This window comes from Cladophialophora psammophila (assembly GCF_000585535.1).
Source record: "Cladophialophora psammophila CBS 110553 chromosome Unknown aczJe-supercont1.18, whole genome shotgun sequence".
In the NCBI taxonomy this organism is placed as follows: domain Eukaryota; kingdom Fungi; phylum Ascomycota; class Eurotiomycetes; order Chaetothyriales; family Herpotrichiellaceae; genus Cladophialophora; species Cladophialophora psammophila.
Window position 1 is genome coordinate 596928 of NW_006912939.1, and position 104824 is coordinate 701751.

At 52.0% G+C, this 104824-nt stretch overlaps 35 protein-coding genes across 35 annotated transcripts; 18 read left to right on the forward strand and 17 right to left on the reverse strand.

Moving 5' to 3' along the window:
* Positions 1-2658: 2658 nt before the first annotated feature.
* Positions 2659-5082, forward strand: A1O5_10117 (6-phosphofructokinase; the record flags this gene model as incomplete). Its single annotated transcript, XM_007750695.1, has 1 exon — positions 2659-5082. The coding sequence occupies one exon, from the start codon at positions 2659-2661 to the stop codon at positions 5080-5082; it is 2424 nt and encodes an 807-aa protein (XP_007748885.1).
* A 634-nt stretch (positions 5083-5716) lies between these two features.
* On the reverse strand, positions 5717-8845 carry A1O5_10118 (uncharacterized protein; the record flags this gene model as incomplete). Its single annotated transcript, XM_007750696.1, has 1 exon — positions 5717-8845. The coding sequence occupies one exon, from the start codon at positions 8843-8845 to the stop codon at positions 5717-5719; it is 3129 nt and encodes a 1042-aa protein (XP_007748886.1).
* A 1551-nt stretch (positions 8846-10396) lies between these two features.
* On the reverse strand, positions 10397-10579 carry A1O5_10119 (dolichyl-phosphate mannosyltransferase polypeptide 2, regulatory subunit; the record flags this gene model as incomplete). The annotated part of the gene is made up of 1 exon (XM_007750697.1): positions 10397-10579. A coding segment is annotated over one exon (183 nt), but the record flags the coding sequence as incomplete, so codon positions are not given.
* A 533-nt stretch (positions 10580-11112) lies between these two features.
* Positions 11113-13685, forward strand: A1O5_10120 (uncharacterized protein; the record flags this gene model as incomplete). Its single annotated transcript, XM_007750698.1, has 3 exons — positions 11113-13054; positions 13092-13390; positions 13497-13685. The coding sequence occupies 3 exons, from the start codon at positions 11113-11115 to the stop codon at positions 13683-13685; spliced, it is 2430 nt and encodes an 809-aa protein (XP_007748888.1).
* A 1306-nt stretch (positions 13686-14991) lies between these two features.
* A1O5_10121 (ubiquitin-conjugating enzyme E2 W) lies at positions 14992-15835 on the reverse strand (the record flags this gene model as incomplete). The annotated part of the gene is made up of 3 exons (XM_007750699.1): positions 14992-15368; positions 15469-15619; positions 15809-15835. 3 exons carry the CDS (start codon positions 15833-15835, stop codon positions 14992-14994), a joined length of 555 nt encoding a protein of 184 aa, XP_007748889.1.
* A 633-nt stretch (positions 15836-16468) lies between these two features.
* On the reverse strand, positions 16469-18042 carry A1O5_10122 (uncharacterized protein; the record flags this gene model as incomplete). Its single annotated transcript, XM_007750700.1, has 3 exons — positions 16469-16928; positions 16985-17682; positions 17749-18042. 3 exons carry the CDS (start codon positions 18040-18042, stop codon positions 16469-16471), a joined length of 1452 nt encoding a protein of 483 aa, XP_007748890.1.
* Positions 18043-22490: 4448 nt separating this feature from the next.
* On the reverse strand, positions 22491-24484 carry A1O5_10123 (cyclohexanone monooxygenase; the record flags this gene model as incomplete). Its single annotated transcript, XM_007750701.1, has 2 exons — positions 22491-24009; positions 24078-24484. The coding sequence occupies 2 exons, from the start codon at positions 24482-24484 to the stop codon at positions 22491-22493; spliced, it is 1926 nt and encodes a 641-aa protein (XP_007748891.1).
* A 743-nt stretch (positions 24485-25227) lies between these two features.
* A1O5_10124 (uncharacterized protein) lies at positions 25228-26201 on the forward strand (the record flags this gene model as incomplete). Its single annotated transcript, XM_007750702.1, has 2 exons — positions 25228-25712; positions 25811-26201. The coding sequence occupies 2 exons, from the start codon at positions 25228-25230 to the stop codon at positions 26199-26201; spliced, it is 876 nt and encodes a 291-aa protein (XP_007748892.1).
* A 688-nt stretch (positions 26202-26889) lies between these two features.
* A1O5_10125 (uncharacterized protein) lies at positions 26890-28716 on the forward strand (the record flags this gene model as incomplete). Its single annotated transcript, XM_007750703.1, has 1 exon — positions 26890-28716. One exon carries the CDS (start codon positions 26890-26892, stop codon positions 28714-28716), a length of 1827 nt encoding a protein of 608 aa, XP_007748893.1.
* Positions 28717-29864: 1148 nt separating this feature from the next.
* Positions 29865-31912, forward strand: A1O5_10126 (uncharacterized protein; the record flags this gene model as incomplete). The annotated part of the gene is made up of 7 exons (XM_007750704.1): positions 29865-30158; positions 30215-30540; positions 30616-30754; positions 30840-30989; positions 31068-31234; positions 31319-31568; positions 31721-31912. The coding sequence occupies 7 exons, from the start codon at positions 29865-29867 to the stop codon at positions 31910-31912; spliced, it is 1518 nt and encodes a 505-aa protein (XP_007748894.1).
* A 2991-nt stretch (positions 31913-34903) lies between these two features.
* Positions 34904-37612, forward strand: A1O5_10127 (uncharacterized protein; the record flags this gene model as incomplete). The annotated part of the gene is made up of 1 exon (XM_007750705.1): positions 34904-37612. The coding sequence occupies one exon, from the start codon at positions 34904-34906 to the stop codon at positions 37610-37612; it is 2709 nt and encodes a 902-aa protein (XP_007748895.1).
* Positions 37613-38941: 1329 nt separating this feature from the next.
* Positions 38942-39417, forward strand: A1O5_10128 (uncharacterized protein; the record flags this gene model as incomplete). The annotated part of the gene is made up of 2 exons (XM_007750706.1): positions 38942-39102; positions 39231-39417. 2 exons carry the CDS (start codon positions 38942-38944, stop codon positions 39415-39417), a joined length of 348 nt encoding a protein of 115 aa, XP_007748896.1.
* A 1325-nt stretch (positions 39418-40742) lies between these two features.
* A1O5_10129 (uncharacterized protein) lies at positions 40743-42277 on the forward strand (the record flags this gene model as incomplete). The annotated part of the gene is made up of 2 exons (XM_007750707.1): positions 40743-41024; positions 41087-42277. 2 exons carry the CDS (start codon positions 40743-40745, stop codon positions 42275-42277), a joined length of 1473 nt encoding a protein of 490 aa, XP_007748897.1.
* A 676-nt stretch (positions 42278-42953) lies between these two features.
* On the reverse strand, positions 42954-44111 carry A1O5_10130 (uncharacterized protein; the record flags this gene model as incomplete). Its single annotated transcript, XM_007750708.1, has 1 exon — positions 42954-44111. One exon carries the CDS (start codon positions 44109-44111, stop codon positions 42954-42956), a length of 1158 nt encoding a protein of 385 aa, XP_007748898.1.
* A 1127-nt stretch (positions 44112-45238) lies between these two features.
* On the reverse strand, positions 45239-46933 carry A1O5_10131 (uncharacterized protein; the record flags this gene model as incomplete). The annotated part of the gene is made up of 2 exons (XM_007750709.1): positions 45239-46642; positions 46694-46933. 2 exons carry the CDS (start codon positions 46931-46933, stop codon positions 45239-45241), a joined length of 1644 nt encoding a protein of 547 aa, XP_007748899.1.
* Positions 46934-47772: 839 nt separating this feature from the next.
* A1O5_10132 (uncharacterized protein) lies at positions 47773-48237 on the reverse strand (the record flags this gene model as incomplete). The annotated part of the gene is made up of 1 exon (XM_007750710.1): positions 47773-48237. One exon carries the CDS (start codon positions 48235-48237, stop codon positions 47773-47775), a length of 465 nt encoding a protein of 154 aa, XP_007748900.1.
* An 826-nt stretch (positions 48238-49063) lies between these two features.
* Positions 49064-50749, reverse strand: A1O5_10133 (uncharacterized protein; the record flags this gene model as incomplete). Its single annotated transcript, XM_007750711.1, has 3 exons — positions 49064-49847; positions 49900-50424; positions 50481-50749. 3 exons carry the CDS (start codon positions 50747-50749, stop codon positions 49064-49066), a joined length of 1578 nt encoding a protein of 525 aa, XP_007748901.1.
* Positions 50750-52553: 1804 nt separating this feature from the next.
* A1O5_10134 (myosin-crossreactive antigen) lies at positions 52554-54308 on the forward strand (the record flags this gene model as incomplete). Its single annotated transcript, XM_007750712.1, has 1 exon — positions 52554-54308. The coding sequence occupies one exon, from the start codon at positions 52554-52556 to the stop codon at positions 54306-54308; it is 1755 nt and encodes a 584-aa protein (XP_007748902.1).
* Positions 54309-55658: 1350 nt separating this feature from the next.
* Positions 55659-57525, reverse strand: A1O5_10135 (uncharacterized protein; the record flags this gene model as incomplete). Its single annotated transcript, XM_007750713.1, has 5 exons — positions 55659-55860; positions 55910-56289; positions 56337-56483; positions 56534-57348; positions 57405-57525. 5 exons carry the CDS (start codon positions 57523-57525, stop codon positions 55659-55661), a joined length of 1665 nt encoding a protein of 554 aa, XP_007748903.1.
* A 4145-nt stretch (positions 57526-61670) lies between these two features.
* Positions 61671-62516, forward strand: A1O5_10136 (C-4 methylsterol oxidase; the record flags this gene model as incomplete). Its single annotated transcript, XM_007750714.1, has 2 exons — positions 61671-61799; positions 61869-62516. The coding sequence occupies 2 exons, from the start codon at positions 61671-61673 to the stop codon at positions 62514-62516; spliced, it is 777 nt and encodes a 258-aa protein (XP_007748904.1).
* Positions 62517-62910: 394 nt separating this feature from the next.
* On the reverse strand, positions 62911-63720 carry A1O5_10137 (uncharacterized protein; the record flags this gene model as incomplete). Its single annotated transcript, XM_007750715.1, has 1 exon — positions 62911-63720. One exon carries the CDS (start codon positions 63718-63720, stop codon positions 62911-62913), a length of 810 nt encoding a protein of 269 aa, XP_007748905.1.
* An 850-nt stretch (positions 63721-64570) lies between these two features.
* A1O5_10138 (uncharacterized protein) lies at positions 64571-65659 on the forward strand (the record flags this gene model as incomplete). The annotated part of the gene is made up of 1 exon (XM_007750716.1): positions 64571-65659. One exon carries the CDS (start codon positions 64571-64573, stop codon positions 65657-65659), a length of 1089 nt encoding a protein of 362 aa, XP_007748906.1.
* Positions 65660-66293: 634 nt separating this feature from the next.
* On the forward strand, positions 66294-67247 carry A1O5_10139 (uncharacterized protein; the record flags this gene model as incomplete). Its single annotated transcript, XM_007750717.1, has 1 exon — positions 66294-67247. The coding sequence occupies one exon, from the start codon at positions 66294-66296 to the stop codon at positions 67245-67247; it is 954 nt and encodes a 317-aa protein (XP_007748907.1).
* A 292-nt stretch (positions 67248-67539) lies between these two features.
* A1O5_10140 (26S protease regulatory subunit 8 like A) lies at positions 67540-68767 on the reverse strand (the record flags this gene model as incomplete). The annotated part of the gene is made up of 2 exons (XM_007750718.1): positions 67540-68474; positions 68533-68767. 2 exons carry the CDS (start codon positions 68765-68767, stop codon positions 67540-67542), a joined length of 1170 nt encoding a protein of 389 aa, XP_007748908.1.
* Positions 68768-69864: 1097 nt separating this feature from the next.
* A1O5_10141 (Ca2+:H+ antiporter) lies at positions 69865-73348 on the forward strand (the record flags this gene model as incomplete). The annotated part of the gene is made up of 2 exons (XM_007750719.1): positions 69865-70024; positions 70077-73348. 2 exons carry the CDS (start codon positions 69865-69867, stop codon positions 73346-73348), a joined length of 3432 nt encoding a protein of 1143 aa, XP_007748909.1.
* Positions 73349-75052: 1704 nt separating this feature from the next.
* On the reverse strand, positions 75053-76462 carry A1O5_10142 (uncharacterized protein; the record flags this gene model as incomplete). The annotated part of the gene is made up of 1 exon (XM_007750720.1): positions 75053-76462. The coding sequence occupies one exon, from the start codon at positions 76460-76462 to the stop codon at positions 75053-75055; it is 1410 nt and encodes a 469-aa protein (XP_007748910.1).
* Positions 76463-77097: 635 nt separating this feature from the next.
* On the reverse strand, positions 77098-79439 carry A1O5_10143 (uncharacterized protein; the record flags this gene model as incomplete). The annotated part of the gene is made up of 3 exons (XM_007750721.1): positions 77098-78804; positions 78860-79317; positions 79370-79439. 3 exons carry the CDS (start codon positions 79437-79439, stop codon positions 77098-77100), a joined length of 2235 nt encoding a protein of 744 aa, XP_007748911.1.
* Positions 79440-80010: 571 nt separating this feature from the next.
* Positions 80011-81345, forward strand: A1O5_10144 (uncharacterized protein; the record flags this gene model as incomplete). Its single annotated transcript, XM_007750722.1, has 1 exon — positions 80011-81345. One exon carries the CDS (start codon positions 80011-80013, stop codon positions 81343-81345), a length of 1335 nt encoding a protein of 444 aa, XP_007748912.1.
* A 1731-nt stretch (positions 81346-83076) lies between these two features.
* Positions 83077-84452, forward strand: A1O5_10145 (uncharacterized protein; the record flags this gene model as incomplete). Its single annotated transcript, XM_007750723.1, has 2 exons — positions 83077-83407; positions 83479-84452. The coding sequence occupies 2 exons, from the start codon at positions 83077-83079 to the stop codon at positions 84450-84452; spliced, it is 1305 nt and encodes a 434-aa protein (XP_007748913.1).
* Positions 84453-86782: 2330 nt separating this feature from the next.
* A1O5_10146 (uncharacterized protein) lies at positions 86783-91776 on the reverse strand (the record flags this gene model as incomplete). Its single annotated transcript, XM_007750724.1, has 4 exons — positions 86783-90543; positions 90595-90715; positions 90767-91246; positions 91525-91776. The coding sequence occupies 4 exons, from the start codon at positions 91774-91776 to the stop codon at positions 86783-86785; spliced, it is 4614 nt and encodes a 1537-aa protein (XP_007748914.1).
* A 2756-nt stretch (positions 91777-94532) lies between these two features.
* A1O5_10147 (uncharacterized protein) lies at positions 94533-96363 on the forward strand (the record flags this gene model as incomplete). Its single annotated transcript, XM_007750725.1, has 6 exons — positions 94533-94841; positions 94918-95204; positions 95259-95518; positions 95575-95797; positions 95926-96226; positions 96340-96363. The coding sequence occupies 6 exons, from the start codon at positions 94533-94535 to the stop codon at positions 96361-96363; spliced, it is 1404 nt and encodes a 467-aa protein (XP_007748915.1).
* A 1252-nt stretch (positions 96364-97615) lies between these two features.
* Positions 97616-98467, forward strand: A1O5_10148 (uncharacterized protein; the record flags this gene model as incomplete). Its single annotated transcript, XM_007750726.1, has 2 exons — positions 97616-97838; positions 97860-98467. 2 exons carry the CDS (start codon positions 97616-97618, stop codon positions 98465-98467), a joined length of 831 nt encoding a protein of 276 aa, XP_007748916.1.
* Positions 98468-98783: 316 nt separating this feature from the next.
* Positions 98784-99938, forward strand: A1O5_10149 (thymidylate synthase; the record flags this gene model as incomplete). Its single annotated transcript, XM_007750727.1, has 1 exon — positions 98784-99938. The coding sequence occupies one exon, from the start codon at positions 98784-98786 to the stop codon at positions 99936-99938; it is 1155 nt and encodes a 384-aa protein (XP_007748917.1).
* Positions 99939-100249: 311 nt separating this feature from the next.
* A1O5_10150 (uncharacterized protein) lies at positions 100250-101164 on the reverse strand (the record flags this gene model as incomplete). Its single annotated transcript, XM_007750728.1, has 1 exon — positions 100250-101164. One exon carries the CDS (start codon positions 101162-101164, stop codon positions 100250-100252), a length of 915 nt encoding a protein of 304 aa, XP_007748918.1.
* Positions 101165-102068: 904 nt separating this feature from the next.
* A1O5_10151 (uncharacterized protein) lies at positions 102069-103298 on the reverse strand (the record flags this gene model as incomplete). Its single annotated transcript, XM_007750729.1, has 3 exons — positions 102069-102308; positions 102365-102711; positions 102761-103298. The coding sequence occupies 3 exons, from the start codon at positions 103296-103298 to the stop codon at positions 102069-102071; spliced, it is 1125 nt and encodes a 374-aa protein (XP_007748919.1).
* Between the last annotated feature and the right edge of the window lie 1526 nt (positions 103299-104824).

Consider the following 104824-nt stretch of genomic DNA (forward strand, 5'->3'; position numbering starts at 1 on the left):
CTGGGTCTGGCACCAAATGGGAGATGGCAGATCATGCTGCTCTTCATCCCGCCTAAGTGTCCCATTTGCCACCACCACCAGCGGGTTATGGTACTCGAGATTACGGCGGAGGTAAGTCAGCGGCGGTACGACTACCACACGAGCAACAGCAACAATCTCCAACAATTCAAGTTCCACGTAAAGTGATAGGCAGACACCTATCCAGCACCAATATGGCACCTGGCGTCAGATCGACTGCCTGCCTCAACGTTTCCTTGATGCCCAATAGTTGTCGAGTTGCTCGCTCCTTAAGCTCAGGGTTGATCCATCAACCACATCAATGGATGCTTAGAGGACATAGCCGCCAGAGTCATCCAGCTCGGGTAGCTCATCGATGCTCGATAAAAATGATTCTTCCGAGATTGCTTCGTCTGCACCTACCGGGAAGGGGGGGGACCTTAACGATACGAGCCAATCTCCCCTTCAGCTGCGCTTGGGCGCTTTTGCTGCCGGCTTGTTACTTGTAGGCCGGATCGCCGCAGGGGAGTGAGAGTTCGGGTTCTAGCATTAGAGCTGCAGGACAATTGCAGTTGCATTTGCATTCTGGTCTGCGATTGGGTCGACCGACCCTGTTCCTTTTCTTCGCTTGTGTGGTGTCGAAGATGTCCCGATCTCGGTTTCGACTTCGCTTCCGGCGTTTTGGTGATGGTCGCGCTCGAAGTCGCACAGGCCCTGGCACTCCTCCTTGCGCTTCTGCTTTCTCTCCCGGCGGAGCTAGCGTTCGTCCCAGTAGATATAAATGGCGAACATGGAGCAGACGATCGTGTCGGCCTCGGTCTGGTTTGCTTTTGCAGCTAGATAGAATGCACGTTTGTGTCTTTGGCTAAACATCTACCCCTCTTCAACCCTTGCTCATTAGGTGAAAATGCCCCGCCTCAACGGAATCACGGGCTGGGTGATGCAAGGTGATATTGGTCTTTTCCACCGCTTGCACCGTGATTGAACGGGTCGGGATTGACCCGCGCAATCTACTATGTCTCTCCTACTCTAAGGGAATCCTGACAAGGTCCACGTCATCGGCGTTGAAAGAATTTATTTGCTCGACCGTCCGAGATCACCTTGCTTGCTCGAAGTCGCAAAGGTAGACAGACGTCCAGTAGTTTAGCCTTGCGGACGTGAAAGGTCTTGTCGAAGCCTGGCTTCATCATCCCACTGGGAGCAAAGCGCCAGAGGGAGCCGGAGAGCAGAGCGAGTGCCAGTCATCGTGGTGGATGATAGACTAGAGCTAGTGGGGAAGCATCATGTGGAAGACTTTGAAGGGTCTGGGTAGTGCATGGTGTCCGCTGTTCCGGTGTGCTTCTACCGCCCCCTGAGTATTGATGATGCTCGAGTAGGTACCTATGTACTCGGGTATATCAATGACATTGCGCGTATTCATATATGCATACCATTGCGATAACCAATTGGCTGTTCTCCTGGACCCTGCCACTTGTTCAACGACAAGAAGATGGTTTTTCTTAGTAAGTGGATAAGGTTGAAGTATACAAGGAAACACTCCAACAAACCGTACCATGACAAACATATTCCTCTTATTGACTTGATTGCAAGCGAATATGTTTGCTCTCCGGCTTGGTGAGAAGACAAAGCCGCACGGGCAGGCGAAAACCTTGTCAATCTTGCAGGCAGGAGACTCGGTGTGTTGGGACTGTGATGCATCTCTTGAGGGACGGGGGTATAGAGTATAGTGCGGCTGCTGCCCTAACCAGAGGTTGATTCTTCGCGCCTGTAGGACATGACGTCCAACATTGATTGTCTACAGTACAAGTAAGATTATGTACCTGGCAAGGATAGAAAAGAACTACTGTAGCGCCATCGGCCAACCTTCTTCCCGGGTGTATCGACTTGTACTTGCTAGGCAGGGCAACAACCTTAGCGAGGCACCTCCCACCCACCTCCTTCAGGCTGTATTACGAAAGTACAGTCACACCACAAGCCAGCCACGTATTATGATGGCGCCCCAACAACTAAAGATCAGACGACGCCGCATGTTTCCTCGAACTAATCATGCTGTTGAATGGATACAAACATGATCAGATCCAGCAGACTCGGCAAGATGAGGACGGCGCCCTCATCTTTTCGCGGTTTGTCCCCTGGCGGGGAGACCAGCAAGCCGAGCTATACCTAGTTCCTTCGTACTAGTGTTCAAAGTTGATGTCACAGATACGTAGGCAGAGGAGAGCACAAAGGCATTCTGAGCTCCTCTCTACCAAGTAACTCCCCATCATGACAAATGTGCTCGATATCAAACATCACCATTACTCCAACAAACGGAACAAGCAAAGGACCGGAAAAGGACTCGACAAAAGGACAGGCAGTGGTGTGATGATATGGTTACCAAAGGCCAAGAACCAACTCAGACACAATTTTATGTCGTGGCTCTGGCCAGATTGTGCTCTTCTCCCTCTCTTTTCTTATTCTTTCCTCTCTTCTCTGCCGAGTATATATAACTCAATATTTACTGTATCCTTTCTAACCCACATTTTAGCAACGCAAGCCTATCTTACCCACCAGCATTTCCGTAAATGAGCTTCCCTCTGACACGCCGACTTCTGGGTGATATCTAACACACACCTGCTACAAGCTTAAAACGTGTTGCGTACACGTTAAGCCACATCCATCATGACGCCCAGCGTTTACACCCCGTCCGCCAATGCGAGGCGAGTCGCCATCATGACCAGTGGAGGAGATTCGCAGGGCATGAACGGCGTAGTCAGGGCCGTCGTACGTATGTCGATCCACATGGGCTGTGAAGCGTATGCTATTCTCGAAGGGTACGAAGGACTAGTTCGAGGAGGAGACGCAATCAAGCGCATGTACTGGGAGGATGTCCGGGGCTACCTGTCCATAGGGGGTACATTGATCGGGACGAAACGGTGCCAGGAGTTCAAGGCACGGTCTGGCAGGATGGAGGCCGCGAAGAACTTGGTCATGAAGGGCATTTCCGGTTTGATAGTCTGTGGGGGCGACGGTAGTCTAACCGGTGCCGACATATTCAGATCCGAGTGGCCCAGCTTGCTGGACGAGTTGGTGCAGACGAAACAGCTCACGCCCGAACAGATTGAACCGCACCGACACCTTAATATCTGTGGTCTCGTCGGATCTATCGACAATGACTTCTCGGGCACCGACGCCACGATCGGCTGCTACTCGTCGCTCCAGCGGATTTGCGAGATGGTGGACGCCGTGGATGACACGGCGGCGTCGCACATGCGCGGTTTCGTCATCGAGGTCATGGGCAGGAACTGCGGCTGGCTGGCGCTGATGGCCTCAATCGCGACGGGCGCCGACTACGTTTTCATCCCAGAGAAGCCGCCCGGCCAGGACTGGGAGGAGGAGATGTGCGAGATCGTGATCAGCCACCGGAAGCTGGGCAAGCGCCGAACCATTATCATCATCTCCGAGGGCGCCCAGAACACCGAGCTCCAGAAGATCACCGCGGACCAAGTCGTCAAGGTCCTGACCGAGAAACTCAAACTCGACACCCGCAAAACCGTTCTAGGACACATCCAGAGGGGCGGCCTCCCGTCCTACTATGACCGCTGGCTGGCGACCCTGCAGGGCGTCGAGGCCGTCAAGGCGCTCCTAGAGGCGACGCCGGAGACCCCATCGCCCGTGATCACGGTGCGCGAGAACAAGATCCTACGGTCCGATCTGCAGGAATGCGTGCGGCTGACAAAGTCCGCGGGCGCGGCCCTCAAGGGAAAGGACTTCAAAAAGGCCATGAACCTCCGCGACATCGAATTCAAGGACTACTTCGACAGCTACAAGCTCACCACGTCCACCACGGAAGAAAATCCGCGTCTGCGCCTCCCAAAGGAAAAGCACATGCGTATTGCCATCATCCATGTCGGTGCCCCCTGCGCAGGTATGAATCCGGCAGTGCGAGCCGCCGTTGCGTATTGTCTTTCTCGCGGCCATACGCCCTTGGCCATATACAACGGCTTTCCAGGGTTACAGAGACACCACGCTGATAAACCTGTCGGCTCAGTCCGAGAGCTCAAGTGGATTGATGTGGACGACTGGGTGAACCAAGGTGGCTCAGAGCTGGGCACAAATAGAAGTTTACCGAGTGAGGATGTGCCCACGACCGCCGATTGCTTCAGGCTATACAAATTCGACGCCCTCTTCCTGATCGGTGGCTTCGAGGCCTTTACCTCCGCCAGCCAAATCAGGAACAACCGGGACAAATATCCCTCTTTTCGCATTCCACTCCTCGTCCTCCCAGCGACCATCTCGAACAACGTCCCGGGAACCGAATATTCGCTGGGCAGTGACACTTGCCTCAACACCCTAGTAGGCTTCTGTGATGTGATTCGGCAATCGGCGTCGGCGTCGAGGAGAAGGGTTTTTGTGGTCGAAACACAGGGCGGTAAGTCTGGTTATCTCGCTACCATGACAGGACTAGCCGTTGGCGCTCTGGCTGTTTATACCCCAGAAGATGGCATCAACATGCGCATGTTGTTACGAGATATCGACTTTATTCGCGAAGATTTTCAGGACGACAAAGGCGCTGCAAGGGCAGGGAAGATCATCCTCCGAAACGAGCGTGCAAGTGAAATTTACACGACACAAATGATCGCCGACGTGATCAATGTGGAGGCACAAGGCAGATTCGATGCACGCGTCGCAGTTCCTGGCCATTATCAACAGGGAATGAAGCCTTCGCCGATCGACCGCATCCGATCCTTTAAATTGGCGATTAAATGCATGCAATTCCTTGAAGATAACTTTGCTGGAAAGAGTCGAGATGAGATCAACGCTAATCCTCTCAACGCCGCCATCATCGGTATTCAGGGATCCGATGCCGTCTTCAGTCCCATGGGCAGTGATCTAGGCTTGGAGGCGACGCAGGCGGACTGGGCAATGCGTCGACAAATAACCGAATACTGGCGACCGGTCAAAGGTATAATCGACATCCTTAGTGGTCGGCCAAACGACACAAATTGGCTTGCTGAGTACGGCAAGCCGCCTGGACCCCTTGGAGAAGCATTCACATCTGTCGCCCCTAGCCGCTCGGGCAGTCCTTTGGCACAAAGACCTTAGGGGTTTGCAACGAGAGAAATCCAAGGCTTGGAAGTCGTCAGAATGTAAATGTCTGGCAGGAGGCTGGGGTTGACAGCTCGTGGTCTTGACTAATATTGCATGATTTGTTGAGGCGCAAGGAAAATGAGACATTTATGACAAGCTTCGGCGTTGGTTGAGGTCATCGAGGAACGAAGGATTGCAGGTTCGGGTTACTGCCCATTTGAATCAAGAATCGTGCATTTAGTCCAACACTGGATGATAATGGCTAGCATCAGGAAGACTAATGGAAAACTATTCCCTTTGGCATCTCCTTGCATAGCAAGAAAACTGGAGAAAGTAGTCGTCTTCAATGTGGCGAGACTGGAAAGTGCTTGTACATTCAACAGAGCCAAGTATTCAAATTCTGATGCTATTCAGTGTTGAAGTAGATTCGGGATGCTCGTATGGCCTGGTAATGAGCAGATGAAACTGACACTCCACGTCACTGTCTTAGCGTGGAGAGACCGCGAGGCTGAGCCCAAGGCCATGAAAAGAACCGTCTGTGACAGCATCTATTCCGACTAGCTAGAGTTAGCTCTTCAAACAGATTGTCAACGAGCAACTCAACGGCAGAAACGGTTGAAACAACATCCGCGCCCTTAACCTGGTATGTTCAAGGGGGGCTCTCGCCTCCCAGTAAGTCTTCGTCCGGCTCAAAAGGGACATCCCTTGCCGCAAAGTCCATCATACTTTCGCTTGCATTATCATTTTCAAGTAATCGGACCTGCATTCTTTTCTTGGCCTTCTTCTTCTTTGTGTTACTGACGGCTTGGGGAGTTTCGTCTTCAACAAACATTCCGGTAGGGCCTGTGGCCACTGATGCGCTTCCAGAGAAAACTGTCGTTTCTCGATAGATGACGGAGCCCTCGTCTACAACTTGTTGGCTGGCGATATTCTGTGCATAAGAGAGAACTTCATCACCGAAAACCCATTTTTGCTGGGATAGTGAACTACGAGTCTCCGAGACAGTAGCCCGGCCAGACTTCGCAACCGGGGTGCCTCCAAGCTGGGTTTCCACTAGCGTTACCTCGTCTGGAAATAGAGAGATGGTGACTCTGCGGTCAGAGTGGAATGGCTGATACGGCGCGTTGGTTTCGATTTCGGCTGAAGCGAGCGGATGTGGCGTTCTTAAGCCTCCTTCTCTGGTAAGTCGGACTTTCCAGAAGCTGAGTAGTGCAAAGCTCTCACTACTGTCTTCCTGTGCTTCATCTGGTAAGTTCTTGGAGGGAAGATCAGCAACTAGTTCTGCAGCCTTAGGGAGCTTGACTGCGACAGCTCTTCGTGCATCAAATACCGATACCGTGTCCATCTGACGATTCTCCCTGGGCTTCGTCATTCGAACGTAGTAGTTCTTGATGTTGCTTTCGTCCAGAATAGATAATACTGATTTCCCATCACGCCTCAGCCAACAGAATATCCCGACTCGGGCAGGAATCTTCAAATGAAGCCTGCTCTGATTGGCATGTCGTATGCTGGTAACAGTCTCAGTGGCAGCACCTAGGGACTTGCTAAGCCCAGCCGCTACTGCCCTGCTACCACTTTTGATGCTGGTCGTAGAGGCAAACCCGATCCCTGACGGGGCCATCCCAGTCATCCCGCTGCTGATACTTGGCGCCCTGCCCCGCAAGCTTGCAAGCATCGGCTGTGTTCTCCCGGCAATGCTCATAGCAGAGGCCAAGAATCCTCCGGGAGGGGCAGGATCGTGGTCTGCATTTACTTGAGAAGGATCAACCGGGGCAGAAGTCGGTCGAATTTTCTTGGTAGGAGGTGGCGGCCATTGAAAGGCAGCTTTTGGCAGGTCAAAAATGTGAATTGTTCGATTCTTCGTCAGGATGGCGAACCTGCAGCCAGTTGGACCATCCCAGGCAACATCCACGATTGAGGAAGGACTTAGACGTTCGTAGCGAGCAATTTGCCGCACACGAACGCTTTCAGCCGAGTTTGAAGTTGTCGAAACTTTGACGTGTTTCATCTGCATCAGATCCCAGATGTACTGCACATCGCCTTTCCGATTGGCTGTTAGAATGCCGAGACCGGTTGGCATGAACGACAGAAAGCTACACCCTCCCGGTGGTTGGAAGGTGATCATTGGGCTAGGCTCGGAGGTGACTTTCCGGTTTTGATTGTCTTGAAGCAGCCTCAAGTCAATTACCGTTACAAGATCTGGATCCTTAGATATGCCTTGCTGGTCAATGGCGTGAGTAGGCGGAAATTGTGCCAGAGCGAGCTGAGGAGAGTACACTGGAGGACTGGAGGACGGAGCAGCTGGCACGTTAGTGCTGGCTGTATCTCGTTTCCAATAGCTTTGCCAGGTCTGCATGCCTTTTTCGCTGATCCATTTCGCACCCCTTACCGCCTCCTGGGCGAATCCTTTCGCCACTTTGCTGAAGAATGTGTCGACATCGGGAGACTCAACGTCGCAGTTGGGCAAAGGCCGTGAAGGAGCCGTTCCAGCTGTGATGTTGGAGTTTTTAGTATGAACCACAAAATCGCCCAAGACAGCCCCAATAGATCTCCGAGACGGTGTGCTTGCAGGGCAAAAGGCGAGCCATCGTCCGTTGAGGCTAAAAATCGGAAGGTTCTGGCTATCCGGGCTACGACCAAGATCGGCGGGTGAAACATCCGCATCTGATCCTGGTCCATGAGAGGAGGAGTCCCTCCTGTGAAGCTGAGGTTGTATCGTAGTCCAGTACTTGCCTAGGCATTCAAATACCGCGGAATCCTTGCCTTGTCGGATGGAAAAGACAAAGATTTCTCCGCTGTCACCGGATGCCACAACAAGAAAGTTGCCGCTCGAATGGACTTTGAGGTTTGCCGCATGATTGACGCTTGAAGGGGCCCCTACCCCTGGGAAGCTCTCCATGAGTGTTTGCACTCTCAGCAGCTCGGCGACCTGGCAACCCTTGCTCAGAGAGAATATCACCACCTTCGTCTCGAAAACTTTATGATGACTCCCTGGAAAGGTTCGGCCATCTTGTGCAGGAGAAGGCTCTCCCGGCCCAAAGATCGTGAGCGCCAACAGAGGTCTGTAGTCCGCAAAGGGGGTTTCACCGGTATTCCATGTGAGTAGTACGGCATCAAGTATGGTACCTTGCACACCACTGAGCGCTCCTACATGTTCCACCTTCTCACCATTGTAGCTGACGATGTGCAATTCACCGTCTATAGCCAGAAAGGCAGCCTCCCGAGCCTCTTGTCCTGATCCTGGGAGGCGAGTGAACTTTAAAGGGACAGGTTCCGGTAGAGGTGTATGGGGAGGATGCAGACCCAAGTCAACATCGTGAGGGCCGTAAAAGTGGTGTTGAGGCAGATGAGGCGGTGCAGGGGGGGATCCATAGGCGGTCATGCCGTAGCCATAGGGTGAGGTCGAAATTCTTGAGTGAGTCGGAAGCGGAGGAATGGCACTGCTGTAGCTAACTGGACGAGCCTTCCGCAACGGAGGAGAAATGGGAGGGCTTCTGCTATTGAAGACGCCTCGGCTACTGAAGCCTGGCTCATAAGGGGGGGAACCACCCGTATTTAGGCCTGGAATGGGTTCGACCGGGGGAGTTTTACCATGGATAGCACTTCGGGCCCAGTTGTCAACTGGGGGAGTGTGCTCATCGGACACCTTCTGAGAGGCATTCACATCGTTCAAGACGTCGAATGGACTGCTCTTTCTGTTCGAAGGAAATGCCTGGGGAAGTTGGCCCAGGATGGAAGGAGGAGGGTTCGAGGGAATAGGGTGTTGAGATTGACCCATTGACTCGACAGTCTTTTCGGCATGATCGAGGCTGGACAGCTGTTTGACAGCAGCATTCTTTGTCTTTCGCTTTCCTACTCTTGAGGAGGAAGTATCTGGGTCCGCCACGGTTTGGAAGCCTTCTCTTTCTAGATTCCTGGACTCGGCGAAGGCTGCTTTGTTGGACGCTGGCATTCAAGACTTGGGGTGAGATACCGTGTAAGGCTGTAGCTAACTACTCGATGCGAGCAGTAGAGTCGACCCTGTACGAGGAGCCAGGTCTGTAAGATACGTAGGGACGCCGTGCAGTACTCGAGAGGGACCGGCGCGGGGTTATTCGACGCGTCGGTTGGAGAGAGAAGGGTGAGGAGTGGTCTCGAGCGGCAGATCAGCTTGCACCGGTGTGTAACTAGCCGAATGAAGGAGGGACAGGTGGGTGGTGTGCAACGAAGGACTGGCGGATTATACTTGTTCTTTGTCTTGCACAGATGAAGGAGTAGTGGTAGTCAGAGTCAGTCAGGTGGCATCACTTATATGTACTTTGCTGAGAGCAGCTACGTATGGAGGACACAAGAGGCACTCGGCAATCTAATAGTGGTTGAGTCAGGAGGACTCCCAGGTGATTTTAGTGACCTGCTTATCGGCAACGGGGCGCTGCACGGGCGTGTGAATGGTCGCCGGGCCTCAGCAAGTCTCAGGCACTCGGGGCGGTCACTTGCAGCACCGTGCGGGGGAGCCATTCCCACGGCCACGGCATGGGCTGCATGGGATATTACGATGTGGCTGGCCGGGTCACGAGTCACTAAAATAGTAAGGCGGTTCGCAGCGTCCGCTGTGCCCAGTACAGGGCCCGGCCACAGGAACATCGTCTCACAAGAGCAGTCCCTTCACTCTGTGGCAGCTGCCAGAAGATCAATTGTCCGCCACGTTCCTTCTCTCGCTTCACAGGCGTTACGAAGTCCTCTTGAGGTACCAGGTTCGTGGCGGGGACTCGACGAGGTGTAGAGGGAGGAAATCTCGTTTGGTTGGTCCTCTGCGCCTGACTCACATTCCAAATTCCTCCAATGCCTTGATTTCTCCCCACTCATAGTGACCACAAACGGCCGCTCCCAGCGGAAGTTGGGACTGCAACAGGGCGCAATGACGTCTCTGGGGCGGCAGGGCCAGACTGATTTGTTCATGCAAAAAGAGGCATTCTCCGAATCGGGTTCCAGAGCTTGGGTGAAAAGCTTTCATTCATCCAAGGTATTTGCTGCATCGATGGCATATAGGTACAAGATCCCTTCTCGCTTTTCAGAAACATGAGTGAACGAAACCATAATCGAGTCCTAGAGGATCGCAGACGATGTTGCAATAATATACCTGACTTCTCACTGAGCAGAGGGGAAGCTGCATCCACGCAAGACTGGGTCGCCCTGTGGTAGGAAGTGAGAGGTCTCTCGGGGTGTCAGTGTCCCCTTGTTGATGTCACCGAAGCACATGGTTGCTGCAAATTGCTCACAGCGTGAATGCTGCTGAGACCCGGTATGAACTGTTGTTCTTCTTTCCAATCTTTCATTTTGACTTCTTGGCCGCAGCGGCTCTAGCCTTTGCCGCCTTCTTTCTATTGCTTCTGATCATCACCATGGCGAGGAACGTCCCTACAACCGCCGACCCAAGAAGAGTGAGGATGACCGGGATTCGGATTGCCCAGACGCGAGGCGGGAAAAGGCTCTGAAGCGGGTGGTCGTCGTCCACGAACGGCTGCAACAAACTTAGTTGAAACCCACAATGACGGTGGGATGTACCATACCATGAACAAGGTCCATAATGTGTAATATAAGAAGACTGTGGTTGCCACCACGAGCGTCGCCATGCCCACAATTTTGTCCAGCTGTGGCAGGGGAACGATTAGTATTGTGATTGAACGCGTGGTCTGGGGAGTGAGCAAATACCATCACGCCACGATTTGCTTCCTGATTGCGGGTTCCGCCCTTTGGAACTCAAGTCTTGTGAAAGAAGGCTCGAAGAACCACTGCTGAAATGTTGGACACGCGGGCAGAATTGGACACGCAGTCGCGTTCTCAGAAAATGTCACTTTCGCTGGACAGTCCAAAAGGGGAATGGTCTCGGAAGAGTTTTTCCGGATTCCGATTTTTGAAAATCAACTTTCGATGTGTTTGCCTGCCACTACCTTCGAGTCAACCCTCAACACGAGATATCTTCGCCTTCACGAACAAGGCGAAACCTGAAGATATGAATCTAGCATCACTCTGTCCATCGATTTCCAGCGTTTGAGCAAAACCAGCATGGCGGACACGATGTTGCTGTCGTCCGCCGTCCGTCTCCCCACCCCACCCCCAGGTGGTTCCTATTCACCAGGCCCTTCAGCACCCAGAAAGAGATCCCCTCCTTCACGCTCACCTTCTCCTAAACGTCGCCGACCTGCGCCCGTTGAAGACAATGACGAGCGGAAAACGAGGGGGGCAGAACCGGAGCGCGAGATGGACGAGCGGGAGAGACAATTGCTCGCCAGGTTCAAACCTAGAGAATCAGATGAAGCAAGACGGAAACCCTTGACTGCGGAAGAAAAACAAGCGGCCGCGAAAGCCGAGTACGAGAAGTTACTCACCATGCGCTCAGGTGGCACCTATATACCTCCAGCGAAACTGCGTGCCTTGCAGTCACAAATCACCGACAAGTCAAGCAAGGAGTATCAGCGGATGGCTTGGGAGGCCCTAAAGAAATCAATCAACGGCCTCATTAACAAGGTCAATGTCTCCAATATCAAGCACATCGTCCCTGAATTGTTTGGTGAAAACTTGGTCCGCGGTCGAGGATTGTTCTGCCGCAGCATCATGAAGGCCCAGGCCGCTTCCTTGCCCTTCACCCCTATCTATGCAGCGATGGCCGCTATTGTCAACACAAAACTGCCTCAAGTCGGGGAGCTGCTCCTCAACCGGCTGGTCGTTCAATTTCGCAAGGCCTTCAAGCGCAACGACAAAGCTGTCTGCCTCTCTTCCACCACCTTCATCGCTCATCTGTGTAACCAGCAAGTCGCTCACGAGACTCTGGCTGCACAACTGCTTCTATTGCTTCTACACAAGCCGACCGACGACTCTGTGGAGATTGCGGTTGGCTTGACGAGAGAAGTGGGCCAACATTTGGAGGAGATGAGCCCACCGATCGCACTGGCTGTTTTTGATCAATTTCGAAGCATTCTGCATGAGGCTGATATCGACAAACGAGTCCAATACATGATAGAAGTTCTGTTCCAGGTCAGAAAGGATCGGTACAAAGACAATCCGGCGATTCGGGAAGACCTCGATCTCGTAGAGGAAGAAGATCAAATTACGCACCAAGTCGACCTTGATGATGATATTGATGTCCAAGATTCGTTGAACATTTTCAAGTACGACCCACAGTGGGAAGAACATGAAGAGGCGTATAGGAAGTTGAAAGCCGAAATCCTCGGGGAAGAGAGTGATGATGAGGAAGAGGGTGATGAGAGTGGCTCTGATGAGAGTTCCGAGGATGAAGAGGCCCAGCAAGAGCGTGCATTGGAAATCAAAGATCAAACAAACACAGACCTGGTCAATTTGCGAAGGACAATTTACTTGACAATCATGTCCAGTCTCGATTTCGAAGAAGCTTGTCACAAGCTGATGAAAATTCAACTCCCGGCGGGGCAGGAATCCGAGTTGCCTTCCATGATCATAGAATGCTGCTCTCAGGAGAAGACATACTCGAAGTTCTTTGGCCTTGTCGGTGAAAGATTTGCGAAACTAAATCGACTCTGGACAGACTTGTTTGAACAAGCCTTTGCCAAGTACTACGACACAATTCACCGATATGAGACAAACCGGCTGCGGAACATCGCTCGATTTTTTGGACATCTGTTGGCCACCGATGCTATTGGCTGGCACGTGTTTTCTGTGGTGCATCTCAATGAGGAAGAGACCACTTCCAGCAGCCGTATCTTCATTAAGATACTGTTCCAGGATCTGGCTGAAGCCATGGGACTGCCTGAGCTTCAGAAGAGGATGAAGGATGAAATTCTTCGACCCAGCTATTCCGGAATTTTCCCGACAGACACACCCCGCAACACACGATTCGCCATCAATTATTTTACGTCCATCGGCATGGGCGCCCTCACAGAGGAAATGCGTGAACATCTCAAGAGTTTGCCTAAACCGGAGCCCCCCGCTCTCCCGGCACCAAAAGACGAAATCTTGGATTCAGAGAGCGTCAGTTCATATTCGAGCTATTCTAGCTACACGACGAGCAGGTCATCCACAAGAAATCCTCCTCGCCGGGCCGATAGAAGGCCTCGGTCGTCAACTCCAGATGATCGGGCGAAAGGCAAAGCACGTGGCCGGCGTGCCTCCGATTCACGATCGAGATCCCCACCTCCAGCCCGAGGTGCAAAAAGACGAGGAGAAAGCTACAGCTCATCACTGTCGCGATCCCGCTCTCGCTCGGCTCGGCGACGTGCGCTACCGAGAAGAGGATCACGCTCCTTTTCAGCCTCTCGAAGTCCTCCGCCAAAACGAAGACGAGACACTAGCCCTCCGCGCGGACGAGCACGTACACGATCAGAGTCTGATAGTAGCTCCTTGGACGATTCGCGCTCCCCCTCTCCGCGACGGCTTCCAGCCTGGCGCCAGGGCGATCACTCAACGTCACGGTCTAGATCCCGCTCTCCGCCATCACGCCAAGCCAGTCCTGTTGTACATCCATCTCGACGGCGCAACTTCCCACCTTCAAGACCAAAATCCAGATCGCGTACGCCACCGCGGTTCAACCGTCGGACAGCAGCAAGGAGAAGTCCAAATCGCAGCCTGTCGCGGTCGCCATCGCGGTCTCCACCCCCCAGGCGTAGGGCCGACCGATATTCGCCCAGCAGGAGCAGGAGTCGAAGTGTGGCCCCACCGCGACGAAGAGCACCTCTGCCGAGGAGAAGGAATTCGTCTAGTGTTAGTGGACGATCAGCGTCCAGGTCGAGGTCACCACTACCTGCACGAGGGAAGCAGGGCAAGGGAGGAGCGAGGAGATGGTCGCCGAGCCCGAATAGGAGAGGTGGCGATGGAAGAGCGAGGGCCGCGGATTTTGACTAGTTGGTGGACAAGATGTAGATGGTGGGAAGAAGGAGTGGTTGCAGAGCGTCAAGGAACGAGAAAGTGGACATACCGGGCATTGTCAATTATGGAACAACATGATTCCTAAGCAAAAAAAGGCGACCAAGCAGCTTGGGGAGAAAGGGATGTGTGTGTCTCTTGTCTCGTCAGCGACGCTCCACCATTAGTTACGGTCGGCGGGAGGGACATACATCTTCCCATCTCATACATTCATTCATTCATTCATTCGCCTCCCTAATTTGTTTCATTATCCCATTTTATTTTGTATGATTTCAGGTTCTATGTGCTTTGTCCCCCATATACACCGTATGCGCCCCTCCCGTATGTTTTGCTTAGTATGCCCTGATGCACTCAGCTCGCTGCGTTGTTATGCCGTAGTGTAGTATATAAGAGCGTTGGTGAGCACGTCATAACCTCGTTTCAACTATCTCATAGTATGTCTAGGGGTTAGTAGCATAAGTAACATATGTAACATACCCGGGTATGTAGCCTATGAAACTTGGCCGCTCGCATATGTATGATATGCCGCATACCTTGGTGGTTGTGGTAGCATCGCTTTAGCATAGCATGCATAACATATCAAAGCCAGGCCGCCCTCATCATCCCATTTCATTCCATCCTCCTCCCTTCCCATCCCATGCTATCCCACCCCATCCTATGTCATACCGTGTCGTAAGCCCTACGCCGTACGGCGCCATGTCATGCCACGCCATACCATGATAATGGCGAAATAAATAGCTCCGTTGGCCTTGGGACCCTTTTACCTCTGAGCCTCTTATTTTCCAAAGCCACGACCAAGAGAGAAAAACGAGAGAGAGAGAGAGATGGGTATATAGTCACAGGAGTTTCTTTCCCCAGGTCTCGTAGCCCGTACGCGGCTTTGCATGGTCCGGTCGATTCCCAACTTGGAACACTGAATATTGATGGTGATGGTGATGATGATGATGAATTCCTATCCAGACGCCGACCACCAAACCAGCCAGCCAGCCAGCCAGGCACGTCATCTCGCTTCCTCCAAACGCCTCGTGCTCGTTTATTTGTCGTTACCATTCAGACCGTATCGTCGTCATAAGCGAATCGTACATCCTTCAAGCCTCGCCCGCGACCGCCGCCCCTGTATCCACTCCACCCGTCTGGCCCTCGGACACCCATGCTCTGGCAAAACTGCTCATCACCCTGCGGTCTCTCATTCTTCGTATTCCCCGTCAGCATGCTCTGCAGGCTCATGCAGACGGACTCCACGGACTGAACAGGCGACCACCCCGCTGTGCCCAGGAGGTCGAGGCAGATGATGCCGTTGGAGTAGATGTGTGGGTGGATGGGGATGGGCCGGCCTGCAAAGGGTGTCTCGGACTGTGATTGCTGTTGTGGTTTTGCGGGGTCGGTCGCGGAGGGCGGCACTTTGATGAAGACGACTTCGGGCGCTTCTATATATTATGTCATGGCTCCCATGTTAGCCAACGTTGTCCCATCCTCTCATAGTGGGTTTCCTTCTTTGCTGCTTATCTCTGCAGACGCCGCACGTACCGATGGGGTAAGAGTTTGAGAAAAGAAAACTGAGACGGAAGACTTGGTTCATGTAGAGAGGATTCGCATCCAAGACTCGTATGTCGACCAGCCATTCTCGGAAGTCGTCTGCTTTGACCAGTTCGATGCCCGGAGGGAGTTTTTGTTTTGCCTAGCGTGGTATCATGGGTCAGACCTGTATCTGATAAATCGAGAGACCGGTACAAGAGGGAGAAGCCTGGCTTGTAGAGGGGGGAGCGGAGTTGCATGTGATTACCTTCACCAGTTCCTGCGACGGTTATGGGGGCAGTTAGCCAGCCATCCTTGAAAGACACACGGTATCTGGATCCGAGTCACTTACTTTTCCTAGTCTCTTTGCCGCGAACATGGTGTGGAGGGGGACAGGGTGATGTGGGAGGAAGTCGATCTGGGCAGCGCAGGCACCCAGGTGCGGGAACAAGGCTGGACCGGACGAGCTGAAGTCTTGAAGCGGAAGGAGACGACGTATGTATGTTTGGGCAAAGGCAAGAGGAAGTAAAAGGTCCGCGAAAGGCGGCCAGGAAACCTGAAAGCAAAGATAGATGTTCTCCTAAACTCCTATGCGTTTTGTAGGTGGCAGTGTACACAGTGTAGAATGTTGGTTGGATCGGTACGTCACGAAGCGAAATGGACAGTTTGGGGGCGATGAACGAACTACGAACCATCGGAGAAACGGTACCGAAGTCACCCCGCGAACATGATGAGCCTAACCAAGTAATAGTGGCCATCTTGTCCATCCCACTTCGCCCCTTTTCGCGCCTTTGCAGCCTTGTCAATAACCGGGTCAGTAAATACACCAACTTCACTACAATAGCACCAAGTGACAGAACAAATGCTTGACATTAAAATAGTGACGATTTTTTTGATCTCACACCTCGCTGAAACTATGGGAAACTTCTACACATCTGGGTATTAAAGTGACAAGGCTGAATGGAGCGCGGCAATGCATGACAATATTGAAGTCAGCATATTGTAGAGACAATCACTGTTGGCCCTCGGTGGTGGTCTTGGCCGCCTCCTTTTCCGCAGCAACACTCTCAGACTGTGGTGTAGATGATCCATGCGGGTTGATACCTTGGGTGATCTGAGCGTTGATCTGGGCAATCGAACTTCGACGGTTCGTCGCGTCGTCCTGGAACAATGACCACTCGCCAATAAGCTCGTCAGAGAACTGGTCGAGATCCAGACCAATGATTTCCACCTCATCTGTCACTCTGAGGTGCAGGCCAGGGATGTATTTGAGAATCAACAGCATGATGACGGAAAGAGTGAAAGACCAGCCAGCGATGGCAGCGATTTCAGCCAGTTGTTTGGCAATCTGGACGCCGTGGCCGTCGATGGCTCCTTGAGCGATGGTGAAGCCATCGAGAGATGAGACGGAGGCAGAGGCAAAGATACCCGTCAGGAATGCTCCGCACATGCCACCGATTCCGTGCAATTTGCTATTAACCCCCGAGTCAGTGCTTCGATCAACCATCATGTTACAGCCAGTACTCACAAGACTTCCAGGCCATCATCAATGTGGAGCCAATCGTTAATAGGCTCGCTCAAGTTGACCACAATGGCGGTGATGAAACCAATGGCAGCTCCACACCAGACAGACACGTAACCAGCGGCCGGTGTAATACCAACGAGACCGGCAATAACCCCCTCGCAGGCGCCGACAACAGAGAATTTCCGGTGCTTGATGTAATCCATCAAGACCCAACCAGCGACACCAGTTGAGGCGGCCATGTTGGTGTTCCAGACGGCCATCATTGCTCGAACGCTGGCGTTCAGAGCAGAACCGCCGTTGAAGCCAAACCACCCGAACCAGATGAGGACTGTTCCGAGGAAGACAATGGTGACGTTGTGAGGCTTGTAGACGTGCTTCTCCCCATATCGACTTCGCTTGCCGAGGACAAGTGCGTATGCCAAACCGGCGGTACCGCTAGAGATGTGGACCGGGCCACCCCCAGCGAAGTCAAGGGCGCCAAAAGTGAATAGCCAGCCATTTGCATTCCAGGTCCAGTAGGAGATCGGGCAGTAGCAGATGGTGGCCCAGCAGAAGCCGAAGATGATGGACGGAAGGATGCGACCGCGTTCGAATGAGCCACCCACAACGATCATGGTCGCGCAGGCGCAGAACATTAACTCATAGAAAGCGAAGACGATGTCGGGGATAACAGCAGAGCCCCATGACGGCGCGGCCATGACCTAGAAATAATAAGTCAGTCCTGTTTTGCCTCGGAATTTCGTGGTCGACTCTTCAGGCTTCCTTACATCAATCATTCCGAAATTCTTCAGGTCGCCAATGAAGGGACCACCAGTTCGTGAGAAGGCGAGGGAGAAGCCCCAAAAGGCCCATTGAAAGGTGCACACGGCCATAACGGTCAGGGACTGGAACACCATGGCCAAGGCAGACTTTCTGCGCGTCATGCCACCGTAGAGAAGACCGATACCGGGGACAATCACAAAGACGAGACATCCCATAAGCATCTGGTAGACATACTCGTACTCCAGGCCCGTGTAGGGCAAGTTGACGTCTATCTCCTGCGGGTTGCCTCCATTCGCCATGCTGGAGTTGAACTCCGGCTAGGTCTGGGGTTAGCATAGAGGCCTCAGAAGAATTGGTGAAGACGAGGAAACATACAGCGACCGGAACTGGTACTGACGCCATGGCCGTAGATTCAAACAATACTGGGTGTAGAGTCTTGGAATGAACACCCTGCTGCGGGACAAGAGTTTGACGCAGAGAGTTGTGGAGACGGGGGGACAGACCTACATACTATATACTTGTACCTGTCAACGGATATCGGAAGCAAGGTCCAGCATGGCGAGAACGAGAGTGGCAAATCTTTTCATTACCAGACCACCTCCACGCTAGAGGCCAGTCCAAAAGGTATCCGTTGCTCTTGTTCTCGTCGACACACCCACAGGTGTAGTACTATGTTTGGCCTCGAAGCGAGGAGCACGAGAATTTTTTTTCTTTATTCTGGGTCCCCAGACACGGGAGACTTGCGGGCCTTGTCTCGAATGGGACCGGACAGCCGACTTGGTAATGGCGGTCCTGAGACTAAGCCTGAGTTGATAGAGATAGATGGACAGAGGAGATTGGCCAGTAGCAAAGACGCTGCAAATACCTGGAACAAATGGGTTGGTAAGGCCCCTGAATACGCCTCGTGGTTGACTGCTGAGGTTGTAAGATTAAGATTAGCGAGCCTTGCTCTCTTATCAGTGGAGCCTCGCCAAGATATGTGCCAAGCCCCATATCTCTCCCTGCTGGGCCAATGGCACGGGACATGTCGGGATAAGCAGGACCTCCGCTGCGTGAGCGCTTCCTTCAGGACTCTTTGCAGCCTCTTCATCTTGCAGCAACTTTCTTCTGTCTTCGCCCTGTGGATCCGGAATCCTTGAGGCGGCTTTGGGTTGCCGCGAGAGCCAAACATGTCCGCCCAAGCACCACCCCAAGCACACTCCGACTCCGGAGAGGGAACCTCCTCCCCACGGCCGCCCGCCTCCCGCACGGCCTGGCAGTCGAAATCTCGCTTGTCCATGGCATGGTCGTAAGTTAATGCATGCCGATGGTCTTGGTACTTTGGCAGGCAGTCCTTGGTAAAGAGTCCGTCCTGGAGACTTCGGCTGTGTGTCACGAGGGCGAATGGGCAATTACTTGGAATCAAGTTGGCTTCACACACGGCAGGAATGTCTGCCTGTGCTATCTTGAGGGTTGTTGGCAGCGAGGGGGCCAGTTCCTGTCATGGGTCGAACCGGCTACTACGGATGCCTGATTGGACTGTGATCCAATTCCCTACTCGCCTCAGCGAAAAAAAATTCTGTCCTCCACCCTTTATCATCCATGCTTTCCGCTTACGCGAGCCAAAGCTGTTGACACGAAGCCTTGGGGATCTTGACGCATGATAAGCATCTCGACTCTCAAGGCCACGCGAGTTGCTGCGAAGTTTTATGTCAGGAGGAGACACGGCTTAGAATGCTTAACTGGGCTCGGATCGATCGACGTTTTGCGGAGTTCGATACGCCTTCCAGGCCGAACGACAAAATTTTCTCGGATTCGCGGCACCATCAGCTTGCCTTTTGACATCTGACACTGTCACAGGTGCATACACGGGGTATGGGGAATTGGTGTGGTGATGCGAGTGGGAAGCCAAACCGTATCAAATCTCAAGTGCCGCAAGTTGATGAACAACAACCGACTGCCGATAGGACCTTTGCCTTGTTCAATTCAAACGCCCAGAAAGCCCAGAATATTGGCAGACAGGGTGCGTCCGCCGGTCAGAAACTTGTGTGAAATGGCGTGTTACACCTGATCAGCTTGGAAAGAACTGTCGTGAGAACTGCCTGCATTTTGGTAGTGGTGGGTGGTCCCTCAAAGATGCAAGTCTAGGCTGGAGACGCTACTTCTCAGCTGCACCAGATGCAATCATTAAAGGTGTGTGTTTGAACCCCTTCCCTCGTGCTATCCATGTCGTGACATGACCAATCTCGAGAGAGAAACGTGATTCGATGTTTGCTGCGAGCAAGGCTCAAGAAAGCGCGTGAGCTCCAGGAGAAGAGCGTCACACTAGTCTTCTGGGAAAGATCAGGCATCTACAAGTATTTCTCTTAGAAAATACATCCTGGCCACGCCTCCAGCTGACTTGAAGATGGGCAAAGAACACTTTCAAGAAGGACAAGAGCTTCTGGTGATTGCGTTCAGTGCGAATAACAAGACGTTAATGCTGGACATGACGAGTCTGATGACAGGAGAGGGGCCCCAACTGATCTCTCACCACTGGTGCCACTACCTTGATAGGTAAGTCACAAGCGCCGTGACCAAGACTACCAGGTACAAATACAACGCCACTTCCCTGCGCACCCGACGTGTGGCGCCGCCATCCACTACTCCCCAATCGCGTAGGGCGTATTAGCCTTATCACGTTTCGAATTGTGAAAACAGTAACGATGAGGATACAGAGCAAGAATCATTGAAGCGAATTCTGGGTCATTAATATCAAACCTGGGAGCCCACCCAAAGGACAGCCCCGGTTCTAGTCTACATTCGAGGTCTTTTACCTTGTTCTATCTGGTACTCGCATCCCGGCATAATGGACAAAATCTTGACAACATACTCGATCCGGGATATCAGCCACGATATCGCATCGCGTCTCCAATCCATTGGTAATGATACATATTATGTGCACCAGCGATTTGCCATCTCGGCGTGCTGGCTCCAAGCAAGGATCACATCCTTCCTTGGGTTGATTCGTGTGAATTCGTTTGGCTCTATCGAAGTTGGGGCTTGTGACGATTGATGATTTCGTCATGGCAAAGAGAAGTGGTTAATGGAGTCATGAAGGCAGCATCCTCGAGTTCTGTGTCCCTCAGCTGGCCTTCTTCTCAAGCCTTTGTCGCGGGCTTCTTCGTGTCTTGCTTTTTGCTCGACTTTCCCAAACCCAGGGCTCTAGGACTGCAAAAGTTTTGTCAGCAATTTGCTTCACCACCCACACAGAAGAGGCGAGTGTCAGTGCTTGCTCACATTCGCGACCAGGGGTCTTCATACACCTCTCTGTCCACCTCTGCCCTGTCAATAAGACGTTGCAGCGACCCTGGCAGACGAGGCTTCCTGAGAAATGATTTCTTGTTGTTGCCTTGCTCGACTTTGCTGGACTGCTTTGATTGTTGTGGTTGGACTTGTTCCGAAGTCTGTGGACCTGGACTATTGTTCCTCGTGTCATGTCAGATTGTGGGACCCATGGGCAGGCGGGGAGAGGCTATTGTCAACGGGAACTTACACTCGACTCCACGGATCTTCGTACAGATCTCTTTCCTTCTCGGCCTTGTCAACGAGGTTCTGCAGCGGAGCCGGCAGACTGGAGCTTGATGGCGACCTGCAATGGGCCGATGCGTTCTCCGTACTGACGGAATTCATTAAGGAAAGGTTGTCGCGTGTTCCGCTACGGTACAGTGTGATGGATGGTGTTGGATACGGTATGTATGGTCAAACCGTTCTTATTGTGTTATGTGTTTTGTTCGCTCGGTGGCTTTTGTGTTGGACTTCCACACAGATACTGGTAGCCAAATCCCTTGGTCCTTGCCTATCCTTTATACACGCTGCCCCCGTGGGGTGAGCACGCACCCACGCACACACTCAATATTCGCGCTCCTACACGGCCAATCAGACAAGTGACAAGTTCGGCGCAAACTCGGCCTCTGTCGTCATCTGCTGCCTTTTGTTCTTGAGCAGCGATGCAGGACCCTACATCATCGTGCAGGAGAAACGACGAGCGAGATGCGAGAATTGTCCGACCACCATCCAAGCTCATACCCCGCGAACTTACGGAGTTCTCTACACCTGCTAGGTAATTATGTGATGTCCCGGAAGCCCGTTGCGGTGTTGTTACTCATCAACGAACATGCATATATCTGTAACACATTGGGGTACATTTGCACAGCGTTATAGACGAGGTGATCAACGGTTTTTTTTGCAAAGCGCTCGCGTGGGCCTGGTCGGGTTTTCTGGGGATGTTTGATGCGCGATTCTGTTCATGCTGGGGTATGGTATGTATGTAGGTACCATCATGCGCCATACGAGGCATAGGGCCCATTCCGGTCGAGATTTCTGTGTTTTACGTATGGAGCTACTCGCTGCTGAGTGCCCATTGCTCTGTGCGTGGTGCGCTGTACCTTGCACTTTGGACAGTGGATTCTGCGTGCAGATCAGACAGGTCAAATAGGGGAGGGATCAGGCTCGTTCCCTTTGGCGGGAGACGTGAGGCTTGAGGTACAAGCTATAGAGCATAGGGTTCAAGGGGCGGAGAAACATGAGGCATGAGGCTGGGAAAAGTGCCATGTTACTACATCTGACGACCTAACTGGTTTATTCTCGCCGAAGGCAAAGTATGTATATGGATGGATGCTGGACAACACTGAACAATCAATCGATCATTCACTCAGTCGGTCGAATGCAAACGGGGGATGAATCTTACATTTCTTTCCATCAGTCATCATCACGATCACCAACGCCATCATGATGTGGTCGCTTCCTCGTTGAACTTCAAGTCTAGGCCCTCTAAGTCTCCCTTGGTCCTCCACTCCTTCAACAAGTTCAGAAAGGCCGGCGCACCACCCCCGTAACTGGCATTCCTGGCAGCCCCCGGAATGCTCGTGCCCTCGTTGTTATAGTAACCCGGTGTGCACCCAGAGAGGAATTCGGCGCGCAGCATGGCCATCTTCAGGATCGTGTTGATCCAATCCTCCTCGGCCTCCGCGGTCGGTTCGACCGTCCTGACGCCGCGCTTTTGACACTCGGAGATCACGTACGCAATATGTTCAGCCTGCTCCCCCGTCACGTGCAGGAAGTTGGGAGACAGTGCGGCCTGTACAATCTGCACCCAGAAGCAGTTGGGGAAGTCGCGCGTTGTCCAGCCGTGCAGGGTGCGCGAGCCGTCTTTCCAGCATTCGGTGATGGTCTGGCCGTTGCGCCCCGTTACTTCCATGTTGGAGCGATGGCTCCATTCAGTCGCCAGCTCGAAGCCTGTCGCGTAGATGAGGGTGTCGAGTTCGTAGAGTTGACCATTGGCTACGACCCCCGTTTCAGTGATGGCGTCGACGCCCTTGCCCGCCGTGTCGATCAAGTGCACGTTGGGCCGATTGAATGCATCCAGGTATTCATCGTGAAAGCATGGTCGTTTGCACAGCTGGTTGTACCACGGCTTCAAGGCTGCTGCGGTCACAGGATCCTTGACTACCTCGTCGCAGCGTGCCCGAACAGACTCCATTTTCTCATAGTCTGCGATCTGGCGCTGCGCTGCGGCTTTGGCCGGGTCAGCGGGCTCATTGTCTACTGTAGGCTGCCAACGTGCGAGCAGCTTATGTAAGATGTCCGTCCAGCCGTCGTTGACGAGGTCGACGGGCGCGATGCCGCCGTTGACGATAATGTTAAAGTTGTCCATGCGCTCCTTTTGCCAGCCTGGCTTGAGCGATGCGGCCCACTCGGGGTCAGTTGGCCGGTTTCCGCGAACGTCGATCGAGGACGGCGTCCGTTGGAAGACATATACCTCCTTGGCCCATTTTCCTAAATGAGGCACAATTTGAACGGCAGTTGCACCGGTGCCGATGATGCCTACACGTTTGTCGGAAAGCTTATGGAGGTTACCTGTAGTGTCACCGCCGGTGTAGTTGTAATCCCACCTAGAAGAATGGAAAGAGTGACCTTTGAAAGACTCGATCCCCTCGAGGCCGGGAAGCTTTGGACGATGTAGAGGTCCAGCAGCTGGAATGACGTACTTTGTCCGGATTGTATCGCCCCAATTGGTCTTTGCCGTCCATAGCGAAGTCTTCTCGTCCCACTCCAGACTATGCGTCTCGGTCTGGAACAATGCTTTGTCATACAAACCCCAGCGACGGCCGATCATTTCAGCGTGTTTCAAGAGTTCGTTGGCTCTGGCGTACTTCTCCGTCGGCATGTAGTTTAGCTCTTCGAGCAGAGGCATGTATATGTACGATTCAATATCGCATTGAGCACCCGGATATCGATTCCAATACCTATTGACGTGTTAAGAGCAGCTCTCTTCGAGCCACTTCAGGCGATTGTTAAGTGGGACTAGGCTCACCAGGTCCCTCCAAAGTCACCTGCTTTCTCAATGATGCGTAAGTTGGTGACGCCAGCTTCAATGAGCCGAACGGCCACGAGCTGAGCGCCATATCCGCCGCCGATAATAACAGCGTCGACTTCCTCGTCGATCGGATCTCGTTGGAAACCAGGCTCTACCCATGGATCCTTGAGGTAGTGGGCAAAAGGGCCATCGTGCTCGACAAGACGATATTGGTTGATACCACCTTTCTCTTGGCCGTACTTTAACCTTTTATCACGTTCCTCCAGGTACTTCCGCTTCAACGCGTCAGGGTCGAAGGGAAGGTCATTGGGTTTAGAGGCCAGAGAAATATTAGACTCGAGCGTCGCCTTTGGGGGCTTTGGACCCAAGAGATCAGACGGAACAAGGACCTCGACTGAGCCCATCTTAATCTGATCAATGCAGTCACACCGGTTTCAGCCAAGCTTTGGGGTATTTAGAAAACAAGAAGTTTCTTTGGACGCCTTTGCTGATGCGCCTGTCACTGTCAATAACAGTAGGGTAACCTTCAATCTATTCACGATCTGTCAGTGAGGTGACCTCGGCAGGACAGGAAGGTAGATGGAAGAGCCTGATCTTTCTGCTGAGATATATGGGATTCTGGCTGTTGACTCTCGGGCCCGAACTGTGTTACCGCATCAATGCCGAAAAGGTTGCAACCACAGTTCTCAGAGTGAGACAACAGTATAGATTCGCAAAGTGAACCGCGGACGATTGGCGGTTATCTCAATCCCCCGCATTTGTCTCTCGGGTTGCATAGCCATTCAGATACCGAGGTCTGAAGCGTGTGAATGGGGAATGCGTTGCGAAAAAGATCACGTCTTTGACCTCGTGGTGTTGTTCGAGATTGGCTTTCGAACCGAATACGGATGCTGTATTGGCCTCGCACTGGTTACCCAAAACGGCCTGCCTCGGCAGTAGAATACATACGAAAACGGTCGTGCAACAATCCAAGATCGCTGCTTCTGCGGGGTCTTGCCAGTGCTGGCAATCGCGATTTCATTCTCTTCGGGCCGAATATTTGTCGCAGATGTGATATAAGAAGGGCAAGTAAGCAGAGCGGCATCAGCAAGAGTCAGACCCGACCCGACGATTTATCTAATCCACCGTTCGTTTGGACATAAGCAACATGGGTGCAAACGGCGATACAGCGGGGTCTTCTGCGCCTGTGGCCTATATCACCGGCGGTGCGAGCGGGATGGGGTTGGCAGTTGCCCGAGAGCTGGCTGCCAAAGGCTGGAACTTGACAATCGTCGATCTCAATGAAAAGTCGATATCATCTGTGGAATCCGACTTTGACCCAAAGAGAACCATGTTCGTCCAGGCCGATGTAACAGACTATGAATCGCAGGCGAAAGCCTTCGCTCAGACTTGGGACAAGTGGCACAGACTGGACTTGGTGTTTGCGAACGCTGGCATTGGTGATAGAATCAGCTTCTATGCGCCCGCCACCGAGTTTCTGCCAAACCTGCCAGGGGTGCCAGCGAAGCCGGACGAACTGGTTATCGATGTTTGCCTAAATGCAATGGTGTACAGTGCCTATTTGGCTATGCACTTCTTCCGGCAGAACCCTTCTAAGGCGGGCAAGATAGTTTTCACCTCTTCCATGTGCGGGTACGTCAGCGATGTTAGCATTCGTCAGCCGACCATATCCTTTGAATCTTTCTTTTTCTCGTCTCGGTCAAATACAACCACTTACCGTTTCCGCGCAGGCTATATCCAGGAGACACTATACCTCTATACACTGCAGCGAAACATGGAATTGTGGGCCTGGTTCGCGCCATGGCCAGACGGTTGACGACGCTCGGCGAGCCAATCACGGTGAACTGTATCTGTCCCGGACTTGTCGACACCGGGTTGACCGGAGTGTTGATGTCTGTCGCTCCGCCCGAATACGTGACACCGAAGTCGACCATTGTGCGAGCAGTAATGGGGTTTGTGGAGGATGACTCTCTCACGGGGCAAGCAGCCGAATGTAGTATCGACAAGATCCATTACAGAAAGCAGCCTGAATGGGGAGATGAAGGCGCAGAGTACATCATGACGAACAAGTTGGAGGCAGAGCTCAAAAGAAGAGGCGTCAATTTTGATAAGAAGGACTAGGGTCGTGTGAGGGTTGATCAAGGGTTGATCAAGGCTGAGGTTGGTGATCGGAAGTGGTCTGAGTGGTACGGATGTATGGAAAAGGCTGAGACTCGTTGCTGGGTCTGTTGTCTCTTGTTTTGGTCTGACGTCAGTCTTCGACGCGTCCTTCGTGGCTCGCGCAACGCGACGCGTACCAATTCATTGTTAATTCACTACGAGGCATCAAAATTCATCTCATTACTCCGTCCACCGTACTCCATACATGCTCCCCCAAATGCTGGCGGCCATTCCAGCCGCGCAGATGCGGCTTCGTAAAGCTCAAGGCCCCTTCAGGCCTTGCCCGAGAATGCTTTGTGCGCATCAAATTCCACCACGAGGAATCATTGAGCTGGGCATTAAGTTCCCACTACCGGCGGGCTTAGCGCCTTTCTTCGGCAAAGGATGAATCGGTTCTGTTCGGCAGCGTCAGCGTAAACTCAACTCAACCTAGGTTGTGTCGCCATTACCGAACTGCGAACGACTACCCTTGGCGTGACATGGAAAGTTGATGCGAGTTCGCGGTGCAGGAGTTCCGGAAACGTGACCAACAAGCACATCTTCTCTACCGAGTAGAGAGACCGAAGGTCTTGCTGCTGTCTCTGAAGGCTGGGCTTAGCCGATCTCAAACGATCCACGTGTTTGATTTGCCAGGATAGCACTTTCCAAAATGACATCTGTCCAATTCTCACCCTCTTTCGCTGACCGCGACGACTTTGAGAACGCCACACGCGGGTTGATCGCGTCTCAAGACCCATGCGTTATCAGAGCTCGAAATGGTCGCGTGTTGTGGGACAACGATGCATATGCTTTCCTAAAAGATGACTGTCCTGCAACTGCAGACCCTAAGCTCTGGCGGCAAGGCCAACTGAATTCGATCCAAGGCCTGTTCAAGGTTAACGATGGCATCTACCAGGTTCGTGGTTTCGATATCTCCAATATGACGATCGTGGAAGGTCAGACTGGAGTTATTGTTATTGATCCTCTTATTTCGGTGGAATGTGCACAAGCAGCGCTGAACCTCTACCAAAGCCATCGAGGTGCCAGGAAAGTCACTGGATTGATCTATTCACACTCTCATGTGGATCATTTCGGTGGTGCTCAAGGTGTTCTGCTTGACGATTCCTCAATAAATGTGCCCATTCTTGCTCCCGAAGGCTTCATGGGCGCTGCCCTAAATGAAAACATTTTCGCTGGACCATCAATGCGCAGACGGGCCGCTTTCATGTATGGAAACAAGATCCCAAAAGGGCCAACAGGTCAAATCGGATGTGGACTTGGTATGACAACTTCAGCTGGGGCTATTTCTATGGTCCCACCAACTGTTTTGATCAAGAACACCGGTGAAGAACATGTCGTGGACGGAGTCAGAATCGTGTTTCAGGTGGTACCAGAGACGGAAGCTCCGGCGGAAATGAATTTTTACTTTCCGGACCGCCGGGCCCTATGCATTGCAGAGTGCGCTACTCACGGCATGCATAACATCGTCACGCTTCGTGGCGCTGAGGTGCGAGATGCGAAAGCCTGGTCACGATATTTGGACGAGACCATCGTCCTCTTCGGTGAGGTTTCAGATGTCTTATTTGCCGGGCACAACTGGCCGACTTGGGGCTCAGCCAACATCATCGAGCTTGTGTCGGAACAACGAGACCTGTATGGATACATGCACGACCAAACTGTGCGGCTGATGAATGCTGGTTTGACAGGTATTGAAATCGCGGAAATCATGACATTGCCACCCGCATTGCAGCAGGCTTGGCACGCTCAGGGCTACTATGGATCGCTGAGCCACAACATCAAGGGTATCTATCAAAAGTACATGACCTGGTTTGATGGGAATCCAGCACATCTGTGGCAATATCCTCCTGCCGAGGAAGGAAAGCGTTATCTGTCTTGCATGGGTAGTGTGGATGAAGTTGTCCGAAAGGCCGAGACCTTTGCGAAAGAGGGTGATCTCCGCTTCGCGGCGACGCTACTTGGTCACGCCGTTGCCGCAGAGCCTGCTCACGGAAAGGCAAGGGCCGCTCTGGCATTGGTATTTGAAAAGCTCGGATTCGGTGCAGAAAATGCCACCTGGCGCAACTTCTATCTCACCTCGGCCCAGGAACTGCGATCTGGCTGGAACACGGAAAGAAGTCTTACTGCTATGGATGCAGTGAATCCACAACTCTCTGTCGAGCAATGGCTAGCGGGGTTCTCTGTTCGAATTGATGGGCCTAGAGCCGTACGACAAAATTTCGCGTTCGGCTTACATGTCGTCGATACAGAGGAAAAGTGGAAGTTGATCATGAGCAATGGCGCTCTTACATATCGAAGGCAGCCCGACGATGCCAGTGACGTCGACTTGACATTGAAGAAAGCAGAGCTTCGGCAAATGTTGGAGGGTAACCTAAAGCTCCCCCCTGTTCAATCACGAGGCGACCCAGGTTTGCTGAGGCTCCTTTTGTCCCTGGTCTCGGGCGCAGATTCGAATGAAGCACGGAACAGCCATATATAGGATGTATGGAAGCCACGACTACATTGGGAAAGATGTCATCGTGATAGCCGAACAGTACAAATCATTTTGCAGCCCAGATATATAACTTACAGGCTTGATACACGTCTAGCTTAATTTCAGGGGCGGCATCTGCTCCCCTTTTTCCTTGTCCAGGCCTCAACGACGATCTCGCAGCATACCAGGCCTTAGCAAAAAAGTCTTGAGCCCCAATAGCGCGGAGTCTTCGTTGGTCGCGCGATCGAGGTAGCCATTGCCTGTCGTTTCCAACGCCAGAACTAAGATCAAACCTTTGGTCACGAACTATATCCGCTGGCAGACACAAATCTCTGTCTCTTCTCTAAGAGGTGGTCAAGTAAGGTGAAAGACCGACGCGAGCAGGCTAAGGACGCTTACTTGAAGGCAACTGGTGCGTCACCCACCCCTTTGCCGGGCAATGTTAAAATTGAAGCCTTGGGAGGGATACCACAATAAGTGCGCATCGCACCTAAGCGTATCAAACCACAAAGACAGGGTCCCTCCAGGTTCCTAGAATGATCAAATGTGTCAATCAACAGCAGGGAGATGGGTGCTCCCGTCTATTGAAGATCCTGGAGAATGTGCTGAGGGGAGAATGGAGGGACAGGTTGCCTTGCAGAGTGCCAGAGTGCCAGAGTGCCAGAGTGCCACGCGACCAAGGCTTCTCGACCGATAAATGGCTGGACCAGGCTGCAGACCCATGTGATCGGCTCGCACTCGGTTTGCCGCCTCAGGCCGTTCAGCTTCAGCCTCCGCTTCCGCTTCCGAGTGCTCGTGCTTGCTGGCCATACATCATCAACCCCTACGCCACCTACACACTGCACCACACTCACCACTTACAACACGACTGACATGTCCGTGAAATGTCGATCTTTGACCGCTTGCAGAGGTTTCCCCACGACTCCATTCCCGCATTCCAGCCCGCTTTATGATGTGGGACAAGGCGGTTCTCGCGGGCCTGTTGTGGGGTAAGCTTAAGCGTGGTAAGGCTGTGCAGCGAACATATAAAGAGTGAGTGCGAAGCAACTCGTAGAGTTCTAGAAGGTCGGAGAGAGAAAAATGACTGGAGACTACAAAGGTCATCATCCTATCTGACCCCTGACTGGTACAGTATATCCCTGATATCATTGGAGATGGAGTTCTCTCCCGTCATCATCTATTTGGGCGGTGTCCTTTTCATCGCGTACTGCATCAATTGCATACGGATAGCTTTTCGACCGGGCCTTCGAAGCCTGCCGGGTCCCTTGTCTGCCCGATTCTCTCGTTTATACCGTTTGTCCCTGGTCGCTGGAGGTAAAGCTCCTGCGGAGTACAGGAAGGTCCATGAGGTGTACGGACCGATTGTTCGCGTGGGTCCGAATCACGTCTCGATCGCAGACCCGTCTGAGATCCCTCTGATCTACGGAATCGGGAGCAAATTTCTCAAGGTGCTTCCTACCCAGCACAGTTGAGGAGGGAAACAGTTCTCTAATATTCGACGCAGACTGATTTCTATAACACGATGAGTCCCTCGTACCAGGGCAAGCCCATGCCCAGCGTCTTCACCGAGCGCGATCCCATAGCCCACCGGAACTTAAAGAGACCCGTTGCTCAGTTATTCGGGATGACAAACATGCGAAACTACGAGCCGTACGCGGACGAATGCACCGGCATATTCATTGACGCCATGCGTGATCTGGAGGGTCAGCCCGTTGATCTTTCAGCCTGGGTTCAGTGGTACGCCTTTGATGTCATTGCGAGCATGACTTTCCAACGACGCTTTGGCTTCCTCGAGGAACGCCGCGACATTAACAACATGATCGGAGACCTGTGAGTTGACCTTTCCGGCCCGTCTTCTTAAGTCTGACATAGCCATTGCAAGAGTGGCTAATAAACAACCCTCAGTGACGGAGGCCTGCATTATGTCAAGATCATCGGCCAATATCCAGAACTCCACCCATGGCTGCTTGGGAATCGGACAGTTGTGGGAACCTTGAAGTGGCTTTTCCCGCAAATCCCTGATGCGCTGTACAGGTTTCTGAAGGTACGGAAGCCCCCAGTTCCACGAACAACGGGCCGAGGGTGTTTTTCTTCTTCCAAAGCTGACAGAAAATCGCGAAAACCGCCAGGTCACCGAAGACGAGATCGTTCGGTACGACACCCAAGGAGGAGGAGAGAAGACGGGGCGGACAGATTTTCTGGCGCAGCTGAGGGAGAAAGAGGCCAAAGACGGGAAAATCCCATTCAGGGACATGATGAACCATCTGTCCAACAATATCGTTGAGTTTCCCTCACATTGGTGATGAATGGGTGGAATACAGGCCGTGCATTTCTTCGCTGACTCGGGAATACAATAGATTGCCGGCTCCGATACCACGGCGGTCTCGCTGCGCGCGTGCTTTTACTACCTCACCAAGACGCCACGGGCGTTCGAGAAGCTCGTGGCAGAGATCGACGAAGCGGAGAAAAACGGACAGCTGTCGACTTACATATCGTATGAGGAATGTCTGAAGCTTCCGTACCTGTACGTTCAATCGCGCGCCGCTTGGTCGGCCCCAGCCCATGCTCCGCGCCCTTGTTGGAAGAGCTGAAGTAACGTGCATCACAGACAAGCCGTGATGAAAGAGGCCATGCGCTTGCACCCGGGCGTCGCCCTGCCGCTGGAGCGGTACGTGCCCCCAGAAGGCGCAACCATCTGCGGCGTCGACCTCCCCGGCGGCACCAACGTCAGCATCACAGCGCCCGTCGTGCAGATGGACAGGGCCATCTACGGCAGCGACGTCGACGCATTCCGCCCTGAACGCTGGCTCGAAGCGTCGGCTGAGCAACTGAAACTCATGGATCGGAGCTTCCTCGCGGTATGTTACTGACCTGACCTACGAGCCACGACCCCAACTTCCATCCTCCGTAACATATTCTCATGTCTTCTCTTCATCTTTTGTTTTGTCCGTTTTTACTCTTCCTTTCTTGTTCTCGTTTCCCACCATCCACCCTGACGCATGGAACCCAGTTCGGCGCCGGAGCGCGCACGTGCATCGGCAAGAACATCTCCATCCTCGAGATGGGCAAGTTCATCCCGCAGATCCTGCGCCACTTCCACATCGAGTGGGCGTCGAGCGAGCCCGAGTGGAAGACCGAGGCCGTCTGGTTCTGGAAGCAGTCCGGCGTCATTGTCAGGTTCAAATGGCGAGGAAAATATTGAGAGAGAGAAAAAAAAAGAGCGGGAGGGAGGGAGGCGGAGAGGGGCCCAGATCTCCTGGAGCGGAATTACGATGGGGCAGTGCACGTCAAGAGCTGCTGGATCAGCCTCCTCCTCCCCAGGAGAATCGTCTTCTCCGGGCATTGCCACGTGGTCGATATGGATTTATTTCTATATTGTCTCTTGAGGTACACTGAACTAATACTTGTACCTCGGACGTGCGAAAGGAATCCCATATTTGCTGTCCAAAGCAATTCAACGCTTTTCTTTCAGGTAAATAGAATCTGGCATGCAACGCAGTTGAACTTCGCATCTACGTGAAAACTAGGCAGGTACAGTAGTCATCTCCACCTACTTGTATCCAACTCAACGGCAAGCTTGCCCTCGATACAGGCTCCGTTTCCAAAGGGGGACTGCCCCAAAAAGGCTAGGTGGAGGAGAAAAAGAGCCAGACAGTTGGGAAGTCTTGTCCACCTAGTCCAAGTGGGAGGTGCTAGCTTCGAGGTTTTAGACACAAACTAGGTACTTTACCTCGTAGGCATACCAATGACCTGGCAGCAAACGAGCCCCGCAAAGAGTGTCCCAGAGTGGATGCATTTCCCGCGTCTTTAACTTCCAAACAAACCATGCTCCAGGGTTGAGAGAAGGCGGTCCCGCCCTAATGTTCACATGGCATACAAGCTCAGTCACGGGAAGAATAATCTTGGATCAACCAATGCGGGCATTGTCGATCGGAGCCAGAGGTACCTACGAAAAGTTTCCCTGCTTGTGGATCAATGAATCCACCGAGAAAATTTCAGCTCGATAGGAGAAAGAGCGATCTGGAGATAGCGCGAATACCTTGCAGGGCAACTTTTCAACCCGAGATCGCATGCCGCCCATAAAAAGAATGCCGTGAAGGCGGGGTGCTTCTGAGATCGCGGCTTGGCTGATAGGTGAGAAAAGGGCCTCAGTCTAATGGGGTTAGAGATAAGGCAATTCTTCAGCTGCCCAGGAGTTGAAGCCCTATGTCTGCCTGAAGAAAGAGAATCGCTCAGGGTGGAGCGGCGCCAGGATGCCTGGCCTGTGCGATGAAGAGCCCAGACGGGAGCTTCAAGAGAAGAATTTTCGCCCAAGAAGTTGCAAAACTGGACTCCTCTCTCAATTTCTGCCCGAAACAAAAAGTTAAGAGGCGAGGTCTCATCGTTTCCCTTCGGGGAAGTCATCCATACCGGTGCTACCAGTACTCTGCGGATCGAGCAGAGTCGGGGCGGTCGATATCAAAGCGTGCCGCATTTCCTTGTCGCTGGCGAGGATGGCCAGCTTTCTGTGCCTTGCATTCGTCCATTGGGCGTCCGGAGCAGACGGCTCGAAAAGATCGGGCCAAAACGCCACTGATCACCCTGAAAGGGGGAGAATCCTGGCATTGTGAAAGCCAGCACAGAAACATGGGAAGTCCCCGGATCGGTGGGGGTATTCCATGCTTTGAGAAGAATATTTAGTCTTGAATTGACTTTATTAGCTCAGGCACACTTGATGAGGGGTGGCTGGATTGCCGTGGTTGAGGATATTGCTCCAGGATAGTTAAGCCGAGCGTTCCCTGCAAGGCGGGTGGTCAAATGTGGTTTAAATAGTGGCTGCTGGAAACCTGTTCCATTTAGAGACCAGCACGCATCCAACGAGGCTAGCAATGTCAATACAATGTCAATACTCCAGGCCTCTGGTCGGTGAACTAGTGAATCCTGTGGCACATAGGAACAGAGTACTGGGTACCGGGCAGCTATGGATTGCCCAGAAGTTGCCTCGGCTGTGCATAGAATTTTCGCGCCATTGACCCAAACCAGTTCTAGGCAAGAAGGAATCTCGTATCCGGCCGCAGATTCCCGCGAGATAGAGGGGGTGTGGACAGTTGAACCAGCTTCCATTCGGGGCTGCTTGTTTCGCTTGACTTCTGCTGCCCCTTGAAACCAGCAAATAGAAGAGTCGCAATCGAGCTCGATTCGAGGGCGGTAGCTTTGGCTCCCGGATCCGCTGTACGTAAAAGATGGAAAGTGGAATCGCCCAGCGAGATTCACCTGAAGAATGAGTGATGGGAAACTTAATTCTCCTGGCACAAAGCAGCTGTTGTCGTCGTCGTTGGTGGAAGGCTGGCAGGGTCAGGGGCAGCAGGTTGGCGTCGAATTCGTCTCTCCCCCCAAGGGCTAATTCATGACCAGCCCGAGCGGGCTCGCAGATTCCTCAGGCCCCGGTTCGAGACTCCAACCTGCCAACCACGTTTCGATTCTGGAGTAGGTAGGCACAGTACCTGCATGTCTTCGTCTGGCCCGTGTACAGCCTGGCAGTTCATCTGGTTGCGTCCCGCGCTCCCGAAAGTCAACAGATCCTGACTTACGAATCGGGTGGAAATGAATCCTGCTGGTCAGGAGGCATCGACGATCCTTCCTTCGACGATTGAAGCAAGCTCAAGCAGATGAAGCCGGCAACGCAACAAATTCTGAGCCGGTTCCATCCCTGCCCAGTCCCAAAAATGGGCAAGAGGTAGGCCTAGGTGGAAGGCAAGATACGAGGGACTCTGGCTAGTTGCCTCAGGAATCGTCTCAAGGCAAGTGTGCTCGTACTAAGTTCAAGGATCTACCGACCTTGTTTAGTTTTCTGGTGGGACAGAAGCCTTGGTACTACGTGGTACAACGGCACATGCTAACAATGGCATTGGCCTGAAGAATGGATGGCGTTGCGGTACCAGGAGGCCGCCATCGATGGTTCGTATGAGGAGTGGATGAAAGCTTCCTTCCCGTGTCGAATGTTCTGGTCCGTCTCGAGCATTTATTAGAGGGGAGAAAGGAGAGATAAAAACGTGGCAGCTCATCTTGAACCTGGAGCTCCGCTTCTTCCTCCCCAAGAATTTGATCAACCTCAGGCCGTTTCTCGCCGGGGTGTTTTCTTTTCAGCCGACAGGTGCACACCTGTCCCGTCAGAGATCGAAAGACTCACCGCGCCACCCTCACTTTTCCAAACATGGCGCCCAGGAAGGGTAAAGAGTCCCTTTTGGACCTCTGTGGCAAAGCAACCACACTGGGAAACAGCATATCGGTTCGCATGTTGGAGTACCTCAGCACTGTCAAGGAGCCTCCACATGGGTTTCGTGAGCTGGCGACCAACTTCCTCGACATCTGTCGCGTCCTGTGTTCGATCGAAGCAGGTCTATCCGAAGCTTCGCGGACACACAGTCAGTTCCCAAATGACATGCAACAGGAACTGGACAAGAAGTTTCGTCAGACCAACGATGACTTCATTGTCCTGAACCAGATGCTTATCAAGTTCTTGGAGTACGAGAGGAAGGGAAGCTTGGGAAAGCTCAAGAAAGGATGGCACATGATGTTCGCCGACACAGATATCCACAAGATGAAGGACTCGCTCGCCAGGAGCCGCGATGCGCTGGGTATGAGCGCAATGGTATTTAGATGGTATCTCGGCGACGCAAAGGCGGATGCCTCTGTCGGTATCGGATACACTGGCCTCGCAGCTGTCCTCGAGCGCATGAACCCGAGTATCAAGCAAAGCTCGCCGACCGTTGTTAAGCCTGCTCTTCTACCTCCCGTTTCGGAGGGAGGCCATCTTCTGCCACCACTACCGGCCATTCCGCAGACGGAGAGAACGTCGGACTCCAACTTTATGTCACCCTTCGGCGAGGATCCTGATATCCTGACCGCGATTCCTCAGAGACAAAGCTTCAGCAGGCCAGCGCCCAGTACCAGATCCAGCAAATTGACTGTCAATTCCGCCACCAGGGACCTGCAAATGATGAGTAGTGAGAGCTCTCGAACCGAGGTTGCCGTTGAAGACCACCTCTCCGTCAAAACGGCGGATTCATTTGGTCAGATTGAAGATATGATACACGAGATCGGACTGGACAAGAATTCCACAATTGCTCGCGTGAAAGCCGACCCTGCTACAGTCCCAAGATGGACACCCAAGCAGACTTCTGGGGCCAACTCTGCTGCTCTCAAGTCGACCCTGTTGAATGCTGTCCAACAGAAGAAGCACAAGATGGTGGAGCAACTGCTTGATTGTGGCGTCCCTCCTGACGGCGAGAACGGGGTCAACCTTCTCCGAGAAGCAGTCCTTCACCAAGATGTTGAGACGGTCCGACTCTTGCTCCTCTTCGGAGCCGATCCCAATGGTCTCGACAAGATCAAGTTCAGTCCCCTTCTGTCCGCAACAGAGCTGTCGTTCCTTGATGCCGCAAAGTTGCTTCTGAAATATGGGGCAGATCCTAATCTTCCAGCTGGCCCTGATGGAGAGTGCCCCCTCGCTATGGCCGTCATCGAAAACAAGCTCGAGTTCTTGCAACTCTATCTCACGTACGGTGGAGACACCAATCTGAACACCGCGGATGGCAACACACTCCTCATCAAGGCTATCAATAAGACCAATCCGAAGAAGCTGGCGGAGCTTCTGGTCGACTACGGGAGCGACGTGAACGGCAAAAATGGCGAGGGAGAGACGCCACTCTTCACTGCGATCCAAGCGAAAAGAGTTGATATCATGATCTTTCTCCTCGATCATGGAGCGGACCCCAACTTGCCTGGCCCCAAGCACCTATTGTGGCCTTCAACCTACCAACCGAGGGCGCTCCAGCTACTGCTCTCGCGGGGAGCAGATTTCAAGAAGTGCCCGGGAATTCTGGAACTCGCCACGAGCATCAACAACCTGGAGTCGGTAACGATCCTGCTGAAAGCGGGTGTTGACCCTAACGCTAAGAAAGACGGGGTTTACACACCCCTCTGTTCTGCCATTCGTGATAACCGCGGCGAGCTTGTTTCCCTTCTCCTCGCCAATGGCGCCGATGCAAACGTGATGGCATCGGAATACCCGGCCTTCAAATGTGTGACTCATGACCGCACGCATCTGCTTCCACAGCTTGTTGCTGCCGGCGCCAATCTGCACAAGCCCAAAGGCATCATCGAGAAAGCCGTGGCACACAACAACAAAGACGCACTCATGTACTTGCTCGACCAGCATGTCAGCCCCAATGACCGGGGCGCCGAAGGCTATACACCCTTGACAACCGCAATCCGTGACGACCGTGTTGAACTTGTCGACATCCTTCTAGCTCACGGGGCCGACCCTGGGATCAGAGGCCAGGACTGGCCCATCTGTATGGCAGTGAAGAGACCCGAGATGCTTCGCAAGCTGCTGCCCTCGCTCTCGAATCCAAGAGCTGTCAAGGGAGTGCTGGAGATGGCAGTTGTTGCAAACCAGCTCGAGAGCATCAAGTTGTTGCTGAAAGCCGGCGTCCACGTCGAGGACAAGAACGGCGGTGTCTTCTCCCCTCTGACAACGGCTATTCGGGAGGACAGAAAAGAGATTGTTCGGTTCCTCCTCGACGAAGCCGGTGCCGATGTCAATGCCCCCGGCGAGCATCTACCCATCATCAAGGCCATCCGCAGGTGCCGCAACGGGGACACCGACATCATTGAGATGTTGCTGGCTCGGGGAGCCGATATCAATCTCATGTACCGTGGCTGGAACGCAGTGCTCCAGGCGGTGGAAAATGGGGACGCCAAGGTTCTGAAGCTTCTCGTCGAGAGGGGTGGTGGCGTTGACCTGGAAGCTAAAGATGAGTCAGGCAGGACAGTGATGGATATTGTGAACGGGCGGGGCTGGGATGAGGCGGTGAACATCTTGCTTGGTCGTCGAGGCGGGAGTCCATCCAGTGTTTGATGATGGATGGTGATGGATGGTGATGGATGGATGAAGACTCTCGGATTGACTGGATGACCTTTGGGAGGTAATCTTTTTTGCGTGATTTGATGTGTTGTATCACCATTTCTTTTGTCACTTGGAGAAGTTCTTTGTCCATTGTTGTATCACAGTCGAATATTCATAGGCGAACATTGCCGTTACTACAAGAAAGTCATTCCCGGGAAGAGGCAAGTGTCTAAGCAAGGCTGCTGGTCGCGTGCACAGGTCTGAAGCAATTTCTTTTCCTTTTTCCCCTTTCATGGGCTAGCTTAATAGATGGCTGGCTGAACTGATCTGCATCTGGTTTGACGAGCAATAATAACGACGGTACGAAGTACGGGCGGTGTATAGGCGAGATTCGAAGTATTCCAGGCCCCCCAGCCCGCCCCAACACACAAGACCCCGAGACTCGTGGCTCAGGCATTCGTCCGCTGGAGGGAGTCTTAGTTAGGAGTACCTAGGGAGGTATCCGCCTCGGTACGGAGTAGTGCTCGCGGCAACCAACTGACTGACTCTACTTACTTGGGTAGAAGGACTCCGGCGTTTTGCCTGCAGTCTACCTACCTACGGGTCTAGCTGGTTGATCAACATGGAGGACCTACCTATTACCCACTTAGACCTATCCCGCTTTGTACTCGAAACGAGTTTTTAGGTCGATTGCCTAGCGAGCCACGTAGACACCTTCGGCTGTAGCACGAGTACTTACTCCGTATCTAGCTCGATACGAGACAGCTAGTTACTTCCTCGCAAGTAATGTACTTAGGCAAGTAGGTGGTTCATGTGGGGAGTCGTCGTTCTCCCGTCTCCTCCGCCTTCTCCCTCGAGTCTCAAAGTCTCGACCCTCCCTCCCTCCCCCTTCTTGGTGTCGATCCGGGGGAAATGGCGTGGTGTGGCGTGGCGTGGCGTGGCACCGTCGATTGAAGGATTGTTAAGATTTGAAGATTAAAAACACTCGGGCCATCCCTCTTTCTGTTTCTCTTTCCCTCTGATCATGGCGGGGACGCAAATTCCACGTGTCATTGTCACCGGCACTCTCGGTGTCAAGGTGTCATGATGTAAACGACCCAAAGTCATGACGTTCAAGTCGAAACAGAGACAGACAGAGAAGAGCCGCCGAGAAAATGTCCCCTTCATGACGCAGTAATCGCAGTGATGTTTCGTGTGGCGAAAAGGTAAGAACAAAGACGCAGAGAGGTGGAATATACAAAAACAGACGGCCCTTGATTTTGCAAGATTCGTTGGCGTTGTTATTGTTGTTGTTGTTCCACCAACGTCCCAATCTACATATCGACCACCACTATCACCACCATGTCGCCTCGAACTCGTGCAGCCCAGGCATACAAGCCTGCCCTTGCATCCATCCAATTCATCCAGGCTGGGGCAAGGCAGACGGCCAGAAGAGCCTACGCAGAGAAAGCAGCTCCCACGCGCCCCGACGCCCCCCGCGACATGAGCAGCAGCATACCACTGTAAGATCCCAGCCATCTACCAGCCCTCACGAAAATGTTTTTGTCTGTATACGTATATCTCCACATTATACATGTTTCACCCTTACCCGAACAAGAAATTTTAACGCAACAGTGTGGCAAACCTGCAGAATCGCAACCGGAGGCATCCTGGCCTTTTTGCCCTTCTACTACCTTTTTCACAGCACCAAGCCCTCGGCGTCTGGCAACGCAGAGATGACGCAGGCGAGACGGCAGGGGAATCCGGCGAACGAGTATCGCGATCCCAGAGATAGTCCGGCCAAGACGTTGAAGCAGAAGAAGGCGAAGGAGGGCTGAGATACATTTCATGGACAAGATGGGACGAAAATGCGGTTACATCTACGAGTAGCCACAGTGAATAAATGCAAATGAATGGATTTTGTGCCAGGCATAGAAGACGTCATTTGCGTTGAAGTACCTGCTCGTATCTCTCGTAGAATAGCCGGTGTGGTTACCTTACCGTCTCTCTCTCGAAGAGGACAAGATCATGCCTCCCGTGGAGTCAGTGCTTGCTTAGTCCCCACCCAATGGCCCCATAAAGGACAGAATGCCGTGAAATCAAATATTATGAATGGCACGGAATTGTGCGGCTGAGTCTATCACACTTGTGTCATCATGAGTGTCAACTATTGTTCCTGGGGGTGAATGCAAAAGCTGTTGACTGACTGGAGATTTGCGAACAGGGGGGAAACGATCGACTCACGCAGTGCCTTTGATATACATAAGGCTGCCATAGGCTGCCCGGGAAAACCCCCTGGGTGGCCACTCTATTCCTCATCCCTTTCGACTGAATATAGATTACTAGCATTTAACACCTGCAGCTGTCCGTGTGCCTGAGCCCCTAGGCAAAAATGCCGATTGGTTTACTGGTGTCTGACGAGCCATGATTCATTCGACTTTATGTGCACGTACGATTGTACGATGTGCAAGGCAACCCCGTAATCATGGCACGAATCAGGTCATATACCCCCCGGGCCCCCATAAAAAAGATATCCGCCTCCTGCCAGAGCTTAGTCAGGGAGACTTCGCTGAGGAGCACAAGACCCCAGGGGAACTGCTCAAGTGGTATGCCCACGCGCCAATCATTGCCGGTATCTCAGAGAAAAAGGTGGCTATTATATCTTGCATCAACTTCAGCGGAAAGGACAGTGGATCGACAAGTTGCTCTGCTGCCAACATGTTCCCCTCGAGGTCAAGGTCGAGCAGGACAGGTCCAATCTTCGCCTCGCATGACCCCCATAGTCGCCCTCCTAAGGCAATGTCTGCCGCACTTTATATATGTCGCTGGGTCTCCTCTTGGTCAGCCAGGAGTGGACTTGATATGGCATATCCCGCCTGGAAAGAAAAAGGGACAAACTCTTGGAATCTTATGTAAGGCCCCATGGAGTCAGTCATGGAAGACAGTGTGTGAGAGTGGGTTTGATCGACGGCCGTCAACCCTTTCCCTTGTCCATGCAAGGCGAGTCTGACCACCAGACATGACCTTTGGGGGATCAGTGCTAAACTGCCACGGATGATAAAAGGTAACGTCAAGATCACCCTCGAAACGTGAGACCGATTCTTCAATCTGCACACTTGTCTTCATCAATCCAGAGCCCCTGTTTCAAAAAGCCGCTTCAAATATGCTTTGTTCGCTGTCGTTCTCGCTGTGGTCGGTCGCCATTTTCTTGTTGGCGGCGGGCCTAGTCAGATACCGACGGCTGTCCTCAATACCTGGGCCTCTCCTCGCATCCGTCACAGACCTGTGGAGGTTTTCTGTTACGCAATCTGGAGGATTTTCACAGACGCTCAAAGAACTCCACGACAAATATGGGCCATTGGTACGCATTGGTCCCAATACCGTGAGCGTCGCCGACCCTGCCGCGGTCCCTGTGATCCATTCCATGCACGGAGAGTTCAAAAAGGTGCGTATGTATGCGCAAGTTCCCTCCAATCCCATGATCCATAGCCAGCTTTCGACTGACAGCCGGCCGCGTCTGTGGATAAGGCCGAGTCTTATAAAACACTGAGAGCGCTTGTGAACGGCAAAATCTTCGGCACCGTAATCGACATCCTGGACGAGAACGAAGTGTCGACCCTCAAGCGCGCCGTGGGAAGCGCATTCGCCACCAAGAATTTGCTGGACTATGAGCCCGACGTCGACCACACGGTCGAAACCCTCATCCAGATCATCCGCAAGACCCGGACGGTGCCACTTTTCGACCTCATGCAGCAGTTCCAAGTCGACTTCTTGATGAAGGCGGCCTTCAGCAAACACACGGACTATCTGACCAGTGGACGGCCAACCGCGCCGGTCTCGGCCTATGCGCGACTGGTCCACTGGGGCCGCTGGCAGAGCATGCCCGCCCTAGAGAAACTGCTCTTCAAGTCTCCGCTCTGTGCGGCATGGTACGGCGCGTCGGGAGGGAAACCCCAGGCATGGACGGCCATGGCCCTTGAAGAGTTCAACAAGCGACAGAACAAGACGGCCGAGGGCTACGTCAGTGATGACGGCTGTGATGACAGGCCCGATCTCATGGCCAAATACCTCACGGGACGAAACCGGCACAAGGACAGCGTCTCGGACGAGAGCATCCTGCGGATGATCTCGAGCACCATCGCCGCTGGGTTCGACACGTCGGCCTACACCATGACGACCATCCTCTACAACCTCCTCAAGAGCCCCGTGGCGATGCAGAAGCTGCGGACCGAGATCGACGAGGCGCTCGACGCAGGACGCCTTTCCGCCGCCCCGCAGCCCAGATTCGTCGAGACGGACCGGCTTGACTATCTCGGCGCCGTCATCAAGGAGACCATGCGTCTGCAGCCGTTTGTCCGCGTTCTGCTGGAGCGACAGGTGCCTCCCGAGGGCGCCGAGATCGCCAGCACGTTCCTCCCCGGCGGCACGACAGTGGGCGTGTCCGTGTGGAACGCGCATTTCAATCCCGCTGTCTTCGGCAAGGACGCCGACGAATTCAGACCCGACCGCTGGCTAGAGGCCGATCACCACCGCCGGCTCGTGATGGAGAGGTCGGTGCTGGGCTTTGGGGCCGGCAAGCGCGTCTGCATCGGCAGACACATTGCAGAGCTGGAGATGAAGAAGGTGATTCCGAGAATGCTGCTCGAGTTCAACGTGAGTGATCCCTCCGATCCTGCACGATGGAGAAGACCACGTTGAGAGAACCTCGCTGACATTCCCACTGCTAAACCGCGGATATAGATCTCCCTCGAAGACCCGACTTACCGTCTCGAGCCACTGGACAAGTGGACCAACTTTCTGAAGCCGTTCTCCATCGTCTGTCGAGATAGGGCTTGATCGACTACCTGGATATAATATGGAGGACGGAGTTCGGAGTATCGATTTCCGGGGGGGAACGAACAGGTAAGAGTCTTCGTAACACACATCTCCGGCGAAGTAGAATCAAAAAGAGGAGAGGGTTTGACTCGGGTGACCGTACCACCATGAACCATGGACGAGTGGTCAAATATATACTTACCCCGTCCCTCTTCATTGAAATGGCTTGAACGACTCTTATATGACAATCCTCGGATGAATTCGACTTTCCTCCTCTGTATCGTCATGGTACCGAGGAGTTTGTGTCCGTTGGATTGCGATGAGTTGAGATGAGATGAGATTCGAACATAGTTGGCTCAGCCCACGAGCAATAATGATACAAGTAGTTCTTCTTTAGACGGAACCAACGACCATTGATTCGGGCCGGGTTGGCGGCATTGCGTGAATGCGGTGGATTCCATTTCGTCCATTCTCATTTTCCTCCTTCATAACGGGATGCTTTCATCTGCCCTCCCTCCCTCCCTCCCCCCAGCAAAAAAAGAGCCAAAACCCCATCGTCTCAATGATCGGCTGCAGTTGCATGCTCGACGGCCTTGGTCAAATCCTCCAAGAAACCCCATCTAGCCTTGCGCGCACAGTCCTTCTGCTTCCAGTTCCGCAATGTCCCTCGCGGAAACCAGTCAGTTTCGACCCTCTCGTCCAACAAGCTGCCGTCATGAGCGATCACGACAAAGACATTGTCCATGGCGTCAAATTCCTGCAAAATGCCGACAATCTCCTGCGCTTGCTTCGGGTCATGGGCGACACCGTCGTGGATGTGGTAAAATGGCTCGGTCCCTTTCTTCCGCGGATGGATTGTTTCAAAGATGTGGCCGGGGCAGACGGTTGGGTATTGAGCAGCGTAGGGTGTAGGATCGAGGGTCTTTGGAAGCGGGAGATACTCTGAAGGTCTCAGTTCAGCGCCGTGATGTGCCGCGTCGGCACCCATGAGGACGAATGTGTCTTCCGCGTCACCATCCTGCGTCGATGTCACGCGTGCAAGGCCACACATGTGGCCGATCGCGTGGCCTGGCGCGTCGAGGAGATAGAAGGATCCGTCGTTGAAATAATCGACTGCGAGGAAGCGGCCAATATGAAGAGTGGTTTGGTTCTCGAAGTCGATGATTTTCAGCTCTCGGCCTGCAAAATCAGTGTCCAGGAGCGGCGAATTTTCGTTCTCGGGATATGGCGGAAGCAACGTCTCCTTCACACCGGGTCCAACAATCAAGGTTGTACGCCCTGGAAAGGTGCTGGGGTCTCCAGTGTGGTCATAGTGCCAGTGACTCCAGATGATGGCTTCAATAGCACCGCCAGCAACATCGACGTCGTTCTCTTGCAAGATCTGAGCAACTGAGTCTTTCTTGACCTCAATCTTCCAACCCGGCTGAGTTACGAGCCCCAACACAGGAGGCGGAAGTCTTTGCCAGTCCTTCCTGCACCCGAGGTCAAAAAGAATTTTCCTGCCCGAAGACACTTGTTCGATGAGGAAAGAGAAGGATGGCACCTTGAGAATCTCATGCCCAAATTGTGTTGGGCCCATGAAGACCTGTAAGGGCACGTCGAGGCGGGAGGTCGTGTCAATAATTTGAACCTTGGCTGCAGCGCCTGGCGGGATGTGCAATGTCGGCACCGGTTTAGGGTCATAAAGGAGGACCTGGTTCTCGCCGTCCGAACTCATCCTGAACGGGTCTAAAGCATTTACAGCCACAGATGAGAGAAGGCGATGCTGTCCGCGCCCAATTCCAGGATATCGGTCAATGGCAGTACCATCTCGCCTCTTTATATCAACGGGTCTGTTAGTTGTCACTGGGGATCTGACAATTCGGCATTCGTAACTCTCGTTGAAGCCTCGCCGAGTCTAGAAAACTGGAATTGTTGTCGGTAGTGGTGCGATGACATGCATCATTGGAGAGCTGGATTGTGTATAAGATAAGCAAGTAGTATGCTGGCTCATTCGGCGCTGTCATATGCTTCGCTCTCCCTGGAAAAGAACGTTGCAATGTCAATTGTTGGACCCTTTGTCGGTGCGGGATACTTACAGTTATTGCTCCCGACCGAACCCGGCCAACGATCCTTCTGGAGATATGGCACATAATTGCCAAATTGGGAGAATTCTGCTGTTTATCTCCGGCTTCAAGCGGGACCTTGCCAATTGAGTGGTCATGGCACGAATTTGCCTCTTGTATTCAAATCTCCCCATGATGATTCCCTTGTTGTTCCATTCCCATCGAACTGGCCGTTGAATGTCCCACGGACAGAGAGCATTTGCGAAGTCCGCCGGGTCTTTTCTTGGTCGACCCGATCCGTTGCACCGGTATTTTGGGAAGACGATTGAGCTCTCCGTCTCCAGCCTTGATTGCTGGAACGGCCTTGTAGTATGTGACATATCCTGCCTTGTCCGCGGAGCCTCCAAAAAGCCATTTTTGGTTCGCAGGTCTCTCTTGTGTCGTGCCGGCCGGCCGCCTGATTCTGCATTCACGCTTTGTTTCGCACGACTTCCACGTTGATCGAGCGCAGCAAAAGATGGGCCATTGCTTTTCCTTCTCTATTGTCTCCAGGAATAGGTTCGGCATGAGGACTTCCAGTACCAATCGTCTTCTGAAGGAGCTTGCCTTCGAGCTCGAGGGTGGGTGTCATCTCAATTTCCTGCACGGGCAACACTATGGGTCTGGGCCGTTGCCGGACACCAAGTCATCTCTGGTCTCCGTTGACGCTGCGTTGCTTCGCGGATAGTGAATGTTTCTCGTTGATTGGTTGCTCGCACCCGGGTGAGAGAAATATCCATCGATTACCTCCCGGGTTCGGTCATGGTGCCTTGGAAGATGGTGGACTGTCTCCTTTTAGCGCTGAGGGACGACGCGACAACAGTGCCGGCACAAACTGAGAACCACGTGGCTCAACGACATCGCAGTCTAAGAAACCGTCTAGAATCAAGCGCACGGAGTTCCAAGAGGACAGATTCATCCGAGAAGCCAGGAGAGAGAACTGGTCGCTGAACCAGCACTCGCTGGCATGTCGAACTCCCAACCGGTCATGCTCTGCTTGCGCACCGACGTAAAGAGCCCACAGGCGTGCGTGTGCATATTTCATCGATCCAGTAAATTCAACAACCACTTGCTCTTTTTCAAGAAGCTGTCGGGCCAGACTTCGCAAGGGTTTCTTCGTTTGGTAAATCTCCTTTCCCAGGAGTGTCTCGTCCCCAGCAATGAGGCGCGTCCAATAGATCGCAGTCAAAGCAAGGTAGGCGTTCTTCTTGTGAAGATGCGACTGTGGGCCCCTACCTTCTTTTGCGTCGTCAATACGGTCCAGTGCATACTTTACGAGCCTTGTGTGCTTGACCAGGTGGCTGGAACACCACCACGTAAACACAGCAGGGGATAGTCCATCCGCTCTTTTGGAGCCATGTTGCCAGACGGCGAGACTTTCGCGCTCCTGGATGAACATTTCCACAAGGAACTCATCTTCAATCGACGGATCCAGAGATGTCGGGAACGATAGCTGCATGGCCGGTAGTTCCTTCCTGGCTTTTGCCCAAGCTGTCTGGAACACATCCTGGACCCAACCGTCATAATCCAAGACAGGCTTCCTGAGGAACATGCAACAGGCGCAGGCTTCGTTGTACATGAAGGATCGCAGAGACGTGATGTCCACTTGCCCATGTTGACTCTCGTACTTCAATGCCCGACACAGCATTGTTGCATGGAGCCACGCCCCGTCAGCATTTCCAGCTTGTGCCTCAGCCATATATAATGCGATGATGTGCCAGTAAGACGTCCGCGAAACGATTCCAGAGCCCTGCTGTAATTTCCGTAGCAGCATCGAGGTGCTCTCAGATCGAAAGCGCAAGCTCTGCACAGCGAGCTCGGAGTTTTCCGTGACATTGGACGCGACCTGTGCCCATCGCGCAAGAAATCCTAGCGCGCCACCCTTTTCGTGCAGTGAGCGGACGACATCCTTCCAGTCGTCGGCAGCGGCGTCTAGCGTTCTCCAACCATCCGTGCTGGTGTGATATTGTGAAGGTATGACGATGTCTCGGTAGAACCGAAGAATGTCGTTTACCCTCGGGGATATTGTGATAGGATAGGCGTTGAATGGATCAGAATTTCCTCGAAATAACTTTACCTCATGCGCAAGCAGCCCAGGACTTCCGTCTGGACTTGTCACACGGTCCGAGCTGTAAGACGTGCATGACGAGGCTGGAGAAGTGCCCTATATATCGCATCAGTATCACTCTAGGTGCATGTCACGATTTGTCCTCACCCACGACTCGAAGCGGTCTTCGTCACTCTCGGAAGACTGCTCTCGAGAGCCTGTCGTTGGTATTTGCACGCTTTTTCTTAATTTCTGGGCTGAATCGCGTCTCTGCCAGGGTCGGTACCGTTGTTGAATATGACTGAAGACACGTTGCCGGTGGGGCTGCGCTTTCATGTTCTGGGCATCATGATTGACCCACAGAAGATCAGCCGGATAGCCGGGCTTGGATGTAGAAGTCGCAGCCATGGTGGAAGTTTCATTGTATGGACTGGTAGTTACTCGAAAGGCTTTACAGGTCAACGCAGGTTTGCAGGGAAATTTCCCGCTCCAATTCCCCGGTTGTTATCATCCGTTATTCAGCACACGCGAAGAATCGAGCCTAGGCATTCACCGACAGGGTTAATCCATCACCTCGAAGCTGTGGAAGAACACGTGAAAGCTGTCTCAGCGCCGAGCCCTCGAGGTACAGTGTTTCCGCCCAGCAGGGGGGCCTACAGGCAATGATAACGCCACCGAGAACTCCGCACCCTTGTCGGTGCTTGTCCTCGAAAGGATCACCGTGATAAGCCACAAGGATCCCAAGTTTGGCTAAGCGGAAAAGTCAGGAGATGCACTCGATATTAGGTTGGCGTCGAGAGAGGTCCCCTTGGGTTCCCCCAAACCGGAGTCCCCCAAGCTCGGCAGTAATGAAACTCCTAGTAAGCTTGTACGATGGTGCCTGCACTCCGGCGGCGCAGCAACCTAGGTAGGTTTAGCATACTCGGTAAACAAGCTCTCCAAAATTATTTCAACACCTAACAAAGCAGTGGCCATCGGTCAGTTGGGAGAGTGAGTTCTTCTGCAGACATCCCTTCTCATGGGGCCAGGGAGGTAGCTGCATTGAGATCAGGGTGATACGAGACACCATAGCATGTGAAAGTATACCAAGTATGTATAAATTGGCTCACAAAAATATACCTTGCGAATGCTCGTTCTGTCCTTCTCTGTTCTAATGAGTGAATGATGTCTGCCCCAACCTCCGGGTGTGTAGATCCCTGTAAAGTACATGACATGGCATTTGTGGTCGCCGTTGCCTTGGTTCTGCTTCATACAGTAGACTTGCGCCGTGTGAAGACTCTTCTCAGCTTGCTGCCTTTGCCTTCTGTTTGCGTATTCGTTGGGTTTGTGGCTGCAGCAACGGAACTCTCCCTGGAAAGGGTTGTGGCACTGCCATTGTGCTCGGTAACGGTCGCAAGCTGAGGAGCTACCGATGCTCTTCTCTGGTCTCTAGTATTCTTCTTCGCACCCCGGGGAGTCCCCTGCTTGCTTAGGATGTCATCCAGAGTTTTGGCGCCGTAAAAGCCTTCTAGTTGTTCATCAGACTCATAGTACATTTTTGATTGTGCCCATTCTTTTAGAGCATCAAGGTACGCTTGCTCGGATGGGAATCCTCGGTAGCTCTGGTCAGCGACAAGTGTGTCGATAGATTGCGCCGAGAAAATGCTCGCAGGTCGTGACGACTGTAATTGAGGGTTGCGGTCAAAGGCTGACCCTGGCTCCTTGATCGACATGATGGAGAAAGGCCGCAAAAGACTGGGAGGGATAGCGGTCTTGCTTGATGAGCTGCGGAGGTACGACAACCAGCTCGTCAATTTTTAGAAGATATACAACGGGCGTGTTGGAGGACAGCAATGTTGATTAAGAAATTGACGTCTGCGTCGTGATCACACCACATTTAGCACTTTTGGCGAGTGACTTGAGTTATGTATGCTGCTGGGCTTCGCCACTTCTTCCTCGATCTCTCTGCGTCTCTCGTTGTTATAGGTGGGAGCGAGCCTATTATCCGGATCTCCTACCCCTCGACCCCGCTTGGCGAATGCCAGAGACGGGATGGCGATGCCAGAAATAGGGGCACCTTCATCGATTCGCGCAGGATGACCGGCCAATTCCCAGAGATGGCGGGCCGGCTGCAGGGTGATGTAGACGATGAAACCAGATAAGAAATGTATGCCTAGAGATGCCAATGCTTGTCCGTCAGGAACCCACGTGTAGCAGCTGGGGTCCAACACATGACACGAAGCTTGCCGAATTCAAGACGATCCGGAGCCGTGGTTGTCCGGGCAAAAAAGAACATGTCCCAAGACCTAGCAAGCCAATCATCTCCAAAGCAGACGTAGTCCGCCTCTGAAAGGTACGTGGGATATCTGTCGGCATATGCCAGAATCGTGTCACAACCGTCTGAAGGCCCGATAGACCATGTATTAGGACGGTTAGTGTGTATGAAGCGGTCGGCTGGCCTCGACCCCCCATGCCATGGCACTTTCGGTATGTATATATATATGTGTGTACGTGGCAGACATGAGGCGGGCTTGTACTGAGATTTGAACTCGGGAAGATTCATTCTCGCTTCAGCCCGATCTTTCCGATGCTCCTCAAACCCCAAAGACTCACTACAAGGGTGCTTGACGTGAGAGCCATGCAGAACCAGAACGCGGCTCTATATCCATCCATTAGTGCTTTTGTTGCATGTTTGTCTGGGTGGTCTGATTGCATCGTGATGCTTCCTGCGATAACAGCGGAGAGCGCCAGACCGACGCTTTTGCCGATTTGTGCGACAGTGTTGAAGACCCCTCCTGCCAATGCCTGGGTCCTCTCTGGAAATGCAGCAGTGATAACCAGATTGGATACAGTAAAGAGAACATCTGGTCCGATTGCATTTAACGTTAAAGCTGGGAAAATGTACTCCCAATAAGGAGCGCGGACTTTCATGATGGCAACGAGGAGGGGTGAAAGACAGGAAATGGCCATGGAAAAGATGACGGCCCAGTCTGCACGGACTTTGTGCACGGCCAGGCCCATGAGAATATTTGTGACAATGCCAGAAGCCGGAGATGGTAAGAAGCGCAGAGAGGTCTGGGTGGCGCTGAGTCGCTGTACGTCCTGAAAGAAGAAGGTGAGAAGGGTTTCGGTTGCATTAAATGCTCCCCAGGCAAGAAAGACGTCGATACAAACGCCCGTAAAGATTCTGTTGCGCCACAGCGAGTTTGGGATGATTGCTGGGCGGTTGAGCTTCTCTTGCCGACCGACCCAAAGGACGAATGATGGGATCAGCGCCGCGGCCGTTGACAAACATGCTATATTCGTGGGTGACTTGATGCTTGAAACATTGCCGGTCAAGACGCTGGAACCGCTTAGCTCGGCGCTTCATCATGGGGTTGTCCATGAACACTTACGCAAAAACGTATGAGAGGAGCCCTAGCGCGGTGCTGAGAATCAGGGCTCCCGGCCAGTCAATGTCTGTCGCCAGTCTGTTGACCGACAGCCGCGTTGGTTGTACTGGTTTCGGCAGACCCATGACAGCCAGAGCAAAAAGGACAGTATTAATGGCGGCAGCAATGTAGAAGCCGGCCCGCCACCCAGGCCCATCAGTCAAAATGCCGCCCACGACAAGACCGATGGAGAAGCCTACTGGCTGACCAGCGCCCATCATTGCGAACGCAAAATTGCGTCGCCGCCCATGAGGGAAATATGAAGTGATGAGACTCACTGCAGAGGGCAGGCAGAAGGCAATTGCGACGCCGGCAAGAGCGCGGAAGAAGAGCAGCTGCAAGCTGTTCTGCGCCAGGCCGCATGCCAATGTAAATGCACTTTGAAGCAGGCATCCTAGGAGATACATGAAGCGATTGCCTACCACGTCGGCAACGGCCCCTGAGAGAATCAGCGAGCAACCGCATGTTAGCGCATAGATGGACGAGGGCCTTTGAGACAGAATTAGTCCATGATCGTGCCGAGCAAATGGCGAACTGAAGAGTACCATAGAAGGACAGAAGCAGGAAGATTTAAGTCTTTGGCCAACGTAGGTAGAATCACGGTTATCAGGCCTGCGAGGAGACTGCTGATACCAGTGACGCCGGTGACAGACACAAAGATTACCGCAGTAGAGCCTTTCAACAGGGGAGGCTGCTCCGCCATGGTTCGAGGGAGTGTTTGAGACAAATTGCCATCATCTTGGACGGTTGGTGCTTGTGGTGTAAGCAGGGCCGAAGCCGGGGGTGCGAGTTCGATCGTGGTGGTTTCGGACATTGTCCTCGTCAGTTGTCGTCCTTGAAGGGGTGGATTTGGAACAGCCGGCAGTGATGTTGGAGTCAAAAGACTGGATAGAAGCACTTTGTATAGTATTTCCCGGGGCCTGCTTCTCTGGGAGTTGGCTGTCAAAGGGCGCGCAGAAAGTACCGAGTACCTGGATTACTCGCCAGCGAAAGACCTAATTACTTATTGGGTACTCTCTACGATTTGGTGCTAGTTGGTGGGCAAAAGGTCGTTTTATTCAACCTAGGCTTTAACTAAGCCTTTAGCTAAACATCACAGAGCCCTCCCTGAACCCTCCCTGAGCAAACACGCCAAAAGGCTTCACTAGCCTAATCTGGCCCCCTAAACGATCAGCTATGTACTGTAGACATCTATTTCAGGCGGGTGTTAAGGAACCGGTGACCCTGGTCCAGGCGACGAAGCCCCTAAGATCTCTGTTACACTGGCGGAGATCGGTCACTCATTGCGTCCTCCAAGACCCTCCAATATTTCCGCACATTCTAAATTTGCGCTGGGCTGTCATCTCACTTTTTGTCTTGCAGAGTTGCTGTTTTCTATCTTGTCGGAGAACCGTATATTGACAAATATGTCTGGCGGGGTGCCTTCTAACTGCACGTTCTTAGAGAAATCAGCTATTTACATACCTCATTGCTGTAGGTACGATAGACCTGAACCTATTTTGGCCCCTCTGACCCCTCTACCGTCAGCAGCAGCGCCTTTCTGGTTGCAAAACACTAACTAGCAAGTGGGTGTCCAAGCAAAGACGACTGGTCGCAAACTACAGTAAGATATGGACAATGTGGAAAAGTCAAGCCGCCTTTTCTGGGTCGCCTTTGTTCCCGTGGTATTACTTCTGGCTCCCATGCAGCGTTGCAAAGTTCAATTTTTCAACACCGGCTGCTCGCCATCCCATATATCACAGATCCAAGCGGGTGTTGTCGGCCGTGGGATATCGATAAACGAATCGGCGTACCTCGTAATATGTGCGAGTCAGGTTTGCGCCTAAAGTTGGCGTATTCTCCAGCGCCCAAGCCATGTCACCACGATTCCGCCTGGTTTCGCTTCTGTGCGATGACCTTAGTGTTGTTGAGCGTATCTGCAGTGAACATCGACGGCGAGGGTGACTCAATGCAAGGTTCTGCGATGTCCCCCGTCTTTTCTGTTATAGTTTTGTCTGCTCGTCACTCCGCAGAGCGGCAAGCAAGAAAGATTTTGGCCTTGTTGCTACCCTACCGACTCATGCTTGAAATGTGGCGTGATCACGAGCTGTCCATGTCCTCGCATTTCTGCCTCTGATAACTTTTTTCATGGTACAGAGGGAACTGCAACTGAAACATTTGTTGAACTACCAACTTTGCGGCGATTGCACGGATTTCACTCTCTCTGTAGGATCTCTCTGAGGCGTTTGTTGACGTCTAAATAAGAGATTAATCGATAGGTAGAAGCACTCTCCCAAGCCTAACTATCTTTTCTAGATCTCGCCATCTCTGGGTTTTAGGACTAGCGTGTCGTAATGTAATGCTTCGGTTGACAGCGCTTTCTCAGTGCTCTTACAATATGGCCCACTATTACGTATACTTGTTACTTTGTAAGAGTTCAAAAAGGTGGATGATCACACCACTTGGCCACTCGACGCCATCATCATGAGCAATATTTAGCCTCTTCTAAGAATACCGCCAGCAGTCACTCTGACCGTCCCCCTACTCTGGAGATCCAGCGCGTCGAAACCCATTTTTTCAAAAGCACGGCCGCTGCAACTGAGGCAAACGCGGTGACGCTGACATTTTGCTCAGCAATCATGTACTACAGCAGCGGCAACTATGAAGCCTTCGCTCGGCCACGCAAGCCAAAAGACGTCGACGACAAGACGGCATGGTTTATCGGGTCGGGTCTCGCCTCCTTGGCTGGAGCAGCTTTTCTGATACGCGATGGTCACATGCCGGGCAAGAAGATCACGATACTCGAAGAGCTCGCCATCCCCGGGGGGGCGTTGGACGGCATCGACGAACCTGAGAAGGGATTTGTTATTCGCGGCGGTCGGGAGATGGAGGACCACTTCGAATGTCTTTGGGATCTCTTCCGGTCGATTCCCTCACTGGAGATCGAGGACGCATCAGTGCTAGACGAGTTCTACTGGCTCAACAAGGACGACCCTAACTACTCGTTGCAGCGGGCGACCATCAGTCAAGGCCAAGACGCACACACGGACGGTTTGTTCGGTTTAAGCAGTAACGGACAGAGGGATATCCTTCACATCTTCATGACACCACGGAAAGAGCTCGAAGGCAAGCGCATTAGCGAAGTCGTTGGCAGCAACTTCCTTCAGAGCAATTTCTGGATGTACTGGCGGACGATGTTTGCGTTTCAGGAATGGCATTCAGCATTGGAGTTCAAACTGTACCTCCATCGCTTCATTCATCATATTGGCGGGTTGCCCGACTTCACGGCCCTGAAATTCACAAAGTACAATCAATACGAATCACTTGTCCTGCCGCTCTGCAAATGGCTGGCCGACCGCGGGGTGAAGTTCCAATACAAAACAAAAGTCCTAGATGTAGACTTTTCACTTACCGGCGGGACGAAGCAAGCTACGCGCGTTCAGTGGATGAAAGACGGTGAAACAGGAGGTGTTGATCTCGGCCCCAAAGACATGATATTCATGACCATTGGCTCTTTGACAGAGAACACCGGCACGGGGGACCATCACACAGCTGCCAAATTGAACGAAGGACCAGCACCAGCATGGGATCTGTGGCGGCGCATAGCAGCGAAAGATGCCGCCTTCGGCAGGCCAGACGTCTTCGGCTCGCATATTCCCGAGTCAAAATGGCAGTCGGCAACAGTGACCACGATGGACGAGACCATCCCGAGGTACATCCAGAAAATTTGCAAACGCGACCCCTTTAGCGGCAGAGTTGTGACTGGTGGGATCGTAACGGTAAAAGATTCCAGCTGGCTACTCAGCTGGACGGTCAACCGCCAACCGCACTTCAAAAAGCAACCGCCCAAACAGATTGTGATCTGGCTGTACTCGCTTTTCGTCGACGTGCCCGGTGATTTCATCAAAAAGCCCATGCAAGACTGCACAGGTGAAGAAATCACACAAGAATGGCTCTACCATCTCGGCGTGCCGGTGGAGGATATCCCGCGACTGGCAGCCACGGGCGCCAATTGCGTGCCGGTCATGATGCCGTATGTCACGTCCTTCTTCATGCCCCGGCACGCAGGTGATCGGCCGGACATAGTGCCGGACGGGTCGGTCAATTTCGCGTTCATAGGGCAGTTCGCGGAGACGACGCGCGATGTTATCTTTACGACTGAGTACTCTGTCCGTACAGCAATGGAGGCTGTGTACCAATTGCTCGAGATAGAGCGCGGAGTCCCCGAGGTGTTCAACTCGACGTATGATATTCGCACAATTCTCGCTTCGATGAGCAAGTTGCGCGACGGCAAGGAGCTAGACGCACCATTGCCAGAATTCCTGAGGAGCTGGATCGCGCAAAAAATGGACAACGAGGCCGGGAATCTTCTCAGGGATAATCATTTGATTTGAGAATATATATATGTGTAATGGACAACCTCTTTGTCCCCCAACATGACTCTATGCCTTCGAGAAGACGATAGAGTTGCAGCCATTCATCGCGAATGCGTTACCGCCCAGTTCTCCGGCTGCTGGCAGCCATGGGAGCCGTTATGCCATGACCAGCGCGCACCGTGCGAAATTTTTGTGGCTTGTTCCTGGGGTTGGCAATGTTGAGGTACAATATTGACACGAGAAGCAGAAGAGTACTTGTAGAGCAAACTCAAAAGAACCCCACGAGCTCAGAAGCGCAGCTCGGATTAGACCCCTTTGGAGAAAGCGCGCTATCTGGCTTAAGTCTGCCCATTTTCTGAGCATCTCGTCCATCATAGCAACTCGAAGATGCCACTGCAGACGGGAGCTATGTCAATTTCCCCTGCCTGCCTGGCCTTACGGCAAACTCCTTTGTCAAAATCTCGACAACACTGCCTTCCTCTGCCAGGATGCTAGCCATGTCGATCGTCGAGGTACCCACAACTAAAACGCCTATGCCCCAACTGCACCAAGTGCAAAAGGAAATGCGCCGTCGGGACCCCAAGGTGTCAGCGCCGTCGCCAGGGGAGTCTCGAGCCGGGTGAGCGGTCATTCGAGACTAATTGCTCGTGGGGAAAATCCTGTGGACGCTGGACACCCTGGCTGATTGGTGGGCCGCGTCGAGAGTTGGTCCGGGTCTGGGGAAGTGTCAGCCTGCACGTGCCAGGAATATCACTGTCAGTTCGCATGAGTGATACCTCTTCGTGAACGTGGACCAGCTCAAGAGGTGCAAGAGCCAACGCCTTGCGACTATCCCCGATCTGTACGTCACGGCCGGGCCCCGGTGGCATGAATCACGCCTGCAGCTTTGTGGCTAGTTTCATGGTTGCCCGATAACGCACAGATCCTGTCGTACCGCAGCAGTTAGGCATAAGCTTGGTTAGGTTGAAGTAAGCTTACATTGAGCTTAAAACTGAGGCGGCACGGCTCGACGGCCATGATGTCCAAAAGAAGTATGTAACTCTGAATTTGGTGGGATCCGATTATGGAGAGAAAGATTATATGCAGGTGAATGTAGCTTCTCATTTGGACTGCAAGACGAATGCTACCAGAAAACTCCTGAGTGGGTTTATTTATCGTTGTTATGCGCTCAAGTTCGAAGTACATTCTCGCTCATATTGGCCTTGAAAAGTGGTGTCTCAGAGTTCTAGAGAACTCGATCTCATTAATCATATTATGTACTTGGTATCTCGGTCAGTTGCTTGTGACTAATAAACCGTCGGCACGTCCCGAGCCACCGATGCTGTCGCGTATATCATAAAACAGGGTTTCAAATATTGATTACATGCATCATGGCGTTGCATTACGAGGCGCACGACCATTGTAATTAACGCCTGCCGAAGCAGTGTAATTGGCAAAACAATCGTATCTGAAGTCGATCTCGTTAATTCGCTGTTTCAGCACATTGACCATGGTATCAAAGGGACATAGACCATTGGGATCAACAGGGCAGCCGGGATGGGAGTCCGAGACTGGAACAACTGCGTCGTTGCTGATTCAATTAGCATGTTTTAGCCGTGACAAGAAGGTAGGAGACTTACACGATGAAACGGATCTGCTTAGACGGGATTAAGATGGGGCACTCAAGCACTTGAGTAGTGAAGTGAGTGGCAAACGGTACAAGCTTGCTGGCAACAAAGTTGTTACGCCCTTGGTTAGTGCTCGTATTAAGAGCAGGTCCATTGAACAGCGCAGTTAGGTTGAAGGCCGTGAGTGTATCGAGAACAACGACCTCGTGGGTAGCGTCGGCGTAGATGGACTGGTTGAGTGGGAAATACGTCGGTGTATCGTCGAATGTCTCGTTGAGAGCAGAGAGCGCGGCAGGGTAGGTCTGAGTAAATCGAGCAACGAACTCCTCGAGGTAGCCTTTGCCTTGAGCAGCAGCAACTGGGGAACCTGGGCCGTTGTTGTAGTAGAAAGACTAAAGAGTTAAAAGCCGGATTTAAATCACAGATGGAATGAGCTCACCAAGTCATAGTAGTATTCGTAGTTTTGAAAGTCTTGCTGCGTAAAGAGGCCACAGAAGGCGGAATACCCAAGTGCATCAGTCTCGTACGAGCAGAGCTGAAGCATAGCGATAGCGTCGGTGGGTGTGAAGGTTAGATTACCAGAGATCTACCTCTCGACAATCAGCTATGTGGGCTATAAGGCATGGAGAGCTTTACCTGGGAGTTCAACCGGGCTAGGGTGGAATTGAAAGCGTTGTTGGCGAATTTGTTCGCGACAGTGGTGCCAATGCTTCCACGACTGGCGATGTTGGAGTTGTTGCAGACCTCGTAGGGGGCGCCGGAGTTATTGACACCAGGATTCTCGACAAGAATCTCAATGTTTACCTGATTCAGATACTCAGGAACACCAAAGAAACCAGCCGCAAAGTTCTCGGCGGTCTTGACCATGCGGTCCTGAGATTCAGTTCGGAAAACTGGGAGAGCACCCTGAGCGGTGAAGTTGTTCAACAATTCACCATACAATTGGCGGTATGCAACACCGAGAAGGAAGTTCTGGCTGCGTCCAAAGGGAGTCAAAAGCTCAGCACCCAGCTTGTAAGTCCAGTCGGACAGGAAAGCCAGCTCGCCCGAAACTTGAAAACCGGCGCCCTTGGTGGCATTTGCAAGCTTAGCAGCAAACGTCGCAGGGGCAGCTCCGCTGGTAGGGTACCGTGCACCGTGGCGGTACAAGAGGTGAACCTGACTGATGGAGCAGCCAGCAGGAATAAGGGGGCTTGCATTGGGCAATCCGTAATCGGCGGAAGACAATGAATACCACGGTGACAAGTTACCCCAGTAGCGAGTAATGTCGACTTTGGAGCTCGAATCAGAGCCTTGAGGCTGAGGAGCAACCAGAGGGAATGCCGCGGCGCCTTGAGTGTTATATGGGTAAAGGGGAGCTGTCTGAGCCACGGCTGGCTCAAGGCCAGTCTGCGTTGGCCCAGGGAATTGGACCACTGGTTCGGGTGGGAACTGAGCCGAGTTGACGGATGCTAAAGAGGTTTTGGTTCAACTCCTTGTAAATGTTAGGGGCAGGTATATGACCTACTGGCTGCCGGAGGGTAGACGTCTGATGTTGTAGCACCAACATTGGATAAGGCAGTGACAGGTTGAGGGGCGGCCTCAATGGCCTTGGCCAGTAGCACCGAGACAAGTGGGGTGAGCTTCATCTTGTGACTGGTCGAGTCCTCTCACGTACGAAACAAGCAACCAAGTCGGAGTTTCCTTCTCTCCCAGTAGACAGCAAGTGAAGTCGAGAGCTTCTAGACTCCAGGTTGGTCTCGAATTACTTCTCGACATTCGAGCAGCTACTTTATGTATCAGAAGACAAGCATGGCAAGCACGACAAGCTTCCACTAGGTACAAATATAGTGCCATCCAACTATATTCAAAGAAGGGAACATGTGCTTTCGTCCCTGACAGGCGGACCGCCCAAAGGTTCCCCAAATCGAGTGTCTCGAGGCGGTAATGCCGGCAGCTTGATCGATCCCAGCACGCGGGTTGGCACGTGGGTGGGGAGCTCATGCAAAGCTGCCATTGGAGACCGACCAAATGGACCAGGTGCATTACTCGGTATTAGCATTTAGCAAGAAGGAATGCGACATTACTTTCATTTTCTGAATCAGTGCTGCACGGTTTTTGCCATCATAGAATCGCGCACGACTTAAGTGCGGATGACCTTCTATTACGGAGTACGGCAGACGTTCCTTGCAAAATTATTGGCGACTTATGCTGGACAAAGTCAATCAGGGAAGAAGTCGTTATCCCGTAGTGCCGCTATTTTTATCACTGGCTCACCAGCTAGATCATCCTTCGCGGTCGGCACCATTCAGATTGCCTGTTGCTGATCGTTGTAACATCCGTCAAGGGGAAGAGGACTTGTATAGAGTATGTACACTGTGGTTGGCGGGCTGAGAAATGTCAGATAACTTGATTGATTGAATACAGAAGAGAAATCTCTCTAGTGGCAAAAGACCTATTCATGGAGTGTAACCAGTACAAGTAGGTACTGAGTGTATTCTGCAGTGCCGAGACATGGGCGCAAACAGCACAAACATGAATCGTGATCGGCCAACCTACCTCTACCTCGTACTCGGCGAGGTCGGTATGGTTAGGCGTCCTTCAACGACTCGACCCGGTCTAGGCGGGTACAGCGGGTCGGGCCGCTTCGAGTCAACTAAGTAACAAGTGGGCCACTGACCCGCCAAGACTCAGACCACTACCCCCCCCCTAACGCCACCTGACCCATCGAGCCATGTTAAGGCAGCCCGTGCGTAGCTTGGTGATTTTGGCGGCAGCTCGACCTACGGTTAAGTTGACGAGGAACTAGCGAGGACTATCGAAAGCAACTCTGCAGGAATACTTGAAATTCATATAATATTCCGAATTCGCCTTGAAACATCAAAATACTCGGTATTTCTACGCCATACCTTGTGCTACGGGAAGGCGCCGCACGGTATTCGACAAATGAGACTTGGAAAACGCCACTTCTATGCAACCTACGGGTTGTCGATGTAGGTGACAGCTGCGCATTTCGCAGGAAAGCGTGCCAGGTCTCAGATATTCCCGGGCACAGGGACTATCCGCTCCCTGGATCGCTATAGAGAAGAGCGGGTACTGTGGATAGCACAAGAATTACATCGGAGGCTGTCATGCTGATAGTATCATAACGACACATACGAAGTTGCTTTGCTTGGAAAGGTGGCTGATGAACAAGTGTGGGGAGAGGTCGGTCTAACAAGGGAGCTTGAAGCCATTGGTGCATAGCAGGCAATAAGCACTGCGTGGATGAGTTAGTTCGCACATCGGCATCGGGGTGCATGTCTACTCACTTTCCCATGGTGTACTATCCTTTGAAATTTGCGCTTCAAATATCGGATATCTTTCAGCGGGCTTTCTTTTCAGACCCAGAGATTGAGCGGTCCCGTAAAATAGACGGCGGCGATTGCGGACAACGAGAGGGTCATCTTGTGTTTGCATGTGCGTAAGTAGCCAAGGTGAATACACACAAAATCCGAATGTTGGGGACTCGATGGCAAATCCGGAAGAAACAACTTTAGCAACATAAACAATTTATACATTTGTTCCACCCCAATTCTCCCCAGAGGAGGGAGCCATTGAAGAATGCTCTGGCAAAGCACGGGAAATACACTCACCAAATCAACTACACAGCATAAAGGAGGAGGTTTCTGTGTCCGCTTCCAAATCCAAATGCAAAGTTACAGTCGTACACCGCCAGATCAGCTCAACGACTAGGAGCAAGACGCCCGCTACCTTCTCTGGCAAATTTCGATCTATTGTTTGTTTGCTATTGTGTGTGGTACCAAAGTCAAAAAAAAAATACGAATATTTCCATCAACCGCATTAGCGGAAGCAAGCCATCTTTGTTGCCCAAGCAAACCCAATCTTGGGCAGCAAAGCTTCGAGGATCAACGGGAATACAATGCCACGAAGACTACCACCCGACTCCGGTGGCGAGTCTTCGTCGGGTAAAGAAGCAGTGCTGAACCGTGCAGATGGTGGTAGTGAAGACCAAGCTAGTCGAAATGCCACTGTGCACTCCGATGGCCAGGAAGAAGTGCCACATCTGTGTGTAAAGGCCCATCAAGGAGTAGGACAGGAGCAAGCCGACCGAGCCGATGAAGGCCAGAGGGCGTGGTCCATAGGCTTCAAGCCAAGAGCCAATCTGGACGCCGGCGAAGAACGCGATGGAGTTGTAAAGGCTAAAATCTAGCCTGTTGTCGTAGGACACAGGTGAGACAGCTGATGAGGCTGAGGTACGCCTGGTATTTGTCAAGGGAATTCACCAGAGCCAAGGCAGCGAAGAAAGTGCTGAAACTGCCAAATAGAGTGAGCCATGCGCTCCTACCGCCATCAGGATAGTATCAGGGTTCTGCGGGCTCTTTTCATGATCGCTGGTAATGATTTGTGACATCGGAGAACCCATGTTGACTTACTACAATCAGTCTGAACACTGAGCGATTATATTTTTACCCGGGAACTAGAGTTAGATGAGCCAGATGTTGGCTGCCATAACGTCCTGGAATGAAACATTTACTAGAGAGGACCAGAAGGAGATTTCTGAACCTGTCTGCCCAGTCTCCTCGCGGAACAAATGGCGATGTTACTATCGAACGCTTGCGGAATAACGCGTAGGCCCTACAGCAATATTTATTCATCCCCTGACTCCAGAAAAGGGGCCTAATGATGTCTACATACTGTACCTGGGAAGATTAACTCGGTGGAAGAGAGATTTTCTCGCGAACACCTTCCAGGGCCCACAAAGGAAAGGTAGTTAAATTTACATAGCTGCTTGCTTACCGGTTGTACGCTTAGGAAGAAGGAGAATCGAGAAGATAGAGGGTAGGGTCTTTCGTGCGATACTAACAAGTAGGTACCTCGTATCAGCTCGTATCTAGCGGAGTTAGCGAGCCTACGTACCCAGTAGATAGTTAGTAAAGCCTTGTCTTTTCGCTAGCCGGGATAGGAAGAACTTTATGCCGACAGAGCCGACCTCCTTCGATATTTGCACTGTTTACCCTGTTTGCTCTATTTGCACGATTTGAACTGTTTGCTAGCTAATTTGCCCCATCTTGCCCCTCTCACCTGATGGATGGCGAGATTTCGGCACCTGCATCTCGCAAGGATCAGGTACAAAAGTCGACAAGATTGACCCCCTTGAAGGCTTGAACACGCCACGCTCCAAGTCCACCACTCACCGCTTAAGCACCACTGGCTCTCTACGATTGTCTGCGTCAGTCCACCACCATCGCTTACCTACTTAGTACTGTGGTACGAGCTACCTACCCGGAAGCTCCAGAGCCGCCTGCAAGCCCGAGTGATGCCACCGCGACAGCGCCCAATAAAATCCCCTTGCACGTCCACCTTGCCAATCAAAGAAAAGGCTTCCGGAACAAACCACTGATCCTGGGTTCGTTCAACGCGATATTCAAATTGTTGATTGAAGGCTTTTCTGGGTTTCCCTGTTCTATCATTCTCGTCCTTTTCTTTCATCTCAGCCCGTCCTTGAGCTGTCACTCTTTTCTGTCACTTTTCCCAACTCGCACTCCGTTGCAGTCGAGATTGGTGGACTCCAATCCCTTGTCAAGATGTATGGTCCATTCTGAAAATCCCATTTTAAAAAAAATCCCCCCCCTCCGGGTGCAATGAATTTTGGCCGACCTAACATGTCTCCCTCAGGAATGCCACAAACTACGCCGCGCCCGTCACTTACACGGACTACTTCAATGATATCGCTGCATACAACGTGCACCTGAACATCTTTGAAAAACTTTGGGCAGCATGGTACGCGTACATGCAGAACGATGTGTTGGCGACGGGCATTATGAGTTTTGCCATCCATGAGGTGGTGTACTTTGGGAGGTGTGTGCCGTTTATGATTATGGACAAGATCCCCTATTTCAGGAGGTATAAGATCCAGGCGGTAAGTTCTCGTGTTTCCCAGGGACGCCAGTTCCAACATATTCGGATTGCTGACGCGAGACTGGTAAAGAATAAAATGCCCACCCTTGCCGAACAATGGGCCTGCGCCAAACTGGTCCTCCTCTCCCATTTCACTGTCGAACTCCCTCAAATCTGGCTCTTCCATCCCATGGCTCAATACTTCGGCTTGTCCACGTCTGTTCCTTTCCCTCCCTGGTACACAATGGCCTGGCAAATCGCGTTGTTCTTCGTCCTCGAAGATGCATGGCACTATTGGTTCCACCGAGTCCTCCACTTGCCTCGACTCTACAAGATGATTCACAAGCTGCATCACCAATACAGCGCTCCCTTTGGTCTTGCCGCTGAATACGCCTCGCCACTGGAAACCATGATTCTTGCATTCGGCACCGTGGGAATCCCCATTGTCTTTTGCGCGTTCACTAAGAACCTTCATATCGTCACCATGTATCTCTGGATTGTGGGCCGTCTTTTCCAAGCCATTGACGCGCATTCTGGGTACGAGTTTCCCTGGTCGCTACATCACTTCTTGCCCTTCTGGGCGGGAGCGGACCATCACGACGTGCATCATGAGAAGTTCCTGGGGAATTACGCCAGTTCTTTCCGATGGTGGGACGCGGCATTGGGAACTGATATCGGAAGTTCTTCCCAAGACCCGAAGAAGAAAGAAAGGAAGGCCGTGGAAGGAAAAAGCCAATAGAATCGTGTACTCGATCTCCTGGGACAGAACGCGTGAGAAAGAAGCTGCGACGGGGCTTCGCTGCACATAATCCGGTCGATTTCACTTTGAAAAACGAAGACTGCACAGAATAGAATCATGCATGAGTGGCGTTGGATTGCATGGAATAGGGATGGGTAACTGGACAGGCTTTCGTATTCATGGATAGTGTGATATGGCCAGTTTCTCCAAGCACTGAACGAAACTTCGATATTGCTCTGCTCAAATTTGACATTGCACTCACTTTCTGTTAAATTTCTGGATCTTGAAAAGGGATGATTCGAAGCTTCCTTTGCGGTCTCTTTCTGGTCCTCCGAGTGTTTCCTTTCGGTGAGAGTATTCGTAGTGACCCAGAAGTTCGTCATTTGTCTCGGTTTCATGGGGCCGAAGTTTGCGAGGAAGTTGGAGACATGATTTTGGCCGAACCGCAGGAGCAGCTTTCTAGGGCTTCGGAGATTTGCTGTCGGTTGAGGGCAATCATCCGTTCGCGGTGTGCGGCAAAGTGTTTCTTGACCTCATCCAGATCTCGCGTGTCGTCTGGACTCATGGGTTCGGTGACGTTGAACGCATCGAGGGTCGCGTTGATCTTGTTGGCCAGTCTGGTATCTCGAATGCTCAGACCTCGAGGGCTATGGGATGTACATGTAATGGTCATGTATTTATTTTCTCCATCAATTGTTCCACGAGTGATATGTGGATGGTGGTTCATTCTCTCAGCTTCGCTCATGATCAGCTCTTCCACCTGTTCACACTCCCTGGCCGAAGGATGAGCCGTGTGCCGATGTATCGCATCGCCTAGAGGATCGAGTTGCCATTGTGGCGTGCCAAATGACAAGCCCGGCGAGTGCTTCAGCGAAAGATCTCCCGTCTTGGGGGTCTCTGGCGTTGAAAGTAACGAGGCAAGGGCATTTGCAAGCTTGTCACAGTTTGCTTTCGGAGTGGGCGAAATCTTCTGCGTGATTTTCTCGTTGTTCTTCAAACGCAATGTGATGGTCTGGCGGTCATCGGAGATTATGATTGGATCCCTCGAGGAGAGGGACAAGTTCCTTCGCGGAAATGAGGCCTGCCCAACATGAAGGAAAGGCTTCTGCGTGAAGCTGGGTGGCAATTTGCTCACATGGTAAAAAGCTGGTGCATTTGCATGATAACGGACGTAACAGCTTCCTGCATGGGCAACAAGCCGCATAGCTAGGTAGGGAAGCACGAGAGCTGTCAATGCAGGATTTGGAATGAGTCGAAGTAAGTTCTTACTGCCACCACTGCTTGGATTTGGGGGCGCAGGCAGATCCCCTGCCGAGGCTGGCCTTACTTATACCACACTATACCAATTCTGAGCTTACCATCTTCCCTCATTTTCTCGCATCGTTCCCATCTGCAAGGGTCACGAAGAATCATCAGCAGCTTCTTCCTTTCTTCTCTGCTCTCCACCCGCATGGTGACTGGGCCTCTACCACAGAAAGAAGTCATATTGTTTGATGGACATCTATCTCCCCTTCAATCAGGCGCGAGTTTCATCTCGCCTTCGACAAGATCAGCCGCCTCAACAAAGGGACCACTGGGTGGAGAGAAACCACATATCAAGGGTCCCGGATCAAACAGCACTTTCCGCGGTGCTCGCCCGAGCTTTGGCTCAGATCCCGACGACCAACGGGTGTTCTGCCTTGCTATAAATTCTTGAAACGCTTGTGGTTTGGCGAACGCCTCACGCACGGGCATTGGTGCAAGCATCGCGGCTACTCAGCCCCCGCGCGATGGATTCACTTGCGCATACTGGGTACAGCCTACTGGTAAGCCTAATGCAGGCACGCTGCATCCAATGTGAGGGAGTATCTAATGGCAAGAAGGCGCCCAATAGGTGAGTTCATCCCAAACTTTCCTTGTCTACTTGTATTCTCGCATTGTGTTCGATCTGCTGTGTGCTTTGTGCTTTCTCTTTGAACCTCTCGGCTTTTGCATTTCAAGGATTACGCAGATCCTCTGACCCAACCTCGACAACATTGAAGGGAGTTCAAAGGCGAATCTCGGCGGCCGGAAGAATGCGCCGAGTGGAATTTCTTCTTATTCTTCTTGCCTCTCTTTGCGCTGTGAGAGCGATTCCTCTACATCCTCGAGATATATCAAATCCTCTAGATTCTCTAAAAAGCGTCGCCAGCGAGCTGCTTGGCTTCACGACAGCGTTATCTGCGATAGAGTCGGCCAAGCAAACACAAACAAACCCTTCCGCTTCCTCAACGCCTTCAGGACGGTCAACGGCAGCCTCTGGCCAAGCAAGCACCGCTCAGAGCAATCTCGTATCTTCAAATGCACCTTTGAGCACGACAAACAAGGGTACAGGAAGCATAACAGTCTCCGCCACTGGCAGCCAGCTGTCCACAGGAGGTGTCTCACCTACGACCCCGTCTTCGAACTCTGCCATCCTCAGCGCAACAACGACAGCGCCCACGGGTCTCCTTGCTACTTCGCCAGGCTCAACCGGTGATCCTATTGGCGTAATTCCCACAACTACCGAAAGCATTGGATCATCACGCACTAGCACAAGCTCTGGTCCTGGCTCAAGTTCAGGATCGGGATCAGGAGGAGGTCCAGGGTCAGGTTCAACGTCAGCCGATTCAGCAGGTGAGACAGGTCTGTCACCAGGAGAGATTGCCGCGGCAGTCATTCTCCCGGTCCTGGCGGTGGCCGCCATTCTGTTTCTTCTCTTCCGCTTCTGCAAACCCGTCCGTGAAAGGTACTCGGCCTGGCGCCAGGAAAGACTTGAGCGATCTGCGTACCGACGTGCGCTTGACGACCCTGTTCTTGCCTTCGGCATGCGTCAACAAAACGGGCGGGGTCTGGATGGTCTGGGTATGGGTGAGGTGGAGCAGTTGGTGCGTCCCTTGTCATTTGGATTCCGCAATCCCTCAAGACAATTTCCTAGCATCAGAAGGAAACCGTTGGACTGGGACGCAGCGCGGATAGGGGGTCAGGGAGCCTCATCAATCGGAATGGCGATACCAATGCCCGTCGGACAGCATGCCAGAAATCTCAGTGAAATATCAGAGGCAAGCGACTCATCCGGCGATGCTGAGGCAAGATACCAGGATGCCCGGTCGAACCAGGTATCGCCGGAGGGGATGGTCTCATGACCACAACGACTCTTTTTCTCTTTTTTTTTCCCCAAGCGATATCGTGTCTGACTATGATGAACGAGCAAGCGATGAATATTCTGTAGATATACTTTTGTTTTCAAACTTTATCAAACAACAGGCGAAGGCCGAACACTGTACATGCCTATCGAGTTGATCATAGATGATGATGTCTTATACCTGCAAAAGTCTCAAGGGAGCTACTTGCGTCGGATTTGTCAGAATGAACGGCAACTCGAGGACTCGCGACCTCCTCATTCCTCTTGATCTAGCAAGTTCTTTCACTCAGCGAGACCGAAGGCTATGATTGTACGGGTTGGGTATACTAAGGTACCTGGCTAGGGATAGCTTAAGCCGATGTATACCGAGTAGATGTGTACTTGTAACGTGGCGAAGTCAAGGGACATCAAGGAACCAATGACAGCCACCGTGGCACAAGCCTATGGCCTCATTGGAGAATCGACGTTTCATGGTCTCTAAACCGCCTGCTCAACACGGAAAACACCCTCCAAAATAAAAAAGCCAAATGGAACGAAAATATACACAAACCCGTCTCCCAACCCAGCTTCCACTCAACCAGTCATTAAGTCGCTAAAAAAAAGAATAAATACGAGGGGGCACATTCCACGCAAACATGGACGACATCGAGCTTGTCGCTCTGCGGGATCATCTCATCGCCATCGCTCTCCAGGCCGGCTCGATGGTAATATCCGCCTCCTCGGCGTGTACGAACACCACCGGCACACCCACGCAGTCAGCGGCGGCATCCACAAAGAAAAACTCGGCCGACCTCGTCACCGAGACGGACAAGGCCGTGGAGGATTACATCTCCGGCACCCTGAAGCAGCGGTACCCGTCGTGTAGCTTCATGGGCGAGGAGACGTATGTGCCGGGCAACAAGCTCGGGCCCGAGCCGACTTTCATCGTCGACCCCATCGACGGGACCACGAACTTCGTGCACGGCTGGCCCTACGTGAGTGTGAGCTTGGGCTTTGCGGTGGACCGCGAACCGACGGTGGGTGTGGTGTACAACCCGTTCACCGGCAAGCTGTACCACGGGATCAAGGGCCGGGGCAGCTATGTACGGGACGTCCGGGACGGGAAAGCAGCAGAGAACGGCGGCGAGAAGGCGGCGGGGGATACAAAGCTGCCGCTTCGACACCCCTCCGCGGTGACCGGTCTGGACGAGTGCGTCGTCGCCATCGAGTACGGCAGCGACCGCAGCGGCGCGAACTGGCGTACCAAGACAGCCACCTGGGCAACCCTGGGCGCCAGCAAGGACGAGGGCGGCGCCATGGTCCACTCGGCCCGCGCGCTGGGCTCCGCAGCCCTCAACCTGTGCGCCGTCGCGGAGGGCTCCATCGACGTTTACTGGGAGGGCGGCTGCTGGGCCTGGGACGTCTGCGCTGGCTGGGTCGTGCTCACCGAGGCCGGCGGCCTCATTGTCGACGGCAACCCCTCCGGAACATGGCACATTCCCGTCGACCACAGGAAGTATCTCGCTGTGCGTGCCGCGGAGAGGGGGCAAAAGGAGTTGGTCCAGGAGTTCTGGGGGTTTATTAAGGGCTGGATGGAGTATGAGCACTGAGTTGGGGAGTTGGGAAGATTCAAAGCCTGGATCCCGGATCAACGAATTCTGGCATACATCGTCTCCAAGGTACGAGCCTAACTGGAAGGTTCTGCACGTGATACGGGACGAAGGCAAAGACAATAGAACATAGACAAGAAGCATTTTAAATTTCAAGGCAGAAAATCGACAGCTGGGATTTTGCGGCCTCCTCGAAATCTCTATCCTTTCCTTTCTGATTGTTCCGCTAATATTACACTTGACGCTATGCAGAGGCGGCGGAGGGAGACCTCACATGAACACAGCATGGAACTCACTTCCATAACTTGCCTAGTGACACCTCCTTATCATCATGCTTGTTGAGGACCTTGGCCGTTGCCAAGTCAAAATCTTCTTGTGTGACGTGGACTCTTCTTTCTCGCAAGGCGAACATGCCAGCCTCTGTGCACACACCCTTGAGTTCTGCGCCGGAGCAACCGTTCATTTTCTCTGCAATCTTAGTCAGGTCAATACCTCTGGTTAGGTTCATGCTCCGGGAGTGAATCCGTAGAATATCGGCTCTCGCCTCAACAGTTGGCGGTGGGAACTCGATCTTGCGATCGATGCGACCTGGTCGGAGGAGCGCAGGGTCCAAGATATCAAGTCGATTTGTGGCCATGATGACTTTTATGTTATTGGTCGGTTCGAAGCCATCTAGCTGGTTCAGCAGTTCCAACATGGTGCGCTGTACCTCTGAGTCTCCACCAGCGCTTCCTTCTATACGGCTGGAGCCTATACTGTCGATTTCGTCCATGAAGATGATGCTGGGTGCGTGTTCTCTTGCCATGACGAAAAGTTCTCGCACCATTCTGCTCCCTTCGCCAATGTATTTCTGTACCAATTCTGATCCAGACACTCTGATGAATTTGCAGTCGGCATGATGCGCAACGGCTCTCGCCAAGAGCGTTTTGCCTGTTCCTGGCGGGCCGTAGAGAAGGACGCCCTTTGGTTGAGCGATTCCGAGTGATTCAAAGAGTTCCGGGTGGTTCAGGCCCAGCTCGATGACTTCCTTGATCTCTTTGATTTGTTGATCCAGTCCACCGATCATGTCGTATGTGCTGTCCGGAACTTTTTCGACCATCATTAGAGAAACTAGAGGATCGACGGATGAAGGGAGTATCTTTTCGAGCTTGTAAGAATCGGAGAGAAGGGAGACTCGCTTGCCGACGGTCAGTTTGGCTATGTCAACGCTGTCGGCGATATCGACAACTATATCAATTCGTCAGCCCTGAACTTTGATGCCTGACCATCTATCGTCAAGACTCACCATATTTGCCTTCCGGATGTACCTTTACCAGCACCTTCTTGGTCCCCATCACCTTGACGACTTCGCCAACGTAAGAGCCGGGCTGTTGCAGCAGACCCAGCTCTTCTCGCAGCAGCCGCACTCTTGAGTTATAGTCATTTCGTTGTGCTTCTAACCGGCGCAGGACCGCTTGACCTTGGAGGATCTCCAGCTTCAGAGCTTCGATTTTGTTGTGGTAAAAGTTGTCGAGTGCCATGATGAGAGGTCGTTACAAGGACGCAGGTTGGCGGATAGGGAATCTGTGTTTCTGAATTCAAAAGGTCGCTAAAGGGAGAGATCAAAGTGTCTAGATGGCGAAGGAAACTTTGTGGACGTGTTTGATGGCAATGGTGGTGGTAAAAAAGATGGATGGAATGATGTGGACGCGACTGCGCTTGGGAGCCTGAGGCGGCGGCTACTGCTGGGCGGCGCCTAACGCGGCTAAAGGACAGGAGATTCGGTTGCCACAAGGGCCAGCAGGCTAGGCAGTTCAATGCCAACTGAGGCTACTGAGCTCACTTACTTAGTACAGGCCCCTCTTAAGTGCCGGGTGCCTCTTGGGTGCCTCTAGCTCCTCTGTTTTAGGCACCGACTTCGGTGCTCTCGGGGGATGACGGCGCTCCCGCCTAGGGCGCCTGACTCCCGGCGGAGATCCGACCCAACTTGAGCACCAGTAGCACAGCACAAGCACAGCAGCAGGCATCATCGGCCCACCAACTTCACACCCATTGTTTGTCAAGATTTTGCTATGAGCTCAGTCTGCAGCTGCTCCCAGCTATTTCCTTGCGTGCGACTTGCAACCAACACCTGACCAAGGTTAGACGAGGTTCGTGTTCTCAAAGCTTCTGGCAGTTGCTTCTTCTTCCCGTCTATCCTACTTGCTGCTGGCTATAGCACGTGCGCCAATCGGTGTGTCGGCTGGCGCACTGGATTTCGTCGCCCTACACCACAATACCCCATATCGTTAAAGCATCACTAACATTGTAACCAGTCGCCATCCATAGACCGACTCCCTTCGCTCTGTTATCAATACCTGATTCGATTCAGAGTCTCCTCGCTCGTTCCTTCCCCTTCAATACCTCGACCTTCCTTGCTCCTTCACCTGAGATAGACACCGCTATCAACACATCATATGATTTGAAGTACCCGTGCCCTTTTTGATGCATCCACGTGCCTTGACCAGGCATCGACCCGCCTGTCTCCCTCTTATTACGAAAACTGTGTCGGCCTCGTAGCGCAGTCCTTCAACTCAGCCCTTTCCGAGCAATGGTGGCAATTCGAACAACTCGATGAAAGAAAAGTATCTCGGCCAGAATGTCGTCCAGTGACGATCCACACAAGAACTCCGATGATAGGGTTGTGCAAGATTCCCAGTCTACGCCTAGGCCTCCTTCAGTCGCCGGCTCTGGAGTAGTAGACTCGAGATCTCGAGATGAGCCAGCAGTAGCAGATACCACAATTCGACGAGATTATGGTGAGTCCTTGCTTTCTTAAGTGTAATGAAACGCCCTGCTGAGATCAAACAGGGTCTCTAAGTAGCAGCGTCCATGCCTCGAGCAGCCAGAGACCACGCAGCGGATATCGAAGTGACGAGGCCCAAGAGGCTTCTGCATTGCCCTCGTTATCACCACAGGCGACGAGGACTCGGAAACCTCCTCCTATGAGAAGGATCTCGACTCGGAAACAATTACCCCATCGGGGCGAACTCTTCTCTGTGGACGATGACCCTGACGAGGTCGAAGTAGACAGAGAGCTCCAAACAACACCAAGCACGCAAACCTTTCCGTCTCTGACTCGATCACAATCCACCGTTCGTCGGCGAACTGCGGCTGCGCCGCCGCAGTTACCGCGTGTCGATTCCGCAGAAGAGGAGGCAGAGGATATGATTCAACAAGAGTCTGCTGAGCCGCCGGCGGAGGAAACCGACGGCTGTGAAGAAGATGGGGAACTCGGAGACTCCGAGGACGCGGATCTGAGTGATGCTGAGAGCTTCACGTTGAAAGATCGACAGTTGGCCATTAACGAAACACATCCATTTGGCATCAGGATTTGGAAACCTGCATTATACAAGAAATCCAGATCGGTGGAAAAGGGGGCAGAAGAGGATATTCATTCTTCACCCAGCCAGATTGTGAGCACTTGGTTGTGGTTCTTCAACTGCCTATGGACTGTCCTGTTCGGTTGGTGGCTGAGTCTTGCCGCGCTTTTCGGAGCCCTTGTCTGCTACTTATTCGCCTTTGACCCCAGTGCGGCTGCATATGGCGGGGTCTTCTTGGGTCTAGCTGGCTACCTTTTCTGGCCTTTTGGAAAATTCGTGAAACTTGAGCAAGACGAGAACTATGCCGAGGAAGACGAAGGCGAAGGTCGCAGCATCAGCGAGTACGAACGATGGCAGAGTGGAGATCTGGAGTATGGTCGACTTATGTTCGGACCCACCCTTACTCACACCGGATCCATCGTTGGCCGACATCGAAATAGTGTCGACTCTGCAAGTGAGAGTGATAGCCTTCTAGACCGGAGCGGGAGAGGCGATCGGCCAGAGACGAATGTGAACACCAAAACCAAGCGACGACTGTTTGGACGCGGGCAATGGACTTTGGGTAGAGTCATCTTCTTCGTCTTCTTCTACTTCAATGTCGCCCCATTGATGCTCCTGGTATCGATGGTCTGTTGGTTGATGGTTTTCTGGATTCCAATGGGCCGGGTCACCCTCATCTTATTCTATCACCTACGAAAGCGACCATTGGCTCTGACATTCCATCGAGATGTCTCGCAGGCTAGAAGCTCCACCAAGCCCTCATCAATTCTACTGTGTACTTACCGGGCGGTCGGGATCAAGTACTGGAAGTACACAGTCGATGGGACCAACATCTTCCTGATCAACTTTCTGGCGATTGTTGTCTTTGTCATTTTCGACTACTTCATTCTCAAGATCGCAGCTGGGTTGAATATCTGGCTGACAAGTCCGGCACTCATGTTCACCCTGGCTCTCATCTCCATCGTCCCTCTGGCCTATTTCATTGGACAGGCAGTGGCGTCTATTTCGGCTCAATCATCGATGGGAATGGGTGCTGCGGTCAATGCATTTTTTTCGACTATTGTCGAAGTGTACCTTTACTGCGTCGCCCTTAATGAGGGAAAGGCTTCCCTTGTGGAGGGAAGCATCATTGGCAGCATCCTCGCCGGCATCCTTCTCCTTCCCGGGCTGTCGATGTGTTTCGGAGCAATAAAGAGAAAAACTCAACGCTTCAATGTCAAGTCTGCTGGGGCGACTTCTACAATGTTGCTATTTGCTGTCATTGCAGCATTCGGCCCAACCTTGTTCTACAAGATATACGGAAGTCACGAGCTGATCTGTAGAGCGTGTACTGCGGAGGGTGTTGACATTCCAGCGGATTGCCGACAATGTTACTTCCGACAGGTGCCTGCCGTTTCGGATGACTTCTTTCTCAAAGCCGTTCGGCCATATTGCTGGATTGCTGCCGTGTTTCTCTTCTCGTCCTACATCATTGGACTCCTGTTTACTCTACGCACCCATGCTGCTATTATATGGAGCACCGATCTGGACGAGAAGAAAGCTCAGCCTCCGACCGCCGACGTAAGTCCGATGGACACTCGGCATCAAAGCGTAGTCAACTCGCAGAATCTGCCGAGGCTTGACGGGACTTATCTTCCTAGATCAGCTATAAGGGAGTCTCAATTGTACAAAAAGATTCTGGGCCAGAGTCTGCGATCTGCAGGACTTCCAGACGGCGATGCTAATATGGAACGAGAACAACATAGTTCTCATGAGAGCGCGTCACACGTCTCGGTGATTGACCACCAAAACAAAGGTGACTTGCCGTATCTGGTCCCGCCAAAGTCGAGTCACGGTTCAGAGGACATCCGAACTCCCACTCTACATCCTGTGCTGCCTGGACTATCTGAGGAAGACAATAACAATCTTGTGCGGCAGGTTGCGGAAATGGCGGCTACGGCAGCGACGATTGCCACTCGAGACGCCGTCCATCATCCTCGGACTGCGTCGTACCAGGCAACTCACGCTTACAAGCAAGAGACTGCAAAGACTCAAAGACCATCAGTTGTCCGTAAAGACACTGCGGCAGAAGAGGGCTGTGCAAACGCTGCGATCGAACAAGCCGCTCAGCCCGCCATGGAAGGCGGTGGCCACGATGCTCCGAATTGGTCCAGGACAAAATCATCGATCATTCTCCTAACAGCAACGGTTGCCTACGCTATAGTGGCTGAAATCCTCGTCGATACCGTGGATGTTGTGCTCGACTCAGTCGACATTGATGAGAAATTCCTGGGCATCACTTTATTTGCACTGGTACCCAACACTACGGAGTTTTTGAATGGCATATCATTTGCCATGAATGGGAACATTGCGCTCAGCATGGAAATTGGATCAGCATACGCTTTGCAAGTATGCATGCTTCAGCTCCCGGCTTTGATTCTCTTTTCGGCGTTACGTTGGCCGTTTATTGACCCGCAAAACCTCATTGACCACACCTTCAATCTCATCTTCCCGCAATGGGACATGGTAACGATCATTCTTTGCGTCTTCCTGCTCAGTTATATGTCTGGGGAAGGGAAGAGCAACTATTTCAAGGGCAGTATTCTTGTCCTGACGTACCTCGTGGTAGTCCTAGGATTCTATTTCAGTGGCTTCACCACCCTGAGCATCATGGGGGTGGATCCCAACGATACATTGGCCATCATGTCAAGCATGGCATGGCAACAAAATACACCTGCCGGGGTGCGGACCCCCAAGGTTGTCAGTGGGAGAGAGTTATAAGGGGTACATTCAAAATCTCCGGTCCAAAAAACGTGACGGGTCAATTGTTGTGACTTGTCGGCTTCAGATGGGGATTTGAAGGACAGGATGTTTTAATTCAGAGTCGAGTGGTTATGCACATTGGTAGATCCACATTGGACAAAGGCGTCGACGCCCTAAATGATGAATGAGAGGGTCTTTTAATCGCGCTCCTCCTTAGTACACCTTCCAAATGCTCGGACCTCTCGACGAGTATAATCTCTGCGGAAAATCGACAGTGGAGCCGCTCGCAGCCGTAATCAAACCTGGGGAAGGGATACCTACCCAGGGAAGAGGAGGATCACATACATGTAATACGCCGTACATATAATGGGTATACATAAGACCAAGCAAGATATAAGAGGAAACGTTGTTTCCTCCGCGGAGGATATTATGTAGGAACTTCAGCGAAGAACGCCGACGGCTCGGCCAGCGGTGGCACGATTGAGCGGGCTGATTATGTTATTTTTTTGATTAGGTATCATGAGACGGATTACCAGGATGGCAGCGTAAGCAGCGTGAGCACCGAGATCCCTTTCCTTGGCCTCTTCTCAGTGCCCACCCAATGATGCTATTGTGAAAGTGACCGACCGCCTAGGAGCCTCGCTTTTCCCTCGCTGATCCGTATGTATGTATGTACTTGAATTGAGTTTGAGTGGAGTGGAGTGGAGTCGAGAAGCCGGATCCGCTTTGTAGTCCATATCCCTTGGTTCAAATGAAGCAATTTCCCATTTTTCCTTTGCGTTCATTGTGGCAGAAAAGCGGCATTTTTCGCCAAACAGAAAGGCAATGTCGACGTCCGTTTGTCGAAGCGTCAAATGGCGCATCGAGAACTGTGGAAAGGCAATAAAAGAGGTACTCGAAAGAAAGTCGTTTCAAAGTACGGCTCTGATCGGAGCGGATGATCTGGGACGAGTCGAGGGTGGTCGAGGCTCCATCGGAAGAAATAAATGGTTCTGAGTTGAGCTGAGATCGGACTTGACTGGAAAACTGGACATGCCCTCCTTCTTGGGCGGAGCGGGTTGATAGTTGCTATGTCGATGTGAGGTTGACGGATCTGCTGCATTACGGTGCAGTTCCAAAAGAGAGAGATACCGACTGACTGGAACACGTCAGAGTCGAGATTGATCATACTTAATGATTAGTAGAGCTCTCCCGTCCTTCGACCTCCTCTGTGCATGCACCAATCGCACTGATTTCGATAGTTAGCCAGGTACCGGATTCCATAATTCAGTCTTTCGGGGAGGAACACAACGTACAATACTCTCGTTGCAACCGGTCCTATGAATATAGCAATAGCTGGCTTTACAACGCTTGCATATCCTCGCCCATCGCCGCGTACAGTTCTGGCATTGGCGTCCACAATCCCAGCAGTCTCGCGTCACTGCTGCTTGGCCAGGTCTGAGTTGCACGTGTGGTTGTTCATGACGTTGATGGCGCTGTAGGGGAGAAAAAGGATGAGACCGTTAGCAAACGCATGTCAGTAACGACGGAGGGACGACGGAGAAGAAGGGCCGATGGGTAGGTAGTAGCATTTGCAGGTTGCCGGCGGCGGAAGCGTCTGGTTGGCGGTATACTCGCCTCGATGGCGGTTTGGGGATGAAACATGGCCCAATCTTGGTTTTCGAAAACCTTCCAGTAGATGTTCCAAATGGGTGGTCTTCTTGTCCTCGATGCGTTCCTTGGTTATCCCCCAGCACCGCCACCACTCGCTCCGGCCGTACATTTGGCAACGAGGCAGGTTTCAACACAAAGACCATTAAATACCTTGAGAGGATCGCTATTAGCCAAAAATCCCCCTGGCGGAGTTAGATCTTCCCCTCGATCCATTCTCGAAGTCAAATTTGGTCCTCCGGGGTGCTCCAAGTTTTCCACGTAGGCGAGTCTTTTCGAGCGTTCCGGGTTGTAACAATCAGCGCACCACCATTGATGACAGCTATCGCAATGTCGATTTGTGAGGCACCAGGTGCAGGAAACAATGAGTCGCTGAGGAAGAATCCGTCCATCTTCAGCTAGGCGGAGTGGAGGTCGAACAGCATCAACCAGCTTTCCTGTGTGCGGTGGAGGCCATAGGAGTGGGAAAGCGCGGAGATCGCTCTCTCCCCAGACAGGTGCTCCGTGGGGGCTTCGGCCACAGCTTGCACATCCCCTCGGCCCAAGGGCCACGCTTGCTAGGGGAGGGATGCCGGGTTTGTTATCCGTGAGATATTCTCTAGAAGCTGGGTGAAGGACAGAGGCCATATCGGCGTGCATGTGGGTGCACAAGACGGCATCAAAGCTGATTATCCCTTGGCATGTTTGCAAGGTCTCTTCCCAGGAGGTTCGTGCTGCACGGCCTTGAGATATGACATGGCCAGACGCATCATACCAGGGTTCCACGTCGCGTGATCTGGCCCCCCCGTTCGTAGGAGCGTGACCTCCCAGCTGAACGCCCTCAGGGTCTATCGTGCCCACAGTATCGAAATTGTAGTGGAAGGCATGACTGAAGTCGAAGGCCTGTTCCTGGCTGAGCGATGATGGAGGCGTGAAGACATATAACCCCTGTAGTCGAGGAGTCCCTTCAGGTCTACTTAGTCGACAAAGGTGACAGAGAAGCTGCTGCAGCTTGAATTGATTGACGTTGAGACATCGCCGTATGCTGAGGAGACGTACGTTATATTCACTTCTCGTGACGATGTCATTGATCAGGTCCACGGTCACCGACGCCAGGTCGTCGAGGACGAGGGTCTGAACGTTCTGAAGAACTTTCATTTTGCCCAATCTGGCTAGGACGCCACGGAGTGGCCCAGCATAAAATTCGTCTTCCGTCAGATTTTCGTCCATTCGTTCTGCACGCCAGGAATGACCGCCGGAGTCGATTCTTGACAGGAGATTGGGCGGAACGTAAGCTCCCCGGCACTTTGAAAGGTCAACGTATCGGAAGACGCTTGCTGTGCGAAGGAATAGCTCTCGCAAAGAGCGGGATGTTCGTGCCAAGGCAAAGATAGTTGAGAGCGGCAGATACGGTAGGGTGTTGTCGAGGATGATGGAGTTGGACAGAACATCGAGCAAAGATGGAGGCAAACAGCCTGAGAGAGCCTGGGACTCGATGGACATGGTAGGCGCTGGAATGAACGACCCAGTATTGCTCCAGGCAATGATATTCAGAGGCGAGGAGTGTCCTCTTCGAAAAGCAACCGGGCGCAATGCTTAAAAGGAGATAGGTGTTCTGGAGGGAGAAGGAGCGGTCAAGTGCAAGCGGCGATGAGACGGTGGCGGCAGCCGGCAAGACGCGATGGGATAAGGGTGGATGTTTGATAGATTGGATAGGGGGAGTTGATGAGAAGTAAATGGGTGTCGGTGAGCTGGTGTGGTGGTGGTGACTCCAATATCCACTAAGCCGCATTGAGACTTCCGGCACACCCTGTTGGGGAGGCTAACCGTATTTGGACATTAGGACGTGGGATGGCGGCGAGGCTGAATCACCGCAATCAATGTCGCCAGATGCACGACGCATGGCTCAGCACAAGATACCAAAAAACAACAACTACTATTCGTCTCGATTCGTATCTTCCCTTCATATTTCATGTTTCGTATCTCATCTGTGCCAGATGTTACCTCGGTAAGACTTTTCATCCCCACATGCAGAAGCTCTCAAATTGACCCAAACACGACCCAAGCACTAAAACGTAAAACCGTACAGAGTGTCGTCAAACTTGTTGCTGAAACGCCTCGGCCCGACATCCTGTAAATCATTGTACCTTCTTCCCTTTGTGCGTCCCGAGGTCCATCAGGTCAATCATGGCGAGACCGACCCTCTCACACTCTGCCCAGTTCCGCTGCCGCATCCAAAACCTCTCGGTTGCGCTTTCCGCCGAGCTACTCGTAGACACACTCTGGTCCCTTGCGTCTTCTTCGAGACTCTGTTTCGTAATGCTGGCGAATGCGTGTTCTCCAGATTCGGTCATGAGCGGACTGTTAGGAGGGGAAGCAAGGGGTCTAACCGCGTGGCCCAACCCGGCTTCCTCAAGGTACTTGCGACGTACCATGAAGCGTTCGCTGCGCTCCTTACGCATGGCCGCAGAGTCGAGCTTGCTGATGGCTGTCCTGACTAGCAGGCGCACCAACAGGAAGGTGTGCTCCGAGACGAAGACGCTAAGCAGTAGTGCCCACAGCTTGATGGCATGGGGTCTACCATCCGGCCCTTGCCCATCACCACCTGAGAACATGTACACCAGCGCCGCGGAGGTGATGCTGCCGAGCCAGGCGAGGAATTCGAGACTATCGAGCCAGGGTCCAATGGAATCTGCTCGGGCTGGATTGGGTCGGCGGCATTCAACCGTCAGTTTGAAGGTGTCACCCCTCAACTCGATCCAGTTGTTGATAAAATATGAAACCGGTGTCAGAGGCCATATGACACTGAAAAGCGAGAGATAACCGAATTGTATGCACATCTCACGCAGGTCTGAGGTCACATCGTATTCTGGTAGAGCAGCCTCTTCGCGGACTCGAGTTAGGAATTCCTTCTCCTCGGGCGGGTCGTGGTCAGCGACCGAAGGTGTAGTCCCACCGTGCTTTTCGGCGCGCTGGGATTTGATTTCCTTAAATTTCTTGGTTCCTCTTTGTGTGACGACTGGCATGACTGTTTCCATGGCGAAATTGACGACTTGGGCCGTCACTGCGAAATAGATCATCTGATTACGTAGACGGTTGGGGTTGATGCTGAAGGCCGCAGGAGATGGTGCCGCAAGTTGCTTTTCGTTCTCGGCGAATGCGTTAACTGTCAAACCGAAGATATCCAGATAAGGCACCAAGATGGAGGCAAAAGGGACGTATACGAAGGAAGTTAAGAAGATTGCCGTATACGAGGTGATGAAGTTGATGACGAAAACCTTGGAAATCATAGCCCTATCATGAGCGTCTTGAGTTTCGTAGTTTTCGTAGAAAGTGAGCTTTTCGGCAAATCCTGTGAGGTAGTTGCTGATGGTGGGTACTGCAAGGGTGAGGAGAATGGTGGGAAGGAAGACGAGAATGGACTTCAGAGGGCCGTCGTAGACTTCAGAGATGAAGATTTCGATGGCGTAGCAGATGCATATAACAGCTCCGAGTGCAACCACGCATAAAGCTGCCAGCGGGATTTGGAGGAGTTGTCTCTGGAGTCGCTTCTTTGCTGGGAAGTACGCGACTTTCTCGCCCGTGACAGGATCCGTGGTAACTTTCTCCGATTCAAACTCTCTCCTTTTATCCTCAATCAATGACACTCTCTTGACGTTCCATCGAATAGCCAGCTCTCGTTCTTGACGTTTCCAGTATTCGATGAAGACGACACACCACAGGCCGTTGACTATTGCATAGATAGGGGAGTAATTGCCCAGGAGGACCCAGCATGAGAAGCCGAAGGCGGCAGGAAAGATCATGAAGGAGAAATAGGATTGCAGGAATGCATAGTAGTAGCCAATCTACTCTCGTCAGTCAGCCCACACAGTAGAGAGGAGAATCGTTAGAGAGACGGACCTTTTCGCCAACAGTGTTCCTGATTTCGTCCAGGTCACCTGGTGTCAGAAATGTCTTCCGGGTAAACTCAGTCAGCCATGCCTTGTTTTTGACGTGGTCATGTAAGGGAAACACAGCTTCCACATTCTTCCATTCGCTGTGTTTTGGTGTGATGCCAGCTCCTCCCTCTTCCCGTGGGCAGCATATCATGTGGTGAATATGTCGATGCCGCTCGGCGACCGTTAGAGGCTCTGAGGTTAGAGTCTGTGCAGGGTCATTGCTGGGCTGAAGTTGTCGAACTCCGTGTAGCCAGTCTTTTATCCTTGATCGGTAAACCACGTCTGCAAATATCTTCTCATCGGCGGCCCTGACAAAGACCAGCAAGGATGTTTCATCGCCTCGTCGCACTTCGGTGGTCAACCCAATCTCGGCGAGACCTCGAATGAGCTTCTTGAACTGAGTAATGCCCGCTTCCTTGTCTGAAGGATGTCAGTATCAGGATCCATGAAGTGAAGAGGGTGGAATTAGTACCATCTTGGGGCATTCGGTAGCTAATGACATAGTCGACATCAAAGTTGGTCGGTAACACCCTAGAAGCCATGTTGGCAGCGAGACCGGAAGGAGTGGAAGATCGACGTGCGAGAAGAGAAGAAGGGCTTGCCCCGACAGACAGCCTTCGACGAAATAATCCCTTATCAAACAGCTGTTTAGTAGAAGAGCGAACAGACGAAAGTTGGAAACCAGGTTGGACCTCCAGCCGCATGAAATGAGCTTTGATCATCGGTTGAGACGCGACGTCATCAATTTAGCAGATCTGGTGAGCTAGCATTGGCGAGACCTATGCCTAATAGGGCTAGTGCATGCTTATATCAGCAGCCTCGTCAATGGACCAATCGCCTAGCAAGAACCTCGGCTAGTCCCATTCAAGCAAAGAGTCGAAATTGAGCCTCGGCATCAGAACGAGGTAAACACCAGGAATCCCGCTGTTTGGTCAGCCTTTACCGGGTGGAGTGTCTGACGGTGCGCTTATCCACGGCGTGGAAAGAGGGAAGGCATTTCAGAGCTTGTCTTATTATATCTACCCATATCCATTTTGAACCCTGAAATATTCTCCATCTGTCTCTTCTGGGAGGGCGAGCTGCATGACCGTCAAACGGGGTTCATAAGCAATCATGGCGAACAAAGTCGAGGGTGCAACATGGAACCAGTCATACACAGAACCTGATGCAAACAACTATTCTGCGTACCAACGAGAGATCTACAGCTCTCTACGGGCTCCCTCTTTCTCTACCAAACCGTCTGAATGGGAAGCTCTGGCCCGCTCTAAAGTCCCTGCTGCTAATTTTGGCTATGTGTATGGAGCAGCGAGCAGCGGCCAGACTCATGCGGCCAATATTGCCGCATTCGATCGCTATCGCATTCGACCTCATATGCTAGTCAATGCTACTCGCCGAGACCTGAACGTTGAGCTGTTCGGGACAAAGTATAGTAGTCCTCTTCTTCTAGCTCCAGTTGGGGTCCAGAATATCATGCATGAAGACGCTGAAGAGGCTACCGCCAAGGCTTGTCAAAAAGTCGGCATACCCATGATTCTCTCCTCGGCTGCCACGAGAACCATTGAACAAGTGGCCGAAGCCAATGGGACTGGTGACCGTTGGTATCAGCTTTACTGGCCCAGGCCTCAGTGGGAAGAAGTTACTGTGAGCTTGCTAAACAGAGCAAAAGCCAATGGATATAAGGTCCTCGTCGTTACATTGGACACTTTCAACCTGGCTTGGAGACCAACAGATCTTGATACGGCATATCTACCTTTCATCTGGGGCGACGGCTGCCAGATAGGACACTCTGATCCGGTCTTTAACCGCAGATATGAAGAGATCCAGAAGAACGATACGAGAGGCTATGGAGAAAAATTAGCCGAACTCTGGGCAATGATGAAGAGACCCGGCTCAGTCTACGGCGCGGCTCGGGTCCTGACAAACGTGTCCCTACTACAAAAATCAAGGGCTTGGCTGGACGTCTTGAATTCTGGGACGTATAGGGAATGGAAGCATTTGGAGATTTTGAAGAAGCTATGGGACGGGCCAATTGTTCTCAAAGGTATTCAGACGGTCGACGACGCTCACAGAGCCATCGACTATGGGATGGATGGCATCATTGTGAGCAATCACGGAGGTCGACAATGTGATGGTGCTATCGCTTCCCTCGATGCTCTAGCCGAGATTGCCGCTGACGAAAGAGTCAAACGGTCCAACATGACACTGATATTTGACAGTGGCGTCCGTACCGGGGCAGATATCTTGAAAGCATTAGCGTTGGGTGCAAAGGCTGTGTGCATTGGCAGGCCTTTCATGTATGGTCTTGCTATTGGAGGACAAGAAGGAGTAGAGCACGTCCTCAGGTGCTTACTCGCTGACACTGATAACATGCTGGGCAATATGGGCAAGAAGAGCGTGAAAGATCTCAGCCGGCATGACATACAGCTGCGGCCAGAATCAAAGCTCTAGACAGATTTTACCGAAAAGACGGGATTGGGGGGGAGTGGTAAAACAGACTGCTTTGCAAGGGATTGTGCTGGACGCGCTCCTCCGATAGTATTTTAGGAGCGAATAAAAAAAGTACATGATCAGATACAAGATCACGGCTGAGAACATTATCACAAAACTGCAGGGTAGCGGGGAGAGCGCCGTATGGGATATAACCTGTGGTGTATCAGTGTCCCTGGGAAGACGCAGCCTCGCCAGCTTCATGTGGGGTCAAGACAAGCAGGACAAGTCTTTCTGGGACGGAGCTTGCCGTTGAACCGACATGCATCTATCGAGAGGTGCCGGGAAGGAACAGACATACCACCCACTCACGCTTTGTAACAGGACAGGATTAGACGAAGCGCTACGGTCAATCTGGGGGCCTAAACGGACAACAGCTGGGAGAAGTTTACGTGAAGTCACACCGCCAAACCAATGGTATTATTCTACACATGCATAAGTTGCGCCCGACAGCAGCTCGGGCAGACAACTTAGCCTGTGCATGAAAGAGAGTCTGCAATGACAGCAGACCAAGGTGGCCTTCAGGTCCGCCGCGCTCCAACTAGTGCAGAACCACAACACCCTCTTTCAGCCTCATCCCGCACAGTGTTAGGCAATCCCCGTGTTTCTTACAACTCGCTGAGAGGTTTGCGGCTGCTGGGCGCGTGGCTACTTTCCATTGGCAAACATATGCCTAGCTGAAGGCTAAGAAGGACAAGAGCAGCCTAAGCCGGTGCTGTTTGGCAATCTAGCAATACATAACTGCGACGGCCCCCTCCCTCCTCAGTGGGAATGCCTTGCTTTCTGCTATTGTCCTTCTAGGAGAATCCAGCCGGATGGCAATATACACTAGTTACAAGAACTACTGCCCTCATACGTCCGCTAACACGACATGAGCAAGCCTAGACGTATCTCGAATCAAAATAAACAAGGCTGGGCCGAGGATGGCGATGGGCAAAAGAGCAAAGCAGACGTCTTTATCGATTCGACTGCACTTGTCACCGATCGACAAGTTATACGCATCTTCTCAGTCCTGCAATCAAAGTCCCCAAAGCTGGTCAAGGCATGGCTATGGGTTCTTGTGTTGGCGATATTTTGTGCATGGCTAGCCTCTTTCACTTACGCCGTGTTCATCAGCGCAAATCCAGTCCCGCGTTTCTACGATTTTTCACCTGGTATCACAGTCCGTGTGGTCAACATTGCTTCTCACGCCGCCGTATACTTGGCTGGGGGTATGGTGGAAGCGGTATTTGACGCTGTTTGCTGGGCGGTGATTTCTGGTTGCAGAGGAGCTTCAATCGCGACCTTTCTCGCCACGAAGAAAGATACCGGAATAGGAACTGTGGCATCACTGTTCTTGATGTATGGAGGACACCAAATATGGTGCATTCTGAGGTATTTCATGGCATACATCGACTCACACAAAGCTTTGAGTACCCTGACATTTTGAGCAGGCTTGCTCTCATGGTCGGTGGTCGGCTCGTAGGCTTACCACTTCTGAGTATGTCACTCCGCCTTTCTGAACGGCATGTTTTGTATGAAGCTGACAGACAGTTCCCTGCAGGCGGCTTATCCTACAAAGACGTCTATTATCCCAGCCAAACGGTCTCTGTCGTCGGAGGGATCGCTCCTCTCCACGATTCAGTCGTCGCATTAGAAAAGGCCAGTTACGGTGGCCAGCAACCCACTTTCTAAGAAGCAAGCATAAACACAATGCTCATAAGCTCGACTAACAGCATCCTCACCGACCCAAAGTTTGTCACGAGCGTTGCTGCGATATCTTCAGGTTGCCGGGGGCCCGACTGCAAATCTTTGTTCCTGCCTGGAGGCTTGGAACTGGTCCTCAGGGCGGACGGGACGCCTCTGTTTGACGGCAAAGAACCGGATGACCCTGTCATCATTGTCCACGATGCTCCAGGTTACCAGATAGAGTTCTCGTCGCAGGGCTTTACGTTCAATACCGCTGTCGACTGTCAAGTCTATGGCCTGCCCATCTCTGCCCTTTATGCCTGTGTGGCAGGTCGTAACAACACAATATTTAGCGGTAAGTTAGAAAAAAAAAATGATGCTATTGATTTAGCCTTCAGGGTTTCTAACACTCTGATAATGCGGTAGGGTTCGCAATCTATTCCTTCGACTTGATGAGTAGCGGCGCTTGTCAATCGGACGTGTCATGGACAAAGGATCTCCAAGCGTCTGTCGCCGTGAACATCTATCAGCGAACGTCGACCGTCGCATACGACCGGTTTAACTTTTCGATTCTGAGTGTCGAATCCTTGGGGCCTGCGAAGGTGGCCAGTGACGAAGACTCGGTTGCCGACTTACAAAAGCTTTTCTCCATCATGTACCCTCAGTTGACGACCATCCTCGAGGACATTGAGACGTCAATTGTCAAGTTTGACTCGTCCCAGGCGTGGACGGACCTCGCCTATTTGGCCTCTGTGTACTGCCTCCAGGCCGAGATCACCGCGGCCGAGCTGTTCCTCAATCACGGCTACCCCAGCTGGATCAACGGCCAAAGGGACATCTTGGAAGGATTCCTGGCCATCCCGGTCCAGTTCGGGACTCTTCTGCTGCAGGAGATCGACAAGTCTGTTCTCCTTACAGGCGGCTTGACCACGACGGCATCATTCGCCCGAGTCTCTTTCCGCGTGAGATCGGAACCCTGGACCCTCATCATGTTTACGTCCGTCGTATCCGGCCTGGTTATATGTGCCGTCTTGCCCCTGGTGTACGCTCACTGGGCGGCGGCACGGCGCAATGCTGAACCCGAGCCCTCCCCAACGCTTCGCGCCGCCTTTGCAAACGGGAACCCGTTCGACACGTCGCCCCCAGACACGTGGCGGTCCCTGACCAGCTGCCTGTTCGGCTGCTGCCATCGCAATCGCGGAAAATACTCCACCGCCCTTCAAAGCCCGACGCTGGGCGGCGGCGGGATTAGCACTCACGTGGTTGCGCGGAGAGTCACCGACAAGGTCCTAATCGCCGTCGACAGAGACCAACATAAGCTGGATCACAGTAGTGAAGGTTTTGTGCCGGGCTGGGAGAAAGGCGGCATTGGTTCCTGGCCTGTTGGGTCGCCGCCTTGAAAAGAGGGGCCGCGGGCCGCGGGCCGCAGGCTAGATGAACTATACGTCTGTGAAATACGCCAAGACGCTAGTAATTATGGCTATAAAAGCAGCCTCCCCGACCAGATAGATTGAGAAGAGTCCAAGACACTTTTACACTTCATTTCACAGGTCTTTTTTTGTTGTCTGAGCCTTGCTGGTATTTACTACATATTTTTCTTTCTTTCTCTGGTTTGGCAGCTAAACATTATGATAGCTTCAGGGAGGCACTGATGCAGGCAACTTGCCGTTGGACCAAGCCGCCTTGAGAACGCATTTCTGCCGTTCAAGAGTTGAGAACCTAAATGTTCTCGTAGGGATTGCTGCTCGCGTGGACCCCCTTTGTTCTCTCAAGCAGTAGCTCGGTATGTATATAGCTACAGCTACATCGTAATTCCCGACAATGTGCTTGCAGGTTACGAAGCATATACTCGTTCTCCTGACATGGTCCAGAAATCCCTAATTGGGCCCCCTATTCCCATCCCTAAGAGGAGACTTCACCGGGCCTGTTCCGTAGATATATGCACGTACGAATCATTGGAGCACTCTTCGTCCCATATATCCTATGGTCCGCATTACCGCCAGTCTTCCCTGTCCAGAAGTGCAAGTTCCCAGTTCCGTTGAAACCAACAATTTTGCATCCTGCATGCGCGTCAAAGCCTGTTGTCTGCACAATGAGTCCCGTTTCGCGCAGCGATCCTGGCCGTTCGCATACGTTGGCCTAAACGGTTGGTTTTCTCGCACACGGCCTCAGACTAATCGACTCTTCCCACTGAACATATATCACAGGTTGAAGCAGGCAACTGCTCGAGATCAATTGATACTTAACTCCAATACTGGATCTTGTTTCCATGCTTTGTCTGTCACGCCACCCGAACAAGCGCATGACCCACGAACCTATCGTATACGAGCGTATCGCGCACACATCGCCTTTGCGAGATGCAAACAATGCGAGGCCTCGCAAAGTTGGGTTCGCACACAATGAGTGCGCTGATAGCTGCGTGGCATTTCCTGCAATCCGCCGATAATGACAGGTTTTCTCTCGCAGAACTGGCCACGGCAGGGTAAGCCAGACAAGAAGCAATGGACTACGCGTCCCCTTTCGGCCATTTCCTCTGGACCATCATATACTGGGGCGCCGGTAACCGCTATTTTGCCTTGGGAGGTTCAAAGCCAGCGTACAGGGAAGAAAATGCTGCCGAACATCGCAATGCATCGTCTCGCAAAAGTTGATTATCACAATGCGTACTGATGAGATAGAACTGCGGGAGAAGTAACGAGATGAGATTGCATATAAACTCCTCGGCGAGCGTCAGGAAGCCACCTGGGTCCCTCGATTCTTTTACGATTCTTTTTGTTCTTCGACTATGCCTTGTATCTTCAGCCGCTGCTACAAACGGTGCAAGTTGGCATTTCTCCAGGTGAAAGGATTTGGGGTGCTTTCCACAGTCTGTTGAAGTTGTTGCCTCGTTGAAATTGCTCTTCTTCCTCCCCCGGGCGTTTGTGGAGATTTCGGAGCACAAAACAGTTGCTGTGTTTGTTCAGTCGGTGGCAGGGTTCTGTGCCCATAACTATCCAGACCCAGCGCATTGCCGAGCGCGCACTCACTCAGCTCTCTCTGAAATACAAGCTTCCCTGATTCCAAGGATAAAAGACTGCCGTAACATTTGAAAAACCACCTCATAAAGCGGTACGTGACGGCTACGGCGCTTCTTCGTCGAACAGACTGCTCGGGAATCACTTGAGGACTAATTCACACCTGGCAGTGGATGTCCAATGTCCAACTTTGCTAAAAAGATAAGCTGGCTCTCACAGATGGGCACCTCTTCAATGTTATTGCCATATTTGCACGACACATCTTCCACGCTTGAACGGCTACTCCGCAAGCCAAACAATCCTGCCGAGACGGAGGACGCAAAGCGCCAACTAGAGCTAATGGAGTATCTCAACGCCGTGGAGGCTATTGTTGGTGACAGACTTCAAGGCGAGCAGGATCATGCCGGCCATAGAGCTAGACTCTGATGTGCTGATCAATCAAGGACTGTAGAGTCAGGCGTTGATATCGTGGAGATCAGAAAGTTTGCGGCTCAAGCCCTCACAACGGATATCACAGTGACAAGCCTCCCCTGGTGCGCCAGGTAACAGAAAAATGGCCCGCCAAGATATCTGGATCGAGTTGTAGTAGTACAAATTGACATTTTGGAATAGACTTCTAGCGTCGTATCCTATCTCTGACAAATGATCAAGCTCGGTGGGCAATTTCCCATGGCAGTTTCTTAGTGGACCCGTTAACTGGAATTCGCCATATCGTCTCAACGCATACTGTCTTTCTGTCTTAATGGATTCGAGCTGGTGGGCGGTCTTTGCGGGTTATGATGGAGGAGTGTGCCCTGCATAGCACGACCAGAGAAAGGCCCTTGTTGGGAAGGGAGTGAATGTTGTTGGTGATACGGGCCCTGAGGACTGTCTGTCGCCGCATATTGATATTGCGGTTGGTGTTGGTGGTTGTTTTGAAAGATATTGTAGACCACATCACTGGCTATTCTCGGGGTCGTGAAATCGTAAAGATATCTAACATTACTATTTGCAGGACCTGACGGCCAGGAAGGTGTTTGAAAGACATAAGGTGACCAGGGCGACTGATCTGGATTTGGGGTCTGCGAAAAGTTTGGTTCCCCTATTGGATTTGACAGGGACATCTGTCCACCTGGCTGCACTTGCGGATCCGGTACCAGTGAAGGGCACTCCAAATCTTGCAGGTCGACACCGGAGTCGGTTACAAAGCCGGGGTCTGCAGGAGGTCCTTGGAGCATGGCGTGAAACTCAGGGCTTGCTTCATATTGCGCTGGAGGTTGAGGCAGGGTCGAGGGTTGACGGGATGCACTTTCGATTGTAGCGAAGCTTCCCTGCTGCGATTGAGTGCCTGATCCACCAATGTTCAGGAATCGTCTATGAGTGTCGTCCACAAAACCCATGAAGTCACCGATCAACTGGCCAGCTACTTCTTGGCCGACACGCGCTGTAATCAGACTCCGTGCTGATGGAGAACGCCGCAGTCTCTGTATCAGAAACGTATTGTATCGTGTGTCTGCAGCTTCCGCTTCGAAATAAGGTGAAGGAATTTCGGTGACTTGCGGGAAACAGGTCTTATAAACCTCCTCCCAATAAACCTTTTCGTTGTTGTTGGCCTTGTTTTTCTTCATCGTTTTGTCACGAAGTCTGGTTCTTTGATCGTCGTCAAACCCATCGGCAAAATCTCGCTGTCGCTGCTCGATCGGGACGAATGCACACGCCTCTAGAGCTCTGCGGTGTTCTTGCTTCTCCTTGTCACTTCCAAGTCTTGTGCCGCATCTGTCGCAGAGAAAGATATAGTGTTTCTGATGTAGATGCTGCTTGAGACGATTCATGTCTGGCCAGCCATGGGTGCTACACGCCCTTTGCGATGTGTAGCGATGCGGAGCGTATTTAAAGTAGGGACAAGCATATATTTGTCTCGACTTGGTTTCCATTGACCTATCATTCTGAGAGGAAGGGTTCGGTCGTTTATGCGGTGGACGACGCTCAAGGTCATCGTCGCCGTCGTCACCCGGGGGCCCGTCGGGTGCCTGCTTTCTCTTCCCAAGGCTATCTGAATGAGGGTACCGAGCTGAGTTGGAGCCGTTGCCTCTGGTTGAATTGCTGCCTCTGCCGTTGGTTTCAGGACAGGGCTGTGATACTGCACAAACCACTGAAAAAGAGTCGTGGCGCATGCTCAGTATCATACGGTCAAGCCACGAGGATCGATGCTGAGATAGAGCACCTTCGTGGCCAAATGTCGCTTCAGCCCCTGCCATGAGGAGTAGACTAATCGTGGAAAGATCGGAGCTCAATATAGCATGGTGCAATGGGGTAAGATTGAAGCGGCCTGCGACTGTCATCAATTTGCCGCGAGCAAGAAGGCGAGAAGTGATGTCTGCTTTATCTTGAGACCATATTTGAGGTGAAGATGCTTGATTTGCCGGACACTTTGCGCCCACGTTTGCACCATACTTCAGTAATACCTGAACAACTCCTGCATTGCCTGCTGTGGCGGCCAGGGAAACTGGAGTTGTCCCACTTCGATGGTCATTCACGTCAGCGCCTGCATCGAGGAGCAGCCTGACTATCAGCGCATCTCCGGCTGCAACTGCCCACATCAGTGGTGAATATCCGTATTTTGGGTCCACGGAATGTAAATCTGCATCATAATGGATGAGGAGTTTACAAATCTCCAGGTTCCCGGCCTCACATGCAAGCGACAATGGTGTTCTGCCTTCCGCGTCGATTTGATCAATAAGCTGTTTCAGATTTGAATAGTTTTTGACAGTCTCAGCCCATGGTGATGCTGCCGCTTTAGGGTTCTCTTGGGGTTCATCATGAGAATGACGACCTTTCAACGCGATTTTCAAGCTCTGTAGCCATACGCGGAGCAATCGTGACAAGTTGTAGTACGACGCAATATGCAAGAGAGACGATGATCGGTAAAGCTGCACTCCTTTCCCCACCAATACCAAGGCCCGAGACCAGGAGAGAAGCAATTCCTCCGAAGGAAAGGGGAAGGATTGTGTCCAGAGCTCCCCAGAAGCTGCGCTGACATCTGCAATCTGCAGATGTTTGAGCCAGAATGTTGAACAATAGTCCAAGAATGGGAAAGCACTATTCAGGTTCTGTTCGTCAGTCTCCGTATGGCTGTAAACCTCCTGATACCAGCCACAGTACGCAAGGCAGATACGAGAAAAGTGCAAATTTTGGACGGCTCCGGCTTCCGCCCCTGACCTGTGGCTCGAGTGTATGGTGAAAAACTCAGATTCGATCAAAAAGTCCTGTACACTTGAGTGTAGTAGATGAACCTCGAAGTGGTTCGCTGTCGACCAGGTTTTGGAGATACGGCCATATTTGCTGCAAATGATTTTGACCAGCCCCCAAGTACAGTCAACAAAAGTCGTGGCGAGCTTGGGAACTGAATCACAGTAGAGCTGCTCTGCATCAAGTGACCGTTCTTGGATTTCATAGCCGTGGAAACGTTTATTGTTCGCAAACGAAAGCGCTGCACCAATCTCTTGGACCGAGAGAGGTCGTCTTGCAAAAAGCACCCAAGATAATATTTGGGAAACCTGGAGTTGAATTTGTTGCTTTTCTCCATAGATGTTTCTAAGGATTCTTTGGTACACACTAGTCAGATCAGTCGGTAAGCTTCTGAGGATATGTATAATGTCTGAACTGTCTTTAGTTTCGTTGCAGACGATGTGTAGAGCCAGAGAAACCCATAAAAAGATCCCAGCGGCCTTTTCAAGGATGATATTGAGAACTTCATCTTTGAAGCGCGAGAAGGAATTCCCGCTCTTTGCGTCGCTGATTTCGATTTGGGCCTCAGTGAAATTGACAATGTCCTCTGCGTTCTCTTGATCAACAAAAACCCTCAGGTCGTCCTCGCTGCAAGAGAACGTATTTCGCGAGGAGACGCAGATGCGTAAATGACTTGGTGGTGCTTGGCCTAGTGCTTGGCGCAGAAACTCTAGGATGCTCGTGATTTCGTCTTTTGCGCATTCATCCAATGCGTCAATGACGATATAGATTGGATGGTGTTGGCCTATGTCGGACAAAAGAAGGTTGAGCTGATCGACCAAAAGAGAGGGCTCGTTCACCCACTTTCCTCGTAACTGGCTGGCGAAATGCAATGCAGCTGAATCCAGGATATCATGCTCACAAGGGAGAAGTTTTGCTTGATTCCAAAGTTGATGCAACAAAGCGCGGTAGAACTCAGGAACTGATCGCCCGGTCCCGTCTGTGAAAGGGTCAAAAAAGTATGAAGCTATGAGGACTGGGGCTTTATCGGCGTCCGGAAAATTCCCATGATCCAGAATATGTTTCATCAATGTCGACTTCCCAGAGCCTGCTTTTCCATTGATCCAGAGGATCCCTCTGTGACCCTTTTGGAACCATTGTTCGACGACCGAATTCTTGCAAAGCCAAGAGAAGGTACCGTTAGCTGGCGGAGCAATGCGTTGACGACCATCTTCAACTTGAAGGAGTGTCTGAAGGAGTGCCCGAGGATCTGCAATGCATGAGTCATTTTGTTTGGAACATAATCATTGGAAGCTGTTACCAGTATCATCGTTTCCGGGTGATTTTGTGCCGTGAAGATAGAAAGGGAATGTCAGACTTTTGACTGCTCCAAGGACACGACGGTAATTGACGGGCTTAGCAGAGAGAGACTCCCATATGCTCTTTTGGACATCCATTAGACATTCCAACCAGCCTAGGAAGCGAGTACATACCAGGTGATTACCGTGTATCGGAGTACTATTGAAACCTTGGCAAGTAGTGTCCTCTTTCATGACGACATTAGCCATCTTAGAATCAGGGAGACTCGAACTATTAGGTTCGAGATCAGGAGTGTCCACTTCTTCAAAGAAAGATATCAAATTGATATGCGAGGTATTTGCGTTGACACAATCCCAGAAGTTTGTCGTGATTGACTGAGCAGATGGCAGGATGTCGTAAAGCCTTTTTTCCAGGGTACCAAAGTCCGCGTCCCTGTCACAGAGCTTGAGGAACTTCCAGATGGCTCGGTCGGGACGCTCGTTGACCCAATGGGGAGTACCGATGAAGACTATGCCTTTCGTATGCTGGGCGAAGTTGCGGGCTTGCACATCGCGGGAAGCTAGGTCGTCCGCACGTGTTTGTGAGCAAATCAATGCCTGTTTGACAATGAGACCTCCTAGACTATGGGCGATGAAGACCAGCGGGCGGTCAAGCTGAAGATAAAATTAGCCATCGATCCCAGGAGAAAAGAACAGTTGAAACTAAAAGAGGGGCAAGTCCTCGTGGGCCCCGGTAGGCGTTGGATCAGGCCAATGTAGACAGTTCTCAATTTTTGGCAGGGGAAACAGAATATTTTTCGTTTTCACGCCATTGGCAATCGCCGACGGAAATCGTACGGGATAGAGGAAGTTGTTGCCTGAGCCCGCGAGCAGGGTAGGTCCAAAAGGATGAACGACGAAAGCTTGTGCCACAACAATGGAAAGGGACTGACAGTATTGTCGGCACTTCGTGATTGGTAAAGGGCCTCCAGCAGGCGATGGCCCTGCTTCTCGATTGGATCAGTGCCCCTGAGGGCGAAGTCGTAACCGAAGGTGAAAATCCTGGCGCCAGGCAAGTCGCGAGGAAGCAACAGTGATAACCACGAGGAAGCCTGGGCGCTCAGTCCATGGACAGCAATTATGTCAACAACTGCCTCCGTGGTATCTGGTGCATGGAGCATGTTTAGTTTGGGTTCCGCCGACATGATGAAGAAATTCTCACACACAAATTTTCGAATTGCCAGAATATCAAGGTCGAAAATTTGGCAAGGGTGGCAAGGAGTAATATCTGATTTAGCAAAAAGTCCCCTTGACAGTGGACGCCAAAGAGACCCAAACTATGAACACAGACCACGGAGAATGAAAGGAGAAATGCAAAGAGGACTGATGTATTACAAGTGCCAACTGTGATATCGCCAACGTGCGGCGACTTGCATCCGCGGCACGAGGCGAGCTCCAAGTATTGCGAGCTCTGGCATTGCGAGCCCACGCATTGTTTTGCCGTGTAATTGTGAGGGATGCATGGGGCTCTAATGCAAGGCAACGAGACCAAAATCGATCGAAACAGCCAGCAGCAGTCACCTTTGGCTTTTAAGCTTCGCAGCCAGGGCTTCGGCCTAGAGAGAGGTCCGCCCGGCTGCGAACCAGGGCGTTTCCCGGATCTAAGGACCTAGCGAACATCGTGGAAGCACAGCCCAGTCATCGTCAATGGTAGGCGCACAGCTCGTGTTCTCGATGGCGCATGACATTGCCTGGCGGCCACATATGTCATTAAAGGAATGTACCCTGCTCGGCTACAGGGATTCGCATGTCGCTGCCTTTGAAGGCTGACAAGCCTGGAAGATATGGGCTCAAGAATCTGCCTGACGAGGCGTCGAGCTTTGAATTGTCAAGGTGTGCTTTGGCCCTTGCGACTGAAAGGTCGAATCGGCGTCATCTAGTCCCTAGAGCATGTTGAATCATGGCGATATCATCTGTGGCGATGCAGGATGTGCTAGAAGAAGGCAAAAGAAGACGACGAGACGGGGAAATGAAAGAAAGATGATGGTGAAAGGGTATTTTCAGAGGTTGCGATGGGTTTGAGTGCAATTGCCAAGAAAGAAGCCTCACTAGCCAGGGAAAAGCCGGAAGGGGCGAAGGGCAAGAACGGGCACATGGTGCATCTGCAGCTTCCTTCAGGCTTCAGCCTCGTCACCGCACCATCTTCGTCTTTTCCGCAGTCTCAGCGCACGATATGCACCCTATTCAAATTCCCTATACCACGCACATCCCGAGGAGCTACCCTCAAAACTCGCGACCAAGGACGCGATTGAGAACTTGGTCGGCCTCGCAGATCCAGCTGGATGGTGATTTCCGTCGGAATGCCTTCTTCAAACTCTCCCTAGGTCAAAGCTGTGGCGCCCATCAACCCAGGCTGGTGAGGCTACGAGTATGACGACTTCCGGCTCGACGTGAAGCAATAACAGTGGAAGTGCTTCGCATATCCTTGCCCACAATCACCACGATTCCTAAGTCTGGCAAGCTCGCCAGCCTCACGAACATGAGCTTGCCCCTCAGGCCATCAACTCTGGTGGTTTCGACGGTCATCAACTCACAACGGTACGCGAGGCCCTCATTTGCCCAGAATCTTGTCAGCCTCGCCCAAAATCTGATCGAGGGACGACACAGTCTTCCACAAACTTCAAGCTTGACGATCTGTTGAAGTATTAAGCTCTCAGCAATTCCATGCATTTGTCTGTCTATCTATTGAAGGGCTCCCTAGCAGTTGATACATGAACTACCTAAGGAGTGGAAGATTTCTCAACCTTTAATCTAGTCTGGCCTATGATAACGGCGCGAACCTTGTTATCCCTTATGCTGGAACAGTTTCAACTACGGGGATAGCGACTCCTAACCAGCCAGTCCCCGCGCTTTGTGAAGCGTGGGCAAATCCCTATAGCAGCTCTCGCAATCTTGATGAATTTATCTATCACGTCATAATCAAAATCCACTCTCTTATCTTTGCTCCTTCTGCCTCGCACAAGGAGCCATAACCTCGGCTTCCCTCAATGGCTCCTTTTTCAGCTGCGCCACGATTTCAGCCAGCAGGTGAGCAGTTTGGCTCTAATTCTTGGCCAGGTCTAGAACGCACCTCCACGGAATCCCAATTCGCCCAAGTTCGTTTGACAAACAGAGGACCAATGCTTTCACGACTGCATTCGCTGCGGTCGCGGCCTTGATTGCTGCCACAAAAACTTTCGAGCGCCTAACGGGAATTCCTGCAGAGTGGTTTCTGTAGCGGATTCTTCCAAACATCAGATCCCGTCTCTTCACAGATGGGGGCGTTTGATTGAAGATTTTCTCTCGCATACATTATGTGCGGCAAGGTTTTCGATATGGCTGCGTATGAAAACTTCTGTGAAGAATGAACACGAGAGCTGAAAGTTCGGTCCCGTCCACATCCCTGTCAAGAGACGATCTCTCTCGCTCTGGTCCCTGTGCTTAATGCACGGCGGCATTGGCGTCGCTCTTGCCACGCGCTCATCAACCTCGCTCCTTGCCCAACCTCTTTCATGAGGACGTTGCGCGGATGGAATTGTTATCCACTTTCCGTTGAGTTCATTCGCTTGTGCTCGGTGCTCATATGGAAGCTCTGAAAACACCGTTGCGGCGGACCTCTTGGATTTCCAAGAGGTAGTCCTAAACATGCTTTTCGCACAGATGGCCATTGGAAAAGGGTTAAAGGGCGTTGGCCAGACTTTTGACGTGGCCATAACGGCTCGACCCTGAATTGTTACGAGCTGATTCAACGCAAAGCCTCTATTCCGAAATCATTCATTATTAACGCCGAAATAGCAGTGCAAGAAACATTGATAAGAGGGACTCTACCCGGCCAGCCTGACGGAATGTGGTGACGCTCTTCATGTTTCTGACTGAACAGAGAGCCTGATTCTAGTCACAGCAAACCCTGTATCGCAAAATGATGGCTATCGTGAGAGAATTCGATAGATCATTCCAGTCCAAGTACCTGGCTGCGAAAGCATTTCGACTTCCCTATTGGGACTGCTTTCGCCCCCGCGACGTCAACGCAAAGTTTCCAGGTATCAAGTTGAAAGGAAACCGCACAAGGCACGACTACGACTTTCGCATGCCAGACATTCTCAATGTGAAGGAAGTCATGGTCCGACTGCCTCCTTATGATAAATTGGAAATCCGGAACAATCCCCTCTACAACTTCAAGTTCACTGACAGACAGAATTTGGATCAGGATTGGGCCAGGGCTGGACTGAGGGTAAGTGCCCTTTTGTTACAGCCCTTTGAGACTTCAATCAACTAAATTGAGCGACGTTCTGAACGGTGGGCGTGAGGGTAGAGCCTCGATGATGCTCGACATTTTAAACCCCCATTCCACTCGATACCCGCGGCTTGGGGATGTTGCCTCAGACTTAGTCCTGCGTGAGGGAGATTTGACACAGACAAGACTTTCCAGGGGGACGTCGAGGATATTGCCCGGAGAAGGAGGTGGTAGACCCGCGAGTTATGGCTCGATTGAAGCTCTGCACGCTAACTATCACACCCTCGTCGGCGGTGCCAATGGTCATATGTCGAGTCCCTCGATCGCAGCCTTCGATCCTGTTTTCTGGCTTCATCATTGGTAAGCCGCCCCGTATGCAAGGGCCATTTGCAAGCACTTAACGTATAGTCACAGCAACGTCGACCGCATCTTCGCCATCTGGCAGGCTCTCCATCCAAAGGCCTGGTTCCCGCCACCGGCCAGGGACTCAAGAGGCAGGCGCTTAAGGCCAGAGAATGAAAAGGACTTATTGCCTTTCTACAAATTTATGTGTGAGTTGGGCCCGATATACTACGATTCCGACTGGTCCAGGAATATAGAGAAGTTCGGCTATACATATCCCGACCTGGACCGCCTCAGCGACCCAGATCGATCTGGAGCAGAGTGTACTACAGGTACATCTGGAGCATTCGGAGTGCTTCGAGCCGCAAATTCTCCACGCCACCCGCAGACATGATGCCACTCAACCTCAACCGGGCCCAGGTTTTCCAGTACCCTGAGACGAATTCGAGGACTGCTGCTACAGAGTCTCTTCATCCTGTGACACGAATCATTTTCAAGCGAGTCGCGTCGTCCGCCCCAGACAGCCAAACAACAGAGCAGCTCGCCGCGCAAGACAGGGGCTTTATGCCTGCCCCCGACAATGAGATCGATCCCTACTTTGACCGGGAGTGGTACATTGACAACGTTGTGAAAAGGTTGCCCCCCCTTTCACTTCCCTGTCCCCGTTCGCTGTAACCCCCCTGGCTCTCTTTCCAAACATGAAAACCCGAGTACCCAATTAACATGCCACGTTTCTTAGGAACGCCTTCAACGGCCCCTTCATCATATACTTCTTCCTCTGTCCCAAATCAAGATTCCCCGACAACCCGGCCGAGTACGCGGTCAGCCCTTACCTCGCCGGTATCAACCACGTATTCGCCGCGCCGCGCGAAGTCTGCGACAACTGCGGCCAACAAGATGCCGCAGGGGTTTTGGCGTCCGACACGGTCCCGATTACGCCGTTGCTACTCGGCTACATGGTCAACGGAACGCTGGAGAGCATGCGGGCCGAGCATGTGTGCCCGTTCTTGGTGAAATACTTGCGCTGGAGGGTCGTCTACGTAAGTCCCCCATCTCCTCTGCGCGTTGTCGCGCTTGAAGGAAAGAAGTGTGAACCGGTGGTGCGCGGGGGTGGGTGGATTTTTTCGCGTTCATGCGCCATCTTGAGGAGTAGATCTCTTTCGTCGAGTATGAGTGAGCGGTTACCTGGGTAATCGTGCAATTATCAAGGTATCGTATACCGAATCAAACGGCGGAGTTCCTCGTAAGGCCCTATGTTCGCTTCCTCACTATTCACCCATCATTGCACCCGTCGGTAGCTAAGCTGTGCCGCGAGACGCGAAAGAGAGTATATCGAGGCTGAGGCACTCGATTCACAAACCATCTCAGTGCACCTGCTGCAGTCTTCACGGGTGGGCATGCCTCGTTTATTGTACGATCGATAGGAATGCTTACAGCTAACAGCAGAGACAACGTGGCGATCGGCAACGTGTCCACACATGACGTGCTACCTATGCAGAGGTCTTTGAGAAGAATGGTGCAGAGAAATGGGTTTAATATGAGGGATAAATCGTACCAGTTGCATGCATAGACGGTGAATGTAGTAGTTTCACCTCAATAGCACTGCGTTTTGCCGGGGGACATTCGCTTTTGTCGTTGTCAGCTTGTGCATTGTGAGGGGCTCGCTGAGAATTGGTATTTGCCGATGGGCGTTGAGGGAGGGATCCGAGGTCTTCGCCTATGTGAGTGCTATACGGGCAATTTCCTCCACAGGATTCACACAGAGACAATCCCATTTCTCACGGCTGCGACAAAGCCCATGGTGTGATTTAGTAGGAGTGTATCATTCAAGTCAACGGGGTTAATCTCCGACTATTCAAAGGTGGTCCAGTCCGTACCCCTCTTTGCGACGTTGATGTGGCTTTCGCCGTTGCCTTAGGGGTCCTCTCCTCTGATATCGTAATAGCGACGGAAGATTGGGTAGTATTGTCCAACGACATACAGCGCGTTAGGAGCCGGACCTGCTCGCTTTCGGTTCGCGCAGAGACTTGGTTTGCGAAGTTCCGTGCCAGAACAAGATACTGCCTTTGACCGACAGTCTGAGTCGACGATTGTAAATTGTAGCATAGCTCCCTTGCTGGTAAACATTAGCATATTGAAGTCTCTCTTCATGCGCCTCGAAAGACCTCAGGAAATAAGTAAGGTAGATCCAATACATACAAGGAGTCCGCAACACGTGAAGGTGTGGTCTCTTTGTGCGGTGCCTTGGACCGCCTAACAATCACCATTGATCTCTTTGATGGCCTTGTTTCGGACAAACCCAAGACAAAACACCATTGTCAAGTTGACCGACCTCCATAACAAAGTCCTTTGCGCCAGCTCTTGCTGTATATAGCCGCTGTGCACACCAGCAGACCTACACTACACCACCTCCAAACTCACTATTCAGGATGGCGGGAGCTCGAGAGATACCAGTCTTCATCGTCACGCCGCCTTCAGAGGATGGACCGACATCGACCGTCAGCATAATGATGACGCGACATTGGGGGCTCTGGGCCAGCGGAGCCCTGCGAAAGCTAGACCGAACAAATGCAAAAGGGGAGAACTACTGGACCAGCGGTGACGATGACATCGAGCTGGTCGAGTTGTTGCCCCGGAACGACCCGCCTGCCGGTAAGTTGTCCATCGAATCAGTTGGTGGTAGACATATCGCTGAAGGGAAACACAGACCGATTGCAGCCCACGATAGACCTTTTGCAACGGCTCCTGTCAACAAAGGAATCCTCGAAAGGCGCCAGGGCACCAAAGAGCGAGGACGAGATCGAATTAGAGAGGCTCCGCAAGAGCAATTCGTCAACAACAACGGTGACCACAGTTCAGTCTCCGAATCAGAGAGGCTGATTTTTTGCAAGAATCATTTAGCAGTCCTGGAATCCATCAAGTTTCGAGGTGAGATGATGCACGCATTTGAGAAAGAGTGCAAGAAGCCATGGTTCAATGCAGACGAGTTTGAAGATGACCTCCCACCGCTTCTTCCGCCTACAAGGCATATTCGAATAAAGGCAGAGGAGTTACTGAAGGAATTTGCCGAAAACCCAATTGCAGATGTCAGAGATTTGCTTGTAGCAGGAAGGCAACGCAAGACAAGTGTCTGTAAGGCGTGGCATGGGGTACCGGAAATCCATGAACAAGAAAATGGTCGCAGTCCGTTGTTTGAGCCTATCGTTGACCTGGTTACTGTAGGAGGCATGGATGATTGGAAAGACGACAACTGTCAGGCTTGGGAGGATATAATGGCTTAGGGATGCGCTACCGATGGCGGTAGAGATTTGTGTCTCGACAAGAGCCCAAGAGAGTATTACAGGAAATTGGCGAGATGCATTCCGTCTATAGAGCAACATAGGTAGAAACAAAGAAGAGTGATTGATTCATTGATTGATTGGAGCGAGTACATAACACTTGGTTGACACGTGACTAGCACGTGATCGGTAGGATCACAATGCAAGGTTACGTCATGAATTGGACGCGTCAAGTCGCGTCTCGCCGTGCTTCTCTCACTTCTCTCCCTTCAATATCTACATAACCTTTTCTCTGTGAACAGGCGGCAAAAAGACCCGAATGGCACCCTCTGCAGTCGAAATAGACAGTCAGTCTCCGCCTAGAGATTCGATGGGCTTTCTCCGCGAGAATGTCAATGCCCTAAAAAACGCACCCAACGGATCCGCTACGACACCATCACCCGAAGGCGTGATTCAAACTGTTTCGACAACGACAACACCTCATGAAGAATATCAATACCTCGATCTAATCCGGGATATCCTATCCCGTGGCGAACATCGACCAGACCGAACAGGTACAGGTACACTCTCGCTCTTCGCTCCCCCTCAGCTGCACTTCAGCTTGTCACGCCCCGACCCTGCTTCACCAACCGCCGAAAGAATACCCATCCTCCCTCTCCTCACCACCAAACGCGTCTTTCTTCGAGCCGTTACCACCGAGTTGCTGTGGTTTGTATCGGGCTGCACAACCTCGAAACCTCTCTCTCAAGCAGGTATCCACATCTGGGACGGTAATGGGTCGCGAGAATTCCTCGATAAATTGGGATTCGTCGATCGCGAGGATGGAGACCTCGGCCCTGTCTACGGATTTCAATGGCGCTATTTTGGTGCAGAATACAAGGATTGCCATACAGATTACACAGGCAAAGGAGTGGACCAGATCAAAGAGGTGGTGCGAAAACTGAAGACCAATCCATACGATAGACGAATTATACTGAGCGCGTGGAACGTGGCCGACCTGTCTAAGATGGCACTGCCGCCTTGTCACATGTTTGCGCAGTTTTATGTCAGTTACCCTGACGCAGTGCGAGGGGAGGCGGCTGTCAGGCAGCTCAGCAACGGATCGGTAGAGATCAGGGGAGACAAGCAGAAAGCAAAGGGTCACCTATCTTGTGTCCTGTACCAGCGCTCCTGCGACATCGGACTCGGAGTGCCCTTCAACATCGCCTCATATGCGCTGCTAACACACATGCTGGCTCACGCGTGCGATCTCGTGCCGGGAGAGCTCATCCATACAATGGGCGATGCCCATGTATATCTCGATCATATTGACGCCTTGAGGGAGCAATTACTGCGTGAGCCACGTGAATTTCCAACATTGAATATTAAGCGTCACGATAGGGGAAGCGGAGAAATAGACGGCTGGAAAGTCGAAGAGTTGGAGGTTGTTGGATATAGACCTCACGGCGGAATAAAGATGAAGATGAGTGTATGACTACAGTGAAATGGGAATACAATGAAATGGGAACGGAACTCTGGGTGTATTCAACAAGCGTTGGGAAAACGGAAACCTTGAGGAGACAAGCAGTATGGGGATCGCGACGAATATTGGATAGATGTTCCGCGCTTCGTCTGGACATTGAAGTAAATTGTTCTCTCTCTAAGCTCGTTAGAATGTGTTGCTCAAATGCTATAACCAAACCCGCGCAGGATCGTTCGAGTCATTCCATATCCCCGTGGACGCCGCCGCTATGCAGTAAAATTTATCCTTTCTTTTCAAATCCGGTAAATGTCAGATGCTGTGATTCACTTCCCATCTTCCTTGGGACCAACCCCTCTCAGCAAGACAACGGTATTCCCGTTCGCAAGACACACTCCAAGCTTCTCCCCAAATTCCAACAGCCTGCCACCTTCGACATGGTAGACTCTTAACCGCTGCTCCTCGGTCTCGACGCGATTATTCATGTTGGCGACCTGCAGTCTCTTGGCGGCTTCATCGAGCATCCTGCCGACGGACCAGTCAGCCGAGAAGAACAGGTCGGCCTTGGGCAGTTTAGCGGTGGTGGAGGCGGCCTCAGCCTCGACGTGGAGGTAGACCCGCTTCTCAGGGACAAGCTTGTCGTCGCCCTTTGCGTTCTTTTTCAGCGTGTTGAGCGCGGCGATTTGTGCGGATTTGCTGGACGGGCTCGGTTTAGGCGTCAACGCCTCCTGTCGCTCCTTGCCCCAGGTCTTCAGCCGTCCGAAGCCGACCCGTAACTTCTCTTTATTTGATTGCATCGCGATCTCAATGGGGCGAGCACCCAGAGGCGTTAGGTTCTTGCAGTCGTGGTCCTCGCGCATGCGGTGTTTGAGGCAATATGTCCGGTTGCACTGCGGGCAGTGCACGCCCAGGTTTTGAGACGTGTTGACGAACGTCTTGCACGTCGTCTCCCCGCATTGCGTCGCGTTAATGAGATTCGGTTTACCCTGGCTTGTGCCCGATATTGAGGATTTCCCGATGCTGTTCAGTCGTCTGTTCTTCGCCCATTCACCAGCGCGGGGACACTTGTGAGCAGTCTCGCTCCGATGGTCGAGACAGAAGGTGTGGCGGCATGACTCGCACCGGAAAGGGAGGAAGTCGAGCTGGTGGCAGTAGGCAAATTCGCAGTGGGCGCCGATGGCCTCGACGTCTCGATCCATGGCGGTGTATGATGCCTCGGGGGGAGTGGTTGAGGCAGACATTGTGGACGACCAACAACGAACGTTTATACGACAAATACTATGAGTGATCTTGGCAATATAGTCCGTCGCCACCGCGGCAGGCGGAGGAAAGATTCGTTACTGACAAAAGATGAGGCTGAGATGAGAGACGATGAGGCTGGAAGATTCGGGATTCTGCGCAAGAATTCCCCGCGCCGAGGCTGAGTTCAGCCTTACCTCAGCCTTGCCTTCACGTTTGTCAGCCTTGTGGCAAACTTGCTTCCACCACACTCTGTAAATTCGCATCTTGGCGACGGTCCTCTCTTTACTATTACAGTGTCGCTAAGCGGATTCACCTCACAATGAAGCAATATACCACGGGGATCACACAAAAACACATCTGACAATATTAGGGTGTTGAGAAGCACAAAAACTTAACATAGAACAGTCAACCTCTGGTCTGTGATAAGCGAAACTCGCCCCTTTCGGGGTTGGTTTTTCTCGGCCGGTTATACTACAAATTCTATACAGTTGAATCAATCAGTGCGGGAATTGAATTGGGGTCCTGCTGCCTGCTAACCCGTTATTGTTAGTTCGTCCTAGCAAGACCCAGATCATGTCGTCAGCTCGGTTCGAATCGAGGCCCTGATGCCTGCTAGCCCGGTGCTAGTTCGACCTGACAGGGCCTGGACTGGGTGGAGGAATCGTGGTTCGTTCGGACTCGGTATCGCCCTAGTCATGGAAGGGGTCTTTGTGTGACAGGAATTGAGCACAATAAAAACATAAAGGTAACAATTCTCGGGAAGTTTGGGTGGGACTATTTAGACCAGACCCGCGTGGTGCGCGCGAGGCTGAGATGTACATGTACAAGGAGCACACCTTCCCCATCCAACGCGGTGCAAATCAAACAAAGGCCCATATGGCAACTTCCAAGCTCGACTCGATGTCAGTCCCAAAGTAACACGGCCTTAACGGTCATGCCGCTAAGCACATCATGGGCAGCCTTCTCAATATCGTTGGCTCGATACGTCTTGATTAACTGGTCATAAGGAAACTTTCCTTGCTGATTCGCCGCCAACAATCTCGGTAGGAACTCTTGAGGATAGCAGTCTCCCTGGTTGCAGCCAATGTAGCTGCAGCCTGCGTTCGCCATCTCGAACATATTTAACGATGCTTCTGCCGAAAGCTAGGACGCACTGTCAGCTTGAAACATTGACTTGCTGTGAGGCCATGGAATCATACATCGTCAATACCCACTGTTACCACTTTTCCTTTCCTTGCAGCACTGTGGACGAGTTCCTTGATCACTTCCGGCTTCCCTGTGGTGTCTATACTGCCATCAACTCCCCGCCCGCTGGTGATATCCATAAGGACTTTCATAAGCTCAGGCCGGACTTTGGAATTGACTCCATGAGTTGCGCCGAATGAGCGGGCCAGTTCCAGTCTCGCGGGGACGATATCTATGGCGATAATCTTTTTTGGCTGTGTTTCGAGCATCTTCAGTGCCATGATCGCTGACAATCCCACAGATCCGACACCTACAACAGCAACTGCCATGTCCGAAGCTGGTTCGATCACGTTCAGCATTGCTAGTCATGTTAGTGGGAATAATGGAAAATGCCATTCGAGGGGAGTTACCTCCAGCGCCCGTCATCACTCCACAACCAAGTGCAGCCACCTTCTCAAACGGCAAGTCCTTGTCAACTTTGACCAACCCATTTTGAGACACCAAGATATGTCTCGCAAAACTGCTCTGCCCAAAGAAATGACTCATGATGGGTCTCCCGGTAGTCAGGCTCGAAAACACCTTCGACCCGTCCAGCCTCCCGACTGCCAAATTGTACTGGAACCAGAGATCGCAATAAGACGATTGCTTGCGTAGACAGTACTTGCACTCTCCGCAACAGCTGAAGACGACAACGACGTGATCCCCTTTTGCGAATTTTGTAACGTTGGATCCCATGCGCTCAACGACACCGGCACCCTCGTGGCCGAGGACAGCCGGAAACAGCTCGGGCATGGTCTTCTCCTTTGAGAAATTCAGGTCGGTGTGGCATACGCCGGTGGCCTTGATCCGAACGAGCACTTCATCTGCCCTGAGATTATCGTGGAGCTCGATCTGCTGGTACTGGAAGGGTGCTCCAGGTTTGGACACCACGATGGCGTCGGTGATCATCTCGACGGTCACACAATCGGACTTTGTGCCACTTCCTCCTATCAGACGTTTGGGGTGAATCGGAGGGGACCAGGTGCCGCAGACGAAGTCTGTCGAGCTCACGAATCCGCTACTCTCTGTTGCGGCCACACCTTGGTGGCCAAGTCATTGCATGTTTGAATACTGCCCAATTAAGCGGCTTCAAAAGATGCGTCGTATTTTCGTATTTGAGCTTGCATCAAGTGCCTTTGATCAAGTCCATCCGACGGCGCGGGTAAGATCGTTGGTGGTCTGAAGAAACAATTAAGAGGGTCACGCTTGTGCCGTGCGGGGCAGAAGATGCCTTCGAATTCAGTGTGGATTTACTTAAGAAACTTAAGTAGGATTTAGCCTTATTTATACTTAAGTAAAAATAATCATATTTATATTGTAAATACAAATATTTATATCGTAAATAATTATACTTATATTGTAAATACATATATTTATTGTAACAGAGCACTTCAGGGTTCGGCGTGCACGTGCAACAACGCACAGAGGCCTGTCCAGCAGATTGGGAATCGAGAACGCGTTTCTGGTTGATACTGACAAGACAACACCACCACCAACACCACCCAGAGGGGCAGCGGCTAGGGCTACAAACACCTAGCACAGCGGGAGCATCGACGGATAGGACAGGACTGATAAAAACACTCAGAAATTAGGTAGACGGCGCCAAAAGCCATGGAATTCATGATACTCTACTCAATCTCTAATGAATGGCACACTGCCAGCACTGTAAACTGTTCTGCACCCCCTTCTGCCAGCCCATTTAGGTTTGACATGTGACTAGACAACTTTTCCTCCCTGCCACCGCTCTACCAGCCCAGCACGGCCCATCACAGCACAGCCACCTTGCCTTGTTACATTATAACTCTAGATATTCGTTACGATATAGTTATATATACACTTTCTATATTCGCCTCGTATATTAATACGCTAACTCTTACTTAGGTATTTATAAGTAAAATTAAAAAGCTTACGTAAGCTAGTACGGTTAGTAATTAGAGAGATTTAATGAAGTGAGTAGAAGGGTTAAATCGCGATAAGAGCGCCGAAAAATGACGCGAAGAACGGCGAAAGAATTCGGTGCGAATTTTAATTAATACGAGCTTTTCCGTTATCTTTAGAAATGAGAACTAAAAGTGAAGGAGACGTCTAGAGTACGGGAGCTTCTAGCCGTCGTTGGTATCGACTCTATTACTAATTACAATGAGATTTACGATATCTAGAACGAAAATCGTCGACTCATCCATCAACAATTTTTCCCGCGACTCACAGCATTCTTATATACCCAGGGAGCCTAGGGAGCCCACAGTCGCTCACAGCTCTTATATCTAGGCTATGAGCTCTTATAGACCATCTATTTTTAGTAACTTTTATAATATACTTATTATATAATATTATTAAATTTAAAAAGGTCTTTCCTATTTCGGAAATAAGGTTTACACTAAAAGCGGATAACTCGCTAAGTCTTTATCTTAGTGAATACTAACGCTATTAAGCTA